This window comes from Mirounga angustirostris, unplaced genomic scaffold (assembly GCF_029215605.1).
Source record: "Mirounga angustirostris isolate CCGP_5_RB_7025 unplaced genomic scaffold, mMirAng1.0.hap1 SCAF_3, whole genome shotgun sequence".
Classification (NCBI taxonomy): domain Eukaryota; kingdom Metazoa; phylum Chordata; class Mammalia; order Carnivora; family Phocidae; genus Mirounga; species Mirounga angustirostris.
Window position 1 is genome coordinate 194,126,814 of NW_026991711.1, and position 128,340 is coordinate 194,255,153.

Below are 128,340 nucleotides of genomic sequence, written 5' to 3' on the forward strand. Positions count from 1 at the left end.
GCAAGTCCTCCAGGTGGGGCCCTGGAGGAGGAACTGGCAGGGAGGAGGAAGGTGAGGGCCTGGGCTGTCCCCGAGGAGGCACAGACGCAGGCCCCCTGCAGGAGTGCAGAGGGACCCCAAACCCCTGTGGGCCCCGCCGGCTCGCTACTGTCCGGTGGTGTCACCTGGAACACAGCGCTCAGCTCTGCGAGCCCTGGGCTCCCGGCTCAGCCCCGTCCTGCCCTGCATGGCGTCATGCTGGCACACATGTGGCATGCATGGCAATGACTCCATCTCTTCAAAGCAGGGGACTCCCAGCCTGGGGTCCCTAAGCCTAGGGAGCCTTGTCCAGACCCACGTGCACCCCACAGAGCCCCGCTTCACAGAGGGGCACCTAGAGGACAGTGTCGGAGCTCAGAGAGGAAGGGCCCCAGGGGCAGAGGCCCAAGGGCAGCAGTCAGGCCAGCCTTCCTGTCCCTCCACACCAAGGACAGGCTCTGAGAGACAGCGAAGCAACACCTGCCCCTCCCCGACCTGCTCAAGTCCCAGGGGACAGCCGTGCACACAGCTTTGCTCACCATTAGCTACCCTCAGAGCAGTGGTGCCCTGGTCCAGAGTCACCACCCACACACCCGCAGCTCCTCCCCAGGTCATCCCAAAGGAGGGGGCATGGGGAGGGTGGGCTGGGAGGAAGTTTCCAGAAGCAGTGCCAAGGCCAAGTGCCCCATGGCCCAGGGAAACCTGTGCCCACCAGGGCCCCCGCATGTGCAGGGGAGCCCCCCACATGTCCCATGGAGCCCCAGGGATGGTGTCCCGGTTCTGTGGGGCCCAGGCCATGCCCACCTCCAGGGAGCCATGGGCTCACAACATGTAGAGAAGAAGCAGATGGACTCAGCGCCCTGTCTGCACACCAGGCCCATCTGGGAATTCCGGAAAGTGGCTGGAACCCGAGAGGTTTCGGGGAATAATGGAGACCTCACGCAGCAGCCCCACAGGCGGGTGCCTACATCCTCGGACACGGCAGGCCCCACAGCAGCCGGCCGGGCACGCGGACTCACCGATGACTGACAGGGTGCCGCAGTCCCGCTTGTGGAAGTCGCCCCAGGCTCTGGTCTTGCAGTATTTGCTGCAGGTCAGGATCCCGTAGCAGCGGGTGCAGGGCACCAGGCGCACTCCCACCGAGCGGCCGCACTGGGAGCAGAACTTGAAGAAGGGAATCCTGCACAGAAGCCACGTGGGCAGTGAGGCAGGGACCGCCCTCTGTGACCCGCCGTCCCCACCGGGGGCGGGGGGGGGGGCTGGTGCCAGGCCCACCATCCACCACGCAGGGTGGCCACCCACACATGGACAGAAACCTGAAGTCCCCGTCCATGGATGTCCAGCACAGGGCGATTTTGAACAGGAAACACACTGTGGCCTGGAAGCCACCAGGGCCGGGTAGGGGATGATGCCGTGGCATCAGGGACCCTTCTTGCCACAGCACGGGAGGAGCGGACCCCAGCAGGCACACCCTTGAGCCCTAGGGCCTGTCCCCACTCGGCACCCCCACCTCACCCACCAGGGTTTCCTGGGCAGGTAGCTTCCAGAATGCCCACGGGGATGATCAGGTGCACATTTATGTAAAGGACTGTTCTGGAACAGCAGTGTGGGTGCAGAGCCATGATCCCAGGGAGGGGCTGGGAGGGCCCAGGGCAGTACAGCCCGTGACAGCAGAGATACCTTCAGGAAGGTGAGCCTGCACCCAAATCCCACTGGGCCACTCCACAAGCGCACCTGTGACCAACCCCATCTGCCACCCACATCTTGGCCCATGGCCCGAGAGCAGGGCCACGTTGCTCAGGGCTGGGACACAGCAACGCTGTGCTGGGCAGAGCAGGTCAGGCCAGGCCACGCTGCCCAGCCCACGGCCACCGTCAGCCAGCCACTCACCGCTCCTGCTCTTCCAGGTGCAGCGCTCTGGACGGGACAACACTTTTCCGCTTCAGCCTCTGGTAGGGGGTCAGCTCCGCTGCAGTGACAGAACCACGTTAGGCTCTGTGGGTGCTCCAGCCGTGCCGGGACGCCCACGGGCATCAGGAGCCCTGAGCTGCTGCAGTGAGCCCATTCCCGGCACTACGGGCAACCAGGTGGGACCCCAAGCCCTTCTACAGCCCGACGCAAGTTTGAGGAGTCAGAGCCTCTGACTCCCAGCCTCTGGGGAGGGGGCTTCACCCCTTGACTTCCCTCTGCTCCTGCATCCTCGGCCAGCCCTCTGCAGCCTCCTGGCCACCCCACGTCTTTGCCATTGGCTGGCCCAGTGTACCCCTCTCTCCACACCGGGAAGAGGCCACCAGGCTTCTTTGGCCTTGATCAGCTCACGATGCTCTCCAGAGTGAAGATTCCTGGCTCTGCTCTCCAGCAGCTGGCAGCAGGACACAGGGGGCCGGGGACCAAAAGCCAGTGAGGCCCCCCAACGACGGTCATGGGTTCCACTGCACCCCACCTTCCTCTCCTCAAACAGCATGTCAGCCCCCCCACCCCAGGAAGGCCGCCTAACCTCTAATTCGGCAGAAACCCCCCAAACACCTGCTGGCCCCAAGAACAGAGATGGCGGGAGCCCCTCTTTCCTCCCCATCCTCCCCGTGCACCAGAAGCCAGGGCTGCACCGCAGCTCATCCTGGGGGCTCGAGCGTGGGCCCAGGAGGCCAGCTCTGTGGCACTGTGCCCTGAGCCAGAGCTGTTGTTGTGAGGACCACACGGCCCCAAGGCAAAGCTTCTGGGAGAGGTGACAATCAAGCAGAACCGAAGTGGGTCTGATGCGGCCACAGCACTGCGGTCACTTCTTTCAAAGAACACGGGCAGAGAGAACGGAGAGCATCTCCGTGTGTTAGGGTGGTGGGACTCTGACAACTCTGTTGACCTATCGTTCGCATTCCACCCAGTGCACACATGTGAAGTGCACAGTAACGGCTTGTGGTTATCGGCCGTCGTCATCTTTACAGCATGCCCGTCAGTCCAAATGCGAGCCCAGCCCCTGATAACCGCCATCCCCCCAGTCCTAGGCAACCGCTGACCTAGCATGCACTGGTAGTCCATTCTTTTTATGGATGAATAATATCCCATTGCATGGGTATGCCATAATTTGCTTATCCATTCATCAGTTGACAGGTATTTGGGTTGTTTCCATTCTTTGGCTTTTAGAAATAATGCTGCTATAAACATGTGAGCACAAGTTCTCATTTCTCTCAAGTACATACCTAGGAGTGGAATTGCTGGGTCATACCATAACTCTATGATGAACACTTAAGGAACGGCCAGACCGCTCTCGGAAGAGGCTGCACCATTTTACGTTCCCACCAGCGGCATGGGAGGGTTCTGCTTTCTCCACATCCTCGCCAACATTTGTTACTGACGTTTCGATTATAACCATCCTGGTGAGTATGGAGTGACAGCTTAATGCAGTTTGGTGTGTACATCACTGGGAACTAATGATAGTGAGCATCTTTTTTTTTTTAATATTTTATTTATTTGTCAGAGAGAGAGCACAAGCAGAGGGAGTAGCAGGCAAAGGGAGAAGCAGACTCCCTGCCGAGCAAGGAGCCCAACGCGGGGCTCGATCCCAGGACCCTGAGATCATGACCTGAGCCGAAGGCAGAGGCTTAACGACTGGCCACCCAGGCGTCCCAGTGAGCATCTTTTCATGTGCTTGTTGACCATTTGTAGATCTTTCTTCGGAAAAATCTCTATTCATACTCTTTCTCCATTTTTAAATTCAGTTATTTGTCTTTATTATGGAGCTGTAAGATTTTTTAATTTATTCTACATACAACTCCCTTGTAAGATACATGATTTTCGATATATCTCCCATACAGTCTGTTGTCTTTTCATTTTCTTGATAGTGTCCTTTGAAGCATGGAAGTTTTCAATTTTGGTGAAATCCAATTTATCCATTTTTTTCTTTCATCACTTATGCTCTTGGTGTCATATCTAGGAATTCATTGCCAACTCTGAGGATATGAAGATTTGTCCCTATATCCTCTTTAAAGAGATTTATAGTTTAAGCTCTTGCATTTAGGTCTTCGATCCAAATTGAATTAAATTTTGTATGTGGTGTGAGGTAGGGTCAAACTTCATTCTATTGTGTCTGGATAACCACTTGTCCCAGTACCATCTGCTGAAAACTCTGTCCTTAACCTCATTTCAAAGTGTTGGCATCCTTGTTGAAAATCAGCTGACATACACTTGTATTTATTTCTGGGATCTGCGTCCTATTCCACTGGTCCGTATGTCTGTCTTCATGCCAATGCCACACTCTTTTTATTGTCGTTTTGCAGTAAGTCTCAATTTAGGAAATATGAGTCTTTCCAATTTGCTCTTTTCTTTCAAGATTGCTACAGCTATTCTGGGACCTTTGTAATTCCATATGAATGTTAAAATTAGCTTCTCAATTTTACAAAGAAGGCAGTGGGATTCTGATAAGGAGATGTCTTTTATTTACTGAGGCCTCCTTTAACTTCAGCAACGTATTGTAGTTTTCAGTGTAAGTTTCACACGGCTTTTATTAAATGTATTCACAAGTATTCTATTTTTATTAATGCTGTTGTAAATGAAACTTTTTTAAATCTCATTTTTTGTTTGCTGGCTGCAATTATATAGACACACTGCTGGTTTTTGCATGTTGATCTTACATCCTGCAACCTTACTGAATGCATTCGTTAGTTACAATAGCGGAATCGTTCTATATCTGTACTTTGTATTTTAGTATTTATATGTTTAGTTTAATATTAGTTTGTTTAAAAAGTGGATTCCCTGGATTTTCAATCTGCAAGATAATTTCTGCAAAGAGAGACAGTTTAAGTTTTCCTTTCCAATCTGAATGACTTTCTTTTCCTTGCCTGGTTACACTGGGTAACACTCCAGCACATCATCAAACAGACATGGTGAGAGGACACATTCCTGTCTTTTTTTTTAAGATTTTATTTATTTATTTGAGAGAGAATGAGATAGAAAGAGAGAGCACATGAGAGGGGGGAGGGTCAGAGGGAGAAGCAGACTCCCCGCTGAGCAGAGAGCCCGATGCGGGACTCGATCCAGGGACTCCAGGATCATGACCTGAGCCGAAGGCAGTCGCCTAACCAACTGAGCCACCCAGGCGCCCTGCTTTCTGATCCTAGGGACAAAGCATGCTGTCCTCCACCATGGGGTCTGTGCACTGTGGGCCTTTTTGTAGGTCTCCCCAACCAGATTAAGCAAGTGCCCCTCTATTCCTTGTTTGTTGTATGTTCTTTATCATGAAAGGGTGTTGGATTTTGTGAAATGCTTTTTCTACATCAATTGAAATGATCATGTGGTTTTTCTTCTTCAGTCTAAAAATGGGGTGTATTACATTGATTTTGCTCTTGTTAAACCATTCTTGCATTCCAAGGTCCGGTTGCAAGCTACCAGGCGCAGAGGTGGGGCAGCCAGACGCACAGGTGGGGCGGCCAGACGCAGAGGTGAGGCGGCCAGGCGCAGAGGTGGGACAGCCAGGCGCAGAGGTGAGGCAGCCAGGGCAGAAGTGAGGCAGCCAGTGCAGAGGTGAGGCAGCCAGGGGGCAGACGTGGGGCAGCCAGGCGCAGAGGTAAGGCAGCCAGGGCTCAGAGGTGAGGCGGCCAGGCGCAGAGGTGAGGCGACCAGGACAGAGGTGAGGCGGCCAGGCGCAGAGGTGAGGCGACCAGGACAGAGGTGAGGCGGCCAGGCGCAGAGGTGAGGCGGCCAGGGCAGAGGTGAGGCGGCCAGGGCAGAGGTGGGACGGCCACGGCAGAGGTGGGGCGGCCAGGCGCAGAGGTGAGGCGGCCAGGCGCAGAGGTGGGACGTCCAGGCGCAGAGGTGGGACGGCCAGGGCTCAGAGGTGGGACGGCCAGGGCTCAGAGGTGAGGCGGCCAGGGCTCAGAGGTGAGGCGGCCAGGGCAGAGGTGAGGCGGCCAGGGCAGAGGTGGGACGGCCAGGCGCAGAGGTGGGACGGCCAGGCGCAGAGGTGAGGCGGCCAGGCGCAGAGGTGAGGCGGCCAGGGCAGAGGTGGGACGGCCAGGCACAGAGGTGGGGCGGCCAGGGCAGAGGTGAGGCGGCCAGGGCAGAGGTGAGGCGGCCAGGCGCAGAGGTGGGACGGCCAGGCGCAGAGGTGGGACGGCCAGGGCTCAGAGGTGAGGCGGCCAGGGCTCAGAGGTGGGACAGCCAGGGCTCAGAGGTGAGGCAGCCAGGGCAGAGGTGAGGCGGCCAGGGCAGAGGTGGGACAGCCAGGCGCAGAGGTGGGGCGGCCAGGCGCAGAGGTGGGGCGGCCAGGCACAGAGGTGGGGCGGCCAGGCACAGAGGTGAGGCGGCCAGGGTGCAGAGGTGAGGCAGCCAGGGCAGAGCTAGGTAGGACCAGCAACCCCATCCAGAGGGAGAGCCTCTCCTATGTAACCACAGCCAGAGCGGTGACCGGTGTTACCCCTGGCGGGTCACGACCCCAACCCCCTTGGGGACGTGGATGCAAAGGCCACCGTCCCAGGTGACTCTGTACTTTCTGGGGATGCCCCGTCATGCAGAGAAGACTCAGACGGCTGACCAGGGCGCTCAGTGGCTGCTCCCGCACAGCATCCTGCTCTCCAGGGAAGCGTGCTTGGCTCTCAGCTGATGGCTTTTCTCCTGAAATCCAATTCTTGTCAGAAGCTGAATCGTCGTTACTACAGCTAAGAAGCAAACTCCCTGTGTGTGCTTAAGTGTTTTCCAGATCCGTCTCGGGATCCATAAGCTTGTCTCCCAAGTCAAATGATCCTGCAGTCCTTCCCTCCAGGCTCTCACCGAAACTCAGCTCCCTCAGGCTGGCTCTGCCACGTGTTGCCCCTCGGCCAGCCCGCGTGGGGCCCTCAGGACCCAGGGCTGCACCTCCCAAACCAGGCAACACCAGTGGGGGGACACGGTCACCATTTCAGCCCCCAGGATGTGGCTCTCCAAGCAGAGGGCAGAACAGGTCCCCCTTCCTCCTGCTCCAGAGCTGACTACCTCGGAAACCTGTGGCCCCAGGCCGAGAGTGTCCCGAAGTCACACCCACCTGCTGGCCTTCCACGGAGCAGCAGACCTGCCCCCACGACCCCTGGCCACAAGAGAGCACAGCAGAGTCCTGGGGCCACAAAGCCCCCGCTGCTTCCCGCAGGAGGTCTGCATGGTAGCCTTAAACAGCTCAGCCGGAACCTCGCCCTGCCTCAGGCGTCGTGCCCTCTGCCAGGGGCAGCCGGACAGCCTGTGCCGGGTCCCCTGGCACTGGGCAAACACAGTGCTCCTGGACATAGTCCCACAGTGAGGCCTGAAGACTGCCCTGGGGCCCTTCTTCTCTCCCGAGGCTCACCTCCCCACCTCTCTCAATGTCTCCTGCAGGAGCTCCTTGGAGGGCAGGACACAAGGGCGAGCTGGGCAGGGGCAGGAAAGCGCACTCTCATCCCGCCCTGCCCCGCCCCTCCCCGACAGCCTCCGGAACCAGCCCACACCCCGGAGGCTCCTCCAGGAGGCGGGAATCCCCCTCTGTGCAATTGGGAAGAGCAGCAGCTTCCCAGGCGGGGATGGCGCCGGTCCGTCCTGCCAGGCCGCTGACACCCACCTTTCTTGCTCAGGTTCAGCAGCTTCGGATCCCACTGGCTCTCCTTGGCGAAGACCGCGCGGCGCAACTGGAAGCCCATGTACTCCAGGAGCCTCTTGCGGCCCAGAAAGATCTCCCGCTCGGTCGGCATCAGCATGTGGAAGGGGCAGTGGGCGATCTTCCGGTCCTGCAGCACAGCATCCCTTCACCACCAGGAACCGCAGGGCCCCAGCGCACCACCTGGCTGGCCAGCGCCGGAGGGACACAGGCGGGGAGCCCACCCCCGTGGCGAGGACAGCACAGAACGGCACTCCGAGAGCTGCGACAGCAGCCCCACCAGCCGGGCGCCGACCAGGGTGGGCGTTGGTCCGAGGCGGGAAGGCCTGGGGCCCAGCCTTGCCCCGACACACCTGGGGCCCCAGCTCCCCTACCCCCATCACTAGTAGGACGCTCAGAGCCATACCTGGTAGAATTTGAAATACCCATAGTCGACAGCCGTGCCCACAGCCATCCTGTCCCCCTGAGTGAGCGTCACGGGGCTCAGGATGTCAGCCCCGTAATTAATTAGCCGGTCAATCTGCGGAGAACAGAGCCTGGGTCATATGTGCGTGGACGCCCCAGCCACCAGAAGGCAGGACTCGGAACCAGGGTGCCCAACGCCTTGGCCCACGTCACCTGCGGCCTCCCAGTCTCTACACGGTTGCTGGACGGCAGGGCGGCAGCCTGAGGACCCGGCCCCCAGCGGGAGAGTAGGTGCTGTCCACAAGGGCTAGCGTCCCCCTTATTACCCAGGGAAGCCACCCTCTGAGCTGCGTGGAGAGTCAGCAGACGGGACAGACGTGCCGATCCCACGGAGGAGAAGTTAGGGCGGAGCCCAAGGGAGGTGCAGGCTGGGCCACCGCTCAGGACCCCCCGCGCCCCACCGCCCCAGGGAGCTGCTATGGGTCTGTAACTTGAGGCTGGTCATGGTCCCAGTCCCCAGACCAGAAGTGATAGAAGGGCAACCACCAAGCCCATCCTGACCCCCTCCCACCGCATCCGGGGCGCTCGGTGACTGCAGATGCCTGCACGCTCGTGTGGACGGAGACGCGTTCAACGGCGTGCGTGAGCAACTTCTGGCTCCTCACCACCCATCTCATTCACAGCAAATGGCACCCAACAGAGGTGCCCGCCTCCACCCCGAGAGGGAGGGGGTGGGTTCCATAAGGAGGCTCCAGGGTCCTAGAGCTTTAGCTTGGAAGCTTAACCCGACCACAAACAGGGGCTCAGTGCGGCCCCATCCGAGCAGATGAAAACCAGGCTGTCATCCCCGCCGCTGCCCATATGCATACGGTCTACTTCCTGGCCAACTGCAAGCGGGCTGTCACTCGGGGGACACACTGCAGTCCCCAAACAGCCAGTGGAGCCCAGTGCCAGTGGGCAGGAGGCCCTGAGCCTGTCCCCAAAGGTGCTGACCCTGTGTGCGGCCAGAACCGGAGGTGCTAAATGCCTCTGTTGCTCAAGAGCTCTGACCCCCCCACATCCCGTGAGGGCGGTGCATTTAGCTGTGGATGCGAGGACTGGGGAAGCACAGAGAGGACGTCAGCCCTTGCACGGTCTCTGTCGTCATCTGGGCTGTTCACACCTCACAGACTCAACCACTGTCCCAAAAGCAAGAAGCTGGCTGGAAGGACCGGCTCCAGGCTCGTGTCAGGGCAGGAGGGGCTGAAGGATGCAGTCGGAACGTGGGCCAAGCCAGAGGGTGGGGAGGGCCTGCCGATGGCCGGAGGGCAGGGGTCGGGGGAGAGCCGAGTGTTGCACCCCCCATCAAACATCCGATAAATGCGGACTTCCTTGGTGTGGCAGCATGACGGAGATCCCCAGCTGGGGCTGGCCCGGTGCTGGACGGCTGGCAGAGGGGAGCGCCAGGGAGGCCAGAAGGTGGGGAGATGGGGAGCTAGGGTGTTAATAACCAGCGCGCCTGGGTGAGGGGATGTGGCGTCACTGTGCTCTTCTAACTTTTATGCGTTTGTTGTAATAAAAATTAGTAAATGACTAAGTTGTAAGTAGTTAAATCATTGAAAAACCACTGGTTGGCTGGTGTGGGGTCAGAGGCAGGAACCCACAGGTGTGTGAGGGTCCCCTTGATGCCCCAGAAAGCAAGGCAGGCATCAGAGGCTGAGGGGACCAGGGAGTTTCCCAAGATCAGAGACAAGACAATTTAAGGGTTGAGGAAGACCGAGTCCTTCTACTTGCCAAACAATTATGGAGGCAGATGGCCTGGCTGGGGCAGAGCAGACCTGCCCACCCCCAGATCCAGAACGCAGCACTGAGAGGCCCCGAAAGCACACACGCAGGCGCTTCCAGGTGCTACGAGGACAGGAGATCAGGATTAAGGTAGGATCCTTAAAATGGGATCCGGAAATGGCTGAACTTTTCCATAAAGCTGAACTTTTGTCAAGTGTGACAGCCTCCAGAAAGCCAGGCTCTCAGCCCCCACCCTCACCCTGGTGCTTCTAGCTCTCGGGGAACCACACTGCGGCCCTCGATGGAGCCAGGGCAGTGGGAGCCCACACAGAGCTGCCCCACATGGGAAGGGGCGAGGCCACAGCACAGGGAGGGCCTGCCCACGCCATGCTGCCGTGGCAGACCCAGGGCCCTGGCACGGGAGTGAGGAGGGTGCAGACGCCCAAGGGAACGTGTCTGGGTGCCTGGCGGGGCCAGAGCAGCTGGGAAGACAGAGAGGGACTCTGAGGGAACAGCACAGCATCGAGGACCTACAAAGCACAGAGTGCCTCCTGGTCACACCTGAGCCCGCCCAGGAGAAACAGCAATGCTACCAGCAAGCCACGTCCATAGCCAGGACACGGCACACCCCGCAGACGCCCACCCGGGGCAGCCCCAGTGCTGTCCCAGCAGGTCTATGACCAGGACCCCTGGCCAATGCCCACCCTACTGAGAGAATCCACAATCCCGTAGCCTAGCAGGTCCATAACCAGGACCCCGGCCAATGCCCGCCCTACTGAGAGAATCCACAGTCCTGGAGCCCAGCAGGTCCTTGACCAGGACCCCGGCCAATGCCCACTCTACTGAGAGAATCTACAGTCCTACAGCCCATCAGGTCTGTGACCAGGACCCCTGGCCAATGCCCGCCCTACTGAGAGAATCCACGGTCCTGCAGCCCAGCAGGTCCTTGACCAGAACTCCCTTGCCAATGCCCGCCCTTCTAAGAGAATCCATGTTCCTGCAGCCCAGCAGGTCCTTGAGCAGGGCCCCCGGCCAATGCCCACCCTACTGAGAGAATCCATGTTCCTGCAGCCCAGCAGGTCCTTGAACAGGACCCCAGCCAATGCCCACCCTACTGAGAGAATCCACAGTCCTGCAGCCAGGAGGTCCTTGACCAGGACCCCTGGCCAATTCCGCCCTACAGAGAGAATCCACAATCCCGTAGCCTAGCAGGTCCATGACCAGGACCCCGGCCAATGCCCGCTCTACTGAGAGAATCTACAGTCCTGCAGCCCAGCAGGTCCTTGAACAGGACCCCCTTGCCAAAGCCCGCTCTACTGAGAGAATCCACAGTCCTACAGCCCATCAGGTCTGTGACCAGGACCCCTGGCCAATGCCTGCCCTACTGAGAGAATCCAGGGTCCTGCAGCCCAGCAGGTCCTTGAACAGGACCCCAGTCAATGCCCACCCTACTGAGAGAATCCACAGTCCTGCAGCCCAGCAGGTCCTTGAACAGGACCCCCTTGCCAATGCCCGCCCTACTGAGAGAATCCAGGGTCCTGCAGCCCAGCAGGTCCTTGACCAGAACTCCCTTGCCAATGCCCGCCCTTCTAAGAGAATCCATGTTCCTGCAGCCCAGCAGGTCCTTGACCAGGGCCCCCGGCCAATGCCCACCCTACTGAGAGAATCCATGTTCCTGCAGCCCAGCAGGTCCTTGAACAGGACCCCGGCCAATGTCCGCCCTGCTGAGAGAATCCACGGTCCTGCTGCCCAGCCAAAGTGACGGCCTAGGTCTTCCTTGAGACAAACCAGAGGACTTCTGTGTGGCCTGTTAAGTGGGTTTGCACTTCACACGTTTAGGCCGACATAACATAAAAAGCAAGAATTTTGTATTCTTTCTCAAGTATTTGAACATTACAGAGCAAGAACACTTGAGACCCTCCCTGCCAGCAATGAAGGCCAGACCAAGGGTTCCAACACCCCCACCCAGACCCTACATGCTAGGGCCCGCTACCCTGCACACCCGCCCCCCAGCCTCACCCCTCACCAGGGCCAGCTTGCTGTCCGTGCTCCTCTGGTGCTCACAGGTGAGGTCACAGGCAACACACAAGGCGCTGCCCAAGCCTCTGGTCAGCGGCAGGTTGGGGTCAGCTCCGTGGGACAGAAGCTCCTTCACAATCTGGACACAGAGACGCCGGTCAGCACCCAGCTCCCCTCTCCTTGCGCGTGCAGCAGTGCCCGGAGAACGGCTTCTGCTCTCCTGAGCGGCATCCCACCCGCAGGTACCACTGCTGCCTGGCTCGGGACGAGGTTGGGGCAGGGAGAGGGCGTATGGTGGCTCCCCAGGGAGGGCTGCACCACCCACGCCGGCAGCCCAGGTCTGCTCCTTTCTCTGCCCACTGTCTAGTTGCTCCAAAGTGCTCCTGCCTCAGGTCTTGTTTTCCAGCCCAGGGGCCAGCACAGGGCCTGGTGTGTGTCCCATCAGCTCCTCCTCCCTGGGACCACTCTGCCTTTGCCCCCTAGGCACCTGAGTCACTGTGATCACCTGGCCAGGCGCAGAATGGGGCACATCTCACTTGCTCCCTGCCGGATCCCCAGCCACCAGGAAGCCAGGCGTGACAGCAGCTTGGCTGGGCAGGAGACACACTGGGGTGTGGCTCTCTTGGGAGCGTCCGACCCCCAGAAGGCAGCTCTCTACCCTGCCTCGCCCCACCAACACAACCAGGCACAGAGCAGGTGCCCCCCCATAACTTGCTCAGTGAACGACTCAATGTACACGTGAAGGGAGGAGAAAGAGAAGGACCACAGAAGCCCCCATGACCCTCACCAACAACGCCTTCCTCTTCTTCAGGCCTCTGCTGATATGTCACCTCACCACAGACCACAGAAGCCCCCCTGGTCACCTGCTATAATAGCCCACTCTCCGTCATTCTCTACTCCTTACCCAGCTGTTACTGTCTTCATAGAACTTACCACCACCTGAAATTCTGTGGCACACTGGATTATAGTCTATCTCCCACACTAGAATCTAGGATCCTTGAGAGCAGGGACCTTATTTTATTTGACACCTAATGCCTAGAATGGTGCTTGCCTGGCACACAGTGGATGCTCAAAAAACAACTGTTAAACGAAAAGGTGAATGGGTGTATGTATTATAGATCGACGGAAAAAAGAAGTAAAGTAGAAAGGATGATGGATGGATGGATGAATAGAAGGATAGAGGATGGATGGATGGACAGACGGATGGCTGATGAAAGGATGGATGGACAGATGGACTGATAGAAGGACAGACGGAAGGATGGCTGGGAGGAAGGAGAGAAAGAAGGACGGATGGATGGATGATGAAAAGATGGATGGACATGGACGGACAAAAGGACAGATGGAAGGAGAGAAGGACAGAAGGAAGGAAGGAAGGATGGAGTATGGATGGATTGGACGGATGGATGGATGGATGGAATGATGGATGTATGGCTGGCTGGCTGGCTGGCTGGTTGGAAGCGTGGAAAGATGGATTGGATGGATGTGCAATTGTATGGATAGATGGATGAAAGGATGGATTAGATGGATGTATGGTTGGATGGATGGATGGGTGGGTGGATGTGGGTGAGTGGATGGCTGTGTGGTTGGATAGGTGGATGGATGTGTGGTTGGTTGGTTGGCTGGCTGGATGGATGGATTAATGGAAGGATGGATTAGATGGATGTGTATTTGGATGGATGGGGGAAAGATGGAACAATGGATTGATGGGTGGGTGTGGGTAGGTAGGTGAATGGATGGATGGATGAATGGGTAAGTGGGTGGATAGATAGACAGATTTGTGGGCAAGTGAATGAATGAACAGATAGATGGATGGATGGTGAACACATACATCCTTGGCAACAACAGGAGATGGGAATTGGCCAAGGTTCCTTTCCTTTTCCTTACTGAGGGGTTAATGCCTGGGATAAGCAGGAGTTGTGACCCACCCGCCCTGAGGGAGCATCCTCCCAGCTGAACCCTCATCTTCCCTGCTCACCTTCCTTTCTATACCTTTCTCTCTCTGAGGAGTTCCATGCACTGGGGAGGGCATCCACCATGCCCCTTACACCATGCTGTCTTCATGCTACCGCCAACAGCAGCGAATCCGAAAGACTGACTGGGGGGGGGTCACGTTGAGGCACAAACACTGCAGGTACACCATCAGCGGGTGTAGAACATGCTCACCAGGTCATTCCCACTGGCGATGGACAGCGAGAGTGGGGAGTGGCCACTCCACAGCATGTTGGGGTTTGCTTTGTGGGAGAGGAGGAGCCGGACTATGTCCCTGGCACACTGGGTGGGGAGAAAGGTAGGGACCACAGGTTAAAGAGATGCCCTGACTCCCAGGAGCACCTGACACTGACCATTAACTCAAATGCCATAAAATCACGTTTGTCACTTAATTGCTCTTTCCTCCACACCACCATCTTGCCCGGCACACAGACTGTTCTAAATTTTGGATGGTTGCGTGGATAGGTGGGTGGATGGCTGGGTGGATCATCAAACTGGGAAGATGTTTTCTTTTTTTTTTAAGATTTTATTTATTTATTTGAGACAGAGAGAATAAGAGAGAGAAAGCACATGAGAGGAAGGAGGGTCAGAGGGAGAAGCAGACTCCCCGCTGAGCAGGGAGCCCGATGCGGGACTCGATCCAGGGACTCCAGGATCATGACCTGAGCTGAAAGCAGTCGCTTAACCAACTGAGCCACCCAGGCGCCATGGGAAGATGTTTTCTAAACGTACATCATTTCCAACACAAAACAGGAAGGACACATGATGCACAAACTGCTTTACAGCTTATTTCCAAAGGAAAGGGGAGAGTCAGACCCATGTGACTACAATAGCCAGGTTGGCACATGGCAGTTGTGGCCCCAGGGCTCAGGGATCATGGAGGACACCAGAGCACAGGAGAAGCCCGGCCTCAGCAAAAGGGGCGCATTCCATGCAGGAAGGGCTCATCCTTGCCCTCTCTGCCCTTCTCCCGGGGGACCCCTCAGCTTCCCCCTCTGTCCTTCCTCTTTTCCCAGAAGTGCTGAAAGCCCTTGCAGCTTCAATTATGCGCCCCTACAAAGACTCTTCCAGGCTCCAGCTCCCCCTGCAGGTGTGTAGACCCAGTGGGCTGGTCGGGCTGCCTCCAAGCCTTGTGTCCTTCCCCCACCCGGGCCAGGCCAAGGAGCTGCCAGCCCAAGCCTGCTGAGGGGCTTCTGGGAAAGCCTCCCCTCCTCTCCTCCCTGCTGGAACATGGATGGCTCAGAGTGGTGGCCTGAGCCCAAGGAGGCTTTGACCAGCGATGCTGTGAAGCAGGGAGGCCTGTGGGTGCCTCCCACCTGCCCCACCTAGCATCACCCTGCACCCACTCTCATGCAGGTCCTCACACCGTCAGGGCAGCGTGCCCGATCACCACCCTGTGCAGGGGCAAACCACCCGCCCATGTCACAGACCCGAGAGCTGGCTATGATTTCCGTTTTATGGGTGGGTAAACTGAGACCCAGTGTACTACGTGCTCCGAGGCGTTGACCCAGGCTGCACCGGCCTACAGCACAAAGCCAAGGTTTGGTTCCCTCCACAGCCACTTGGCCTCCTCTGACAGGTTCCTGCACCCGCCTTGCTGACAATCCCCAAGGCAACAGGAGGCCTGACCTCAGGCAGAGAGTCACGGCCCAGGGCTCTACAAAACAGGACCACCCCAGGGTCCCGAGTCCAGATGGTGACTGACAGGGCTGCCGGCTCACTGCCCTGCCCCCAACACGCGCACAGCACACACACGGACACACTCGTGTGCACCCACCCAAGGCACTCGCACACATGCTCAGATGCAGGCGCACACACACTCCCTGCCCCACTCACCCTGTAGTTGTCCTCACGCTCGCAGGCCACGTGCAGAGCCGTCCTGCCCCCCTCGTCCGGCACAGACGGGCGCGTGCTGTAGTAGATGCTAGCAGGGCCTGCTTCGTTGTTGAGCTTCAGGCTTGAAGGCAACAGGTCTGGCTGTGTACAGACAGAGGGGGCAAGTACTGGCCCCTAGGCCTCTCCCCCAAGCACCAGGCTGGGCCCGGAGACCCCTGCAGGTACGAGCTCCCACAAAGACACGTTCCCACAGGGGAGCAAGTGGCCCCCCTCCCCAGACGGCAGGTCTGAGAGCCCTCCTGCGGACCCCTCTCGCAGGCCCAGTGCAGCCACCACCTGCCCCAGTGAGGGTCAGAGCTGGGCCCCCACCCATCCTGGCCGTGCATGCAGGGAGCTGCGCCCATGCGGACAGATGCAGGCTGGCTTGGGGCCCACAGAGCAGTCATCAACCTCGTTAGGGACCATGAAGTGACAGTGAATTCTGAACTGAGCGGACAGCACCGTGCTCGGAGAGGCCTCAGCACCCGCCCCCGTGGGGCAGGACACGCACCTTGCCCAGCTTGTACACGTCGTCCTGGTCGGCGGCCCTGGCGTCCACGTCCGCGATGGCGTGCAGCAGGAGCTCCGTTATCTTGACGCCCTCCTCCCCGGGAAGGGCGGCTGCAATATGCAGGGGGGTAAGGGCCCCCAGCTGTAGGAGCAACACAGGTAGGGGTGAGGGCTGGCTCCCAGATGGGCAGCACCCCCAAGGCGCACCCCTCAGAAACCCCCCAGCATGGCGATCTCCCCGGTCTCGCTGTGACATGTGGGACCACGAGGCCTGCCCACACTGACCACAGACACGTGCACTTCAGCTCCTAAAGTGTTTCCATCTGCCTGGCCTACCGACAGCGAGCGGCCCTGCCTTCATTTTAGACCAACTGTCCCTTCCTTCCTCTGAGAAAAGCCCCTGCCCTTCCTGCCGGACCCTCGTTCGGATGCCACAGTGAGGATGGCCACGCGGCTCGCGTCCTGCTGGGACCTGTCCCTTCTCCGCCCTGACCATCTGTTGAGAGACTAGCAGGAGGACCATCTCCATCTCTGGGCGCTGCTGGGTCTGTGCCGGCCCCAGGGAGGTGTGAGAGCCCGGCCAGGAGCGCGCAGCAGACCCGGGGTCCAGGCGGAGAGCTGTCGGCTCCCCCAAAGCAGGATCTCAGGGTAACGGCAGGTGCCGGTGAAGAAAGGTCGGGCGGACGTCAGCCCACCGCGCACAGGCGTTCTCCGGGTCTGCTCATTATCCGCCCGAACGTGAGACTGGAGCCAGACCACGCCTGGAGAGAGGACCGCGTGCGTGAGCGACAGACGCCCGATCGGGAAGGAGAGAACGGAGGAGTGCGCGAGTTGCCACCTTAGCTTCGACGGTGGAGTCCCATCAGTACACCTGGAAGGGCACCACGACGTCATCCCGGGTCTCCCGCGGACATTCTACGCTCCTGCACTCACGTTCCCTCCACGCAGAGACGAGAAGGGGTGCACGGCCTGGCCGAGGGGCTGGCGAGGGGAGACCCACACGCCGCTGGGCGAGGACACCGAGCGTCCGCGGGAGCCAGACACACCTGCCAGCCTCGGCCACCCCCGCCGCACGCGCGCGTACGCACGCCCTCCCCCCGCCGCACGCTCACGTGCGCACGCCCCCCCCCCGCCGCACGCGCACGCCCCTCCCCCGCCGCACGCGCACGCCCCTCCCCCGCCGCACGCGCACGCCCTCCCCCCGCCGCACGCTCACGTGCGCACGCCCCTCCCCCGCCGCACGCGCACGCCCTCCCCCCGCCGCACGCTCACATGAGCACGTCCCTCCCCCGCCGCACGCGCACGCCCTCCCCCGCCGCATGCTCACGTGCGCACGCCCCTCCCCCGCCGCACGCGCACGTGCGCACGCCCCTCCCCCCGCCGCACGCACACGTCCCTCCCCCGCCGCACGCGCACGCCCTCCCCCCGCCGCATGCTCAGTGAGCACGTCCCTCCCCCGCCGCACGCTCACGTGCGCACACCCCTCCCCCGCCGCACGCACACGTGCGCACGCCCCTCCCCCCGCCGCACGCGCACGCCCCTCCCCCGCCGCACGCGCACGCGCGCACGCCCCTCCCCCCGCCGCACGCGCACGCCCCTCCCCCGCCGCATGCGCACGTGCGCACGCCCCTCCCCCCGCCGCACGCGCACGCCCTCCCCCCGCCGCATGCTCACGTGAGCACGTCCCTCCCCCGCCGCACGCTCACGTGCGCACACCCCTCCCCCGCCGCACGCGCACGTGCGCACGCCCCCTCCCCCCGCCGCACGCGCACGCCCCTCCCCCGCCGCACGTGCGCACGCCCCTCCCCCCGCCGCACGCGCACGCCCTTCCCCCCGCCGCACGCGCACGTGCGCACGCCCCTCCCCCGCCGCACGCGCACGTGCGCACGCCCCTCCCCCGCCGCACGCGCACGTGCGCACGCCCCTCCCCCCGCCGCACGCTCACGTGAGCACGCCCCTCCCCCGCCGCACGCGCACGTGCGCACGCCCCTCCCCCGCCGCACGCGCACGCGCACGCCCTCCCCCCGCCGCACGCTCACGTGAGCACGCCCCTCCCCCGCCGCACGCGCACGTGCGCACACCCCTCCCCCGCCGCACGCGCACGCGCACGCCCTCCCCCGCCGCACGCTCACGTGAGCACGCCCCTCCCCCGCCGCACGCGCACGTGCGCACGCCCCTCCCCCCGCCGCACGCGCACGTGCGCACGCCCCTCCCCCGCCGCACGCGCACGTGCGCACGCCCCTCCCCCGCCGCACGCGCACGTGCGCACGCCCCTCCCCCGCCGCACGCGCACGTGCGCACGCCCCTCCCCCCGCCGCACGCGCACGCCCCTCCGCACGCGCACGCCCCTCCCCCCGCCGCACGCGCACGCCCCTCCCCCCGCCGCACGCGCACGCGCCCCAACAGAGCAAAGAGCCCGCGTTCACATCGCCAGAGAAGACACAACACTGCGAGGACACGTCCAGACCAAGCGCTCTGACTTCTCGCCACTAACGAGCCCCCGGTCAGCCCACCCCTCCCGCCTCTCCGGACCCCTCCCCACCCCCGCGGTGGGGTCCTACCTCAGCGGGGAGCTGGATGTCCGCCCTGGCCCTGTTCTCCAGCAGCAGCTTCACCCCGGCCACATCCCCGGCCTTCACGGCGAAGAACAGGGCCTGCATGGGCACGCGGCACAGGTTGGGGTCCGCGCCCCGGTGCAGCAGGAGCCTGATGGTCAGCCACCTGTTCCTGTGTCTGCAAGGATCAGGGTGACACAGTCACGGGCCGGAGGACAGGCACAGGACAGCACCCCGGGTCAGCACCGGCGCTCCCTGGGAGAGGCGGCTCGGGAGCCCCAGCATTCATTCCGAGACCTCCCGGGCAGCCCCCCATCGCCAAACCACCCTGGGCTGGCCAGCCCAGCCCAGCCCAGCCCAGCGCGAGTCCAGCCGCAGCCCTGCCCTGCTCCAGCCTTGGGTGGTCGCTCAGCCTTGCTGAGGTCATCTGTGAGATGGGGCATGAGGTGGGGACTAGCCCTCCCCCCCGGGGTGGCCATGAAGTGACGACATAGAGCACCCAGTACACATAGGGCACGACATTGTACCCAGACAACACGCACACACGTGCACACGACACATACACATGCACACCATGCATACACACACGCGCGCACACACTGCATGCACACGTACAGATGCACACCACACACACGCAACACACGTGCACACCACACACAAGCACACCCATACGCACATACAACCCATGTATACACATGAACACACGTACACCGCGTGCACACACATAACACCTGCAAGCACACTACATGCACACATACACAGATGCACACCACACACATACACATGCAACACACGTGCACACCACACACAAGCACACCCATACGCACATACAACCCATGTATACACATGAACACACGTACACCGCGTGCACACATATAACACCTGCAAGCACACTACATGCACACATACACAGATGCACACCACACACATACACATGCAACACACGTGCACACCACACACAAGCACACCCATACGCACATACAACCCACGTATACACATGCACACACGTACACTGCGTGCACACGTACACACCACACACATACCTACCACACACATGCACACGACACATGCATACATACACATGCACCACACATATATATACACATGGAACAATGTACACATGTAATATACTCACATATACCACATGCATACATATATGCACACAACACATACACGCGCATGCACATCATGCAGATACATGTACATACACCCAACACATGTATATTCAGCACACACACACCATGCGTATCACACACGTGCATGTACCACAATACATACAATATACACAACACACGACCACGCCATACACACACACTCGTCCATGTGTGTGCACACACTGACACACACAGCTCTTATGAGGAGCACAGAGCGGGCATCAGTGGGGAAGCCTCGCCGAGACCCGACCGGCCAGGACGGCAGTCCCTCTGGGCAGGGAGGTCAAGGTGATGAGGAGCCAAGCAGGCTTTAAGAACGGTGAGAGAGCGGGAGGATGGAGGGTCTGGCCGGTCCTGCTGGCCCCACTGCCAGCGCAGTACCAGGTGGGGCAGACAAGAAGGCAGTGGAGAGGCAGGGTCAGTCTACAGCAGCGGTTCTCAGACACCCTGCTCTTGGGACCCCTTTCTGCTCCTAACATCCTTCAAGGACCCCAAAGAGCTTTGTTTATGCAGGTTCCATCCATGCATGTCTACTGTATTACAATTAAAACGAGAAAAAAAATTTTAAATACTAAGACATTTAAAAAGTAACAATAAACCCATTGCATATTAACAAAAATAACGTATTTTTATGAAAAACGTGTACTTGGCTGCATCAGAATCCAGCACTGCGAGGGCTCCCAACCGTGCATGAGTCCGGGACATCGGGACCTGGTCGCGCAGGAAGACCTGAGCTCTCCCCCACACTGACACGCATCGTTAGACGCTATGGGGGGTGCACGGCCTCGAAAATGCCAGTTTCCACTCGAGAACCGAGACGCCGTCGCTGGCACACACCCTGCCGGCTGCCCCCCTAAAGCGGGAGGCTCAGCGTTCGCACAGGGATGAGTGACCCTAGCGTGCCAGCTGGTCGTTCTTGCAAGGAAGAGCGGCGTCGCACGGGGGAACCGTGGCAAGCACCCTTTGCAACGCACGCTGTTGGAGAAGCGCTTTCCTCGAGAAAACCGTCCGACTGGTTTGGAGATGTGCTTCGGCGTCCCTCCCATCCGGTCACAGAGTAGTAGAAAGCCGTAAGCTCGGGGTCAAGATGTAATGACTGAGTAGCCTCTACTGCTTCACTGAGTGCATCCTCAACGGAGCGCGTTCTCTCACATGCGTGGGCCCAGGGAAGAGATGTGGTGTGGCTGTCACAGAGCGAAGCGGCAGGTGACGTCTGAGGATTGTTAGGAGGATCGTCTGCACCTGCAGACTCCCCGACAGGGTCTGGGACACCTGGGGCAAGCTTTGAGAGGGCAGGGGGTGAGTGTGAGTGTGTGTGTAGGATAACTTGTAGGGTGTGTGGGCAGTGAGGGGTCAAGTGTGTGCAGATGAGTTGTGTGAGTGCATGTGTGCGTGCATGTGTGAATGTGTCGGCAAGTGGGGGGAGTGAGTGTGTGCAGGCAAGTGTGTGTGTGTGAGCATGTCCATGGTATGTGTGTGTGCGTGCGTGTGAGCACCTGCATGGTGCCCCCTGCTCTGCGGCAGCCGGGGCACCCTCCCTGGATTCTCACTGCCACTGTCCCCCTGATGTCATAGCCAGGCCCCCAGCCCGGAGCCACAAAGACGCCCCTGGAGGCCGTGCGCAGGACGGGCCCCACGGCATCCCCGCAGGCTCGGGGGGTATGGGACACGCACCTCCAGAAACGCTCCCTCCTGGCGGCGGGGAAGTGATGCTGGCCCACTGAGCCAGAGCTCCACCCCTGAAAGTGACCCTCGGCCCCGACGCCCGCGCTCCAGCAACCTACTCTATCATGGCCAGCGCCATCTCCCTCATGGTGCCCTTCACCGAGCCGGTGGTGCTGAGTGAGGAGGCCTTCAGCGTGCTGTAGGCCTGGGCGCTCTTCTGCAGGAGGTCTTGGGACAGCGTGATGGGGTAGTTGCGCACACAGATGCCGGACTCGAAGTTCGTCTCCTGGCTTCCCGGCGTGTGCCCGTCCAGACTCCCTACCACGCGGTCCAGCCCCTTCTCCAGGTCGCTGACGCTGCCCCGCGGTGACAGACGGTCCCACTTCGGAGGGTTGCCCCCCAGGTCGGGGGACTCCTGAGACAGCTCCTGAGATAGCTGGGTGCCTGCAGAGAGGCCGTCCTCCTCACCGCCCCATGCAGCCGACTTCTGCTCCTGGCTGCCTGGGGTGAGCACCACTTCCTCTAAATACACAGACTCCTTGGCCGCTTCGAGGAGTGAGAAGGCGTGGTTGGGATTTACTGGCATATTTGAAGCTTCCTTTGGAAAGTACCAAAAAAAGAAGGAAAATCATTAGAAGAGTCAGAGTGACAACCGCGGGAAGCTGACTTCTTTAGCGAGGACCAGCGCTCACGGCAGACAGCGTTCTTCAGGCACCGAGGCTGACAATGCTAAAACACTTTGCAAAAGTCCAGGGAGGGAAGCAAACACCTCGGGGCATCGCGTGGAAACCTGAGCCACACAGCAGCCACCAGCCACACGTGGCAATGGAGCTCTCAACCTGAGGCCCGTCCAGGTCCGGGGTGTGCGTGAGCAGACAAAGCAGAGCGTCCCCCTATCCTGATAAACTGATTTTACACACAGAGATAATCAATTGTAGATACACACGGTTAAATAAAATATATCATCAAAATTAATTCTACCTGTTGTACCTCTTTTTAATGTCGCTCCTAGAGACATTTATTTTTTTGAAGATTTTATTTGCGAGAGAGAGAGAGAGAGCACGCGCAAGCAAGAGGAGGGGCAGAGGGAGAAGCGGACTCCCCGCAGAGCAGGGAGCCCGACGCGGGGCTTGATCCCAGGACCCCGGGATTACGACCTGAGCCGAAGGCGGATACTCCAGGGACTGAGACACCCAGGCGTCCAAACCCTAGAGACATTTAAATGACAGGACTGGCAGTGTGGCTCACACTACCTTCCTGCCCGCGATGCTGCCCTGCATGCCCCATTCACAGCCTCTGCTCTCCAAGTGTGGTCTCGAGGCCATCAGCCTGGCCAAGAATGCAGATTCTTGGGCCCCACCCAAGACCCCTAAGGCAGAAACACTGGGGGTGGGGGGCACCTGGGTGCCTTAGTCGGTGAAGCATCTGCCTTCAGCTCAGATCATGAGCCCAGGGTCCTGGGATCAAGTCCCACATGGGGCTCCTTGCTCAGTGGGGAGACTGCTTCTCCCTCTGCCTCTCCCCCTGCTTGTGCTCGCGCTCGCTCTCTCTCTGATAAATAAATAAATCTTTAAAAAAAAAAAAAAAGGAAACGCTGGTGGTGGGGCTCAGCTCTCTGTGATCCCCCCCCCATAAGGGGTCAGATGGTAGACAAAGGGGACGAGGTGGCCCCAGGGCCCTCTGCCATGACTGTGCCCGGGCAATCTCGGGCGGCAGGTGGGGCGGCGGCTGTGTTCACAGCCTTGTGGGGGCAGTGCTCCCCGGACCGGTCCCTCCTCCCAGATGGCAGCCCGGCTTCTCCTATGACTCAGGACAGAGCGGGGCACCAGTCACAGGCTGAAGCAGCAAAAAATCTCAACCTTGTGCAGCGTGCAAACTCGTCTGGGTCTGGACTCATTTGACTCCATTCTAGATGTTGACATGGGAACTTGGGGAAACTGCCCCTGATGGGATCCCCGAGGACTCAAAAACTTGCTGTTTAATTTTTCAGGTGAGATGTTGGCGTCTGTGGTGTGCTAAGAACCTGTCTTTAGAGAGGGGGGAAAGATGGCGGAGGAGTAGGGGACCCTATTTCAACTGGTCCCCGTAATTGAGCTGGCTATCTACCAGACCACTCTGAGCACCCACGAAACCAGCCTGAGATGTAAGAAGATCTGGATCTCTACAAACAGAATATCGCAGGCAGTTGGTTTCGAGGTACGAAGCCGGGAGCCGTGATTCTGAGGGCAGATATCGGAGGATAAACAGCAGCGGGAAGATGCCTGGACGTGGGGATCCTGCACCGCCGGCGAGTGACAGCCTCACGCACTGCGGAGGGGGCACAGACTCGCAGACTGGTAGCGTCGGGAAAGGACTTTAGGGCAGCCCCTGGGGTGGAAACCCCCAGCGGTGGAGTCACGTGCACGCGAACTGGGAGCGGCTGGCAGTTTCAGAAGCACAAAGGGCAGAGACGTGCCCCGACCTGGAGGCAGGACTGGGGGCGCTGCGGAGGGGTGCACGACCCAGGACGCTGCAGTTTATAGCAGCACGGACAGAAACGGAGACGGTGTGGCCTGGAGGGCTCACTGAAGAACAGACTGCGATCTCTCTGCTCTGAGGCAGAGGGTTGGAAACGGTCTCTTCTGCTCTGACTCGCGGAAGAGACGCGGAAAGCCACCAGGGAAAGGCGCCAGACAACAGAAGCCCCAAAGACTGCTTCCCACTGAGCCCATCCCCCGCCACAGGGGCGCAGGGCAACTCCGCCCAAACAGGGTTGCCTGAGTAACAGCGCGGCAGGCCCCTCCGGCAGAAGACAGTCTGGGAAAACAAGAGGCCAGCAACCCTAAGGTCCCAAGAAAACAGGTGCATCTTGCTTGGGTTCTGGTCAATAATTTGGACTCTATACATTCCCTCAAACACCCATCAACAGAATGACTAGGAGGAGGAGCCCCCAAAACAGAAAAGACTCAGAGATTATGACTTATGCTGCAGATTTACAAATGGATGCAGATATAACCAAGATGTCAGAGATAGAATTCAGGCTAGCAATTGTGAAGACAATGGCTAGAATGGAGAAATCAATTAATGGCAACACAGAGTCTCTAAGGGCAGAAATAAAAGGTGAATTGGCAGAACTTAAAAATGCTATCACTGAGATCCAATCCAATCTAGATAATCTAACAGCCAGGATAACTGAGACAGAAGAGAGAATAAGCGACCTGGAAGACAATATAATAGATAAAAAGGGAAAAGAGGAGGCCAGGGAAAAACAACTCAGAATCCATGAAAATAGAATCAGAGAAATAAGTGACACCATGAGGCATTCCAATGTTAGAACAATTGGAATCCCAGAGGGAGTGGAGAGAGAGAGAGGGCTAGAAGATGTATTTGAGCAAATCATAGCTGAGAATTTCCCTAATCTGGGGAATGAAACAAACATTCGAGTCCTAGAGGCAGAGAGGACCCCTCCTAAGATCAAGGAAAACAGGCCAACACCCCGGCATGTAATAGTAAAACTTGCAAATCTTAGAACCAAGGAAACCATCTTAAGGGCAGTTAGGGGGAAGAGATTCCTTACGTACAGAGGGAGGAACATCAGAATAACGTCAGACCTATCCACAGAGACCTGGCAAGCCAGAAAGGCCTGGCAAGACATATTCAGGGTACTAAATGAGAAGAACATGCAGCCAAGAATACTTTATCCGGCAAGGCTTTCATTTAGAATGGATGGAGAGATGCAGAGCTTCCACGACCGGCAGAAGTTGAAAGAATATGTGACCACTAAGCTGGCCCTGCAAGAAATATTAAGGGGGGGTTCTATAAAAGGAGAAAGACCCCAAGAGTGATCTACAACAGAAATTTTTCAGGGACAATCTATAAAAACAAAGTCTTCACAGGCAACATGATGACAATTAATTCATATCTTTCAATAATCACTCTCAACGTGAATGGCCTAAACGCTCCCATAAAATGGCACAGGGTTGCAGATTGGATAAAAAGACAGGACCCATCCATATGCTGTCTACAAGAGACTCATTTTGAACCTAAAGATACATCCAGACTGAAAGTGATGGGATGGAGATCTATCTTCCATGCCAGCGGACCTCAAAAGAAAGCTGGGGTAGCAATTCTTATATCAGACAAATTAGATTTTAAACTAAAGTCTGTAATAAGAGACACAGAAGGACACTATATCATTCTTTTTTTTTTTTTTCTTTTTTTTTTTGGACACTATATCATTCTTAAAGGGTCTATCCAACAAGAAGATCTAACCATTATAAATATCTATGCCCCCAACATGGGAGCAGCCATATACATAAGCCAACTGTTAACCAAAATAAAGAGTCATATTGATAACAATACGTTAATTGTAGGAGACCTCAATACTCCACTCTACAATGGACAGATCATCTAAGCAGAAAATCAACAAGGAAACAAGAGCTTTGAATGATACACTGGACCAGATGGACCTCATAGATATTTACAGAACATTCCACCCTAAAACAACAGAATACTCATTCTTCTCGACCACACATGGAACTTTCTCCAGAATAGACCATATACTGGGTCACAAATCAGGTCTCAACCGATACCAAAAGATTGAGATTATTCCTTGCATATTCTCAGACCACAATGCTCTAAAACTGGAACTCAATCACAAGAAAAAATTTGGCAGAAATTCAAACACTTGGAAGCTAAAGACCACTCTGCTCAAGAATGTTTGGGTCAACCAAGAAATCAAAGAAGAACTTAAACAATTCATGGAAATCCATGAGAATGAAAACACATCGGTCCAAAACCTATGGGATACTGCAAAGGCGGTCCTAAGGGGGAAATACATAGCCATCCAAGCCTCACTCAAAAAAATAGAAAAATCCCGAATTCACCAACTAACTCTACACCTTAAAGAACTAGAGAAAAAGCAACAAACGACACCTAAGCCATGCATTAGAAGAGAAATAATTAAAATTAGAGCAGAAATCAATGAATTAGAAACCAGAAACACAGTAGATCAAATCAATGAAACTAGAAGTTGGTTCTTTGAAAGAATTAATAAGATTGATAAACCACTGGCCAGACTTATCCAAAAGAAGACAGAAAGGACCCAAATTAATAAAATTATGAATGAAAGGGGAGAGATCACGACTAACACCAAGAAAATAGAAACAATTATTAGAAATTATTATCAACAACTATATGCCAATAAACTGAGCAATCTGGATAAAATGGATGCCTTCCTGGAAACCTATAAGCTGCCAAGACTGAAACAGGAAGAAATTGACAACCTGAATTGGCCAATAACCAGTAACGAGATTGAAGCAGTGATCAAAAACCTTCCAAAAAACAAGAGTCCAGGGCCTGAAGGATTCCCTGGGGAATTCTACCAAACATTCAAAGAAGAAATAATACCTATTCTACTGAAGCTGTTTCAAAAAATAGAAACAGAAGGAAAACTTCCAAACTCATTCTATGAGGCCAGCATTACCTTAATCCCCAAACCAGGCAAAGACCCCATCAAAAAGGAGAATTTCAGACCGATATCCCTGATGAATATGGATTCCAAAATCCTCAACAAAATCCTAGCTAATAGGATCCAACAATACATTAAAAGGATCATCCACCAGGACCAAGTGGGATTTATCCCCGGGATGCAAGGGTGGTTCAACATTCGTAAATCAATCAATGTGATAGAACACATTAATAAGAGGAGGAAGAAGAACCATATGGTCCTCTCAATTGATGCAGAAAAAGCATTTGACAAAATACAACATCCTTTCCTGATTAAAACTCTCCAGAGTATAGGGATAGAGGGAACATTCCTCAAGCTCATAAAATCCATCTTGAAAAACCCACAGCGAATATCATTCTCAATGGGGAAAAGCTGAGAGCCTTTCCCTTAAGATCAGGAACACGTCAATGGTGCCCACTCTCACCACTGTTGTTCAACATAGTACTAGAAGTCCTAGCAACAGCAATCAGACAACAAAAAGAAATAAAAGGTATTCAGATTGGCAAAGAAGAAGTCAAACTCTCTCTTTTCGACATGATACTTTATGTGGAAAACCCAAAAGACTCCACCCCCAAATTACTAGAACTCATCCAGCAATTCAGTAATGTGGCAGGATACAAAATCAATGCACAGAAATCAGTTGCTTTCTTATACACTAACAATGCAACTGTAGAAAGAGAAACTAAAGAAACGATTCCATTTACAATAGCACCAAAAACCGTAAGATACCTCGGAATAAACCTAACCAAAGAGGTAAAGGATCTATACTCTAGGAACTACAAAACACTCACGAAAGAAATTGAAGAAGACACAAGAAGATGGGAAAAATATCCCATGCTCATGGATCGGAAGAATAAACATTGTTAAAATGTCTATGCTACCCAGAGCAATCTATACCTTCAATGCCATCCTGATCAAAATTCCAATGACATTTTTCAAAGTGCTGGAAGAAACGATCCTAAAATTTGTATGGAATCAGAAAAGACCCCAATTGCCAAGGAGATGTTGAAAAAGAAAAACAAAGCTGGGGGCATCACGTTGCCCGATTTCAAGCTATATTACAAAACAGTGATCATCAAGACAGCATGGTACTGGCACAAAAACAGACATAGAGACCAATGGAACAGAATAGAGCGCCCAGATATGGACCCTCAACTCTGTGGTCAAATAATCTTTGACAAAGCAGGAAAAAACATGCAATGGAAAAAAGACAGTCTCTTCAATAAATGGTGCTGGGAAAATTGGACTGCCACATGCAGAAGAATGAAACTCGACCATTCTCTAACACCACTCACAAAGATAAACTCAAAGTGGATGAAAGACCTCAATGTGAGACAGGAATCCATCAAAATCCTAGAGGAGAACATAAGCAGTAACCTCTTTGACATTGGCCACAGCAACTTCTTTCAAGATACATCTCCAAAAGCTAGTGAAACAAAAGCAAAAATGAACTTTTGGGACTTCATCAAGATAAAAAGCTTCTGCACAGCAAAGGAAACAGTCAACAAAACAAAGAGGCAACCCACAGAATGGGAGAAGATATTTGCAAAGGACACTACAGATAAAGGGCTGGTATCCAAAACCTATAAAGAACTTCTCCAACTCAACACCCAAAAAACAAATAATCAAGTCAAAAAGTGGGCAGAAGAGATGAAAAGACACTTCTCTGAAGAAGACATACAAATGGCTAACAGACACATGAAAAAATGTTCATCATCATTAGCCATCAGGGAAATCCAAATCAAAACCACACTGAGATACCACCTTACACCAGTTAGAATGGCAAAATGGACAGGGAAAGAAACAACAACTGTTGGAGAGGTTGTGGAGAAAGGGCAACCCTCTTACACTTTTGGTGGGAATGCAAGTTGGTACAGCCACTTTGGAAAACAGTGTGGAGGTTCCTCAAAAATTTAAAAATAGAGCTACCCTATGACCCAGCAATTGCACTCCTGGGTATTTACCCCAAAGACACAGATGTAGTGAAAAGAAGGGCCATATGCACCCCAATGTTCATAGCAGCAATGTTCGAAAGCCAAACTGTGGAAAGAGCCGAGATGCCCTTCAATAGATGAATGGATAAAGAAGATGTGGTCCATATATACAATGGAATATTACTCAGCCATCAGAAAGGATGAATACCCAACTTTTACATCAACATGGATGGGACTGGAGGAGATTATGCTAAGTGAAATAAGTCAAGCAGAGAAAATCAATTATCATATGGTTTCACTTATTTGTGGAACATAAGGAATAACATGGAGGACATTAGAAGAAGGAAGGGAAAAATGGGGGGCAGGAATTGGAGGGAGAGATGAACCATGAGAGACTATGGACTCTGAGAAACAAACAGGGTTTTAGAGGGGAGGGGGGAGGGGGGATTGGTTAGCCCGGTGATGGGTATTAAGGAGGGCACGTATTGCATGGAGCACTGGGTGTTATATGAAAACAACGGATCGTGGATCACTACATCAAAGACTAATGATGTATTGTATGGTGACTAACGTAACATAATAAAATTTAAAAATAAATAAAAAATTAAAAATTAAAAAAAAGAACCTGTCTTTAGGGGACGGCTCTGTGGCTGAAGCCCGCTGATGTGGATGGAATTCACCCTAAACTGCGCACGGCGGGCGTGGGGACGTGGTGGGAGCGCCACCTGCCGGCAGCTGCTTAGTCGGGGGCGGTCCCCGCACGCCTCCCTGAACAGCCGTGTGTCTCGGAATGAGACATTCAAAAGAAAGGCAGAGGAGTGATTTTTACCAGTATTTTAAGTGTACAAATAAAATGCTTTCTGGGGCTCTTGCTGCCTTCACCAATCATGGATGAGGCTTCTTCCCCTACAGGCAGGGTCCCCTGGAGACGCTGTGGGCCTGGAGAAGCTGTGGGGACAACACTCCCAACGAAGGGGTGACAGCACAGGACCTCTGTTCACACCATCACCTTTGAACTTGAAAGTCGTTGTTTCTGTACGTTAACAACTTCTGGCCAAGAAGGAGTGTGTACTCACAAACCAGATACAAATGAATGGTGCCATAAAAGCAAAAGGACCTTACAGCTGGTTCTCAAACCCTCCACCTTCGACTTCCTGCGGGCTCCTCAGCTTCCGCCTCCCGGGAGATCTCTCCCTGCCGCCTGCACACAGGACCCACCCAGGGCACCGGGGACCCGGCGTGAACCTGACCCCCCCACCCCACCCAAGGTAGCGGGGACCCGGTGGGCTCTGGCCCCCACCCCACCCAGGGCAGCGGGACCCAGTGGGCTCTGGCCTCCTCCCCGCGTGCACCTGCTCCCCCCACTCACCCAGGACAGCAGGGACCCGGTGGGCTCTGGCCTCCTCCCCACGTGCACCTGCCCCTCCACCCCACCCAGGGCAGCAGGGACCCGGTGGGCTCTGGCCTCCTCCCCACGTGCACCTGCTCCCCCCACCCCACCCAGGGCAGTGGGACCCGGTGGGCTCTGGCCTCCTCCCCGTGTGCACCTGACCCCCCCACCCCACCCAAGGCAGCGGGGACCCGGTGGGCTCTGGCCCCCACCCCACCCAGGGCAGCGGGACCCAGTGGGCCCTGGCCTCCTCCCCGTGTGCACCTGCCCCCCCACCCCACCCAGGGCAGCAGGGACCCGGTGGGCTCTGACCTCCTTCCCGTGTGCACCTGCCCCTCCACCCCACCCAGGGCAGCAGGGACCCGGTGGGCTCTGGCCTCCTCCCCACGTGCACCTGCTCCCCCCACCCCACCCAGGGCAGCGGGACCCGGTGGGCTCTGACCTCCTTCCCACGTACACCTGCTCCCCCCACCCCACCCAGGGCAGCGGGACCCGGTGGGCTCTGACCTCCTTCCTGTGTGCACCTGCTCCCCACACCCCACCCAGGACAGCAGGGACCCAGTGGGCTCTGGCCTCCTCCCCGCGTGCACCTGCTCCCCCCACCCCACCCAGGGCAGCGGGACCCAGTGGGCTCTGACCTCCTTCCCGCATGCACCTGCTCCCCACACCCCACCTAGGGCAGCAGGGACCCGGCGTGCACCTGTCCCCCCTCCCCACCCAGGACAGCAGGGACCCGGTGGGCTCTGGCCTCCTCCCCGCGTGCACCTGCCCCCCCACCCCACCCAGGGCAGCAGGGACCCGGTGGGCTCTGGCCTCCTCCCCGCGTGCACCTGCTCCCTTACCCACTCCCCACCCTGAAATCCTCAGGAGCTGGTGTGGTCCCACCTAAGGGAACTGAAGGCAGGAACCGAGGCCTGCCCTGGAGAAGCAGGGGTGGGGGCCATGTGTTGGTACCTGAGGAGCTCTGCCCGCCTCTCCTCAAGGAAGAAATTCAGGAGACAGGGTTAAGGTGAGAGAAGAGTCCCAGCAAGGGGACTTTTTCCAGCACCATTCCCTCACCTGCCCAGGAGGGGCCCTGACCACGAGGAGAGAAAGCCGCAGCCCCCACGGAAGGCTTGCTGGGAGGAGGTCAGTCCCAGGCTGGGCCTGCCTCACAGGGCTGACAGTTAGGGTCCAGGGTTCCCCGAGGGGTGTGCAGACGCGGCCCCTGCAGCCGGCGCTCAGGAGACAGGCCACGGAGGTCGCCCTGCGCTGCAGAGAGCGGGCCCTCGGGCACTGCCCAGCCAGCTGTGAGGCCCCGAGCCTGCCCTGGAACGGAGGCATACAGAGCTGCCCCTGCAGCGGCAGCAGGGCTCAGAAGCTCCCGGACGGACGAAACACAGGACCACCACGTGACCCCGCGATCCCACGGCTGGGGGTACATCCCAAACAACCCAAAGCAGGAGTTCACGCTAACGCTTGACCAGGGACCTCTGGGCAGTTCTATTCACAAAGGGCAAAGGGGTGCCTCACTCCTGAATCGCCAGCCTTCCCCCCCCCCCCGAGTCTCGTTCCCTGGGGCCCACAGGAGGGGTCTTGGGCCGACTGCCGTGCATGTGGCTCGGATGGGACACATGGCCCTTGGCGTTGCGGTAAGAGCTCAGGACACTGAGCGGGCATGCTGGCTCCGTCCCTGCCTCCCACTCCCCGTCCGCGGGCCGTAGTGTCCCTTCACCCCATCTGAAGCCCATCTGCACAGAGACAGGGAGGCCGGGGACCGCGGCCAGGAGAGATGGACAGGGGGATGGGGGATGGGGGACAGGGTGCTACAGACGCCAGGCCGGGCTGCAGCGTCAAGGGGCTGACCTGGGGCTTGGGCGCCGTCCGCTCAGCGATGTTGGGCTTGAAGCACCTGGACGGGTAGTAGAGAAGGAAGCACATGTTGAGCGCCGTGAGGCCCTCGTCTGTGTACTTGTTCACGTCGGCCCCGTGGTCCAGCAGAAGGTTGATAATGTTGTTGTGACAGTGAACCTGGAGGGAGGAAGCCAGCCTCGTGAGGACAGCAGCTACCTGACTCAGAGACAGCGGCGTGGGAAGATCAACACGGCCCAGCCTCTCTGCCATCCGACCCTGTGCATCCCACTTCTGGCTGGGAGGACAGCAGCCCCACAGAGGGGAGAGGACCCCAGACTGTCACGGGTCCACAGTGCCGGGGGCACCCCGCATGGGGACTTACGGCGGCCGCAGCGAGCACAGTGTAGCCCTTGGCATCAGCCACATCAGCGCTGGCGAGGTCATCCCTGAGGATCCCGTAGATCCAGTCATAGTTCCCTTCCCCAGCCCTCAGGATCATGTCCTTGGCAAGCCGCTCCTTGGGCCCACGACACGCAAAGCTTCTCCGGTCCCCCTCCAGGATGGCACCCATGTTCCAGCTGCTGTGGGCCTTCTTGTTCCTGGCAACACGGTGGGCCTCAGTGGTGTTAGGCCAGCTCAGGACCCCCACTCGGGGCCCTCTCTCCTATACCCCTTCTCTTCATTCCTCACCCTGCCCTGCCCCAGGCCCTTTTCCTCCCCTTACAGTCCACTCCTCAGGCACCCTGAGCCCTGGGGGCTGCACCACTGAGCAATCACAGTTGGCGTGGACGCAGCACTGTGGTGTGACTCGTGGCCCTCAGGTGCAGATGCTCAGGCTTATCATGGGCCCTGCACAAACCTGATTCATCGGTCCCTTCATGTGTGCTGGGAAAGGGGCTCTCATAGGAGGGGCCCCGGGCAGGAAGGAGGCCAGGCACACACATGGGTCTGGCACTCAGCACCAAGCACTCACATCCCACCTCTGCTCATTCACTTTTTGAGTAGATAACAGGCAAGTCCCATGACCCACTCACCAGCCCACACTTAAGCCTCCTGTGTACACGTAACCTCCTCCACCATCAAACATCTATGGATTTATGGCACCTTCTGTGCCCAACAGTTATCAACAATTACTGGCTCAGCTGACGTCTGCATGATGGATGGACAGATGGATGGCTAGGTGGAAGGATGGAGGGGTGGGTGGGTGATGGGTGGGTGGATAGGTGGATGAATGGAGGGATGGATAAATGGGTGGGTGGGTGGGTGGATGGATGAATGGAGGGATGGATAAATGGGTGGGTGGGTGGGTGGGTGGATGGGTGGATGACTGGATGGATGTGTAGATGGGTGGGTTGATGGATGGATGGAGGGAGGGAGGGAGGGAGGGAGGGATGGGTGGAGGGATGGGTGGGTGGGTGGATCGACAGAGGGAGGGAGAGAGGGAGGAATGGGTGGAGGGATGGGTGGAGGGATTAAGTGGGGGGAAGCATGAATGCATAAGTAGCCAGCCACTTGTGTTTACCAAACATGAATTCTAAAACAGTTTAGTGATATCAGAGAACAAAGTTTAGTAAACAAATGAAAATATTCTTCAAAATTTTAACTTAAAATATCAGTTTTCATCAAGTAGCTGCTAACTTTTCCAGGGCTGGGGTGGTGAAGAAGGGTGTCTTTGGAGACCAACAAAGCAGCTCCATCTTTCCCAGCCATTTTGGAGAAGCCAGAGGCTCGGCCAGCCCCCAGCCTACTCCTACCCTGCTCTCCCACCTTGGCTCTCGCGTCAGATCCGTACTCATACATCAGGGTAATAGCAGTCCCTTCTCTTTGTGTGGACCTCGCGTAGATACCTGACCTACCGGACACCTAGTCACAGACACGACCTGCAGAGGCTGGGGCGCAAGCTCCAACCAGTACAGAGAAAATACACACAGGGTCCCAGAACCAGGATTTGAACTCAGCCCCATCAACTCAGGAGTTGACCCTATTCCACATCCCCTTGCGAGGCTCTACACTCTTCTCCATGCTCACCAAGCAACCCCCTGACCACTCCTGCCCCCAAGACTGGGTGAGCAGGATCCGGCGTCCCAATACCCTGTGTGAACATCGATGGTCCCAGCACCTGCCTGCTCCGCCCCTTTCCTCGAAACCCGGGGACATGTCCCTGCTCACAGGCCCGTCACGGCTTTCCCTCCCCCTCCATCTCTGAGCTGCCTCAGTCAAACAGGAGAGCACATATGATTTAACCTGACAACCCTGCAAGTTACTCAGCCAGGCACCGGAGGCCTCCGGGGGCCCAGCACTGAGCGCAGGCCCGTCAGCGGCGGGGAGGAGCAGGCCTTCCAGGCGCTGAGGTGATGAAGAACGATGTGACGACTTACCTGTACTTATAAGCTTGCTTCTGGATTTTGACCATCAAAGGGGTCTCATTTTTTATAAACCAGGGTTTGCTGTCCTCAACAAACGGAGGGACATCGTTAAGGAAGATCAGGGCATCTAATTCTTTGCGGAAAGAGCAGGTCATGGGCAGGTGGCTGTTGTCGGTTGAGTAAGTGTACATTTCTGGAGGCAGAGTTAAGTCATCATTCAGAAGAAACCGCTTATAGTCGTAGAAAAAGGGGTCCTGTTCCTCATGCAGGTCCCACTCCATTTTCTCCTCGCCCAAGAGGCTGATTCTAGCAGGAGAGTGTGTGAGGAAGCCCGAGTACTCAGGGTAGTCGTGTATGGAGAAGCTGCTGGGGACCTCTGTGCACAGCTTGATGAGGTGCTCCCGAAACCACAGCCCGACGTCCTGGCTGCCATCGGGGTAGGTCTCAATGCCTGGCCCAAACCGCTCGTTGGCTTTGTACAGCCCCTGCAAAACAAAGTTCACTAGGGCAAAAGAGAGAATTCAGCAGGGCCGTCTGCTCTGCAACTGGTTTCTCAAAATCAAAAAATTAAACCTTCCTAAGAAATGTATTCATTCATTCAACAAATATTTGCAGAGGCTTAGTATGCACCAGGCCCAGGGGCCAAAAGCAAATGTGTAAATATGGAACACGTGGGTGGAGAAAGGTGCTACGGGCCTGGGGTGGTCAGGGGTGGCCTTACTGGGAAAGTGGGGACACGCCCGGGGGTCTCAGGGTGGAGCGTGTCAGGGATACCACGTGTGGGCTCATTTCAGGGAACCCCTTGCAGCACTAGGGACCCAGCCCAGGCACCCCAGCAGCATGGGGGTCGGAGATGCTGGGCACTGGGTCCCAGAGACCCCAGCAGGCATGAACCGAGGAGGCAGGAGGAGGAGGGGGAGGATGGGGAAGAAGGGAGGGGGAGGAGGAGGCGGGGCTAACGCACGCTCCCAGTGAACCCAGCCGGGTGCAGTGATTCCTGGGCCTCTCTGGGTGCTCCCACTGGGTGGGACGGTGTCTGTGCTGGGTGGAGCATGGGTGCAGAGGGAAGGGCCAGGAGGGCCTTGAATGAAAGGCAATGCCGCCCCCCCCCCAAGGAAACTGGGAGAAGGGCTCTGGCACCGGGAGCTCAGAGAGAGGCCCCGCTTCCCAGGAGAGCTGCATGCTCCCTGTGCTGGCACTAGAGGACGCCTGGAGGTCACTGGGAGGACCGAGGAACAGCCTGGGCGAAGTTGCGGAGGCCTGACACAGCGGGGGCATTCGGTTCACTACCAGGAGCTGTGCCCGCATCTGTGAACCGGGCCAGGGCTGCTGTCTCAGGGCTCTCTGGCTGCAAGCCCCGGGGCTGGGCACTTGGGATGTAAGGCTCCAAGCTCCATGGCCCTGAGCACAAGAAGCTCACGGTCTACAACAGGCTAAAGAAACGAAAAGAAAATGCTCTGAGGATGACGTCATTGTGCAGGAGGTGGGGGGAGGGGGGCAGAGGTACTTCGGGAAGAAGCTGCACAGGGCACGAAGTGCCACCTCGGTCTGTGAAAGTGGCTTGGTGGGGCGGGGCACATTCAACCTGGAAGCCCCTGTCACCCAGGAGGCAGGAGCCACAAGATCCATGGGCGGGGAAAGACTGGGGACAGGGCAAGGAAAGGGGGTGCAGGGAGGCAGGCAGTCGGAAAAGCAGCTGCTGCAGATCTATGAGGAGTCCAAAGGCGCTCGTGCCCCGAGAGCTGACCCAAGAGCTCCCCTTCCAGGAATCCATCATAAGGAAATAATCCCAACGTCATCAAAGCTATGATCACACATACGTTCACGACAGTATGTATAGCAGCAAACTATAATCATACTAATAAAATATAATCCTAATAACGGTTATGTCTGCAGGACGCAACATGCCACAGCGTTTGTCTCTGACACACATTTACTTTGTGACCAAACAATGCCCTCCTAGGAATGAATATATCCCAGAGATCACCAACAAAAGCACAGAATGGTTGATGAGAAAGACCGTCACCGCCATGCCCTTTGGCACAACAAAGCCTGGAGAAAAGCTCCCGGTGGTCAACCCTTCCCAACCAGCTGTAAGGACACGAGATGCCCGGATGATGGGAAACTGCAGGCAACCATCGGAAGTGCAAAGAGCGCAGGCCCCGCCGTCCAAGCGGGGAGGAACGCACAGGCGCACGGGGCTCATGGTTGCACCTGCAAAGATAAAGCTGTAGAAACAGTCACCAATGACAGGACAGGACGCCAGAGAGAAGAGAAGGGATGGATGCTGGACTCCTCTGGGTGGACCCTGTTTGCTAGATTTGCCTTCAGAAAAATATCAGTTTTTTACATAAGTATAAAACAAAATTAAGGCAAGACTTAAAAAATCAAATCCTAAAAAAACAAAAGCAAAGCGAGTGAGTGTAGATCTCCTCCCAGGTGGTGGGTTAACTGCCCAGAGAGGAATTATGTCCCGTGATTGGACTCAACATTCCTGTGGGGTCAGCCCCAGGGCAAAAGGAAGGCAAAGGAGCTCTGAGTTGCTTTCAGGACGCATGGCGTCCCAGTGCTATGTTATTATTCCGAACTGTCATACATATTTTATGAGGTAAAATAGGTAGAAATGTTGTTAATGGTTAGAAATGAGGATTTTTAAGACTAAGAGGAAAGATATGCAAATACAATACCATGGCTGTTGAGTAAAAACCCTGTATTCCTAAACTGGATTTGGAGACATCAGTATGAACTGGTGGTATCTTTTCTCATTTAGAAAATATATATTATCGGGCGCCTGGGTGGCTCAGTTGGTTAAGCGACTGCCTTCGGCTCAGGTCATGATCCTGGAGTCCCGGGATCGAGTCCCGCATCGGGCTCCCTGCTCGGCAGGGAGTCTGCTTCTCCCTCTGACCCTCCTCCCTCTCATGCTCTATCTCATTCTCTCTCTCAAATAAATAAATAAAATCTTTAAAAAAAAAAAAAAGAAAATATATATTATCTAGATCTCCTACTGAAAATACTAAATATGAAAACCAAGCCAACACAGTAGTAATAAGCACCCAAACTGTGGTTTCTAAACACCATTTCCCACTGTGGAACCAGGCCTGCCAGATAAAGTCGATTCTGGGTCCAGGGCAGGAAGTGTATGGATGACCTGGGGATGACTCCTCACCGCAAAAGGCAAGAAAGCCACCAAAGCCTGCTGGAGTTGTGTCAGTTGCAAGAGCCAAACGAAAGAGGCTCCCCCTGACCAAAGAGTGCCAACTGGGCACCAAAAACCTAACGACTGCAATGTACGGAGATAAACCAAGTATATTAAAATCCATGAGTTCATAAAAATACAGAAAAACCCCACTAAGCTCCACTGACCACCTCTGAAGAATGTTTGACAGTAATCACCTTCCAACTCTGACAACCAGCAAAGAAAGGGAAACGATCAAGTGTCATTTTGCTTTTCCCATTAAACTACCTCCAAGTAACCAGACAGCTGATGAAGGATGTTGTAGATAAAAGAATTCTAGTTAACATGGGCACCTGGGTGGCTCAGATGGCTGAGTGTCTGCCTTCGGCTCAGGTCATGATCCCAGGGTCCTGGGGTCGAGTCCCACATCAGGCTCCCTGCTCAGTGCAGAGCCTGCTTCTCCCTCTCCCTCTGCCATTCCTCTGCTTGTGCTCTTCTATCTCTCTGTCAAATAAATAAAATCTTTAGAAAAGAATTCTAGTTAACAAATGGAGGAGGAATTGTGGATTTAGAAGGTCACTTTCTTACACCCTCTCATGAAATAACGGTCATTGGTATTCTCCAAAATCACGAGAAGTAAGACGAGACCGCCATCGTAACAGACGGGATAGGACTGCAGACCCTGGCCCCCACTGGCCAATCCTGACATCACATGAAGAAAGACAACCAGACATGTGTCTCCCGTGTGGTTTTTGACAAAAGGTGCAAAGGCCAGCAGTGGAGAAAGGACAGTCTTCTCACCGACGGCAGGGGACCAGCTGGACACCCACGGGTGGGGACAGGGGAGGGGAGGAGGACTCACCCCCACTTCACGTGAAATGCAAAAGTGAACTGAAAACGGATCACAGAGCTAAATGTCAGCGCTAACACCATAACACGTAGACGAGAACACGGACGAAAATCTTGGTCACCTTGGGTTAAGCTAAGATTTTGTAACTAGGATATAAAAAAAAGCAAGAACTAGGAAAGAAATACTGATAAGCCTAAGAGTGGCTAAAATGAAAACAGACACCACCAAGCACTGACAGAGATGTGGAGCAAGGACAACGTTCACATGTGATGGGCTGAGACGGGAGGTGGCACAGCCACTTTGGAAAACCACTCGGAGGTGTCCTGTAAAATTTATCATACACTTAACATACGACCAGCAGTCCCCTCCCAGGTATTTACCCAAATGCAAAAATAGACATGCATGCACGTGAGGACTTGTAATCAAATGTTCTTAGCAGCTTCATTCGTAATAACCAAAAACTGGAAACATCAAATCAAAACTGTGTATCATATCCACGCAATGGAATACTGCTTCCCAGTAAAAGAAACAAATTGCTGACGTATGCAAATACGTCTGAATCTCCAAAGAATCATGCCCTACACCAGAGAATTCACACAGAAAGTGCCCCCCACGGCAGGGTCCCGAGGACCTGAAATGACAGGAAAGGGGAATTCACACAGGAAGTGCCCCCCACGGCAGGGTCCCCAGGACCTGAAATGACAGGAAAGGGAGACCTGTGCTAACTGGCAGAGCAGGGTCATTGGGGGCTAGCGGAGGGGGCGGCTGGAGACTGACTCCAATGGGCCTCAGGGCCTTGAGGGGACTGTGCGTGCTCACGAACGCACACATGTGCACACACACGTGCACAAGGCACCATATATAAATGTTTACAGCAGTCTGATTCATAACCGCCCAAAGCTGGAAACTGGACAACAGTGGGACAACTGTGGCAGAGCCAGGCGCTGCCCAAGCGCTCAGCACTAAGGAAGGACCTACGGGCTCACTACAACGCAGGTGGATCTCCAACGCATTTTGCTAAGTGAGAGGTCTACATATTGTATTTTTTTTTAAAGATTTTATTTATTTATTTGAGAGAGAGAGAATGAGAGAGAGAGAGAGCACATGAGAGGGGGGAGGGTCAGAGGGAGAAGCAGGCTCCCCGCTGAGCAGGGAGCCCGATGTGGGACTCGATCCCGGGACTCCAGGATCATGATCTGAGCCGAAGGCAGTCACTTAACCAACTGAGCCACCCAGGCGCCCCATATTGTATTTCGTTAACAGGACATTCTTGCAAAGGTAAATTATAGGCCAAAGGACAGGCCAAGAGCTGGGGTGAGGGGAGAGACCAGTCCCAAACGGGCACGGGTAACATCAGGAGATGGAACGGTCCAGCGTGTTCACACAGCTCTAGGCTTGTGAAACTGTATATATACTAAAGTGGGTGGGGTTTACTGTGAGGAAATAGGAGGAGGAAATGTATCTCATCTGCAAGATTCAAGACACTCTATGTGGAACGATCCAGTTTATGTATAAAAAACTAAACATTTATGGTGCATTTACAGTTGACTCTAAAGGACACACAGAGCGCTGATACCCAGCCCTATTCTGGAAAATGGGATCCGGAAGAGGCCTGTCTTCTCACTTGTGTTCGTCTTCTTCTCATGAGCCTTATTATTGTATCTTATTACTGATACTGTTTTAATCTCCAAAAATAAGAAAGCTACCACTTGTTGCACAAATAAAATTCCCCAGAACCTAATATCCTTTTATCCAGTGGCCTGAACACGCAGGACCCCACCTCTCCCCTGCACACTAGGTGGCCCCACCTCTCCCCTGCACACGGGGCACATCCGCCCCAACCCCGCACACTGGGCGGCCCCGCCCCTCACCTGGAAGAGCCTGGTCTTCTGGTACATGGTGCCATAGCCTTCTCGGTAGCTCAGGTAAAACATGCCGGTGAAGCTGGAGCCATCGGGCCACAGGTAGGTGCCCAGCCCGTGGCGGTGGTCGCGGTAAAACTGCCCGCGGTAAGACTGTGAAGAGAGCCCCGCGCCAGGCGCGCCTGAGAAGCTGCTCCTCCCCACCCCCCCAGCCTTCCAGAGCCACTCTGGCCACGGGCCCCCTTCAAGCTGGGGTGCATGGTGTCTGTTAGAGACGGTCACCTACGCGCCGCAGAGCAGGTGCCAGGCGGTCCGCGCCCCAGTGGCCGTGCTCGCCCTCGCCTGCCCTAGCTCAGGCAGGGGCATCTGGACAGGTGTTGCTACAGCCATGACTGGGTTTGGGTGGGAGCCGGCTCCGCTCAGGAGCTCTGCCCTGGGCTCAGCCCCATCCTGCCTGGGTTCACAGGCTGCAGGCTGGCCCGGGTGGGGGAGGGGGCACCAGCCTCGGGCTCCCCTGCGTGGCCCCGGGGGCAGGCTATGGACCCTGCTGGGGAGCACTAGTGTGGCTTTGATTTAAAACGCCTCCATACTGAGCCATGGATGCGGGCCTCTGTCCGCTCTTGTCCCAAGCCCCACCGATGTTAGGGGTGGGTCTGTCCGAGCCTGCCCCTCTCCCGGGGTCTCAGGAGGAAAAAAGAATGTGATGCCCATTCCGAGCACTTTCCAACAGCTAGACCGGACCCTGGTGCATGGCTGACAGCCTCTTTCCACACCAGGAGCAGGCCGGGCCCAGCAATGCTCAGAGACCACTCTGGAGGAATAGGATGCTGCCTGCTGCCTGCTTAGTGTCCCTTCTCTTTCCTCTGGTAATGGAGAAGACTCCCTATGGGGTTGGCGGTGGACTGACCCCAGCCCCCAGGCACACGGTACCAAGACTGGCCAACCTGAGGACTCCTGACCCCCAGCCCCAGCCCTGACCTGGGCTTGGCCACAGGACCCATGCCCAAGCCAGACTAGTGTCCTGCTAGGGCCTTTCCTCTTCCAGGAGCATGTGATGCAGCTCCCATGGGCTTGCCAGATGGTGGAGGGTCAGTCTGGACCCCCCACATGGAGATGGGGAGAGAGGGGCCCCACAGGGTCATTGGAATCCCTGGATCCAGCCAAGCCTAGGGCCACATGACCCCCAGTGATGGACTTTTCAGTTCCAAGAGCCAACAAAGGCCCTTTTCAGTCTCACCTGGGTTGAATGCAGGCTCAGTTACGGTTCTGAGAAGCCCGTCCAGCGCAAGGACACTCACTGAGCAGAGAGGCACTGGGCTGGGGCTGCCCATCTTCTGCCAACACCCATCTAATTAACATGGTTTTGTGGAGCAAATCAGAGTCCACCAAACTTTAAAAAAAAATGTTGACTGGCAAATTGTTTGTGTAGAACTGCAGGGGGGACATTTAACCCTCTGGTTACTTGGGTGTGTATGCATGTGGATTTCTGTCCACTCCCCGGGAGAAAGCACCGGAGGGACCCTGTCCATCGTTGGCTCCATCCCTCCCTGGCCCTCCACACAGACCAGGAGCCTCATCTCACCAGCCGGAGCTGACATGCTTGGTCCGGTCCTTTGAACACAGTTAACGTGTTTAAGGTCACTGCTCATGAGTGGCATGGCCTCTTGTCCCCTGGCCTCTCCAGTTCGTGAGCTGGATGAGCGTCTGCTCAGTGGACCCGAGGTCCCTGCCAGCAATAATGAAGCCGTGGCTCCATCACAATACCCCCGCCCAACTGTGGTCTCCCTTCATGGGGAGAATCTGTGCTCTGCAGGACAGGGCACCCAAACCTCCCAAAAGCCATGAACGGGGCTGTGGGACACTACAGTGTTGGGACAAAGGAGAACCTAGCTGAGAACTAAGACAATAAACAACCCACAGGGGTCCGTGCTTGATCACTGATGTCATGGTGACTTGCATTCGTCGACAGCGGCTCCACACACGCTTCAGTCCCAGCCGTCCTGGCCTCTGTCCTGGTCACAGAGGTCTGGAGGGCCCTCTGAGCGAGGGGTGCATTCCCGGCAAAGGACTGGGCCTGAGCCAGGGCCCCACCAGTCCACTGCCCTTGGAGCTACTGAATCAAAGTCCCCTACAGGGACATCTTCCCACCTCACACTCGTACCCATGCTCTGAAAATCTCCCTGCTGGAAGAACAGGCAGCCACAGCTCCGGTGTCGGCCACGGTGCTGCCCAAGGCCGTGGCTGCCCCACCCTCCCAGAGGCCCCAGGGGGAGCAGCTTCGGCAGCCAGTCTGCTGGGGTCTCCCCTGGGGTCCCGGACATGGCCTACTGCGTGGGCTCTAGAGCGTGCTTTCACTTGATTGTTAAAAAGATCCTTTCCTTCTGCTTAACCTTAAATACAAAGCCATTTCACCAACATAAATACAACTTGATACAGTAATTTGTGATTTTAAAACAGTCACCCAGAATAAGAATTTATCTTAAGTAATACTTCCCAAGCTTCGACCTGGGGACACCCAGACCAGCCGCAGGCATGACCCTGGAAGTCTGTGAGAATGTTTCTCTCCAGACATTTCTCATGTGGGAAAGACACTAGCCTAACACCCTTTCTGGCCGGTGGTCTGCAAGTTCACCTCACGTCCCTCTTAGGAGAGACCAGGGCCGCCTGGGTGCTGAGGCGGTTGAGCGTCTGACTCTTGATCTCAGCTCAGGTCGTGATCTCAGGGTCATGAGATGCAACCCCATGTCAGGCTCTGCGCTAGGAATGGAGCCTGCTTAAGACTCTCTCTCTCCCTCTCCCTTTGCCCATCAACCCTGCTCCCTCTCTCCCTCTCTTAAAAAAAAGGAAAAAAAAGGAAAAAGAAGAGGAGAGAGTGGTGGCTGGCTGACACTGGCCAGGAGGGAAGGAGCAGTGGGAGCTGGTTACCTCGCCCGTGGGCCAAGAGAATTCACCATTGCCCAGCTTCATGTCCAGCCCGAAGTCCCCTCGGTATACACAGCCATCCTGCCACTCTTGCACGCCTTGGACCAGCTGGATGTAGGTCTCTTTCAGGTCCTGCTCCCCAGGGGGACCCTCGGACTCCTCCTCCTCCTCCAGGGCCTCTGGGATGTCCCTAGGAAGGTGAAGAGCAGGGCAGGGAGGACCCACACCGGCACAGGCCTGAGGAGTGACGGTGGAGAGAACCACACGCCATCTCAGTCCTTCCTCCCAACGACCCCCCCAGGGCAGATGGCTGTTGCTACCCCCATTCTGCAGAGGGAAACTGAGGCACGGGGGTGCAGTAATGGCCCAAGTGGGCAACCTGTGTCTGTCTCACGTGGCTAAATGGCTGCCAGTGCTCTGGAGGCATGACCAGCTCTAGTACCTGGAAGCAGATGGTTGCCCCACCCCAGCTGGTTGTGGGGCAAGCCTGTGCCCTCGACCAGCCCAGAGGGCCCCTGGCAGGGGCTTCACTCAGGAGCCGGCAGCCTGGCCCACAGCTGGGCAGGAAGTGGACACTCGGCAGACATGCATGGACTAATGAATGGTCTAAAGAAGGAGCGGGAGCTTTGGTCCCAGAGGAGCAGCAAGCTGACCAGTAAGCAGACAGAGGGAAGGCCGCAGGGATGGGTGGGTGCACAGCAAGGGGCAGAGAATGGGCATCAAGGTGAGTTTGCTTCTTTTCTGCTCTTGCTATCTAAAAGTACAAATCCTAACTTAAAAGGGGACCTACTCCTACGCCCCATCACACACACACGGCCCCCCTCTCTGCCTCCCTCTCAAGTCGAAAGGGTGCTCTGGGGACTCTGCGTCTTGTGTCTCTGGTCTACGGACCCCTGTGCAACTGTCAGGTGGACGGTCTAGCGGGGCTGCTCAAAGCACAGAAACCTCCAGACTTTGGTCCCCCACACCAGCCAGCCCTCCCATGCCAGCTATGAGCCACAGAGGCTTAACAAAGCATTGCCCAAAGAAGGGACACAAAATCTCCTGTGAACACAAGAATCTCCATTTGCCGTGTTGTGATGCATCTGTAGAAAGAAGCCAGGAAAAATAGACACCCCCATGCAACAATGATAAAATCTGGGGGCTCAGATTTGGTTTGTTTTTTCTTTGCTTACCTGTGGCTACGGGTTGACTTGTGTCCCTACCCTCCCCCGCAACACGCACACAATCCTCTATTGGAGCCCAAATCCTAGCACCTCACCATGTGGCTGTACTTGGAGACAGGATCTTCACAGAGGTGACCATTAGGGTGGGCCCGGTCCAATGTGACTACTGTCCTTCAGCCAAAGGGAAGTGTGGACACAAAGAAACACATGAAGAGAAGATGACGTGTAGACACGGGAAGAAGACAGCCATTTACAAGCCAAGGAGAGTGGCCTGGAGCAGAGTCTCCCTCACACCCTCAAAAGAAACCACCCTGCCCACACCTTGACCCTGGACGTGCAGCCTCCAGACTGATAGACAATACATTTCTCTTGTTTAGGCCACTCAGCCTGTGGTGGCCTGTCGCAGCCCTAACAAACTCATACACCACTTCTCTTCCCACTTGCCTGCATGGCACAGATCCTACTTCCTTAATTAAACAAGTAGGAACAAATGGAAATTTTCCTTAAAAAAATAAATGGAAATGAGTTTAAGATCAAGCAAGAACATCATTAACACCACCAGTCAGCTGTAGGGGTCCCTGGAATTGGTCAGCTGGCAAGGTGAGCAAGTTGACCTCCTGGTTCTGCCACCAGACAGGTTCCTTCCCCCCACCCCTTGTGACTCAAGGACATTCTTCATCCGTAAAAGAGGGGCTATGTCAGTCCGTTCAGACTATTACCAAGCCCCACAGGCTGGGGGGCTTGGACCGCACACATTTATTTCTCACAATCTGGAGGCTGGCAGCCTGAGACTGGGGGGCCTGCAGACTCCGTTCCCAGTGAAGGCCAGCTTCCTAGTTCATAGATGGCCGAAAGAGAAAGCTTTAGCTTCTTCCTCTTCTTATAAGGGAACTAATCTTATCATGGGGCCCCACCACCTCATCTAAGTCTATTCCCCAAAAGCCCCATCTCCAGGGCTGGGTGTGCGGGTGCATGGAGGACGGATGATCCATGGGAGAGGTGTGCTGGCCAGAGGAGAGCAAGGCGGCCTGGCAACCAGGGGTCTCGGGCTGGAGCCGGGGGAAAGGCAGGGCCAGTGGGAGCGGGAGCAGCTGCAGACCGAGGCGGAGCTTCTGGGACCCCGGCCCACCCTCCAGGAATGCACCCCATGCTCAGAGGGCCCTCCAGACCTCCTGTGACTAGGACAGAGGCCAGGACGGCTGGGGCTGAAGCGTGTGCGGAGCTGCTGGCGATGAATGCAAGTCACCATGACATTGGGGGTGAGGGCTTTAACATGAATTCTGGGTGTGGGGAAGAGCCAGGGGGACACAGTTCAGTCCATAACGGGGACAAATACAATAGGATTACAGGCTGGGTTTCACAAGATGCCAAGGTAAGACTCTAAGGGCAGCCCCTGGCCCAAAGTAGACCTGAGATGTGTCACATTGCTCACAGTTACCATACTGTGAAGAAGCTGTACCAACTTGGGAACTCCACAGTATAAAGCAGATGTTCCTAAGGCCACGAGAAGGTGACACAGAAAGGCAGAGTGGGTGAGCCAGAAGGAGTGTGCAGAGATCAGGCAGGGGCCTCGTAACCCAGTGTTGTAACTTTCCTCAGTGGTGGCTGATACAACGTTGAGGTTTTCCTGTCTCTCCAGAGACAAGCTTTTAAAGAGCAAAATAAGTTTTAGCGGTTAACACCTGCCCCAATGCTGGATCCCAGCTAAGTGGTCCCCAGGGTCAGGCTGGGACCCCCTGTGGGAGCCCCCACCCCACCCCTCACCTTTTGGTAAAGAGCATATCCATTGTGCTGGAGCTCTCCAGGGTCCCCAGGTCCTCGGTGGGGGCAGCAGGCTCATCGCCCCTCCCCACCAGCTGATTTTCATAGATGTCAACATCTGGGATTTCGTAATAGAAGGCTGAGGAATAACTATTTTCCATGCCTCTCGTCCTTGAACCTGGAAGCAAAGCCAGGGACCCACATTAGCCCTCAGAGCTCCTGGCGGGCGCCAGGGACAGGCCCGCAGCCCCCCATCCGCGTCAGAGAAACGAGGCCCCATCCCCCCAACCTGGTCGACGCCCCTATCCTATTGGAAACTTCCGGAGAAACCTTGGCCAGCGCCCGAGGAGGTCCCCGCCCCTCCAGTGGGGCGGGAACCCCATTAAGGGCGGTGGAGCCACCCCCGCACGACCTCTTAGGGCCCTGTGTTGGGGTCAGTATTATGCCTGCTAATGGCCCCAGAGCGGCCACAAACAGTAGGCGCCCCCTGCCCCACGGGCCTCTGAAGCCAGCCCGCGAGGGGCGGACGGGCAAGCGCGGGGACACGGTCCTCACCCGACCTCACACTCACAGCCTCTGAAGTCCGCCAGGCCCCCAATTTCCTGCCTGTCCCGGCCCCGGGAGGACAGAGGGCCATGCCCGGGGGGCGTCGAGTCCCGGCACAGGCCTCCCCCGCCGCCCCGCAGAGCTCCGGGACACGCCCCTCCCCGGCTCCCCGCGCTCCCGCCGCGATCCCAACCGCACCCCTGCCGCGGGGCCGCACCGAGGCTCGGAGAACTGGCACCCACCGCTCCTGGTCCGCCCAGGGCAGCGGCCAACACAGAGCGGCCCAGAGCAGCGCCCTAGCCCCGAGCGTCGGGTTTCCCTGGCGACCCACCCGCCGCCACGCGCCCGCGGCGGCTCTCGGCCTCCGCCAATCCCCGCGCCCGGCCCCGCCCACGGGCGTCCTCGGCCGACGCGGGGCGCCCCTCCGTGACCTCACAGGGCCCCGGGCGCGCGCGCCCCCGCCGAGCCCCCCACGCCTCTGCGCGCGCCGGCCTTCGGTCTGAGCCCCGCCAGAGAGGCGCGGGGACCCGGCCGGCCCGTCTCCACCGCGGACACCTACGTCCACGTCCAGCAGAGGACGGGGAGCCAGCTCTGGGCCAAGGGCTCTTCGGGGGGGAGCGCTAAATGCTCCAACGGCCCCGCGAAGAGCGCACGGGGACTGTGCCCATGAGACACCGGAGGAAACCGAGGCTAACTTGTCCCCACCGCCACGTACCAGCACGCCGTAAAGCCAACATCTGAAGAGCTCTGCCGGACTCCAAAGCCGGTTTTTGTCCGTTCCGTACAAGTTTGGCAGGCACGGAGCGGAAGCTTCTGGTCCGGCGCGGGGACAAGGCGACCTATGGGTTCCAGATCGCGGAGACAAGGATTAGCTCTGTGGACCGAGGCGTCACTGGAGAAGACTGCGGGGAGGGAGTCCTGAATAGGGCTTCAGAGGAGGCGCAGGAGCTCTCCAAACAGAGGAAGGAGCGAGGTGCAGCGAACTGGACTAGGATGCGCAGAGGCACAGCAGTGGGAAAGGGCTCAAGGGCTTTCTGCAACTGAAGCCATTGGAGCCTCTGAGAGAGGTGGGGCTCTCTGCAGGCGCAGGGTCCGGGGTCCTCAGCCCAGGCTGCCCTTTAGAACATGGGGAAAGGGATACGCAAAGCCCATGCCCAGTCCCTTCCCCAGTGGCTAGATTCTGGCTAGGGTTCTGGGGTGCTTCCTCCAGCCCTCTATCTCCCAATTCACCTCTCTTCTCCCTTCATACCTACCTTGGTTCCTGGATCCCCTCTCTCTTTACCTCTTATCCTTCCCCCTCAGGTCCCATCTCTGCCCTGCTCCCTCCCATTGCAGCTTGGGAATTTTAAGCACAAAATAAACTGTCTTGAAAATTCCTTTGGGGGGCGCCTGGGTGGCTCAGTGGGTTAAGTGTCTGACTCTTGATTTCCGCTCAGGTCATGATCTCAGGATGGTGGAATTGTGCCCCCCACATGGGGCTCTGCTCAGTGCAGAGTCTGCTTCTCCCTCTGCTCCTCCCCCCACTCCCGCTCTGTCTCTAAAATAAATAAATAAAATCTTTAAAAATAAAATAAAATAAAATTCCTTTGCTATGAAAAGAGAAAGAGGGACGCCTGGGTGGCTCAGTCAGTTAAACGTCTGCCTTCCGCTCAGGTCATGATCCCAGGGTCCTGGGATGGAGCCCTGCGTCAGGCTCCCTGCTCGGGGGGAGCCTGCTTCTCCCTCTCCCATTCCCCCTGCTTGTGTTTCCTCTCTCGCTGTCTCTCTGTCAAATAAAATCTTTAAAGAGAGAGAGAAATGGTCAACTTCAAAATATCCTACAAACTTGGTAAACCATACCATCTGTTGCAGGTTGAATGGCATCCCTCCAAAACATTAAGTTTAAATCCTCAGCCTTGGTACCTGTGAATGACCTTATATGGAAATAGGGTCTTTGCAACTAATCAAGTCAAGAAGTCATACTGGATTAGGATGTGCCTTAAACTAAATGACTAGTGTCCTGATAAGAAGAGGGAGATTTGGAGACCCCAAACACACAGGGAAAAATAAACTTCTGTTGTTTTAAGCAACCGAGTTTGTGATGTTTTGTTACAGATGAATCAGAAAAAAACATTTACTATTATTAGAATAAAACAAAATGCAATATCATTGTATACAGGGTTGCAAGACAGCTATTTTTCACTGAAACGGATCCCGGAAAGACGTCCCTGAATGACACTGGCCATCAGAAAAACCTGAATAAGTCTTATGTGGCAACTATGTGGACATTAAATGATGTGGGTTTTTTAAAGAATTTATTTGCGAGAGCACACGCACAAGCGGGGGGGGGGGGGGGCGGGGGGGGGGGAGGACAGAGGGAGAGGGAGAAGCAGACTCTCCGCTAAGCAGGGAGCTCAACTCGGTGCTTGATTCCAGGACCTGAAGGACCTGGAGATCATGACCTGAGCTGAAGGCAGACACAACCCACTGAGCCACCCGGGAGCCCCTAAACGATGTTAACTTTTTTAAAACTTAGAGTGATGGACCAAAAATTAAGAAAAATAAAAATACTGGTATATGAAGAAATGAAAATTTAACAGCAAATAGTTTTATTTCATAAGAACTGTGTTTTACAATAAAAGGGAAAATAAAATGCAGAAATTACAAAGGGCAATTTATTAGGAAGCGGATAAAAGGGAACAAACATAAAACTGTACTAAAAGGCACCTCAGACGGCAATACAATTATTAGTTCCTAAGAGGAAGCGAAGCCAGGCAGCCAACAAAACGATACAGAGGATACTGGAGGGGACCCCCTGTCCTCCGCATGTCAGCTGGAGAAGCCCACCTCCCCGAGCCCAGCTGGGGCCCTGCTACCCGCCCCCTCCACGGCCAGACCGGCTCCGGGACGGGTGCCCGCGTCGGTGAGCCACCCCCACCCCGGGCGCAGGGACAGGCACTGCAGCACTAGAAGCCCAGCCTCGCAGGTCTGCCCCGGCCGCGGTCTGTCCAGCCCAGGATGCCCGGGAGAGGACACCGCCCTCCCGCGCAGGATCGCGGCTCCCTGTCCTCCACGTTCCCCAGGGACCGCCCATTCATCCCAACGTCCCGGCCCCGCCCGCCCCGCTGCGGCCAATCCCCTTCGCCCGCCGGTCCACGAGCCCAGCCAATGGCCGCAATCCCCATCCGCAGCCAATCAGAGGATGAGCCCTGCTCTGCCCCGCCAATGCGGAGGCAGCCAGGGCCCCGCGGGTGGGACCCTCGGAGGCCTTTAGGACCCCGGGGGTGCCCGGCGGGCCGCCCGGCCGCCCAAACTAGTCCCGCGGGCCGGGCGTCCCGGCGCGGGTCATGGACCCGGGACGAGCCAGCCGCCGCGAGGTCCCCGGGGTCGCCTCGCCCGCGCCGCCGCCGTTCGTGCGCGTCGCCCCCTCGCTGTTCCTCGGGACTGCGCGCGCCGCGGCCGCGCCGGAGCTGCTGGCGCGCGCGGGAGTCACCCTGTGCGTCAACGTCTCGCGCCAGCAGCCCGGCCCGTGCGCGCCCGGCGTGGCCGAGCTGCGCGTGCCCGTGTTCGACGACCCGGCCGAGGACCTGCTGGCGCACCTGGAGCCCACCTGCGCCGCCATGGAGGCTGCGGTGCGCGCCGGCGGCGCCTGCCTGGTCTACTGCAAGAACGGCCGCAGCCGCTCGGCCGCCGTCTGCACCGCCTACCTCATGCGGCACCGCGGCCTCAGCCTGGCGCGGGCCTTCCAGGTGGGGCGGGCCTCCCGGGGGGCGGGCCTCCCGGGGGAGCGGGCCTTCCAGGTGGGGCGGGCCTCCCAGGGGGCGGGCCTCCCAGGTGGGGCGGGCCTCCCGGGGGGCGGGCCTCCCAGGTGGGCGGGCCTCCCAGGTGGGGCGGGCCTCCCAGGGGGGCGGGCCTCCCAGGTGGGGCGGGCCTCCCGGGGGGCGGGCCTCCCAGGTGGGGCGGGCCTCCCAGGGGGGCGGGCCTCCCAGGTGGGGCGGGCCTCCCAGGGGGGCGGGCCTCCCAGGTGGGGCGGGCCTCCCGGGGGGCGGGCCTTCCAGGTGGGGCGGGCCTCCCAGGGGGCGGGCCTCCCGGCGTTAGGGGCGCGGAGCACCTTGAGGCGCTGCGGTCAGCCTCTGCTTTTCGTACGCAGGCCGTGAAGGGCGCGCGCCCGGTGGCCGAGCCCAACCCGGGTTTCTGGTCTCAGCTGCACAAGTACGAGGAGGCCCTGCAGTCCCTGCCCCGCCTGTCCGGGGAGCCCTCGGGACCGTGCTCCGGAACTGGAGGAGAAGAGCTCCAGAATGAGCCCTAGTCCTCCAGCCCTCGGAGAGCACCCAGCCCCCAGTGCAGGGTGCATGGAGTTGGAGGTAGTTGAAGCGCTGACTGGAGGGGGTCTTTCTCCTCCTTCCTTACTGTCGCACACAGTTTTCATTTTCCGATTCTTCCTGAAAGGCTGCGCGTTTCTGTCCCGTTTGACAGTTCGGCGGGAGTGTGTCCACTGAAGAGGGGACTGGAAGGGTTCCTTCCTTGGTCAGCAGCTTTGCCAAACAGGGCTTGGTCAGGAAAATCCAAACCACGTGAGGAGTTTTAGGCAGAAAGGTCTTTAATACAGAGGGCAAGGCCTGGGAAGGTATGGGAGTCATGGAGACCCCCCGACCCCAGTCGTGGCCGCCTGCCACTCTGATGTGGCTACTGCTGGAGGACGCCAACACTGCCGGCAAAGCCTCGTGCCTGCCACTGTTGGAGCCCACAGGGCTTTTCCCAGACGCCACACTGGTCCCCTCTCAGAATATGGCGCAGAATCCAGACCTGTGACTGCTGCAACACAGGCCGGGCTGTGAGGCTGCCTGACCACAGCCTGGCGCCTGCGCCCACCTCCGACCTTACTGACCTCCCAGTTTCCACAACAGCCCTGAGCCCCGGCTTCACATCCCACAGCCACCCTCGTGTCGAAGATGCACTCACCACCTGAGCGTCTGAGCGACTCTTTTGGTTCAGGCGCACCTCACCTGGATCCTATGGTCTAAAGACTATACCAGAAAATTAATCACCATCAACACCTCTGAAATAAGATAGGAGGGAAAAAAGGGGGGAAACTGGGGTGCAATATAAATTACAGATAATACAGCCCCCGGTTAATATATGCTGCCAAATACATATCAAGGTAATTAATAAAATATCATAATTAGTGTTTAATATTTCCACTCCCCACTACTCATTTCATGTTCTTCTCAGCCAGCACCTCGCTGGTCCTGGTCTTTTCCTGGTGAGGTGATTTGAGCCTCCATTCTGAAGGGCCCTGAGTGGCCCTGTCTGCACTGGGGCTGTGGCCTCCCTCACCTCGTCCTCAGCGGGGAGTACTGAGGGCATCAGGAGAATGTCCCAAGCTCAGCATACTCCTCCTGGCCCCACTGAGTGGCAGCAAAGCCCAGCTGCTCCTTCAAAGCCAGGACCAGGCACTCCACCCAGCCCAGCAGCCCCGGATTTGCCTGTTGCCTCTGTGGCCTGAGGAGCCCAGAATGGTCAGGTGGTGTCTCAGCCTGCCATCCAGGGGGACATCTGTGTCCCTGGTAGAAGCAGCATACCTGGGAACAAATCCTCTGACCCAGCAGAGCCCAAAGTTGTGGGGATGGGAAACTCACACTTTGTGAGGCACTGGGATGGCCATGAAAGGGGCCCCCTCCCCGCCCCCCCATTACACCTACACCTGGGTTCTGTGACAGGAGTGACACCCTTTGTTGGTCCCTGGCTGCAAGCATATACCACACCTTGGAAGTGGGCACCCAGCCCCTGGCAATATCACCAGTCAGCAGCTCCCGCCCCCATGTGCTGCAGCCTGTCATGACCTGCCTGTAGCTCACTGTGGCCGAGCTACCACCTAACACCTTTGTGCAGGGCTTGTGGGCTGCCTCACTCTCCAAGCCACTCAGAGCTCATGTCGCCTTGCCATCACCCCCTTCCATACAGGGGCTACTGCCACCGTGTCCACTCGGTAGGTGAGGCTACAGTGACTTGGAGGTGAGCCGAGCAGTCTACCAGGACCTGAGTCCAAGTTTTTACCCAGCATGCTCACGGCACCTTTCATGGGAGCCCTCCCATCCCTCCACCCGCCGCCAGCCCGTCTGGCTGACCTGGCTCTGGATAACGAAGGTGCAAGGCCACAGAGCTGAGCCAGGTTGAAAGACCTCTGTGAGCCACATCAGTGTTTTACCCACCAGTTCTGTTTGAGAAGCTCTTACTAGAGGCCAAGTTCTCCCGAGGACCTCTGCCTGCCTCCACATGCACCTCCCAGCAGGGGAGGCAGGGACCCGTCCCCTCCCTCGCACAGTGCACCTGAATGGTGGTGCCAGTCCATGAGCATTAGGGGAAGGCTTGGTGTAGGCAGTGTTGACTGCTCCAGCCCACCCAAGCCAGCTAGGATTGGATCACCAGAAGACTGGAGTATGGCAATTCCTGTGGGAGAAACCCCAGCCTCTGAGAGCCCCAATTCCACCTTCCTCTCCCTGGGTCAGGTCACGTGGGGAGAGGGGAGAAGTGCATTGCAGCTGCTCCCAGCCCTGCTCCCCTGGACAGCGGCTTTCCAGCTTTCCGGAGGGCTGGAGTGTAATGCAGCCCCCTGCTGCAGGGTAAGGGAGGGCAGCCAGACCGGCTATGGGGAAGGGCCTTGGCGCTGTGCTGAAGGCACTGTCCCCTGCAGGACAGAGACAGGGTGGAAACTGAGGACAACCACAGCCTTCCACCTGTGGGCCTCACAGTTCACAAGGTGCCTTAGTGGGCTGGCTTTAGTCCTGCAAAACAGATGTGCTTGCTCTAAAACTGGCTTATGTTGGTTCCTTACATAAATGTGGGGAGCAGACACCCCCACCCTGGGAGGAGAGGGATTAACAGCTGTGGACCAGCAAGGCTGCCCCACTCCACCTGTCCTATGTGCAGAATTGGCCTTGGGGAGATACGCAGGGCCCTCCAGCAGAGAAGGGATGAGATGAAACCCCTGCTTCCCCAAGTCCAGGGGACCAGGAAGACAAGAAGCCCTTGATGGCTTCTGAGGGCACAGGTGGTTGGTCATGAGGGGACGAGGGCAGGCTAGTGTGGGTACCCACGTGCAATCCTGATGTTCCTCTAGCCCGAACCAACTGGCCTTGGGGAAGGGGCTCAGAGAAGCTCCTAAGACTGCGAATACAATCTAAAACCCTCTGCCCTTGGCACCTCAGGAACCCCACCACGTGGGCAGGCACTGGGCCACGTGAACTCAGAGAGGACCAATTAGACCCCAGCTCTCTCCTCTTTTGAGTCTTAGACGTAGAACTAACCTCCTCCCCCAGGTGACTGCAGGAGCCCTGGGATTCCTGGGGGGTTTGGGGTTGTGTTACCCCAGCTAAGAGGACCCAAGGGAAAATTAAAGCAATGCTTCAGTGCACGCGCTCCACATGGGTGGACCTGGTCCTCCCTCCCAGCCAACCATTCCTCCCACCCCTCCCCCGCTCCCAGGAAGGCAGGCGGGCGCCATCACATGGGTTACAGACAGGGACAGAGTCCAGAGGATTAAAGGCTACTTGGGGATGATGCCTGGCTGGGTGCAGCGTGTGTCCCCCACGACGATGGAGCAGAGGAGAGCGGTGTGTGAGGCTCCTGGATGCCCTTCCAGGCCCCAGAGCCCCTTCTCCCCGAAACTGTGAATTCTTACATCATGGTAACAGCACCATCTTGGTGGCCCCTCTCATTCCATGGCTTCTGGTGGATCTTGAAGCCTCCCTGGTGTGCAGCCCTCTCCTCTGGACCCAGGCCTCTGGACAGGACCCTGCAAGGCGGGATGGGGACCAGGCCAGATCCCTGCTACGGCCCCAGCACTCACCAGCTCAACAGTGGGGCCTCCAGGCTTAAGACAGCACTTTCTGCGATGATGGAATATCCACTCGGACCAGTAGTTGCCACAAGCCACACAGTAGCCCCCCCACACGTGGAGACCTTGAAACACGGCTCTGCCAGGGAGGAACCAAACTCATAACCGTATTTCATTTAAATCTAAATAGCCACACCCGGCTAGTACTACCTTATCAGACAGCACAGCCCTAAGGCCCCCGAGCTCCACATGGCCCACAACACAGACCACTGGTCTCAGGGGGGCGGCGGTGAGCGAGGCGTGCATACACTTCCCGGCTCTGCAGAAGCAGAGACTGCACTAGGCAGCCGTTGCCCCAGGAACCTGGCCCACAGCAACCCTCAGGAGCCGGGTCAGAAGAGCACAGGGCTTGGGAAGCCGCTCGGCCACCCGGTGCCTCCAGGCCCCTGTGCGCCCTGGTCCTCCAGGGCACAACACCCCCGGCACCCGCGCCCAGGACCCCCAACCCCACCCCGGCTTGCCGTCCGGCCCCGCGCACTTTGCGCCCAGTCCCCCCGCATACAGCTCCCGCGGCTCCCAGCCCGGCCTAACCTTACCTCACACTGCCCCCGGGCCCGCACACGGCGTCCCCCGCGCACAGCGCCTCCCGCTCCCCGGCCCGGCCCCCGGTAGAGCGCCCCGGACCTCGGGTCCCCCGCGCACGGCCACCCCGCCCGCCCCCGCCCCAGTCCCGTGCGCACTGCGCCCCCGGCTCCCCAGCCCGGCCCCGCGCACAGCGCCCCCGGCGGCGGCCGAGCGGAGCCCGAGCGGGGCGGTGCACGGCACGGGGCCGGGCCGGGCGGCTCCCGGCGCGACTTCCTGTTGTGCCCGCGCCCCGCCGCCGCCGCCGCCGCCGCCGCCGGCGCCCCTTGCCCGCTCCCCGCGGCCCGGCGCGGCCGCCGCCCATGGATTTCACCTAGCGCGGGCGGCTATGGCGGCGCAGTGCTGCTGCTGCAAGGCGCCCGGCGCCGAGGCCGCGCCCGCCCGCCCGCCGCCGGAGCCGCCGCCCGCCCTGGACGTGGCCTCGGCCTCCAGCGCGCAGCTCTTCCGCCTCCGCCACCTGCAGCTGGGCCTGGAGCTGCGGCCCGAGGCGCGCGAGCTGGCCGGCTGCCTGGTGCTCGAGCTGTGCGCGCTGCGGCCCGCGCCCCGCGCGCTCGTGCTCGACGCGCACCCGGCCCTGCGCCTGCACTCGGCCGCCTTCCGCCGCGCCCCCGCCGCCGCCGCCGCCGCCGCCGCCGCCGCCGCCGAGCCCCCCTGCGCCTTCGCGTTCGCGGCCGCCGGACCCGGGCCCGCGCCGCCGCCCCCGCTGCCCGCCTTCCCCGAGGCGCCCGGCGCGGAGCCCGCCTGCTGCCCGCTGGCCTTCAGGGTGGACCCGTTCACCGACTACGGCTCCTCGCTCACCGTCACGCTGCCGCCCGAGCTGCAGGCGCACCAGCCCTTCCAGGTCATCCTGCGCTACACCTCGACCGACGCCCCGGCCGTGAGTCCGCAGGGGCCGGGGCGGGGGGCCGGGGGCTGGGCTTGGGGTGGTCCCCGGGCAGCCTCTCCTCGCGCTGCCAGGTGAGGGGGCCTTAGCCTGGGCTCTGCGCCTGGGGCACCTGCGGAGGGGGCGGGGCCGGCCTGGCCCTGGGGCGTCCGTGGCCTCCGGCCTGGCACTCCTCCTCCTGGCCCTGGAGTCCTGTTCAGGTGCTCTCAGTGATTTCCAGCGGATGCCTGGGGAGTTTTTAGGAGCCTTGGACAGAGTGAGAGTCCTGGTGCTGGCCAGTGGGTGGTGGGGGCAGGGGACAGCATGCCGCCAAGGGAGGCCTCTCCTTTCAGTTGTGCCAGAGTTGTCCCTGCCTGGGGCCAGGGCAGCTTCCGGTGGGTACAAGCTAGTCCATACATGTGCCTGAGCCCGGCACTGGGGCAGGCCAGGGGGTGGTGTCAGATGTGGAAGGGCCTCCGTGTGACCTAGGTCTTCAGAGGACTTGGGGCCAGCTGATCTACTCTCTGGAGGTGGCTGTGAGGGACAGAGCTGCCAGAGCCAGAGAGGGCCGGCTTGGCTCTGTGCCTTGGGCCTTCTGGGTGAGGATTGGCCGGGGCTGCAGCTGGGTGCCCCCGCAGACAAGCAGGTAGGCTCTGCAGGGCTTTGGGCACGGAACACCCACTGCCCCAAAGGCTCTGCCGGAAAGCCGAGGCGGCTCAGGTCGGGCTCGGTGGCTGCAGCACCACTCTGCCACGTGAGGCTTTTAGGATGGAGCAGGGCCTTTCACTCCTGCGGCATGGGGGTGTCCTGGGTTCCCCCCACGTACACAGCATGCACACAGCTCTGAGACGCCCTGAGGGGTTCCATCTGTCCCTGTCTGTAGCATGCAAAGGGACAGGTGGTGTGGTGGCATCTGGCCAGGGACCACCAAAGTGACATCTGGGTGGGAAGAGCCCAGACCAGACACCCACCTGTGGGCTTCCGGCATGAATCCCAGGAACCCTCAGCAGGCCCCGCCACCTCACTGCCTACCCTGAGCTCCCACGAATCTGCTAGCTGCTGGCCCCTGCTGCCTGCTCAGGTCATCTGGGGCTCTGACAGGCGGCAGATACGCCTTCCAGCATGGCAGTGAGAACGAAGAGACGTGCTTCTCCCTGACCCTGATCTGTGAGCTTGGAGCCCTTGTGTCTGGTCCACTCAAGACCATGACCAGCAGAATGGGGGGTCCAGGACCCTTGGCAGGCTGCTGGGGATCGGGTCAGGCCAATAAGAGCAGCCGTCCTCCCTGGGCTTTCTATGGCCTGGGGGCTGGAGCAGGGAGGGGCCTCATGGTCCCCACAGATGGTGCAGCTGTGGGCTTGGGGACAGGGGCCTGGCCTGCAAACTGGATCACTTGCAGAGGACAGAGGGTTTGGCCCGGGGCACCCACCATCATGCAGGAACACCACAGGGCTCAGGGCCTGTGCACGGAGCCCCCCTCTTCCTGGCTTATTCTAGGCCTAGATCCCTAAACCTGTCCGTGTGCCAGTGCAGATGCTGCTTCCTGGGAGTGGGGCCCCACACCCCAGAGGCAGTTTGTCTCTTGCATCCCATTCCTGAACCCCCCTACCCCCTCCCCCAGCTAGAACAGCTTTCTTCCTTTACTGTGGCGTCTGGAGTCAGTAGCCCACTCCTTCACAGCCCCTCAGCAGCTGCACCTCTGCCCCTGCACCCTGAAAGGATTTGGCGGCTCAGCTCCGGGGCAGGGCCCTGCCCGCCTGGGGGTTTGCCCCAGCCCACCACTCCCAGGGAGGACTGTGGACCCCATTGGTCTCTGCTAGGCTAAGGGGAGACCAGTGCTGGATGGGGCCTCTCTGGCTGGGCTGAGAAGTGGACATGGTGGTGGGAACAGGAGGCCTGAGATGGGCAGAACCTGAGGAGGGCCCCAGGGAAGGGAGGGGTCAGTGGGAGGGGAGGCTGTGGTGGTGGAGCAGGTGTGAGAGGGGAAAGCGAGGTTGAAGGGGGTCTGGGGGACTGCGGGGACCCATCCCCAGCATGGGCCAAGGACCACCTGTAGCAGGACCCACTGCAGAGTCTCCTTAATGCAGATTCCTGGGTGCTGGCCCCTGGCAGTTCTGGGATGGGCCCCAGGACTCTGCAGTTTTGAACAGGCTCCCCAGACAGGCCTTCTGTACATCCGGGGCAGCCTGGGGGGTCAGCAGAAAAAGAAAATACAACTGCAAGCGTCCCCTAGTGAGGGGACAGAGACATAGCAGCCAAAAGGAAGTTTTTTAAAGAAGCCAGTGAACGTTGGCCAGGAGTCTGGCCAGAAGCAGATAGGTAGCCCTGCCAAGTCTGGGAATTCACTTGGGTCCGAGGTCTGCGGGAAGGGCAGCCCCTCCTCGGTGTGGCGGTCCACCGCTCCTGTGATCTCAGCATGAAACACTGCGGGTGGCCAGCAGCCGCCATGGGTTCCACGGACCCATCACTTGCAGAGGCTGTGGGGGGTCCTGGGAGGACCCCTCTGTGCTTGGTCACCCAAGCGGACAAGGAACAATCCAGTTTGCTCCAGCGATCACGGGCCGGCAGAGGGGAGCGTGGGGAGAGCAGAGTCAGGGCCCCTGCATACGCCCCAGTGGCCCTCCCATGGCCACTCCTGGCCTGCCCGGCCCATTCCTCTCCAAGTGCCTGGTCCCATTCTCAGGGGTTCAGGAGCTCCTTTCCAGTATGTGGAGTCATCAGGAAGTTCCAGTTTTCTCCCATTTTCAGTTCTTGGCTCCCTTTCCTCGCTGCCAGCCTATGAGAATTTGGACTTGGGTCTTCGACGGTGCTTCAGTTTCCCATCAGAAGCTGGAATGAGGGGCTGGGGCCTGGAGACCCCCTGGGCTGGCTCCTGGGCGCCTGGCCTCCTGCTGGCCATGCTCTGGGTCAGCTGCCCTGCCTGCCTGAGGGGCGGGTAGGTGACAGTGACCAGGAGCAGCTCTTGGCCCTGGAGGAGCCCAATCAGGCCATCTCTTCCCAGGCTCCCGCTGTCTTCCTCTCCAGCTGCCGCCCCCAGAGGCTCTGGGCCGAGAAGCCTGAGCAGGTCCACAGGTTTGGGGCCGCTCCTATGGCCCTGCTCTTTCCAGGAAACCTGCCCAGCTTCCCGGAAGCAAAGCATGGTTGGCAGGGGTGTCCTGGCATCCCCACGTGCCACCTTCTGGTGGGACAGGGCCCCCTCTTGCCTCGCTGTGGTGGGGACGGTGACACTGGCTGATGCCCTGCCCACTGCCTGCCTGCAGATCTGGTGGCTGGACCCCGAGCTGACCTATGGCAACGCCAAGCCCTTCGTCTTCACCCAGGGCCACTCGGTGTGCAACCGCTCCTTCTTCCCCTGCTTCGACACGCCTGCCGTCAAGTGCACCTACTCGGCTGTTGTCAAGGTCAGCGTCCCCCGGCCTGGCCTGCCTCCTCACCACCCTCCAGGAAGGAGCCCTAGTGTGGGAAGGGGCAGCCTGATAGGGGTTCCCAGCAGAGCATGGGGGCTCTTTGTGATGAGAGGTGCCCTGACAGGGATGTGGCTCTCAGGCCCAGGTCGTGGGGTTCCCCATCAGGGATGTGGGGCTCCCTACCACAGATATGGGGTTTCCTGACCCAGGGTGCGGAGTTACCATTGGAGAGAGGGGTCAGCCTGACGGGGGGCATGGGATTTCTCATCATGGACATGGGGTGCCCTGTTGGGGGATGTGGGGTTCCTTATCATGATATGGGGTTCCCTGACTGGGTTGTAGGGTTTTCCACTAGAGCATGGGGTTCCCCATCAAGGACATGGGGTGCCCTGATGGGTGGGGCCTCCTCACACGCAGGCCCCGTCGGGGGTGCAGGTGCTGATGAGCGCCACACGGAGCACCTACGTGGAGGAGGAGGGCGTCTACCGCTTCCACATGGAGCACCCTGTGCCCGCCTACCTCGTGGCCCTCGTGGCCGGGGACCTCCAGCCGGCAGACATCGGGCCTAGGTAGGGCCACTGCTGCTTGCTTCCTGCAGCAGCTGCTGCCACGGGGGGCCCAGGCTTTGGGGAAGTCCCGCCACGGGCCAGGCATGGGGCCCGCGTCTGTGCTGCCCCGCTGGGGACCCCGCAGTGTGGGGACCAGCCCTGCCCCCCCTTTTCTTGCTTCCAGCAGAGGCCATCCCTGCCAGGCTCCTCTCACCCCACCCACCCCCAGACCAGAAGCTGGGGCCCTCGGCCCCCTTAGTGCCCTCCTCAAGCCCGTCCTCCTGCTGGGGCCACACAACAGCCTGATGCACCCTCAGGCTTGGGCGGGTGTTTTCAAGGCAGCGACAGAAGGAACCCAGCCCCCCCTCGGCGTGTGGCTTGGCCGTTGTGGTGGGAAGGGCCTGCGTGATAGCCCTCAAGTGAGGTGGGGCAGCGGGCTGGGCGCTTCCTGAGGTGTGGGTGGTATTGGGGCCCAGAAGGAGAAGGCCGGCCTGCTGGGTGAGCGGGGTGGGCGCTGGTCAGCCTCTGCCCACCCTCCCTGCCCCGGAATAGGAGCCGTGTGTGGGCCGAGCCGTGCCTGCTGCCCACGGCCACCAGCAAGCTGTCGGGCGCGGTGGAGCAGTGGCTGAGTGCGGCCGAGCGTCTGTACGGGCCATACATGTGGGGCAGGTACGTCCCGGGCACCTGGGAGCCTGGCTGGGTACCGAGGGGGGAGGGCACAGCCAGAGGGCAAGTCCCGCCCTCCTGAGGAGTAAACGGGGGCCTACAAGGAGGGCCCCATGTCTGACCTTCTGGGGAGGCCGTGCCGCTCACCACCCAGGCCCACGGCCCTCTGGGGTCACCTGCCCGGCCTCCCGCCCTGAGCAGGTACGACATCGTCTTCCTGCCCCCCTCCTTCCCCATCGTGGCCATGGAGAACCCCTGTCTCACCTTCATCATCTCCTCCATCCTGGAGAGTGACGAGTTCCTGGTCATCGATGTCATCCACGAGGTGGCCCACAGCTGGTTCGGGAACGCAGTCACCAATGCCACGTGGGAGGAGATGTGGTTGAGCGAGGGCCTGGCCACCTATGCCCAGCGCCGTATCACCACCGAGACCTACGGTACTGCCCGCGGCCAGCCCGGGGTGGCAAGGGGGGTGGCAGGAGGCTGGGGCCACAAGAGGCTGAGAGCCCAGCCTGTCCCCCAGGGTGTGGTCCCCCGACATGTGTGTGTCCAGCAGGGTGGCCTTGGGTCGGCTCCACAGAACTCAGGGTGGGGAGCACCTGGGGCAGCAGCTCAAACCTGCTCAGGTGCTCAGGCTGCCCACCCCCCTCCTGCCTCCACTGCCCCCCTGCCCCCATCCAGGGGCTGCCTTCACCTGTCTGGAGACAGCCTTCCGCCTGGATGCCCTACACAGGCAGATGAAGCTCCTCGGAGAGGACAGCCCAGTGAGCAAGCTGCAGGTCAAGCTGGAGCCAGGTACCCACTCCCACCAGGCCTCGCCCTGGGCCCTACATACGTCACCCTGCAGGGCCTCCCTGCCATCCCTTGCTTCCTCTGGCTAGAGCCAAGGCCAGGCCAGGTGCCCCCAGCCCTAGGAAGGCTTCCCCTAGGCTCCCTCAGCCTGCCACCGCCTCTCCTGGGCTCTGAGCACTGACCACCGTGATGTGTGCGCCCTCGGTTTCCACCAAGGCTCCCTGGGCAGGGCAGGCCCCACCACTGCACTCCTAGGGCATCCGGATACGTGAGGGCCCTCGGCCCTTCCTGCTCCGCAGCGCCTGACCTCCCCCACCCCCAGGCTCTCCCCACCCCATCCCCTCCCCATGCCCTATTTTGGGTAGGGGCGCTGCCCAGAGCCAGGGCTGTTCCCCTTGCAGGAGTGAATCCCAGCCACCTGATGAACCTGTTTACTTACGAGAAGGGTTATTGCTTCGTGTACTACCTGTCCCAGCTGTGCGGAGACCCCCAGCGCTTTGACGACTTTCTCCGAGTGAGCAGCCCTCTGCCCGGGACAGGCCCTGCCCTCTGCCCACCCTGAGCCCCTCCCCACCTCCCAAGGCTGCCTCCTGTCCTGGAGGTTGGCGTGGAGTCGGGGGGACCTGGGAGCAGCAGGGCGGGACACCGCCTCCTCCCTCTAGCGCCCTCCCGGCTCCAGCCACTTGGCATGGCCCACATGGCCACACAGTGCCTCTGCGCCCACCCCGCTCTGGTGGGGATGGTGTGCCCGGCCCCCGGGCCTGCTGAGCCCTGCCCCACCTGCGCAGGCCTATGTGGAGAAGTACAAGTTCACCAGCGTGGTAGCCCAGGACCTGTTGGACTCCTTCCTGAGCTTCTTCCCAGAGCTGAAGGAGCAATGCGTGGACTGCCGGGCAGGTGAGGCCCACTGCCTGCCATGTGTCCGTGGCCACCCTCAGCCCACCAGGGGAACAGAGGGTGTGAAGTTTTGGGGGGTGGGGAGCTCTACTGCACAGGATACTGCTTCTGCCTAGGGAAAGGCCCCTTGGGTTCAGCTGTCCCTCCTTCAGCCAACCCTGGCCAGATGGCGTGAGCCTCGGGCTGGGACACCATGGGTGCAGAGGGGAGAGTGTGCTTCCTATCCTGATGAGGCCCAGGAGGCTTCCCTGAGGAGGCAGCACCTAGGTCAAGCAGGCTGAGCTAGCCAGTATGTGCAGAGGATCTGGGGCATGATTGCTTGGGCAGAGGGAGGTTTGCCTTGGAGCTCTCTGAGGCTGCTGGCCCACCTTTGCGATGCCCATAAAGATATCTCTAGGGGTCCAAGGGCTTGGGGCCAAAGGAGAGACTGGAGGGTTCTGACATCTAGGGAGAGGCCAAGATTTGCTGGAGAGCAAAGAGGTGCGGCTGGCTGGGGGGTCTGGACAGGGTGACTGCTTTGGAAGCTCTAGTAAGTGCACCAGGAGTTTTCGGCGGTGGGGAATGGGCAGCACCTGCCCCCAGAACGGCCCAGGGCTTTAGAGCAGGCTGCTGGCCAGCCCCCCGTTATGTTGCAGAGCACCCCCCACACACACCCACTCCTGCCATTCACCGCCCCCCACCACACTCCCTGGCGCTGAGGTGGGGTTTAAAGGGCCTCACTGTTTGGTACCCATGAGAGGCATGGAGGGACAGGGGTACCTCATTCACCAGCCTGAGTCTTCGGCCTCCCCATGCTCCCTCACGGAAGCCACTCCTCTGGCTCAAGGTAGCAGGTGCTGGAGCTGACCCCAGCCTCCCCAGCTGCCTCTGCCCTGGGGCTCCCAGGCCCTGGGACAGTCACACCTAGGGACATCCTCGGCATCTGGGGTCTCCTGGCTTGGGTGGGGACCCCAGGTGGCTGGTGTCTCCCCTGCAGGGCTGGAGTTCGAGCGCTGGCTCAACGCCACAGGCCCACCGCTGGCTGAGCCGGACCTGTCTCAGGGATCTAGCCTGACCCGGCCGGTGGAGGCCCTCTTCCAGCTGTGGACCGCGGAGCCGCTGGACCAGGCAGCCGCCTCAGCCAGTGCCATTGACATCTCCAAGTGGAGGACCTTCCAGACAGCACTCTTCCTGGACCGGCTCCTGGATGGGTCCCCGCTGCCCCAGGGTGGGTCCCGCAGCTGCCAGGGTGGCTGGGTGGGGAGTGCCTGCCCAGCCCTGACCCGCCCATGGCCCCGCAGAGGTGGTGATGAGCCTGTCCAAGTGCTACTCCTCCCTGCTGGACTCGATGAATGCCGAGATCCGCATCCGCTGGCTTCAGATCGTGGTCCGCAACGACTACTACCCCGACCTCCACCGGGTCCGGCGGTTCCTCGAGAGCCAGGTACGACCACCTGCACAAGCCCCGCCCCCACTGCTCCACCCAGCCCTCCACTCCCGCCTCACAGGCTGGGCACCCAGGAGAACGGGGGTGGGGGCCGTGCGGGGTCTCGGTTGCCACAGGGGGCACACGCCAGGTGGGAGGAGCCCGGACCCCGTCAGTCGTCAGGGAGGCCATGTCCTCCAGAGGGAAAGCTGGGAGCACGGTCTGGAGGTCTAGGCCTACACGGCCCTGGGCAGTCCCACACCCGGCCTGGCCCCAGGGCTGTCTGAGGGTCCCAGGCCCCGTTACAGGGGCTCCAGCCTCCCCACTCCACACGGCTGTCCCCCGTTGGTGCCCCTGAGTCCAAGCTCCCTGGAAACGAGGCCTCCGCAGAAGGCCCGTAGTGGCGTGTGGGGTGAGAGGCTTGGGCAGCCTGAGCGCGGGCAGCGCAGGCCCGGGCTGGCGGGGCGGGCCGGGGCGACAGTGTGCCCACCTCCCCAGATGTCCCGCATGTACACCATCCCGCTGTACGAGGACCTCTGCACTGGTGCACTCAAGTCCTTTGCCCTGGAGGTGTTCTACCAGACCCAGGGCCGGCTGCACCCCAGCCTGCGCAGGACCATCCAGCAGATCCTTTCCCAGGGCCTGGGCCCCGGCGCCGAGCCCAGCGTGGAGCAGGCCAGTGCCGGGGCGGACTCGGAGGCGGACGCAGACACGCCGGCCCTGTTGCTGGGGGACGAGCCTCCCAGCAGCGCCATTTCTCTCAGGGACGTCAACGTGTCTGCCTAGCCCTGACCTCCCAGACACCACGATTGTGCCTTCCGTGGCCCGGGCATGCCGGGACTGTGCCTTGGCTCTGGCCGTGAGCCCGCCCGGGGCGCACGCCCCCTCCCGCGGGCTCTCCCAGGGACCTCCTCGTGGCCGGCGATGTCCGTGGACCTGGTCTCCCCAGCTCTCTTGCACTGCAGGCCAGAGAGGCCAGCACTCCCCACGCCTCCCTGTCTCGACACTGACCGCCGGGCACTGCCCTCAGGGTGACAGCCCCGCAGTCCCCACGGCAACTGCCACACTGTGCCTTACATCTGCCGCGACGTCCAGGCTGCACTGTCCCCACGGTGTGCCTGCACCCCGCCCGGGGGTCGGCAGCCTCAGCTGGCCCCTGGCAGAGGACAGGAACACAGACATGCCCTTAGCATAGGGCCAGGGGACACTGAGGAGAGGGTGGACCTCCCTGGGGAGGGGTCCCCGGAAAGCCTTAACCCCTCAGGGAACATGGGGTCCTGGGCCCCAGGGGAAGTGGGACAGACAGTCTGTCTGGTGGCTGTAACACCCCGACAGGGAAGAGGACAGGTGGGGCTGGTGCTCTTTTTAGGCCCACCGTGCCGGCAGGGCCTGGGGGCCCCGGCAGTCCGAGCTGGGCTACCCCGGGGACCACTGTGACAGGGTCACCATGATTGCCCCATTAAACCTCCACTCTGCAAACAACCTCCCCGCCTGTTCACCCGACTCGTCTTCCGCGGGCACGGGGCTCCCCTGGGGTGGGGGCCGGGAGCTGTGCATGGTCTGTCCTCTGACGAGGGGAGGCTGAGGGGGCCGAAGGGTCTTCCTCTGCGCTCCAGCCACTCCTCGCTGTGCCCTCAGAGGCCCCAGATCCTGCCCTGCAGCCCAGGCTTCTGAGGCCCTGCAGCAGCTCCCCCAGTTGCGCCCCTGGGCCGGGTCTCTGCTCCCTCCCACTGACCCTCAAACACCGAAGCAAAGGAGGCCCCTTGTCACCACCCTGGCTCTGGGCCTTTCTCAGCAGCGGCCCCCGTCCCAACCTGGCGTAAAGGCAGGGTGTGTGGCGGGGGCGAGTTGGTCTCGGGTGACGGAGGGCAAGGGGCCGCAGACATCCATGAGCATGGGTGCAGCAGAAGCTATGGGTGAGATGTGGCCCAGAAGGGGGCACGAGGCGGGGACCCCACTGGGCGTCCACCACGAAGGGGGACGACTAAGCAGTGGGCCGTGGGATGAGGAAGCCACTGAGACCAGAGGCTGAGTCCAGGCTCTGCTCAGGGTCGCCCACGGGCTCAGCCTGACGGGGCCGCGCCACTGGCCAGTCCCAGGCGCAGAGCCCCGCTCTGCACAGGGGGCCGGGACGCGGGAGGACTGGAAATGGCGGCCCAGCATCGCCACGCCCAGCCGCCCGGTCACCAATATCCCATCAACCCTTCTGCGCTCTAGACCCCCCACCCCCGGCAGACGGCCCCGTCCTCCCCCGCCACAGTCATGGTGCAGCCCACAGCCAGCACCTCGGTGGTCTCCAGGAATGTGGGGATGTGCACGAGGGCTAAGTGGGGCCCACAACCCAGAAACTTGCGAACTGGAAGGCCAGTCACCCGCCCTGCAGGGAACAGGGACGGGGCCACGGCAGCAACATCCCCGCAGAAGGGGGAACACCCGGCAGCCCCGTAGCAATCCTAGCACCCTGCAAGGGACCCAGTCCTGCGAGTGGGGGCCCGGTCCCGTGCTCTCAGTGGCCCCTGGCTCTGACCTCAGGAAGGTCCGTTCTCTTCCTGAACCAGGTGTCACCCAAGAAGCCCTCCATGGGGCTGAGCTTCCTTCTCAGCCTCCTCCCTGTAAGAGGGAAGGTTGTTTTCAAGTCTCTTGTCCCACGCTTTTTTTTTTTAAGATTTTATTTATTTATTTGAGAGAGAGAGAATGAGAGACAGAGAGCATGAGAGGGAAGAGGGTCAGAGGGAGAAGCAGACTCCCCGCCGAGCAGGGAGCCCAATGCGGGACTCGATCCCAGGACTCCAGGATCATGACCTGAGCCAAAGGCAGTCGCTTAACCAACTGAGCCACCCAGGCGTCCCTGTCCCACGCTTTTTAGTCCTGGGCTCTGGGTCTCTCCGGCAACTGGACTCTCAGAAACACGGACTTGCCCGCGGCTCCACGGCCACGGCGCCTTCCTGGGGCCCTGCTAGGTGTGCTTGGCTCCCCGCCTGCCCAGCTGTGCCCACGTGCTCTCCCCCGACTTTGCAGAAGCAACTCCCAGCCATCACAACTGGGGGGTGGCGCCCATATCCTTGACACTGTCCTTATCACCGTCCGTCCTGGCCCCGAGCTACCCTCTGGGGCGAGCGGCCGTGCTCCCAGCCCCGTGAGGCCCAGCGTTCCTGGCCTCTCGACTCTCCCCTTCCCTGCAGCCTGGAAGCAGGGATACGGTCGTGGCCCAGTGCCCCCCCCCGCCCGCCGTCTTGCTCCATGCGGCCTGTGCCCCAGCCCCACACACGCTGCGGCTGCTCCCGCCAGACCCGCGAGCGCCTCGCACACCGTCTGCCCCGTGAGTCACCAGGGCTGGACCTGACCGTGTCGCGCCACCGCCTCACAAGAGCTTGGCAACGTTCCAGCTCCCGGTCACGGCCTGGCCGCCCCGCGCCACGGCCCACGAGTCCTGTGTTCTGACCGAGGGGCACCCTCCCCGGGGCCGGCTTCTCGGCCACGGGCTAAGCTGCGCTCCAGCAACGAGCCCTCTGCAATGCCAGCGTGTTCAACAGGGGTGTTTCTCATTCGTGCTACAGGCTGGCGGGGGGCGGGGGGGGGGCTTTCCATCGCTGTGGTTCCTCAGGGGCCACCCGTGCTGACGAAGCAGAGGACATCCGGAACATTCCAGACACCTTGCCAGAGATGAGCGAGAGCTGAGGAGGGGCTCACATGGGCCCCGGTGAGGACACGCGCTGGGGGGCCCGCACAGCCCCTCCCACCACGTGCAGGGAAGGGGGGTGGCAAGTGGCAGTAGTGACCCCCGCAGGGTGAGGGCCGAACGCTGGGAAACAGCTGCATTTGTGGGACAGAGAAGGGAGCAGCCGGGCAGGTAGGAGAGCAGTGTCGAAGGAGCCAGGGGCAGGTCGCCCAGAAGGGGGACAGCAGGGGCCTCGAGCAGCGGCTCTCGTGGTGGCCGTGAGGAGAGCTGACAGCCGAGGGAGGTGGGAGGGAGGCCGCAGGCTCACATGCGGAGCCTCTCTGGTCCTAGGGTCCCTCAGGCCGCATCCTGTGCAGTCCAGCCCGCCCCAGGAGTGCTCCCCACTCAGGGACTCACTGGGGTAGGTCCCTCCCCTAAGGCCGGGTGCCTGGGGCAGAACTTCAGGTCTAGAGATAAGGCTTGGTCCGGCACCCCTGGGAGAGGGTCAGCACCCGCCAGACCAAACTTACACCCTAGGGAACAGCAAGCAGAGTGGTCAGAGGACGACGTCACAACACAAAGGAAAGCCTCAGCCACGGGGGGGGGCGGGGGGGCTGAAATATGCCATAAAGCAGGGGTCAGCACTTGCGGGACACTGGGACACACAGAAAAGAACCAGGCAGAGGTTTGGAAACTGTTGTAAGGAGCCATCAATCACTAAGATAAAAAATGACACCCCCCCCACCACCGCAAAAAAGAACACTTGGTAGAAAGGTCACAATGCAGAGAGGATTCATGGGCTGGAATACGGGACAAAGAATGTTCTAGAGTTAGCAAAGGAGTCTAAAGAGTAAGTACAGAGGAAATGTGAAGTAGCAGAATTTCCTCAAGACCAGGTGGTCACGGAGAGACAGATAAAGTCACACAACGTTCACGCGAATCGAGGTGCCCTCACTCTGCCCTCGGCTCGCCCTTCCACAGCTGGGCCACTGGACCCCAACCTCCCCTCTGCTCCCCACCACTCTTCCCCTTCAGCCCTCCTGGCCCTGGCTCCCGCGTACCTCCCACACCCAGCACAGACTGTCCTTCTGCCAAGAGAAATCTAATGTCAGCTGTCAGCCGCGCCCCCCCCCTCAGTAAACCGCCACCCCGCCAGACCCTGGGAGAGCAGAGGCCCCAGAGCAGGGCACTGGAGTCAAGAGGGATGATCTACGTTGTGCTCATGACAACACAGAACGCATGACCCCTAGAAGCCCTCCAGAGCAAGAGTTAGGGGGGAAATTCCTATTAGTAGCTTGTATTATTTTTATTTTTAAAAAATATTAACCTACACCACCACCGAAAAGAAGCCATTCCTCTGTCGCAGTGAGCAAAGTGAACTAGGTCGCCTGGCTTGGGCGCTGGCTGTGTCCTCCCCACAGCGGTGCTCACCTGGCTCACCACCTCCTCCCTTTAAAGCTCAGGCTCCTTGTCCTAATACGGGACAGTAAAACCTGCCTTTGGGATGGGCAAGGACAAACTGAACACTCATCGTGTTCAAATGAGTTCGACCCTTCGAGCCCTTAGGGGTGGATGCAAACAAGGCAGAAATAGCCCTGTTCCAGCGGAATTCCTTCAGCTCGAGACTTCCAGCCAGGGAACGGGAGATCCAAGCTTCTAGGACCCAACTCCCACTCCACCCCAAACGATCCCACAGAGAAGCAGTCCGTGTTCTCACTGACCGCCCCCCACGGCCGAGGACCGTGGCCCTCACTGACCATTCCCTGCGCCGCCCCCCTGCCCCCCGGGCCAAGGCCAGCCATACACTTTGCATTCTTTCTCACTTAATCGTCACGACCACCCTGGGTCCTCTGTACCACGGGGTTTGCAGTTGACACAGAGGCCAAGGGCAGCCAGGAGAATCCTTGCGCAGGTGGCTTTAGAGTGGCCCAGGCTCTGGGCTGCGGCTCCAGACACCTCCTGGACCTGCTGGGGTGGCCGCCCGGGTTCCTGCCATCCCTGTGTTCTGACGGCAGATTTAGCTCTGGGATGGGCACGGTGGAGACTGCGGGCCTGGCTAAGCTGGGGGGCTTTGCACCTGTACCCTCCCCTCATTTGGAGATTCCCAGAGAGAAGGCCTTGCCCAGAGGAACAGGTACCCTGTTGCCCGCAGGACCAGGGCATTGGGCCCCTCTCTGGCCTCTGGGGGTGGGACCCAGGGCCTGCATGGTTTTGTGGGCCAGAGACTGCTCTGTGATTCAGACCTGGCCGTGTGACGGAGAGAACGCCTGCCCCTAGTCTGAGTCAAGGCATGTCCCTGAACAAAGGCTGTTCTTTTGTGAGGAGTCCCATGAGCTTCCTAAACTGACGGGGCACAAAGCCAGTCCTTCTACCAATTCCGCAGGGCCCCCGGGCTGCCTCACTTGGCACCCCCATCCTGCAGCACCCTCCCTCTTTCTGACTCACGTGACTAGTCACCAAGCACCTTCAAAGAAACTAAATCTCGTTCTCCTTCGCTGGTTTAAAACCTAGGCCCCTGGGCTCACTCTCCCGCCCTGGCCTCAAAGACCTCCTTCCGAACCCACCGCACAGTGCGTGATCCCTTAAAATGAGAGCCCTGGGCTGCCCCCCTCACCACCCTCCCCAGGCTCCCACACCGCTCGTCTGGTCCCTACACAGGCCACACTCCCAGCCCACCCCTCAGGACCTACGGGGGCCTTAACGCGTGCACAGCTTCCCCGATGCTCTCTTCCTGAGTGTGGGCTGCACTGGGGGGACTTGCTCCCAGTGAAGGGAACGCGGCAGAAACGATGGGGGACATCCGAGGCGGGTCATAAAACACCCTGTCAGGAAGCCTGGGTGGCTCAGTCGGTTAAGCGTCTGCCTTCAACTCAGGTCATGATCTCAGGGTCCTGGGATCGAGCCCCGAATCGGGCTCCCTGCTCGGCAGGGAGTCTGCTTCTCCCTCCGCTCCCCCTGCTTGTGCTCTCTCGCTCGTGTGCTCTCTCTCAAGTAAATAAATAAAATCTTTAAAAAATAAAAAACACCCTGCAGCTTCTGCCCTCCCTTCCCCTCTGATGGCTTGCTCCAGGAGAAACCAGCCACCACAGGGTGAGAACACTCAAGCAGCTTCACGAAGGTCCACATGACAAGCAGCTGCAGTCTCCCGCCCCAGCCAATCTGCAGCTGATTCAGTTCTGGCCGACACTGTGACTGCCGTCCCCTGAGACCCTCAGCCAGAACCACCCACCTGACGCCACATTCCTAGCCCACAGAAACCGTGACATAATAAATATCTAAGTTTCTAAGTTTTGGGGTAACTTGATACACAGTGGTAAGACAATGAATACAGGTCTCTGCACGATGTCTGTAGCGCTAACAAAAGATTCAACTCAAAATTTACTCCACTGTAAAACTGTATTTACAGTCTATGACCAGAAATCCGATGGTGGACGATCCTAGGACCAACAAGCTCAGGGGCTCGGCGACGCCATCAGGCTCTTCATCTTTCTGCTCTGGAGTCTGTGTGTGCAGGCCTTTGTCTTCTGGCTCGCCCCCTGCAGTCACAAGCTGACTCAGCAGTCTCCATTACCACACCTCCACACACCAGCAGCCAAGGCTGGCTGCTGCGAGAGAAGGCGCCATCACGTGCCCTGGGTAGATTGTGGGAGACGCCCCCACAACCCCCCAGAGGACTGTTCCCTGTGTCCTGTTGCCCTGAGCTGGGGCACATGCTCCTCTCTAAAACTTTTTTTTTTTTTTTAAGATTTTATTTATTTATTTGAGACAGAGAGAATGAGAGAGAGAGAGCACATGAGAGGGGGGAGGGTCAGAGGGAGAGGGAGACTCCCCGCCGAGCAGGGAGCCCGATGCGGGACTCGATCCCGGGACTCCAGGATCATGACCCGAGCCCAAGGCAGTCGCTTAACCAACTGAGCCACCCAGGCGCCCCTCCTCTCTAAAACTTCTGACCCTGAGCTAGGGAGAGGTCCAGGCTCCCCAGCTGACTTCAGCTGCACCAACTAAGTCAGGTTCTTGCTGGTGAGGCAGGGACAGCCATGGAACGAGACAGTCTGCCAACCCAGGGCTGCAGCCACGGCCCAGCTGTTGCTGCCTGCCCCTTCACCTGGGGCACCTCCACTCTGCCCTCTCCTACTCTGGGTGATGTCTGGGCAGGACACTAGTTTCTAATCTCTGTGTCCCCATGAGAATGCAGGGTTACTACCCACTGAACAGGAAAGAGATGTAGGGGTTCAGAAGAGAACCCCCAGCCCCAGCTGTGAAGTCAGAGAACATCCCTTGAAAAACAACAGGGAGTCATCCGGGCACAAGTGTGAGCAAAGTCACGGAGCACAAAACCTCCAGAGTAGTGATAACCTGGCGGGCTTGAGGGAAGCAGGCAGGGCTCAGATTCCACAGAACCCGTTAACACCCACAGGCTCGGGAAAGGAAATGGTCAGATGTGTGTTGTACATGTCCGCAGGAAGCTGCCTGCCCTCCAGACTTTGGAAGCCTGGGTGAGTGGCACAGATCCTGGGCTGGCCTCAGTTCTGCTAAGCACCCCAGTGTGCTACCTGGGGAGAAGAGTCCAGCAGCCCAGGCCAGGCAGGAAGCTTGTCACTTACTCCTTCAGGACCCCGACGTGAAGCAGAGCCCAGGCCTTTCCGGATTCCCTTCAGCTACAGGGCAGCCGCCAGCCTCCCAGGGAGTCATCAGCATCTTCCGGGAGAGCTACCACCATAGGAATGCCACGAAGTCTTAGCACCCCAGAGACCGCTGTTGAGATACCTAGTTGTTGTGCCCTAGGCTCCCAAAACAGCCTGGTGGGTGGGGCTCACACAGTGTGACACTCAGAGGGAGGAGCTGCAGCCATCACAGGAAACTGGGGCAGAGGCTCCAGGGCCAGTTCTCTCTCCTGGCAGCAGGGACTTGTCGGATCCATCGCAGGACTTGGATCGGACTACCCTTCCTATCCGGGGGCTGCGTAAAAGCAGCCCGGATCGCAAGATCTGAGTAATCCTAGCAGTGGCGGAGAGCTGCCACGAGAAGGGTTGAGGCCCCTTCTCCTCCCCTGCCCGACCCTCTGTGAAGGCTCCGGTCCCGCTGAAGCAGGCTTCGGGGGGGCAGGCAGACAACAAGCCTCCGTGCTTCCCAGGAACGGGGAAGCACCGGGTCCTGCAGCAAGGGTGAATACTCAGGCAGGTCCCGAAAAGCCTGTCCTCGCCTGCCCGCAGCTATAAGCGCACTTCCAGCAGGTCACTCCCTGTCCAGCCCACCAGGACCACATGCCCGGTCATCTGCCGCAGCCTCCTCCCCTGCCCCGCTAGGGACCAGCGCGTCTGATCCAAAGTGGTCTCGAGACAACGTCCCAGGCGCAGCAGGCCCTCCCCGCGGCCGGGTCCCGCCGGGAGCCCAGCCCTAAGCCACCGCCGCAGCTCGCAGCCGCCGCCGCCGCCGCGCGCCGGGAGGAGAGGCGCATTCTGGGAGGCGGCGCTGCATGCTGGGACCTGTAGTCCGCGGCCCGATCTCGGCCGAGGAGGCCGCTCAGGTCCCTTCAGCCCCAAGAGCCCGCGAGTCCAAGCGGGCCCGACGCCCCGGCCCAAGCTGCACCGGCACGAGGACACGACGCCCGTCGGAGGGCCGGGGGTCAGTCGCGGCGGGTCAGTTCCCCAGACCCCGCCCCGGAAAGAGAAGAGAAGCCGGGGCGACGGCGCCGTCTCGCGAGAGCAGAGCCCGGGAGCCACGCCCCCCGAGGGGGGCGCGGACCGCCGCCGCTCGAGTGCGATTGGGCCGCTGTGTCACGTGGCCCGGCGGTTACCGCGGCGACCGAGCGGGCGCGCGCGGGGCCTGCGGTGGACTCGCCTTCCTTCCGGAGCCGCGCTCGGCGCCGGGCGCGCGGGCCGCCCATGGGAGCCCGGGGCGCCCAGGATGCGGGCGCCGGCCAGGGAGCTCTTCCGGGATGCCGACTTCCCCGCCTCGGACTCCTCGCTGTTCTCCAGCTTCTCCACGCCGCTGGCCCAGTTCCGCGAGGACATCACATGGAGGCGGCCCCAGGTGGGGCTGTGGGCGCGGGTCTCGAACCTCGGGTCGGGCCCCGAACCTCGGGTAGGCGCCCCGCGCGCCGCCTCCGGCGGGGTGCCGCTGCAGCCCTCGGGAGCGGGGGGTCCCTCGGTAGGGAGCCACCGCGGAGCTCCTGGCCCGCGCCCTCGAGAGCTCGGTTCCGAAGGCGGTTCGGGGCAGGGCGAGACGTCCGGTCCAGCAGATGCCAGCCCTGCCCCTCTGCTGCTCCGACGGGCGTCCGTCCGGACTGAGCTGGACTGCGTGGCCCCCCGGCCACAGGCGGTCCTGCTCTGTTCCTTGCGTTTGCCGGCATCGACTATGCTCCTGAGCTCCTGGAAGGGCAAGGCTCTTGGACTCCGCGCGCCTGCGTTTTCACATGTGAACGCTTGAAGGCGGCAGTTTCAAGGGGCGCTCTGGCCTAGTGCGATGTTGGTATCTTTAGAAATGGTTGATCTGCTGAGTAAGACTTCTCAGGAAGGGCCCTCCCCTGCCTGCAAGTGCACGGTCGTAATGGAGACGTCTGCAGGGTCACCAGTCCTCGGAGCACTTGGCTCTGGCCACAGAGGTGCTTGGGCAGCACGGAAAGTGCCAGCTTGGTGTGGAACGAGGCAAGGGCCAAAGCATGAAGTCTTATAGGTCGTGCCAGTGGAATCGGGGTTAAAAATGCATTTTAGGCACAGTGGGAGGCCAGTAGCGGGTTTTAGTAGAGGAGCAATTTGAGTGCGTTTGTGTTTTAAGAAGCTCACTTTTACTGCTGGCAGGGAAGTGGATTAAGGGCAGGAATGCAGTGGTCCTAGAGAAAGGTAAAGGGGGTCAGGGTGGTCTGGCAACCTTTAGGATGGGGCTTTGGAGTGGATGGATTTGAGAATTAATTTGGAGGGGGGTTAATAAGTTTTAGTAACCGATTGGAAGTAGAGGGTGAGGATAAAGCAAGGATCAAACACGACTTCGAGATTTTTAGCCTGAGCACCTGGGTAGATGGTGGTCCTGTTTGATGTGCTGGGGGACAGTGGGAGGTGGGGGACAGCTAGGGATGGAACTCTTGCGTTGCGTTTTGCTCTCACAGGTGTGAGCAGAGCTGTCCACAGGCAGGTGGGCATGAGAGTCAGGTGCTCAGGAAGTTCTGGGCTACAGGACCCAGACATCAGGGAACGGGGACCATGACAGGGCCCAGGGCCCCGAACAGTATCTCAGGAGACAGTGGGTCTGAAGAAGGAGACAAGGCTTGGAATTGAGACTTGAGCGACCCTAACATTTCCCAGTGGGTTCAAGCAGTTCTCTGGCAGGTGGCCTGGAGAAGCAGCAGGTGGCAAGGTGAAAGGACAGCCAGGAACATGTGGAACCATGGGAGCCAAGAGGGGACTGTGGGGGAGTGCAAGGGGACAGCCACTGTTCTGATGTTGCCAAGCGTCAGGGAAGACGAGAACAGAGAGAAGCCCGTTGGATTTGACAACGCAGAGGTGACTGGCTGGGAGGCTAGAGGGGCCTGTGCTGAGTGAGTGGGAGGGAGGAAGTAAGGACGGCAGCATTTTCGAGAAGTCTGTCAGAGAAGGGAATACTCAAGGAGAGATAATGCAGGGGGGACAGTATCTTAGAGAAGATGGGGGTTCTCTCTGCCCCATGCTGGTGGAATTCTCCCTGCAGGGGGGAGGAGGCGGGGGTCATGGGAAGAACCCTGGCTCTAAAGGCAGGAGAGGGGGTCAGGTGGGGGTTGCTTCTGAGGAAGCTTCTGGCAAGGTCATCAGCTCAGAGGGGCATGGGCAAGGGCAGGAGCGTGGAAGTGTTAAGAAGAGAGGGGGAAAGGGGAAGGTATAAAGTAGTCTGGGTTTGGGGAAATTCAGCCGGATTCCAGCAGTATGGAGGATCCGTCTGAGATTTGCTGTTGTGAGCTTAAAGTGAAATCATTTTCTAGGGCAAGTTAGCTGGTTCGAGAAGGGGGGTGGTGAGACTCATCTAGAGTTGGGGTTTTGCCACTTTAGGAAGGTGGACAGAGAGAGACCTAAGCTGGACGGGGTGATCTAAAGCCAGGAGGGACTGACAGATCGGGGCTGTGAGAGGCCAGCTGTTTCCCCTCCCCTCTCAGGCAATGTGGGTGACCAGGAAAGCTCCTCCCCGGTGCCTGTCACCTAGATCCTGTCTTCTTAGTTTTAGAGACTAGGCTTCAGGCATGATGTAACTGGGTGATACTCTTTATTCCAGGAAATCTGTGCCACGCCCCGGCTGTTTGCAGATAACCCACAGGAGGGACAGGTGAAGCAAGGGCTGCTGGGAGACTGCTGGTTCCTGTGTGCCTGCGCCGCCCTGCAAAAGAGCCGGCACCTCCTGGACCAGGTACCATGCGGGGCGGGCAGCTCTTCTGCTGTCTTCCTGTCTGCTGTGCACAGGAAGGAAGCAGGAAGCAGGGCAGCTGAGCCTCCTGCTCTGTGGGCTCTGCTTGGTCACCCGGCACGGCTGGCAGGAAGGGAGAGCTCGGCTCTCAGGCCACAGGGGCTCCGAGGCGTGGGCACTGTGTCCCCCTGTCCCCAGGGCTCCAGCGCGGGGGCTTCCTGCCCTGCTCTGCCCTCCTGAGCCCTGGGTTCTGTGCAGGCAGAGCTGTATGTTTGGGATGCAAAGATGAGCGCACAGCCGCCTAGAGTAGGAAGGGTCGGCGGAGGGGTCCTATGCCCTGGTTTGCAGTAAGTTTCCCTAGCTAGTTGGTTTTTTTTTTTTTAAACAGGTTTTGAATATAAATTGGCAAAGGGTGATTAAAACTGTTTCGGATGCTAGGCAGATAGAACAGGTGTAAAAGGCCTGCTCAGAGTGCTTCTCCAGCATTCACAGCTTTGTTTGGCTCGCTGCTAGATGTCACTGATTAATGCAGCAACAGTGAGAGTGGTGACCTGTTCCGAGCTACTCCCATGTCAGCAGGCCCCGCTAAGCGCACCATAGTTGCTGGCCTTTGTTCTCACAGGCCTTGCTGGCTTTGACCCTCGTTTGCAAACGAGGACGCTAAAACCGTTGTTACCATGTTCGTGGCTAGTAAGTGACAGAATCAGGACCAGACAAGTCTGTGTAGGTGCAAAGCCCACATGTGTCTTATTCTGGGTGAGAACTCCAAAGCCGGCAGTGAATGCATTGGGTCCAGGCGCTGCCGGAGTTCCTGAGGCACCCCACCTACCCCCACAGCTGGGGTCGTCTGCAGCCAGCTCTGTCAAGAATTGCCTGTAAAGTCAACGTTTGTTTTGGATTCGGGTCAAGTGCTTATTTGGGACAGTAGGACATCATGGTTGGCTTTAAGCTTTTGGAGACACTTAGCTCCCTCGGTGTGGTCCTAAAACGTTTTACCAAAAAGTCTGTTAGTTTTCTGTGTGACGACTGGGTTTTGTGCCAACACTGACGTCCGGCTGCGGAGCAGAGTCGGGCCCCTGGCAGGGCAGCAGGGTACCGTGGAGCAGCTCTGGTGACGGCGCGTGGGAAACACCGTGTGGTTTGTCTCTCATGCTCTCCTTTTGCCTTTCCCTGTGCGTGGTAGGTCTTTCCTCCAGGACAGCCGAGTTGGCATGACCACACATACCGCGGCTCCTTCACCTGTCGAGTTTGGCAGTTTGGACGCTGGGTGGAGGTGACCATAGATGACCGTCTGCCTTGTCTTGCAGGGAGACTCTGCTTCTCCCGGTGTCAGAGAGAGGATGTGTTCTGGCTTCCCTTACTGGAGAAGGTCTATGCCAAGTACGCGTGCTGGAGGCTGGAGGGGCTGGGCCGGGGTGGGCTGGGGAGTCACAGCTGCCTGAGGCCGCCCCTGGGGAGCATGTCTCCGCTCTCCTTGGGCTGCAGCACCCTCCTCAGTCCCCGGGACCTGGCAGCCAGGCCTGCGGTGGGACCGAGCTATCCAGAGACAGAACTCAGACGTGGCCTGTGGCGTGCGTCTTCCCCTGGCCCATTCCCTTTCCCCGTCCTTGCTTCAAACTTGGGCCTGAAGGCATCACTCAGCACGGCAAGCCGTGGGAGGGGTGAAGCCACCCAGGTCTCAGTGCCGCTTGAGGCCGTGCCCCTCACCCTGGGTCTGAATGGGAAAACTTTCCTCTTAGAATGCAGCAATGAGCCTGCAGGAAGAGGCCGCACGGATAGGCAGGCCTTTGTACGGAGGGAGTGAGGAGGGCCTGCGGGGATGTCGGCGTGAGCGCCTCCGTCCCGGGGCGAGGGTGGGGTTTGAGCCTGAGAAGTGGAAGAGTGGGTATTCACAGCCTCACGCCCCAAGCCGCCTCACTTTTGTGTCCGCACTGGAGGCCGCAGGGTGTTGCTGGGCTGCTGTGCTTTCCGGCCTTTGAGGGTCAGATGACGTCTGTACTTAGTGAGGACAAGGCAGGAGTAAAGAGAAGCGATTGAAGTGGTGGGTGAGGTGATTTGGGGGTGTTGCAGACGCGGGGATGGAAGAGAGGCAGGGCGCCATGCCCCAGTACCAGAGGCTCACTCCCTGTGGTTGCCCCCCCAGGGTCTATGGGTCCTATGAGCACCTATGGGCAGGGCAGGTGGCGGATGCCCTGGTGGACCTCACCGGGGGCCTGGCAGAAAGGTGGAGCCTGAAGGACTTGGCAGGAACCAGTGGCCAACAGGACAGGCCTGGCGGCTCGGAGCACAGGACTTGCCGACAGCTGCTCAGCCTCAAGGACCGGTGTCTGATAAGCTGCTCGGTGCTCAGCCCCAGAGCAGGTAAGGCGGCAGGCAGACGGCAGCGGGACGGGCCTGCGCCCCCGGGCACCCCCACAGCCCCCACAGCCACACAGGGGCTTGTTCTCGGGGCCCCGTCAGGACTGAGTGGAAAGCAGACGTTTGTCCTTCAAAGCTGGTGTCTGGTGTGTGACCTCCCCTGCCGCCTGTCCTTCTCCAGAGGGAAGGTCCTTCTCCCTGGACTTTCTTCTTCCTTCTCCCTGACTTACGAGTAGGGCGAGGCTGGAGCGTCTGCCAGGGCAGCCGCCGCCCGAACGCTTGAGAACCTGGTGGCGGCGGCATCTCCGGCCTGGCTGGCAGCCTGGCAAAATCAAACTCAGGTTTTCATTTGAGTGAGGTCCGCGCTCGTTAGAGGCAGTTTCTTGAAAGGAAGAGACCCCGCCCACAGAACTATTTTCCGTGGCCCTCGGGGCTGTTCCACAAACAGGCGTGTGTGCCCGCACACGACATTGCGCTCTCAGGCACCGCGCACGCCGCCTTGTCTCATTCCGTCAGTGAAGCCGCCGTGTTTTCTTACGCTTTCCCTGAATGCCGGGCGATTTCGCACATTACAGATGGCATTACTGAGCGTTTTCACGGTTGACAGCGTTCACATTTAGGATGATTTTCATAATGGGGTTTCTGGCCCAAGAACTCGGACACCAAGGTCAGCGGGTGCGTGTGGACAGCGAGCGCTGCCGACGTGGGTGAGGGGAGGTGAGGGAAGCCCGCAGACAGCCGTGCAGACCGTGCGAGACACGGCGCCCGAGCTCTCCCTGAGAGTGGCGCAGGGCTCATCCTTAGCGCTCCGGGCTTCGCGGACACCCCCAGGCGGGGGGGGTGCAGCTGGATCCCACGGAGGTGTCAGCGCAGACGCCCAGAGTGGTGGCTACGACACCATTCTAAATAAAGCTTTTAAAGACGTTGCAGAACTTTCTCCTTCTCTCTGGACCGCCCCCCCTTCCGCAGATGGGGCTCCAGTCACCATCTGGCTCCTCCCTTTCCACATGGTTTGACCCAGGGCTCTGGGGGCTCTGGCAAGTGGGGTTGTTTGCTCTCTGGGGCCTCCAGTCTTCCCCCAGCAGCGTTTGGTCCCACGGCCCCCGGCCATGCGGGCCCCACCCCCACCCCACGGGGCCGGCCTTGCCAGGAGGAGACTGCTCTTCCTGCCCATCCCAGACCCGTCCCAGACCTGCTGCCGACGACGCTTATGGCCGCACGTTTGAGAACCGGCCCAGCACCGGGCGCCCTGCGCTGCCGTATCGGCCAGCCGGCTGTCCTCGCTCGTCCACCCAGGCGGGGACCAAGGCCTCGAGAAGGGAAGGACCTGCCAGGCTCTTGGCAGCGGGGCCACAGTCCACACCCAGGTCCTTTGCCGTGGCTGTGCACTGGTTAAGGCTGCTTCTGAGCTCACTTGTCCACAGTGGTCAGGAAAGGAGCCCCGGTGGCCCGTGGGGATCTGGGTGTTGGTGGCCACAGTCGGGTGGGCTAGAGCATCCCACGGGGAGGGAGACAGACCTGTGCGTCCGCCCAGTTTGGGGACTTCCTGCCCACAACGAAGCTGTTCCTCACCCAGGTGCCAGGGAGCTGGGGGAGTTTCATGCCTTCATTGTGTCCGATCTGCGAGAGCTCCAGGGGCGGGCCGGCCAGAGCATCCTGCTGCTGTGCATTCAGAATCCCTGGGGCCGGCGTTGCTGGCAGGGGCCCTGGAGAGAGGGGTGAGTATGGGCGAGGGCCAGGGCTGTGCCACCGTCAGCGAGGGGAGAGGGCTGGGGCCCCGAGTGGCAGCGGAGAGCCATCACAGCCATGCGTGTGCCCAGGCTAGTTTGTAGCTGGTCAGCGCAGTGCACGGTTGGTCTCCCACAAGGCCCCTTGGCATCTGCTTGTGGTCCCCCGGGTCCGGTGTTTGGCCCAAGACAGCCCCAGGAGGCTGGTTTAGTGCTTGGCGCCGGGACCGAGGCCGCCCTAGGCCCTGGGCTCCTATCTTGAGGGTGCCCACGGAACGGTGGATGCCCAGTCAGGCTGCGGGTGACAGGGACATGTGGGATGCCCGAGTCACAGTGCTCAGCTCAGCTTTAAGGCCTTTACTGACGCCAGGGACCAGGATTGAATGAGGGCCCTGGGTCCACTCCCCTCGGCCGACCGCAGTTGGTCAGCAGATCCGACCCTGGCTCCTGAGTGCAGGAGGCTGGCGGCAGTTCGGTGTGAGGTGATCGGGCACATCCTTCATTGGCCTGCTCACGGGCACAGCCCTGGGCAGACGTGTCCGGAGGCAGGAGCCTCAGGGAAGGAGAGAGGGGATTGCCCCGAGGAAGGGCCGGCAAGAAGCTGGCCGGGCACAGGCCTCCCCAGTCAATGCTGTCAGCTGTGGGGTGAGGGGCTGCCGCTGACGTGAGCTGCCTTCCAGGGGCGAAGGGTGGAGCCGGGTGGACCCAGCCGATGAGTCTGAGTTGCTGTCCCAGCTGCAGGAAGGAGAGTTCTGGGTGGAGGAGGAGGAGTTCCTCCAGGAGTTTGACGAGGTCACCGTTGGCTTCCCGATCACGGAGGCCGGCCACCTGCAGAGCCTCTACTCAGGTAAGGGGGAGGCCTGCACCTGAGGGGAGGCTGCCATCACCTGGGGTAGGCCCTTGGGGGGCGACAACCCACTCGGCTCTGCCCTCTGAGGTCAGGGCTGAGCGGCCACCGCATCCCCCTAGGGGCTCCTGGGCATGACCCTCGCCCCAGGCCCTCTTCTACTTCTGTGTGCGGAGAGATGGCTTCATCCCCTGCCGTCCCAGGCGGCCTCAGGTGGCGGGAGACCATGGGGCCCCCTCCTGTAGGGTGCTGTAGCCGGTGGGGGTGAGAGTGGCGGGGCAGCCCGCGTGGGAGCCCTTTCCTGAAGCTGCTGTTGCTGGCTCTCCCCTAGGAAAGGCGCTGTGCCACACTCAGGAGCTGCCTGGGGCCTGGGTCAAGGGGCAGTCGGCAGGAGGCTGTCGGAACAACAGCGGCTTTCCCAGCAACCCCAAGTTCTGGCTGCGGGTCTCAGAACCGAGCGAGGTGTTTGCCGCTGTCCTGCAGAGACCCAGGGTGTGCGCCGCAGGCCGGGCAGGCCGGGCTCGGGCTTCGGTGGGGGACGGACCTGCCACGAGGAGCCCGGCCAGCTTCCTGGGTGAGGACTACCAGGCCGTGGGTCTGCATATCTGGAAGGTAACTCTGCCCTGGGCCCAGCTCCCTGCTCAGGGTCTGGGGTTGCTGGGACACGAGCGACTGCCGGGAGCCTCTCCGACCTCATCCTCTGGGGTCGCACGCCCGCTGGAGCTCCCACAGCCCCAGCTCCGCCCGGCCGGCGTCGTCGGTCAAAGGGAGATGAAGCAAAAGCAGCCCTTGGCCGACTGGCAGGAGGGAGGGGGGCATGGCCCTGTCTAGACCGGTCTGCTCTCCCCGAGAGCAGGAGGACTTGGACCCTGGGGTCGAGTGAGAGCCCTGGGTTGGGGGCACTTTGAGCCGGGCCCCGCCGTGCTGGGGAGGGACCCACAGGTCTGTTGCTATCTTTCGTTAAGTCGTTTGAGAGGTCCTTCTGCTGGGCGAAGGCGGTGGGGCCGGTCTCCGGACGGTGGCACAAAGTCCTCCTCTGTGCAGGTGGAGAAGCGGCGGGTCAGCCTGCCCAGGGTCCTGTCCACGCCCCCCGTGGCCGGCACCGTGTGCCATGCCTACGACCGGGAGGTCCACCTCCGCTGCGAACTCACGCCAGGCTACTACCTGGCCGTGCCCAGCACCTTCCTGAAGGACGTGCCGGGGCAGTTTCTGCTGCGGGTCTTCTCTAGCGGGAGAGTCTCCCTCAGGTGAGAGGGGCAAGGAGGGACTCTAGGCTGTTCTCCCCCGAGGGCCCGGCTGAGGAAAGGGGAGCGCGGCCCCGGGCAGCGTCCTACAGGTTTGCGTGTATCCGCGGCCCATGGCGCAGGCCCGCAGCGTGCTACCAGCCGCCCTCCTGTGTGTCTTTCCCGGGCAGTGCCATCAAGCCGGCGGCCGGGAGCCCTGCCCCTGGGGAGGCCCTGCCCGCGGGCGAGTGGGAGACCGTGCAGCTGCGGGGCTCCTGGAGAACTGGCCAGACAGCAGGGGGCAGCAGGAACTTTGCCTCCTACCCGAGCAACCCCTGCTTCCCCCTGTCGGTCCCTGAGGGCCCAGGCCCCCGCTGTGTCCGTGTCACCCTGCGTCAACACTGCCAGGACACCCAGTGCCACCCCATCGGCTTCCACGTCTTCCAGGCAAGTTCCTCCTGCGCTGGGGGGTCCGGGGGGAGGTCCTCAGAGACTCTGTGTCCCCACCGGTGGCCGGGCGTGACCGAGGCCTGGACTCGGTCATGTGGGCACAGTCGGCTGGCCGGTCCCATGCAAGGTCCATGTCTCGGTTTCCTGAAGTCTGTAATTCACTGGGGTCCTGGGTCAGCTCACACGGCCTCTTGGCCACTCCCCCAGCTCGGGACGACGGTGTCATGAGGTCAGTTCTGCTCCCCAGAACTGTGCCTCCCGCCCAGGAGACCCAATGGCGTGCCCCGCCCTTCCCCGTGCCCCACACCCCCTGGGGCCCCTCCTCTGGAGAGCGGGCGTACCCTGGGGGCCAGGAGGAGGCCCTGGCCCAGGCTCGCTGGGCAGAGCGGGAAAGGGAGGGAGGGAACCACACAAGACAGTGTGGGGCCCTGGTGGGCAGATGCCACTGAATGCTCAGATGGTTCTCGGACCAGAAAGCTGTCCTGGGTGGAGAGGAGCGGGTCCTGAGGCCCAAGTGGGGCCTGTACGTCATAAACACCACCCCGAACCTCCTTCCTCCACCTCAGCCGCTCTCGTGTCGTGCTGCAGGTGGGACACCTTAGCAGACCTGTGGTTGAGGGAAGGGGGACAGGCACAGTGCCAGAAGTCAGAGGTCGCAGGCCCAGATGCCATGGTAATGAAGTGGCTCCCAGCCCACATGTGTGCTCCTTCTTGGGGCCCCGCTTCAAGATGGGCTTGATGGACTGGTGGGTGCCCGAGGATGGCATGGGCCCGCACGATGGCTCCGTTGTGGGGTGGGTGCGCTCAGCCTGGGCTGCAGATGATGGGAGGGAAGGGTAGGCAGGTCTCTGAGAAGCTTCGGTACCCTTGGGAGCGCAGGGCCTCTGCGCTCCCCAAGAGCGGAGGGCTCATTCTGGAGTCTTGCCCCGCCCGGGCTGCCAGCTGGGGCACCAGGAGCTCTGATAAAAGTGCCAGCACCAGGAGCCAATCAAGTGACTCGGGACGGAGCCCTGGGCAGTGGTGGTGGTGGCGGTCCCCCAGGCAAGGGCCGCCCGCCTAACAAGGGCCGTGGGGCCTCGGTGAGCGGTGAGCCCAGCTTGGCAGGCTTGGCAGGTCTTCCTCCGTGGAAAACGGCAGGTGTGTGACGTGGGAGATCCAGGCGGACGGCCCCAGGCTGGTCCTGACCCCAGACATCCCAGCCTCAGAAAGGGGGGGAAGCCCCGAACTGAGGAAGGAGAGCAGCAGGGTGGCCGTGGCGGCCCAGTGGACAGGCCTCCGCCGTCTGAGTCCGTGCGTCCCCCAGGTTCCGGTGGGGAGCCAGGGTGCGCCCGGCCTGCTGCTCCAGGAACCTGTCCTGAGCTGCGTGCCGCATCGCTACGCCCAGGAAGTGAGCCGGCTCTGCCACCTGTCGGCAGGGACCTACCGGATCGTGCCCTCCACCTACCTGCCGGACACAGAGGGGGCCTTCACGGTGACCATCGCCACCAGGATAGACAGGTGGGGCTCCAGGGCTGGGGGCCCTCAGTGTATGGTGTGCCCCTCCCGTCGTCGCCTCCGCCCCGCCCGCCCGGCTCTGACTGTCCCAGCAGACCGGCAGGGGAGCACGTCAGCTTGCAGGCGCCAGGCCAGAGAGCGCGGCCGCTCCTCGAGCTGGCGGCCAGCCGGGCTACCTGTCCTCTCTCCTGCAGGCGCTCCATTCACAGCCAGGAGAGGCTGGGGCAGCTCCTTCAGGAGGTAGGTGTGGGGCTTGGGTCAGGGCTCGGCACCGTACTCCGCCCAGGGGCCGCGTTCCTGCAGGCTCCTCCCGGGGGCCGCGCCGCAGGCCGGTCTGTGCCCTGGGACACAGGCACCCTCGTCTCTTGCCAGGAGGGCCGGGAGGCTGGGGCCGCAGTTACACCAGGGCAGTGCGGCCAGGTGCATGAGGGGGTGGGCCCCCGCCGCCGCCCACACCTCGCCGTCTTCCCTCCTGCAGGCCTCCTTCATGGCAGTTAGGAAAACCTAACCGGCTGACCCCCCGTGTCAGCTCTGGCGACTGGAGGTTCCGAGGGGCTCCCTCACGCAGTGCCACCAGCCTCAGCACCACGGCGGCCGCGCGTGCTCGCAGGTCCAGGTGAAGACCCCGGCCCGCGGGGCAAGTAGCCCGGGGCGCAGCAGGTGCTGCGGGGAGCGCACACCGAGCGTCTCCGTTCCACGCGGCTAGGGCGCAGAGCTTCCCGGCGACCCTGCACAGCATCTGCGCCTGGCCCCGGAGAGAGGCCCTACAGCAGACGAGAGCATAGTATGACAAATCTTGTTTAGGACTGTTCACGTGCAACATTTTTAGGAAGTAACTTTATAAATAAATGTGAGTGCTGAGTGGTTGAGAGACGAGCCGTCTCGGGTGGTGGGGGGCTCGGCCCGCTCTCGCTGAGGAGGAGCGGCAGGCCCGGGCCCTGCCTCCCCAGGGGCCCCCGCCAGCCGCTCCTGCACTGGGGGTGGCCAAGGCCTCCGGGACGGGCCGGCTGGCCTGTGAGGCGGGCGCAGCAGGTGCTGAGGGGTTTGGAGGGCCGGGGAGGGGTGGGCACACGGGTACAAGAGCAGGAGGAAGGGCCTTGCCCCCGCTGGCTGCCCGGAGACACCCCGAGGGGCTGCCAGCTGCAGCTGTCTGCTCCTGACGTGGGAGGAGGCGTCCCTTCAGGCCCCTGGGCCCCTGACCAGTTGGACGCAGTAGGCTCTGATCTCAGCCGGGCCTCTCGCCCACCACCTCCCACTTCTCTGACTCGCCAGCGCCCTGTTGTCACCGTCACCCAGGTGTCCAGCTAACGCGCCACCCTTCCAAAGGAGGGCAGGGGGCCGCTCCCGAGAGAACCGCTGCTCACTGCCCCACCCCCCTCCACATAAGGCAGGACGTCTCTAGAAGGCAGGGCCTGGCCTTTCTGTGGCAGAGGGGCGGGATCAGAAGCTGGTGGCGCTGCGTGAGTGGCCCTCGCTGCGACCCTGTGACCGGTTCTCTGGGGCCGAGTGAGGACAGAGGAGGGCCCCCAGGATCTGCAGCCTCTTAGATGGGAAGGCAGCCTGGAGGAGGCAGCCAGCCACCAGCTAAGCGGGGCTTCGGGGCCCGGCCACGGCCATGGGGCGCAGGCAGTGGCCCCTGTGCCAGAGGAGGCGGAGGGTGTGCCCCAGCACGTGCGCCCTCCTGGCCAGCAGCCCGCTGGCCCACGCCAGCCTCGTCCTTCCTTCACGTGGCTCCTTGAGCTGACCTTGCCCCCAGGGCATCCTCAGTGGCTGCCCATGCCAGCCTTGTCCTTCCTTCACGTGGCTCCTTCAGCTGACCTTGCCCCCAGGGCATCCTCAGTGGCTGCCTGGTTCCCCTCGGCAACACCACCTCCTGGCCCAGTGACCTCCAGAAGTAGCTTGCGTTCTCTGGGCTTCGGTGTCCTTGTGGAAAACGTGTTCGGGCTCTGGCCACGCTCGGTGTGTCCCGTGTCTGGGCTCTGGCTCTCTGCTTTGCCCTGGAGCCCTTGGCCTGGCTCGGCCTGCGGAGTGGATACCAGCTTGGCTCATCCTGCTGAGGAAGGGAGTGATGGAACGTGGACCTGTGCCCCCACCACCCCACAGTGAGACACACACCCCCCCCACCAGGCATCAGACACCTCCAAGCTCCGTCTCTCTTCTCATGTCTGCCGTCGTCCCCCACTCCCAGCCCGATGCAGGATGCACCAGCTGAGCTGGGGGGTACAGACCACAGAGCCCCACAGGCTCAGGGCCGGCCCACAGCTGCCTCACCCGTCTGCCATGTTGACTGGTATGGACTGGAGCCCCCCCGCCCCAGCCCTGGCCTGCAGCTCCAGGGACCCCAGCAGACACGGCTGGCCACACCAAGGGAGTCCCAGCGGCCAGGCCCCAGTGGAGTCCCGATTCTGTGCACCTGCCAGTAGGGGACTGTGTAGCGTGAAGGGCCTCCCCCCTGCGTCCGGTGGCCCCAGCTGACCCGGAAGGGTGGGTTTGGGTGTGTGCAGCTGAGAACAGCACCTTTTCAGCCTTCCCGGCAGACGTTGCCCCACATCACCTGTTCGGGCTTCCTTCTTAGCACTTCCTGCTTCAGGCAGGCAAGCTGTGCCCTCCCCGTGGGAGCCGTGTCCTGCCCAGTCCTGGGCCTGGGTCTGCTCTCATTGGCCTCGCCTGCCCCCTCCCCCAGGCCTGGGTCAGCCTTGGGGGCGTCAGGTGTTCTGGGGTGAGTATCAACATCCTGGTGTCCTGGGCGCAGTAGTCAAGGAGGGGGCCTGGCCAGGCAGGGCTTCCCAGGTGAGAGGCAGGATGGAGCTGGGTGAGCAGGCCCAGGCCAGCCAGGCTGGGGCAAGGTTCTCAGATGCTGCAGGCCCCTTCCTCTCTGTTTCTCTGTCTCTCCATTAATAGTCATTTCTTTCTTGCTCAGTGTCCCATGTCTGCGTCATTTGGTCTTACTAGATTTTTTTTCTTCTCTAATATTTAACAGATGGAAGCTAGATTTGCTGCCTTTTGAAATGAACAGAAGAGTCACTTTTTTCCTTGGGACACTTTGGTGTCTTGGGGACCCCAACCCAAGGCCTTGGACATGGCTGCTCCATCAAGGAGATGCTGTTTACTGGTTTGAGGATGAGTTTTAGGGGGCAGGCTGGGTCTTCCAGCCCCCAGGAGTACTCAGCTCTGCGGCTCGGGCCCAGTGCCCACCTGGGGGACCTGAGCTGCAGGGCTCCGGCTGGTCCTCTGATTCCCAGCAAGTGCCATCTGTCAGCACGGACAGTGGTCACGCGTCTGGCCTGGGAGCCTGCTCACTCGGGCCCTGGGGGATACGTGGCATGGAAGTTTAGTCACCAGGCTTGTGCACGGTTGCCTAAAGCACCCCCCATCCCATGCCTGCCCTTCCCCCCCCCCCCCCCCCCCCCCAGGGCCAGGGCTCAGGCTTTGCCCATCCTCAGCTGTCTGTCCCTTCCCAAATCACCCAGGAGGAGAGGCTGATAGACAAGAAGACCGCCCTGCCTTGGGCTGGGCTGGCTGCTCTGTCAGGGGTCAGTCCTGGTCCCCTGTGTGTTCGTGGGGCCTGGACAAGTGTGATGTTGGGGCACCGGGATGCGTGTGTGTGTGTGTGTGTGTGTGTGTGTGAGAGAGAGAGAGATCTGATTGATGTGCTCTCATCCCTCATCCGCCAAGCCCCAAAGAGAAGACCCATCGGCATCAACATCCCTCTCTACCCTGCTCCTCCATTCCTTCATTCTGAAGCCCCTCTGAGCATGTGTGGGGTGTTATGGATGTGGCCAAGAGGCCCAGCACACCTGCCCTTGAGGCATGCACAATCCATTAGGGATGACTATCTGCACACAGGTCATGTGGATACTCCTGATGGTGAGGGACAGAGGACACATGGGGGTGGTCCTTGACCAGCCTGGGGCCAGCAGTGCAGGGCAGGGGCTGACAGAGGAGCTGGGCACCCGCAGGGAATGGAAAGAAGCTCTCTCTGCCTACGGTGTGGGGAGTAGGCTCAGAAAATGTATTAGCTCTGGCCCGGGCAGTGCGGGGTGGAGGCTGCTGCCCAGGCGGGTGGTGGAGGCCGCCCAGCCCCCCAGTTCTGAGGAGGCCTCAGCTCTCCAGGCCAGAGCGGATGGCCCCGAGCTCCGAGTCCCACACGGAATGGGCTTCATCCTCGGGATATTGGGTGGTTCCCAGCTAGTGCCCTCCTTTGTGTGTAGTCCCTGTGGGGCTGGGCCGGGCGGGAGCTCTCTGGGCACAGCATCTCTGTCCTCTCGGCTCAGGCTCACACGGGCCCCCCAGGCCTGCCTCTCCACCCGGGAGCCCCCCGCATAGACACAGCTTAGCAGCTTAGACACACGCGTGTGTGCACGCGTGTCCGTGTGTGTATAGGTACATGCACGTATACGTGTAATGTCAACCTCAGAAATAAAGCTCAGTTATTTTATCAGCAAAATGGGTTTATCTGGAAACCGAGAATTGCACTTCAAGACAAGCATGGAAGGAGAGGAGGCTTTTTTATAGCGGGGGCAGGTGGTTGAAGTGTAGTGGCTTCTCATTGGCTGGGCCGTGACAGCCTCTCGTTGGCTGGGCCGTGACTGTCTCTCATTGGCTGGGCCGTGACTGCCTCTCATTGGCTGGGCCGTGACTGCCTCTCATTGGCTGAGCCGTGACTGCCTCTCATTGGCTGGGCCGTGACTGCCTCTCATTGGCTGGGCCGTGACTGCCTCTCGTTGGCTGGGCCGTGACTGTCTCTCATTGGCCGGGCTGTTGCCAGGGCCAGAAGGAAATCTTTCTTCCTGCTGCTGGGGTAGGAAAGTAATATCGGTCCCCCTGCAAGGTGGTGCCTTCCTAGGGGGGGTGGTCTGCAAATGGCCACGAGTGGCAGGCCTGGAGAGTTTCCCCTGCGGTTCGCAACCCCATTCTCAAAGAGTTTTCTTCTATTCAGTTTCACAGTGTATGTGTGATGGTGTATGTTTGCTGTGTTTGCATGTACATGTGTATATGTGTCTGTGGTTATGTATACGCACAGACGTGCATATACGTGCACGTGTGCAGGTACACATACGGCTATGCACGCGTGTGGACGTGTGTGTACATACATGACGTGTGCGTGAGGAAGAGGAGGGGGCTCCTGCACCCCAAAGCCGCATTGGCCCCATGCAGCCCGCAGACCTGCTGGGGCGGCCCTGGGCCGCCCTCTGTGGTCAGGAGTCCTCTCCTGGGCAGGCCTGTTCTGTTCCATGGTTTCTCCCACTGTCTGTGTCCGGCAGGGATTTCTCACCCTTTTAGGGCCACGGAGAAGACCCCCCTTCTCCTACACTACCATGGAGTTGAAAGAAAACTCACAGATGTCCTTTCCTTACTTTTTATAGATTTGTAGTTGGTACTTAGCCTTCCACTTCTTAAACTTTTAATTTTGGGAATTTTCAAACAGATACAAAAAGAACAGTAGTGAACCCCATGTGGTCATCACCCCCAACTCCAGCAACGATCAAATCATGACTGCTACTATTTCACCCACCCTCCATCTACTAGCTTGGGATATTTTGAAACAAATGCCAGACATCATATCATGTCATCTACAAAAATTTCAGTGTGGATAAAAGATGAAGATTGAAAAAATACACGTGCAGGACAGCATTGCCACACCCAACCCCAAATGAGCAGGACTTTAGTTTTATCACACATGCAGTCAGTCTTCACCTCTTCCCCGTTGTCATATACACCTTCAAAAATAGTTGGATTGGATTGGGATCTGAGGAGTCCGGCTCGGGGCCCAAACCCTGTGTGTGATCTCCGAGGCCTGCCCGTAGGCGGCCACAGAACTGTGGCCTGCAGGCCTCGCCGAAGCAGCCCTCCCCGCCCAGCTTTGCAGGCTGTGAGTGGGCCTGTGCCAAGGGCTCTTCGCACACGTGCATGGCTAGGCGTTACCGCCGTCAGACCTGCTTCCCGGGGTCCTTGGCTGAAGCTCTTTTTCCCACTGTGACTCGGTGCTTTCCACTCCCAGCCTTGCCCCACTGTCCCTGGTGCCCCCGCACCATACCCAGGTGGGAGCCTCATTCAGGGCTCCTCAGGAGTGAGGTGGTCCTCTCGCCCGTCTGCAGGCGGTCGGACTCTGGCTCATGTAGCCATGGGGGTAAATGGAACACTGAGAGGCCGTTGCCTTTCTTTGGTCTCTGGACTTTGCTGTGACACTTGATTGTGACTTGCAGTTTGGCTCGGCATCCTAATTGGCCGCAGACACCAGCAGCTCAACAGGATGCAAATAAAGTCCCTCCACTGACTGATGTGTGGTCGAGTCTCTTAAGTGACACATTCTTCCTTCATCTCTTTATCTCCCCTCGTGACTCTTGCTTTTGATGCCCAGCCCTGCAGAGTGGCCCACAGACTGGAGCTTGCTGCCGGCACCCCTGGAGTGTCATGGGTCCTATTCCATGCCCTCTCTGGCTCTTGTCCCCGGGACCCAGCTCCAGTGGCTTAATCAAGCTCAGTTGTGATTTTTTGTCTGTGGCCAGCCACTTCATGAAGGGACTGGTTGTTTGTTAAGTATAATTGCAAATTCATGGATTTAAGCACTTTTTTGTGTTCCAATTCATGGAAATGTTTCTCCTATTGACATTCAAGGCATCTCATCTTTGGCCAGTGGGAGTGAACTTGAGTTAACTCCTGAATCCTTTAGACATTGGCCAAGAGTCTTGATCTACTTTGTTCTCTAGGATGAAAAACTATTCCAGGCCCATTCTATACATTTCCTAATCCAGACCTGCAAGCATCCACTGCCTTCAGGAGCCCCTCTTTCTCTTCAAGAGAAATGGTATCTAGAGACCAATATCTGGGTGCTTGGGGTGCTTGTTTTTAGGTCTTGTCAGTGGACAGAACTAAGATCCTAACTTTTCTTTTTAAGATATAACGCAGTATGAGCACATACTGATACTATTCACTCAAATTCACATCTGCATGCTTTTCACTGAACCTTTTTGAAAATACATCTGCATCTCCTTTATTCCACACCGGGGGGCGCCTGGATGGCTCAGTCGTTAAGCGTCTGCCTCCGGCTCAGGTCATGATCCCAGGGTCCTGGGATCGAGCCCCACATGGGGCTCCCTGCTCAGCGGGAAGCCTGCTTCTCCCTCTCCCACTCCCTCTGCTTGTGTTCCCTCTCTCGCTGTGTCTCTGTCAAAATAAATAAATAAAATTAAAAAAAAAAAGTTATTCCACACCGGAAACTTCAACAAAGCCCAGCATTATTCATTTGTGTATCCCACAACACAATAATCCCAAAATAACAACACCAACATTACTATCAATAGCATGATTACTGAAAACAGTTTAAGATGCTTTTATGTATTTTAAAAATCCTTGGGTTATGAAGATATACAGATGAAACTGTGTTTTAACATTATTTGGAAAAGGATTACAGAAAATGAACCATTTTTGACATTCTTTTTGTACCCAGGCTATATAGGTAACAGTCAAATACTGGATTTTAAAATCACTTGGAAGAGTTTGCTAGGATTTTGCTATCAGGTGATGATGCAAATTAATTGGCTTTATCTTGCTTTCAAGTTTAAAAATTTCCTTTAGGGGCGCCTGGGTGGCTCAGTTGGTTAAGTGTCTGCCTTCAGCTCGGGTCATGATCCCAGGGTCCTGGGATCGAGCCCCACGTCAGGCTCCCCAATCAGTGGGGAGCCTGCTTCTCCCTCTCCCACTGACCCTCCCCACCTCTCTCTCTCTCTCAAATAAATAAGTAAAATCTTAAAAAAATAAAATTTTCTTTTAAAAATGTAATTTAATTTAGTAATTACATATTTACATGCTCTAAAGCCAAATCTACAAACCAAGATATATGCCTATATGTAGAAGTCTAGTTTCTATTCCAGTCTCCCTTCACCTCCTTCCTGCCTGTTCCCTATAGGTAATAGTTTAATTTAAAACAAATTTAATGGCTTATTCTTCCATTTGTAAAGATAGAAGCTGCTGGCGTGCTATAAATGAATAAATACACATCAATGCTTTTTTTCACTTAGCAATCTGTCCTGGAGAAAACCATTTAATAACGTATAGACTATTTCTCCCTCCCTTTTTACAACCTCCCGGTGCCCCACGGTGTGGCCAGCAAGCATTTCATGTGCACAGGGCCCTCTGGACAGACATCTGGGGTGTCTGCAGGCTGTGCATCCCTACCGCATGGCAGGGAAGGGCCTCTCCAGTCTCCTCTTCCTCACTCGGCTGGTCTGTCTGTGGCACAGATTCCTGGAAGTGGGATTACTGGGTCAAAGCGCAAGGCCTCTCTAATTTTGCGGGATTTCCAGGTCCCCTCCAATGGGGTTCGTATCATGTTAAATACCAACGGATGATCTCTGAGGATGTTTCCCCCATAGATAGCTGTCAGACACTGGGATTACCTCATCTGACAGGGACAAATCGTATTGCGATGACTTTTAATTTATATTTCTCATTTTATGAATACGCTGAGCATCTTTTTAGGTCTCCAATGAACGATCTGCTTCTCATGGTTCCTTTTCTGTGAATCTGTTCCTATCTCTGTCCGTTGGTGTCTTGCCCAACCTCCAAAGGAAGTGGTCCTGGGGAGGGGCAAGAAGGACACGGGACGAGCAGGGAATGCTCAGCAGAGTTCGTCAGGGGAAACTGAGGACCCCTGCCCTGGCATCTCCTGGGGTGCTGGAAAAACAAGCCACTTCTTGGGCCCACCGCAGACAGACTAGCTCAGAGGAGCGCAGGTGGGAGGCCTGCTGCCCTTGGGGTTGGGGGGGAGCCTCCTCCTGAAGATGCCCCTTTCCAGGGAGATGGCCCTTCTCGGGCTCCATGCACATCAGCTGTGGACATCCCCAGTGACTTTCAGGCAGGGGTGACTGCGGCGCTCTGCCCACCACACTCTCAGCCAGGCAGGTTCTTGAGCAGCAGTGCCCACCCAGACGAGGAGCCCTCCTAGGGAGGGTGGGCGCAGTGAGTGGGGATGGCTCCCCAGGTGGGCTCCAGGACCGCTGTCTCTGCTGCCCCCGGGGACCAAGGTAGGGAGGCGCTCGAAGGCAGCATCCCCAGGCGTGGGGCCTGGCGTGGGACCGGGCGTGGGACCAGGCGTGGGGCCTGGCGTGGGGCCTGGCGTGGGACCAGGCGTGGGGCCTGGCGTGGGGCCTGGCGTGGGACCAGGCGTGGGGCCTGGCGTGGGGCCAGGCGTGGGGCCTGGCGTGGGGCCTGGCGTGGGACCAGGCGTGGGGCCTGGCGTGGGGCCTGGCGTGGGACCAGGCGTGGGGCCTGGCGTGGGACCATGCGTGGGGTCTGGCGTGGGGCCTGGCGTGGGACCGGGCGTGGGGCCTGGCGTGGGGCCGGGCGTGGGACCGGGCGTGGGGCCTGGCGTGGGACCGGGCGTGGGACTGGGCGTGGGACCGGGCGTGGGGCCTGGCGTGGGACCAGGCGTGGGACCAGGCGAGGGGCCAGCAGCCAGCCTTGCAGTCAGAGAGCGCCTGAGGCAGAGAATCGGGAAGGAGGTCTATCAGAGTAAGGGAGCCGTTCAGGGGTGAGCAAAAGCAGAAAGTGCCTGGGAGGCACCTGCGGCTAGAGCAGCACCCCACCACCCACCCCACCGCCCCTGCCTGGCGGGGTCCCAGAGGGGGACGGCCCCTCAAGGAGCCAGCCTGGGAAGAGGGGAGCAGCAGCTGTCCAAGGGTGAGTGAGCCATCCTGGGGCAGCTGGGGGCCGTGGGGTCAGCCGAGCGCCAGGCACCTGCTGCCGTCCCTGCTGGATGAGGGTGCGGTGCGTGGCATGTGGCAGCCCGCAGATGGGGACACTTCTGCCATTTGCGGGTGTCCAGATGCCCCGAGGCATCTTCCAGCTGGGGGCAAAAGGCGCAGCTGAGCACAAGCAGGGGGGTGGGAGGTGTGGGGGAGGCCGGCTGCCCCGAGCCCTGGTCCCTGAGTGTCTGAGGGCAGAGACTGTGCGAGGCTGCGCCCTGCTGCTGCTGGAGGAGGGACAGGGGAGGAAGGTGCTCAGGGTGCTCCCGTGCTCAGCCTGGGTGTCTGCCAGGCTGGGGGCAGGGGGTGGGAGGGACAAGACAGCAGCCCCCCATGGACACTCAGACCCCTCTGTTCCCATGCTGCACCCCCCAGTGTGACCTAGGATGCCACAGGTGGGAGCAGCCCAGCCAAAGTCAGCAAGACCTCAGGCCCTCAGGCCCCCCTCAGGCCCCCCTCAGGCCCTCAGGCCCTCAGGACCCCTCAGGATCTCCTCAGGAGCCCTCAGGCCCTCAGAACCTCCTCAGGACGCCCTCAGGACCTCCTCAGGATCCCCTCAGTACCCCCTCAGGCCCCTCTCAGGCCCCCCTCAGGCCCCCCTCAGGAACCCCCTCAGAACTCCCTCAGGACCCTCTCAGGACCCCCTCAGGACCTGGGGACCTCCTCAGGCCCCCCTCAGGCCCCCCTCAGGACCCTCTCAGGACCCCCTCAGGACCTGGGGACCTCCTCTAGGCCCCCCTCAGGACCCCCTCAGGCCCCCCTCAGGACCCTCTCAGGACCCCCTCAGGCCCCCCTCAGGCCCCCCTCAGGCCCCCCTCAGGAACCCCTCAGAACTCCCTCAGGACCCTCTCAGAACCCTCTCAGGATCCCCTCAGGAACCCCCTCAGGAACCCCTCAGAACTCCCTCAGGACCCTCTCAGGACCCCCTCAGGACCCCCTCAGGACCCCCTCAGAACTCTCTCAGGACCCTCTCAGGACCCCCTCAGGACCCCCTCAGGACCCCCTCAGGAACCCCTCAGGACTCCCTCAGGACCCTCTCAGGACCCCCTCAGGACCCCCTCAGGAACCCCTCAGAACTCCCTCAGGACCCTCTCAGGACCCTCTCAGGCCCCCCTCAGGACCCCCTCAGGACCCCTCAGGCCCTCAGAACTCCCTCAGGACCCCCTCAGGACCTGGGGACCTCCTCAGGACCCCCTCAGTACCCCCTCAGGACCCTCTCAGGCCCCCCTCAGGCCCCCCTCAGGAACCCCCTCAGAACTCCCTCAGGACCCTCTCAGGACCCCCTCAGGACCTGGGGACCTCCTCAGGCCCCCCTCAGGCCCCCCTCAGGACCCTCTCAGGACCCCCTCAGGACCTGGGGACCTCCTCTAGGCCCCCCTCAGGACCCCCTCAGGCCCCCCTCAGGACCCTCTCAGGACCCCCTCAGGCCCCCCTCAGGCCCCCCTCAGGCCCCCCTCAGGAACCCCTCAGAACTCCCTCAGGACCCTCTCAGAACCCTCTCAGGATCCCCTCAGGAACCCCCTCAGGAACCCCTCAGAACTCCCTCAGGACCCTCTCAGGACCCCCTCAGGACCCCCTCAGGACCCCCTCAGAACTCTCTCAGGACCCTCTCAGGACCCCCTCAGGACCCCCTCAGGACCCCCTCAGGAACCCCTCAGGACTCCCTCAGGACCCTCTCAGGACCCCCTCAGGACCCCCTCAGGAACCCCTCAGAACTCCCTCAGGACCCTCTCAGGACCCTCTCAGGCCCCCCTCAGGACCCCCTCAGGACCCCTCAGGCCCTCAGAACTCCCTCAGGACCCCCTCAGGACCTGGGGACCTCCTCAGGACCCCCTCAGTACCCCCTCAGGACCCTCTCAGGACCCACTCAGGACCCCCTCAGGCCCCCCTCAGGCCCCCCTCAGGAACCCCCTCAGAACCCCCTCAGGACCCTCTCAGGACCCCCCCAGGACCCCCTCAGGACCCCCTCAGGGTGCCCTCACATCCCCAAGATGCCCAGTGTCTCTTGTCCTGTGGCGGTTTCTCCCTTCTGACAAAGCCCCCTCCCCGCCTTGCTTGGGCCAATCTTTGTCCAGAAAGGACTCTGGACACGCTCTCCAAGTGCCCGGCTTGACCAGACCCTCAGTCCGGTGCTGCGGCGTCCCAGCAGAGCCTTCCTGGGTGCAGGGTGAAGGTGGAAGAAGGGGCTTCAGGGGAAAGATTTCCGAGGGGGTGCTGAGGGAAGCACAGAGAGCAAGACCAGGAGCACTGGATGGCCAGAGCCAGGGCTGCCCACCCCAGGACTCCGGGGCTCCAGAGTGTCGTCCTAGACCCGCGGCCTCCGTGTCGGGCCCTGGCGTGCGCTGCTCTCATGTCGCAGATAGCATGAGAGGTCCAGAGGCCAGGGAATGTCAGAGCTGGCTGGCTGACCAGACGACCGCAAGCTCTTCCTGCCACCACAGGTCTGCGCGCCAGCTTCTGGAAACGGGCGGCCATCCTCCAGCGCCCCCTCCAAGGCTGTTCCCCGCGGGCCTGGAGGCTGGGGGGCTCTTATCATTGGCTTTCCTGCACCCCGGCCATGTCCTGGGGTACAGGGTAGATGTCAGAGGGGAGAGGGGCCGGGGGCAAGGGGCCAGGAAGGTGTGACCGTCCCCTCCCTCTGAATGCTAAGGGAAGACCCCAGGGCCAGGGGATACTGGAGAGAAGAAGCCCTGCTAATGGGAGACAGTGCCTGGGGATGACCTAGGGATAGGCCAGCAGGGGTTCAGGTGTCGGGCGGAGTCCCAGAGTGTTTCCTGTGCGTGGGAGGGCCACTAGCCTGCCAAGAGCGAGGAGGAGCTCCCGTGGCAAGAGGAGGCTGGACCGGGGTGGGAGGGTCTGTGAGGAAGAGCGGGGGGCGGGGGGCGGGGGGGGCCACCAGCAGGCCAAGGCAGGGCCTCCGTGCTGAGGAGGGGAGGGGGACTCGGGATGGACGGCAGGTGGCACCGACCCCCACCCGTGACCCCTCCCACCCCATGGTGTCCCCAACACCCCCTCCCCCATGGCCTCTCCCCCACCACCACCATTCTCCCTTTCCCACCTCCCCAGCCCCGTGGCATCCTCATCTGGTTTTCCAGCCAGACCAGTGGGAGGGGGAGGAGTTTCCCAGACCCGGTTTCTGGGAAGAAGGGAGCAGAAAGTGTCCATGGTGGCGGTGGCCACAGAAGTGTGGGTCCTCTCTCTGCTCAGCTCTGCAGAGAGTCTAGACTTGTGGCTGAGCCCAGGTTCCAGTCGCCTTGCTGGTTCCATCTCCCAGGTGCCTGGGGCAGGGCTGGGGCAAGGGAGGCCGTGGCCTTGGGCCGAACGTCTCAGGGGCTGGCGGCACCCGGTCAGGAGGACTAACTGGGCTTTGATGCAGTCTTTTACTACGGAAGCCAAGGCACCAATCCGCCATGAAGGGAGAATCGCCTTGTGCTGAGGGCGGCACGGGGGCCTGGCGTTCCTTTGCTTCGGGCTCCAGTATGGGGGGAGGGGAGGTCTTGAAAGACCAGTGTCCACCCAGCCCCCAGCCTGGCTCCGAAGGTGGCCCCCTGGCCAGCCCTCGGGGGCTCCGCTCAGGCTTCCCCTACCCCCCCCTGTGGAAAGGGCCAGGTCTCAGAGCAGACTGTCAGGCCGCCCTCCCCTGCCCGCTATGTGCTTCAGGCTGTGGGAGAGAAGCTGCCTCCCTTCCTGCCCCTCCTCCAGGCTAGCGTGTCCCTTCCCTGCCCGGCTAGCACCTGTCCCCCTTCCAGAAAGCCCTCCCATCTCCACCTCCTCCCACCTTCCAGGCCCAGCTCAAGGGCCGCCTCCTCCAAGAAGCCTCCAGTCCTAGCATGCCCTCTGTGAACGCCCGGGAGTCGGGAGTTGATGGGAGCGCATGACCCCTCTGTGGGAGGGCGCACCCACCTGGGTGGTCTGCCTCCCCATGCCGTGTCCCTCGCGGTGCCCAGGCGGGGGCTCCAAGGGTGGGCACGAAGAGGGAGCAGACCAGAGAGAGTAGAGTGAGGTCAGAGTGGATGCACATTTTAGCTGGGGGAGTCGACCCTGGGTGGGTCAAGGCTGCACAGCCCGCTGTCCTCAGGGCCCTTTGCCCTCTTCCTAGGCACTTTGTTTGACCCAGGTGGGCGGGGCATCGTTCTCACCACAGGAGGGGAGCTCGGGGAGGACAGGAGCGCCCAGAGTTTGCAGCGTTTCCTAGGCCTGCCTCTGGGCCACATCCAGCAGCCTCCCTGGAGTGACTCAGGCCCCCCCCCCGACCCCCGCTTACTTCCCTAGAAGCCTCGGCTCCACAGGGCAATGATGCATATTTTGTCATCAGCAGAGTCGCCCTGTGTCCTCCCACCCCAAGTGTCTGGAGGAGCGGAGGACCAGGAGGAAGGGGCAAGAAGGATCCTCGGCACAGGCTGCCCCATGGGTTCTGCAGGTGCGAAGCAGGAGAGGGAGCTGGGAGCCCAGCAGGGGTGGTGGTGGCCGGGAGGGCAGGTCTGCTGAGCGTGGAGCGCAGGCTTGGGGAGGCGCCCAGGGGCTCCCCCGTGGGGCTGGAGGGGCTGGCATGGGGGAGCCCGCAGCACGGTCACACAGAGGCCCCACCCACCCCATGGTCCCCTCAGGGCCGCCGCCAGCTGGTTAGGACGCTTCAGGAGGCCTTCCTGTGTGGCCCCCCACTGACGTGGCTGAGAGCGGGGGTCCCAGGGACGGACAGAGAGGCAGGGAGAGAAGGGGGAGCCACGCTGGGACCCCGGTCAGGCTGGACCAGGAAGGATGTGCCTGGGGCCACTGTGGTGGGGAAGGGTGGAGACAAGCCCCTCGTCAGGGGCCTCTGGGCAGGGGGCCCTGGTGGCAGGGTCTGGGGGTCGCCGCCCAGCCACTCCGTCCCCTGGGCCTCAGTTTCTACCTCTGTGAATGGGCAGCGGTGGTGGGAGCTCGCCCTCGCCCCTTGAAGCCTGTGCAGGGAGAGATGCTGGGGTGGACTGCGGGACCCATGTGGAGGCCCACAGGTGCATGGGGCTAAGTGGGGGCAGGGCCAGAGGCCTGGAGGAGCGGGGGGGCGGGGGGGCTGGTCTGGAGACCGGCTTCTGAGGAGGTGGGCCTGAGGAGGGGCAGCTGGGGGAGGGGCGGCAGGAGCAGAGCGGCAGGAAGTCACCTGTCTGGGGGCGTCTCCACATGTTGGTGGGTCAGCGGTCAGCGGTCAGCTGGTCAGTGGGGCATGGGCGCGGGCATGCCTGGGCATGTGGCCTTCCTGCCAGGACGCTGGCCCTGGAGGCAGGGACGCCGCCCCGCAGCCGCTGGGGGCCCAGCGCCGGGCTGCGCCCTCGTCCCCTCACTCTCCGGAGCTGGGGGCTGGGGAGGAGTGGTGTGGTCTTGCTCTCCTGGGCTGTTTCCTCACCAAACAGGCTGGTTCTCTGTCTAGGAAGGCGGCGCGGGCTCCCACTTCCTTTGCCAGAAACTACCCCAGGCAGCCCTGAGCTGACACAGGGGGCAGGCCCTGGCACCCCCACTCCAGCACCCCCACTCGGCTGTTGTCAGCCAGCCCTGCCCCCTGCCTGCCTTAAGCGGGGTGCAGTGGTGCAGGCCAGTCCCACTCTCCTACCTCAGACACCTGCACAAGTGTGGGGGGGGGGGTGACAGCTCAGCTGGGAAAACAGGCTAATTTCCGTCAGTACCAACCCTGGAGACAGGGGGCACAGAGGGCCGAGCGTGTGATGGGGGTTCAGAGGGGTGAGCGTGGTGGGGGCTCAGAGGGGTGAGCGTGGTGGTGGGGTCTCAGAGCGGGGGTGAGGGTATGATGGAGGGTCTCAGAAGGGGTGAGCATGATGAGCTTTGGAACATCAGGGGAGCGTCCCGATGGAGGAGCTCTGTGGAGATGATGATCTGGAAAGGGGAGCCCGCCTCCCTGAGTGTGGGGGGCGTCCAGCACGGGCAGCAAATGCAGAGTAACTCCGGGTATCCTCCAGGGCCAGGACCCCCACCTCGTTTGAGACTCTGAAACCCACTTTGTGGGCTGTGACCAGGATTTGAGAAACCAGAATAGGAAGTGTCTGAGGGCCGTATTCCCGCTATGGGGGCCTGTCCTGTGACACTTCCGTCTCACTCACACGCAACCGTGCTGGAGCCCGCGGATTCCTTGTGTGGGGTCCCGGCTCCAGAGGCCTCTACAGCGCTCGGGCCAGGGGGGCCCGCACCCCACTCTCTGCCCGACTTCCCACTCCCAGGGAGCCCCACAGACCGCAGGGAAGGCTGGCGGAGGCTGCGGAGTGCGCCCGCCTCCCGGACGCCACCACAAGCTTCTTTCAGGTCATTGCAAAGGTAGTTCAGCGCAGAATCGAGGGCGCCTTTCCCGGAGGGTGGGGAAGCTGACTGATCCCAGCATCAGGAAGGAAGCCGTGCTCTCAGGTGCTGCTGCCCTCCCCCCAGCCTCCCCCTGCAGGAAACTCAGAGCCTCTGGCTGCTGAGCCCTCACTGTGAGGGCCCTTCTTCCTGCGCTCCCTGCAGGGGAAGACCACAGACACGCTGTTCTGCCAGCTCTCCGAGGGCATCTACCTGGCCAACGGGCACATGAGCATCAGCCTGGTCACGGCCATCACTGTGGACCGCTACGTGGCCGGGCGTGCGGCACCCACTGTGCGCCCGGGGGCTCCGCTCCCCGCAGCAGGCGCGGCCGTGTGCACGGCGCTCTGGGTGCTGGTGGCCAGCTTGCTGGGGCTGCGCTGGGCCCTGGGGGCGCAGGAGGGCGGCTTCTGCTTCTCCAGCAGCTCCAACACCGCGGCCTTCTCACTGCTGGGCTTCTTCCTGCCGCCGGCCGTGCTGGTCCTCTGCTCTCTGTGCGTGGCCACTGCCCTGGACCAGAGGCCAACCACCAGCCCCGACCAGGCAGAAGCGACCCGGAGGGCCACCCACAACCTGGCCGTGTTCGTGGTCTGCTTCCCGCCCTTCTGCGTGGCGGCCTGAACACCGCGGCCATCCGCTACGCCTTCTGCATCACGGGCGAGCTCTCAGATGCCAACTACTGTCTGGACACCATCTGCTACTACTTCATGGCCAAGGAGTTCGGGAGGCATCTTCACTGGCCTCGATGCCCACTGCCAAGGTCCACAGAACCAGAACTCTCTCTGTGCGACCCTCGCCTAGGAGACCAGTCGTGGGCACATGGGCCAGGTCCCAGGCTCTCTGGGAGGTCCTGCCTGCTGGGGCATCCCTGAACTCGCTGTGGCCACTGGGCACGGTGCAGGTGGCCTGGCTGGGTGGAGAGGACCTGGCCACAGACCCCGCGGTGGTGTCACCCCAACCCCTGGGATGGAAGAGGGTCGGGACCAGGGCAGGAGGACTGAGGCCTGGGTGAGGCCAATCCCAGGAGCCCTGGGACGGGACCGACACTGCAGCGCCCAGAGTCCGGTACCCCTGGGCACTGGGGTAGATGCTTGCTCTGTGCCGTGAGGCCTCAGTGGGCAGCCTTCTGCTGCAGTGGGGCTGGAACAAAGCTGGCCCCCAGGCCTGGCCCTGGCCCTGTGTGCGTGTGTGCACGTGCTCCCCACACTTATGGTGGGAGGGCTGGGGCGTCTTCCTAGACGGCTCTCAAGGGCTCTCTACCTGGGGGCTCTCCTTGGGCCCCCCCGCCCACTCCCAGCCATCTGCAGGCCTCGCGGGGGCTATTTGCAGCTCCCGGAAGGGCCACGCTGACAGCCCGCTTTCCTCCCGCCAAGGAAGGGTCAGGACCCCTCGACCCCCTGTAGGGGCTGCACAGCTGCACTAGGCTGGGGGTGGGTTGGGGGCAGTGAGGAAGTGCAGGGACAGGCCAGGGTCTGTCGAGGGCACACTCCCCTCGGGCTTCCTTCAGGGAAGCTGGAAGACCCTGCCCGGTGGCCTCAGGGCCTGGCAGGAGTGTGGACGCCCAGGCTGGTGTGTGTTGCACCCACCTCTCCTCGGCCTCCCTGCACTCAGACCGGAACCACCAGAGCCTTCTAGAGGCCCCCTGTGGCGCCGGCCCAAGTTGGGCCTGGGCACCAGACAGCCACCCTGTGCTGCTCTTCCGCCCGTGTGCTCAGAGCCAGAAGGGAAGCCCTGTCTGCAGCCCTGTCCTGGCCTCAGGCGCCTGCCGCTGAGGCAGTCCTCAAGTCCCCGGGTCAGGGGGCGCTGCTGAGAGGGGCCCATGCTCGGGGAGGTCCACACTCAGGGGATCTCTGCTCGGGGGTGGAGCACTCAGGGAGCGCATGCAGCTCGAATCCACTGCTGTCCTAGCCTGGGGCTCAGATGCTCCCCCCCCCCGCCGCTGGGGACCCCCTCCCTTTATCACCTTGGGTAGGTAGTGCCTACCCTGCCCACCGACGTGCACCAAGGGCCGGGCGGGCCGCGTTCTGTCCTGAGAAAGCATAAAGATGTCCAGGCGTGTCCAGTGGAGCAGGGCTGAGAGGAGCAGGGCAGGTGTGAGCAAGGGCAAGGCTGCGATGGACCTCTCCCCGCCCCCCCGCAGGCAGACCACCTCCCTCTCCTGCCCCCATCCTGCGCCCCCACACAGGCGCCGGCCCTGGGACTAGGAGCCCCAACCTCCTCCCAGGCTCCCCACGACCCCCCACACCCCTCACCCCATCCAGTGCTCCCCACCCTCGTCCTCCTGCCGGCACTTCCTAGGCTGGCACCCGGCCTCTCATCACAACCCTGCCCTTCCAGGGGCATGGCCAAGTGGACAGTTCCTAGGCTGTGACCTCTACTGCCCTGACCCTCCAGGGTTCTCCTTTTCTAAGGGACCACAGAGTCCGGAGAAGGTTTCTCACCGTAGGGTGGGATGACCACTGGGCTGAGCAGCGAGCCAGGGCCGGGTGTAGACGTCCAGGGCCGTCCTCGGCCAGATTTGGGGATCCAGGGAGAGAGGCAGAGTAGGGCCTGGGCTCCGCTTCGCCCCCTGCCCCCCGCTCAGCATTGTGGGGGGAGGGGGACGCCCAGTGGCCAGTGTGGAGCAGCCATGGAGGAACAGAGCTTTAGACCAAAGGTTGACAGGCGGGTGACAGGAGCTTCCCAGAGCCTGGGTTAAAAACTCGGAACCTCGCTCTGGGCTCCGCGGGCAGTGGAACCTGCACAGGTGGGGGCTGAGCTTGGCCATGTTTTTGCGTGCGCCCGCCAGGGCTGTCCTTGCAGGGGCGGAGGAAGTGAGGGTGGGTGGCGGAGACCTCTGCGGGGTCTCCTGGTGGCGGCCTGGTGCTGCTGGGTGGCGGGGAGGCCGGCCATGCTCCGAGGTCACCAGCCTCCTGAGGTGCACACTGCCCCACCTTGCCGGCCCCCGTCCATGGCTGGGAGATGGGATGTGCGCACCTCTGTCCCTCAGGCCTCTCCGGGCTCCCAGTAAGGGCAGGCGGCTGGACTTGCATGGACTTCCGGAAGGAACGAGAAAAGGAGCAGAGGCAAAATCACAGATGGGAAGCATCCAAAGAACAGACTTCTGAACCCGAATCATGGCCCACACACTCTGAGAGGCTTCTGGGCTGGGCCGGACCGAGTGGAAGAGTCTCTCCCTAACGCCCCCCACCCTGGCCTAGAGGCCTCAGGGGCCAGTCTGGCACACGGAGCAGGTCCGGGCTCACCGTTAATTAGCAAGCCACAGGCACCTGAAAGCGGATTCACTTCGCGGCTGCATAAACAGGAATATAGGGCCCAGAATGTGGGAGGGCACCGCTTCATTCTCCCCCCGCGAGGATCACACCTAGGGTATTTTTTCTGGCCAGGGACACTGGCCTGTAGCGCGCCCTAGTCACCTGGGAGGGGGTCTGGAGGGTACGGCCGAGGGCTTGGCAGTAGCCAGAGGAAGTGTGAGCAGCAGATGAGTGAGGTGCTCCCAGAGGCAGGTGGCGTGTGCGATCTCCGAGGAGCAGACAGGTCTGGGTGGCTGTGGAGTGCAGAGCCACAACGGGGAGGGCCCCAGAGAACTGCCCAGGACCAGGCCGTGTGCGACCAGGTCACTGGGTGAGAGGCAGGATGTAAGCGTCCAGGAATCTCCATACAGAGCAAGGTGCTCCTGGGGAGGCCACGTCACTTGATTCCTACTAGGCCGTATGTCGTCGGCGATGTCTGGTGTCTCTGGCTCTTTCCTCTGGGGCAGTTTGCTTCTCGGTGAAGGCTCTCTCTTCCTGTCCCTGTTGGGGGTTGAAGCCTGGCCGCAGCAGGTCTCGGGAGAAGGTAGTCTGAGGGAGGCCAGCCATCAGCGGGCAGAGCTGCCCTTGGTCTCCTGTTCTCGGGGACCCACCTGCTGCGGTGCCCCAGAGGAACTCTTCCTGAGAACACGTGCCCATCTTCTACGGGGCAAGGGCGTATCAGCCAGAGACAGTGCTAGAGCGAACGGGGTTCTGCGGGGTGTGGGGGCTGCTGCCCAGCCTCCAGCTCAGCCCCCTGCAGCTGCAGGGCAGGGTTTGGGGCACCGCAGGGAGGGGGCAGCGGAAGGCGGAGTCGAGCCGACCGGAAGGTCAGTACTTCAGGAAACTACTGCCCCCATTTCCCAAGCTTCCAGAAGTCTCAGAGATGGAGGCTTGCATGCAGGGGCATCCCGGGGAGTGCTCTTGGGAACCCCACCCATAACGGGGCTGGCAAAGTGGACTGGGCCGAGGGAGCAGCTTCTGTGCCCGTGGGGTGCTCTGTGCAGAGAAGACCACGCAGCTGACCACACAGGTTACCATGGACGCGCTGCCTCTGAGGCACGCACCACTTGTTGAAGGCAAGTCTGGAGGGGCCTTGGGCTGTGAACTCTGGCAGCGCGTGTCTTGGTCATGACGGGGGGACCCCAGCAGCACCCCACGGCATCCACTACCACCTGCCACCCTGTCAGGCCGGGTGCCTGGACCCCTGAGCTGCAGCCTCCCGAGGCTGCGGGGGTGGGTCTCCGGGTCGTCCAGCCCTGAACGGGGCAGGCTTCCTGTCCGGGGTCTCCCCAGCCAGTGCCAGGGACGGTGCACAGGTGGGGGGCACCACCTGGCCAAAACGGGCCTCCTGGAAGCCGCACGCAGGCCCTCCTCCACCCCGTGTGAGGCCGGTCTCTGCAGGCTGGGGGCGCCCTCGCTCCCAGCCCTGAGCTCTCTGGGCAGCTGCAGAGGCGGCCCAGGGCTGTGGTCAGGAAGTAACGCTGTGCAGGGTGTCACGAAGAGCAGGCAGACGCAGAGAGAGCCAGGCACACGGCGGGTCTGGCTGTGCAGAGGGTGGCCCAGCCCAGCGCCCTGAGGCCCCAGCCATCCCAGACTGGTGAGTCCACCCACAGCCTGCCGTCCCCCTGCTGTCCCCTCCATGAGCCCTGTCCTGCCCTCACCCTGCTGGCCACCACAAAGGGCTCGCAGGAGCAGGGCCCCAGGCTGGCCTGCATCTGGCCCCGGGCTTCCCACGTGAGGACCGTGCCGAGCTCCAAGCCCAAGCAGGCATAGGGCAAAGGCTGGGGGGACAGTTAGCCTCTGACTGAGGTAAGATAGTGGGGGGGGAGCAGTGGGGGACAGAGGTAGAGCCGGGGGACAGAGATGGGGAGGCAGTGGGGGGCAGTGGGGGACAGAGGTAGAGAAGGAGGAGGAGAGAGAATGGGGGAGATGGGGGTAGGGTAGGGGGAGAGCTTTTGGTGGGAGGAAGGGGAAAGGAGGGCCCCAAGGAGGAGGGTAGACAGTGAGAGGGAGGGCAGAGAGGGGTGGCTGGGATGAGGGAGACACACAGACACAGAAGCAGGGAGACCAACAGAAAGGAGAGAAGACAGGGTCAGCCTGGGGATCCCACTGCTCTCCTGATGGGCCGGGGGTGCTCCCTCTCTGCAGACTGGCCTGTGGCCCCTGCCAGAGGGGCGTAGGGGCCCCACTCCATGGGCCATGGGCCGATGGTCCTTGGACAGGGCCACAGGATGTCAGGGGGCAGCGGGGGGGAGTAAAGTGGCAGAGGTCTTGGGCTGAGCTAAAGCCTCTGGTGGAGAAGCCCAGAGAGGAGCCCCCACAGAGCTCCCTTCCATGGCAGGGGGCCACTGTCCACACCCTGGAATCTAGTCCCTCTGGACGGGGCAGGGGAGGTGGCCTCAGTGGAGCTTCTTGGGGTCAAGAGAGGGAGGCCTTGGGGCTGTAACGGGAAGTGGGGGAAGGGGGGAGGGGGGGAGACAGAGAGCAGGGTGGTAGAGGAGGGGCGGGACCACAGCAGCATTTCCCTCCCTGCCCCCAGGTGAAGCTGGTCACCCTGCGTGGCCAGAGCCCCCACTGGCTCCCCACCGCCTGTCAGGCCGTGCGCCCCGATGGCCTCCGGGAACAGCTCTCATGGCTGCATAGCTGACCCGGGCGGGCGCGTCCTGTCCCAGGTTAGCAGGGTCTCCATCTGCTTCATCTTGGCTCTGGGGCTGCCGCTCAACGGCCTCGGGCTCTGGGTGTTCTGCTGCCGCCTGCGCAGGTGGACGGAGACCCGCGTCTACATGGCCAACCTGGTGGTGGCTGACTTCCTGCTGCTGCTGAGCCTGCCCGGAGTCCTGCACATGCTGGGCCAGGAGCAGGGGCACCAGGAGGGCCCTCTGTGCAGGGTTCTGCAGAGCTTCTACCATGTCAACACCTACATGAGCATGTGCCTCATCACGGCCATCGCCGTTGACCGCTACACCGCCCTGAGCTTTCCCCTGCGGGCCCAGGCCTGGCGCAGCCCCCGCCAGGCCGCCCTCACCTGCCTGGCCCTCTGGCTGCTGGTCTTTGGGACTGTGGCCCTGGTAGCGTCCTCGCTCCCCGCAGACGAGAACTTCTGCTTCGGGCAGGGACATAACCGGGGCACCAAGCCCCTTGCCTTCTCCCTGCTGTTCTTCTTCCTCTCACTGCTCATCCTCAGCTTCTGCTCGGGGCAGGTGCTCTGGCGTCTGCTCCGCGAACGCACGCGGGCGCCGCCCCAGGAGTCTGGCCGCATCCTCAAAGCCCGCCGTGTAGTGGCCACCAACCTGGCCACCTTCGTGCTCTGTTTCCTCCCACTGCACGTGGCCTTGATGGCCAAGCTTGTGGCCAAGTGGACAAGTGCAGCCCGCCCCACCGTCCAGAGCATCACTGACTTCGTCCAGGTGGCCGCCCGCATGGCCAACGCCAACTGCTGCCTGGATGCCATCAGCTACTATTTTGTGGCCACAGAATTCCAGGAAGAGGTGGGGGCCATCCTCAGAATGCCCTGGCGTTTCTGGGGACGGATGCGGGGCGCTCCTGCAGGTGACCACCCTGACCTGGCCGTCCGCGGGGGGCGGGGGGCAGCTGAGGAGAGCGATGCAGGAGGGGCCCCACACATGGCCCTGCAGCAGGCAGCTCAGGGCCCCCTGGGTCCCCCACAAGGCAACTCTTTCCCCTCCTCCATGGCATCCACAAGAAGGAGCCTCCCTGCTCACAGTGTGACTTTGGATTTATGAGTCCTGGAGATGGGGCTATTGCTCAGCAAGGAGAATTTAAGCAAGGAATTAAAGGATCACCACCAGATCGCCACCAGATCTTTCTTCTCCCAGCTCTGCTGGCTTAGCCCCTTGGGCTGCTTCCTTCGCAGCGTGCACCCCCTCCCCCAACCCCAGCCCTCAAGCTCCAGGATGCAGGGTGACCCTGACCTACGCCAGGCTGACCTCCAACCTCTATGCTCCACCCCTGCGGGTACTCAGGAAGGGAAGGACCCTCTGAGTACCCAGGTAGCACTCCTTGGCAAGTACTGAGGAGGGTGTTTAAAAAACCACATTTTTCTGTGTCACCTATAGATTATGATTAGACACCAAAATCTATCAAAGTTCCAAGGTCTCTCTTCAGGTCCGTAACCACTGCAGACAGAAACCCCTAGATCCCAGGGCTGAGGGACGCCAGGCTCTAAGTGTAGGGATGTTTACAGAGACACAGCCACTAATTAAGTTCAAAGACATTCCTTTGTAAAAAATGTTCAGTTGTGTTTCTGAAGAGCATCATAGAGGCCCAGTCCTTACTTTTGGGGTGCTTCTCGGGGCCCCTTGTCCCACCACACACTTCACACCTCCCAGCACCACTGGCAGCCCCCATCCTCCCACTCTGGGCCAGGCCCGTGGACACCCGCGGGCTGAGCTGAGGGGCCTGATGGCCGCTCTGTTAGCGGGGGACAGGAGGGGCTCTCCCCACAACACTTGGCCATCAGGATGTGTCCACTGGGCTGGGGCCCGAGGGCATAGCTGGGAATGGAGTTTCAGGATCAGCACAAACACCTCCACTGAGAAGCGGAGGCAGGAGACAGCCCTGAGGGACCCTTGCTGGAGACTGGGGTCCCCAAACTGGGCCCGAGGAAGCAGAAGGAGGTGCTCCCAAGAGCCTCAGGTGACTAGAGGGAGAATGGGAGACCCAGACCCCTGTCCCCTTCCCTCCACCCTGCTCCTCTCCCCTCTCCCTCTCCCACCCACCCCTGCCACCTGCCCCGGCCTCCTCAGAGCTGTCTGCCTGGCAGGGCAGTCTGGGGGCCCTCCTGGGCATGCCCCTGGCCACACAGGCAGAATGAGAGCAGCTGGCCTCCAGGCTGTGCCCCAGCTGGACCTGTTACCTGCAGTGCCACCAGCTTCCAGGTGACGGAGATGCACGTCCTGACTCTGGGACAAAGCAGCAGGGCCCTGTACCTGCACAGTGGTCAGTCCCATTCTGCGAGTGCACCAATGCCCTGGCCTTCTGCTGCCTGCAGACCCGGGCTCACGGGGCCTCCCTGGGCTCCCTGACCTCTGGCAGAGGCTCACCTTCCCCCCACCGGCAACACACCCTTGTTCCGGTCAAGGATGGCCAGTCGGCGGGTGCCAGAGAGGCCGTCTGTGTGGCCGAGGCTGACGGTGGCATCACTGCCCGTGGCCACCGCTCCAGCAGCCATCCTGTCCGGGGCCCACGTGCAGAGCTTCTTGCGGTGACAGGAGGGCAGCCACAGTCACGGCCCCTCTGTCCTCTTGGGGCAGCCAGCTGGCTGACGGGGGGAAGTCAGGCCTGGGCCGCATCTCCCCCTCCCACACAAAGAAATCGTAGGGCATGAAGTCCACCCTACCTGGTCTGACCCTGACCACCAGTGCATGGGGAAGGGGCTCGTGAAAGGGGATCCCACTGCTCTCCTGATGGGCTGGGGGTGCTCCCTCTCTGCAGACTGGCCTGTGGTGCCTTGGAAGAGAACCCTGAGCGGGAGCGACCCATGGAGGCCCGATCCTCCATCTCCACCTGTCCAAGCACCCTCAGGGCAGCGGTGCAGTCTGGCTCAGGGAGGCAGCCACCCCCTCTGAGCCCACTGGTGCAGCCACCCTCCCCGGCCAGTGCTGCCCTTCACCCAGGGAGCCCAAGTCCCACTCTGGGGAGATGCGTGTGGTGGTCCAGAGAGGTAGGGCTCTTGCTCCTTGGGGCTCCAGCTGTTGGCAAACACGTGGGAGGCACATGGGCTCACCCACTTCTCCAGCACCCCGTTAAGGCCCCTTCCCCCCAGGAGCAGCCCCCTGGAGTCTAGCTTGCAGGGCTGATCCCTTTGAGACCCAGGCCCTCCCAGCCTGGGGGTAGTGTTGGGGCACAGCAGGCTGGGGGGCCACCATGGGGAACAGGGAACTTGCCAGAGTCTCCTGAACACTTTGAGCATCGCTTTCCAGCTTGAGGCAGAAGGGGCTCCAGTGCTGACCTATCCACCAACAAGGTATACAGGATCTGCCATGTGGCAGATACTGGTCTAGGCGCCCCGAGCCTCACAGGGTCCCACGGAGGGGCGGGGAGGGGAGAGGCTGGGAAGTGGGCCAGGCTGGATCACAGAGGGCCTTGCAGGGGAAATGCAGGGCTTGGGGGGTGTTCTGAAGGTGGCGGGGGGGCGGGGGGCGCCCAGAGGGGTTTGCATCAGAGGAGTGAGGATTGTGGCCGTGCTGCAGGTGGGGGACTGGATGGCAGGGCCAGAACGTCAATGGGGCACCAGGGTGGCATGGTGGGGGCTGGGACTGTGATGGGTTCCGGGATCAGGATGGAGTGTTCAAGCCATCACGGGAGTGCGGGACCTTGATGACCGCCAGCCATGGGAGGCCTCAGTGCAGTGCTGTACAGTAGCGTGCCTAAGGAGGACGAGCGGGGCTTCCCGGAATTAGGGTGACCCCGTGCAGGCGCGGAGGGGTGTGAGGGCCAGGAGGAAGCAGGGGCAGGCACAGGCTGGGGACCCAGGCAGCGAGGAGGCAGATGGGACCCTCTGCCCTCAGGGAAGCGCTCTCTGGAGAAGGGGGCGGGACTGACCAAGGGGCCTGCTGTGTCCCCTCTGTCTCAGGGACACGCCCCCACCTCCCACCCCCAGGTATCCGCTGTGGCGTCTTTGCGCTTCATTCAGCAGAGCTCTTCCGCACCGCTCCACAAGCCTTCACCCGCTCGCCCGCAGGGGCGGGGCCAAGCAGTCAGGGCCCCGCCCCAGACACGCCCCGCCAGCCCGGGCCACGCCCACTCCCCGCCCCCAGGCCGCGCCACGCCCCTCCGCGCCCAGGGCCCCGCCCAGCCCGCCAGCCCCCTCTCCCTCCTCGCTGGTGGGTCGACCCGGGTCATCCCCCTTAACGGTTGCGCATTGGGTGGGGCTGGGGCTGGCTGGTCCAATCCCTTGCTCTTCCCGAAAGAGAACGAGGGGGCGGCCCTTAGCCCTGGGCGCCGGGGGCGAAGGGTCAGGTGCTGTCTTCCCGGACTGGGGAGACCCGCCACCCCTCCCCGACTTGCCTTTCCCTTCTCAGCGACGCCAGCCAGGACTGAGGTTTTAGGTAATCTATGGAGGGAACACCCAAGTCAACAGGGACGCCAAAGTGCAAACAGGTCGTGCGGGGTGCTGGGGGGGTCGTGCGGGGTGCGCAGGGCAGGGTTCTGGGGCTTCAGTCTTGTCCTGCGGTCCCCTGACCCTCCCGGGGGTCCCCCGCTCCGGGACTGGCTTAGTCTTCTCGGGCCGCTGTCACGGACACCGCAGACTGCGTGGCTTGGAAGCATTTCTCTCTCACTGTTGTGAGGCTGGAGGTCAGGCATCGGGGTGCGTCGGGGTCGGGGCTCCGTGCCTCCTGGTGCGGCCGGCCTTCTCACGCTGTCCTCACGCTGAGGGGCCGGCTTGCGCTGGGGGGGCTCCACCCTCATGACCTCTTCACCTCCCAAAGTTCCCCCCTCCTAATCCCATCCATCTCAACACAGGAATTGGGGAGGGGGGCCATTCAGACCCCAGCAAGGAGTAGGTGGTGTGTGTAAGCCCCTGGAACTTGCCTGGCCCACAGCTGGCGTCCCAAAGTGTTGGCATCCAGAGGGGACTGCAAGCCCCCCAGACCAGCTGCACCTGGAGAGTGAGGTGCCCACCCTGCCATTTTCCAAACTGAAGCCTAGGGTCCCTGCCCTCTGGCCCGGTCACACCCAGGAGCACCCTGTCCAGGTATCCTACCAGCAAAAGACGGATCTATTTGAGAATAGCACAGAACGACGAGCCAGCACGAGAGACCCACGGCAAGCCGCAGGCGAGTCCGGAGAGCAGGGCAGAGGCCCTCTTTTATGGGGGGGCGGGGGGGGCGAGGGGGCGGGCCCTTCTAAACCAGAAGTCCATTGGAGTACGCTGGGAGCTGCGTGTGTAGCGGCTTCTCATTGGCTGGGACGCGACGGTCTCTCATTGGCTGGGCTGTTGTCGGGGGCGGAGGAAACCTGCCTGCCTCCTGCTAGGACCGGAAGGTATCCATCCACCTGCTCGGCCCCTCTCCTCCTCTGGTGGGCGAAAACCGCTCTAAAGCCCGGGTGCACAAGGGACGCCGTTTGGGACTTCTTTTAAGTCAGCATGACTGTGTATAACCTTTGCTTAAACCACAAACCTGGTTTATGGCCCACCAAGCATCCTTGGTACACCTGCTTTGTGAGTGAGTAGCCTAAAGGCAAACCGTCTCGTCCTTAACATAGGGATCCGTGCTGCTCCTCCCGGCATTCCTTGACCTTAAAACTCATGATTCCGGCCCATGTGTTAGTCTATAATCTTTTTGAACTTTTACAAGACTGTACCTCTGACCTACTGATTTGTGGCTCTTTAGGTAAAAACTGTTCATTGTCTGGAACACTTTCTTCCCTGTGAAGATCGTGTTTCCCGGGCAGCTGTCCTAACCTGGGCTTGAATAAAACTGTTTTCTTCTCGTATTAGTGTTCTTTCTGGCCAGTTGGCATTGTCACCTGTTGGGTCTGCCGTTGACAACCAGTGCTGGGCACGAGAGTTCCCCCTGCTGGCCACCGGACACGCTAACCGAGGTTCCCACTTGCCACACTCCTCTCGCCTCTCCTCCAATTTTTACTCCTAGCTGCCCCCTTCTCAGCCCACCGCAGCCTCTGGAAGCCTGCCTGCCACTGCCCTGTTGGCCTCTGCCCAGGAGCCCAGTGAGCCTGTGCAGGATGGCTCTTGGTCCGGCAGTCAAACATAATAAAATTAAATAAAAAAAAAAAGAGAATGTGGTCCTTGATCCCGGCTGCAGGAGTGCAAATTCAGGGGGCGCGCCTACCAGCCTGTTTCCTCTCTGCCTCAGTGTTCTCGCTTGTAGCCTGAGGACCCTCAGATCCTGGGTCACCTCTAACATTTGTGAAGCCCAGGACATTGATGTAGGAAAGACGTTAGGGTTCGAAGCTTACAGCCAAGAAAGAATTCTTGAGATGTCTTTGGTGCAAACAGGTGGTTTTATGAAAGCACGGGGACAGATGTGTGGGTGGGAAGAGCTGCACCAGGGTCATGAGGCCCATTATATGCTTTCAAGTTGGGAGGGGGTTAGGGACAGTGTAAACCTCCCATGTATTTTGGCAACGAGGTTTCCAGGACCTTGAGGGGGCTAGCTCTTGTTGGGAAAATGTCATTTATTACCGTCTAATAAAACCTGAGTCATGAGACCCTTCAGATGTATATCGGTGGGTCATGTGCTCGGGGGATGATTGCCAACATGTATCTTGGTGGGTAGGGATAAAGGAAGTTTCCAAAGGAATTTTTATGTTTTAAAGTGGACTTACAGGATCCTAGGGGTCAAGGTAAGGTTGCCTTTTGCCCTTAGCAAAGTATCAACATCCAGGCAGGTGAGTCACTAGAGGAAGGTCACTCTGCCTGTTTCAAGGACTTGCCCATGGTCTGTGGGTAGTAAGGAAATTTAGTAATTTTTCTTCTGCCTCTATTTCCCACATCAGACATGACCACAGTTGGAGACCCACATGCTTGTCTAAGTATTTAAAGCTTACATCTGTGCTTTGAAGCCTGGCCTTGGTGCCTGCCCCAGCCCCCTGCCCCCCATCGACCCCCTGCTCCGCCCCAAGCCCTAGATCACAGGGCTGAGGAGCTGGCCTCTCCCTGGTCCAGCCCTGGGAGTCCGAGCCATAGCACCATCTGTGGGACCAGGCCAGGACTCCTGGGGTGACTCCTGAGCCGGGGACAATAGGGGGCCTTCATGGGCACTCCCTTAGCCATCCACAGGATTTCTAGGAATCCTCCAAACAGCTAACATAAGCAGAGGACAGGGCAGGCCCATCCTGCCCGTGCTCTCTTTGAGTGGCTCTGAGAAACAGCCTCTGCACTTGCTGGGAGGCCCTGTGGGTCCAGGCATTGCAGGCTTTGGTCCCTCTGTCTGTGACATTGAGGTCAGTCCAAGAGGCTGGCCAGCTGGTCACCATCTCCCTGCCAAAATGCCGAGTGGCTCTGCCTCAGACTTGGGGAAGTGTGGCCGGGCCTGGAGAGCCCCGCGACAGGGCTGCCGTGGGCTGGATGCGAGAAGCTGTTAGAGGGAGGGGTGGCCACCCACAGTATGCAGCGGGGGTTCCTTTGATAAAACAGCCACCTGTGTGGAGGCTGCAGCCAAAGCCCAGGAAGATGGTTTACCGCTGCGGTGGATTGGGGGGGGTGGGGGGGCGCATCCCAGGAAAAACTGGGCCAACGGGGGCCTCTCAGCTGCGAGCACCAAGGAAGGACTCAGCAGAGGATTTGGGCTGTGGGAGTGATTTAGGGCAGGGTGGGGTGGGCAAGAGTTTGCGGATGGCGGGGCAGCCCGACGGCGTCTCCTCTCCAGCCCTCAGCCGGGAAGGTGGGTGGCGTGAGGCTGGCTGCCGCCCTCAGTGGACAACAAGGAGCGGTCGTCCGCGTGGGCCGGTGGGCGACGCCGGGTCATGCTGGCCGGGGCCGCGTATCCTTGTCTTGTTTTCCTCCCAGACATAGAGACCGCTCTGCGAAGGCTGACATTCCGTGGGGTCGCCTGCAGCACCGGGACCGCGACGGCTCAGCAGAGGGGGGCCGCTTTTCTCTCTCGCCGCCCCTCTGCCCGTGGGTCTGTGAGACCAGATGTCTGTGGTGTCGCCGCCGCCCTTCATGGGCGTCTGCTTTGTGGCAAGACGGCCCGGGTCCGGGGGCAGCAGCGGTGCAGGCAGTCATCAGCCGCGAAGTGCCCGCCAGCCACGGGCCACGGCCACGGGCCACAAAGCCGAGGGAGGCCAATGGTCAGCACACTTTCCTACAAAGGGTCAGAGTTCATATTTTCAATCTCCTTTGGCTCTTGCCGGCTCCGCCCGCAACACTGGGTGGGCAACGCCAGTGGGCAAGGTCATGTGCCAACAAAGCTCTCCTGACAGGGGGCGGCAGCGGGCTGGAGTCGGCGAGGGCCGCCCGCCCCCTCGGCCTGCCCAGGACCCGGCGGGCGATGGCGGGCGGGCTGCAGACGCGGGCGGCTTCTTCTGTGAGCCCGTTCCCCACGGCCCTGGAACGGAAGGATCCCCCGGAGCTGCGGCGGGGGCCCGAGGGTGGCAGGTCTTCTGGGTGGAGGTGGCAGCCCCTGGACTTCTGCCCGGATGCCCCCCCTGGCACAGGGACGCTGGTAGCATGGGGCACCCCCGAGCTCCCTCTCCCCAGGGGCAGCTCAGTACAAGTATAGGGTTCCTTTAGGGTAGAGTCCACTTTTCCAACCCCGTTGAGGTTTGGGATGAAAATACGAGGGAAATTTAAGTGTCAAGTGTGATCTGGGGACGGGACTCTACCTTTCGAAGTATTTGAAGGAACAGCTGTTAAGCGTATGTCGACCGGTTCCAAGTACAATCACAGGGGCGAGTGGTAGGGAAACAGCGGGACAGACAAGGGTCCAGCTACAGGAACGTAGGCCTGCCGTCCTGGGGAGCCACCCTGGAGTGGAGCAGCGGGGGGCCGGTAGGATAAACGGGGAGTGGTGAGGGTTTCTGGGGTGACCCGCTCCACCCAGGGAAGAGCCCAGAGCGCAGCGCTTGCACGACCAGGAGTGGGTGGGGGATGGGGGTGGGGGATGGGGGCGGATCGGAGTATCTGTGCAACACGGGGCTTTCAGCAGTGGGATCTCAGGACGTCATTTGTTTTTTAGGTTAGCCTGGCCATACGCTGCACAGGGGGCATGGGGCAGGCAGGGGAGCACGACGCTGAGGCAGATGTCCCAAGGCTCCCAGAAGCAGCCGGACGGAACACTCAGACCAGGGAGGAAATGGGAATCCTGCTCAGCGGGACCATCTCAGTGGCCCACGTGGATGGCGTTGTCTGGTGCCAGACTCTGTTCTGGGCACCCTACATGGACGAGCCATCTCACCACTTCCTTGGGCCACTGAAAAGTATGTCTGGATTACAGGTGGACAGAGCCCCTCATTCAGGGGCAGCCATCCTTGTAGAGTTGGGAAGGAGGCCTGCCGTCCCTCCAGGTGGTGTGGACCCTTGTCCCTGGCAGTGACGTGTTCTGACAGTGCTCTGAGGAGTGAAGGACAGCTGGACCCCCCGCATCGGGCCCCCGGCCCCCGCCAGACCTCCCTGGCCTACTGATGGCCATGCTGGTGGGGAGCTGAGTCAAGCGGGGACCATGGTGCCCAAGGTCAAGCGTGCAGGCGGGCCTTCCACGTGGTCTGTGTCCCCAGGCCCTGCCCTGCCGAGTTCTAAACTGCCCACAGTCATCAGCTCCCACTGTCACCGGGGCTGGCCAGGCTGTGGCTGAAGTCAGAGGTGGCCAGGGACGGGGTAAGGATGCCATTGACCTCTGAGGTCCTTTCCAAACCAAGCACCAGACCTGGGAGCAGGGAAGGGGGTCGGGGGTCCTGCAAAATCTTGGTCGCCTTCATAATTTGCCTGAGGCTGGCCTGGCTGAAGAGGGGTGGGTTTGACCCATGACCTCTGTTCAGGGCTGCCTGGGGCACTTCCCCTGGTGAGGTTCGGGCTGTTTCCCCGCAGGAGGTTCAGGGAGGTTGGCTGGAGGAGAGCGAGCCCACCCCTGCCCTCGGGGTCACGGCTGAGCTCAGGTCCCCGTTGGACACCCCCGTGGCCCCATCTCCTCTGCAGGAGCCCCCAAAGTGTGCTCTGGGCACCGGGTCCCGAGAGACGCTGATCAGCGTCAGAGTGGGGCGGGGGGGAGGGGGTCCCCGGAAACAAGGGTGGGGTGGGCTGCTTGTGGAGGAAAATCCTCATCGGGAGCTGGATCTCGGGGCGAAGGGCGGAGGCGGCCCGTCCACGGGGCAGGCCTCCCACAGCCGCACACACGCTCGAGCCGTGAGTGCTGAAGGCGAGGGGGATCTGCCCTAACAGCGTTCCCAAACTTTTTTCACCTGAATTTTGTTAGTTGAACCTGTTAGTCTCCTGCAGAGCAAATGCATCTCTTGGTCCACACCCATGTTCCTCTTCGCAGCCTTGAGAGCCGGGCGCCCCCAAATACCGTCCTTGGGTCCGGAACCGCGGGAAGGGACGGGGCGCCCCTCGTACACATCGCTGTCCCCAGAATTCCCATTCTGTCCAGCTTCACTTCGAGGGATCGCAGAGTCCCTTAACCACAGCAGTGAGTCCAAACGAGAGAAAACCAGACTTGCTCTAGATGAGAGACCACGTATCCCAGATTCCAGATCAATAGAAGAGACGTATTGAACAGCAGTGAGACTAGTCTACTCGCACTGTCTGGAAATCACATAAGATGGAAACTATTTACTAATAAGATCCACGTGTGTAGAATGTACATTTATAAAACACTACCCTGAAATTACCATCTTATCAGGTCTCTGGGACATTGTACAGACACTTAATAAAGGTGGGGCAGCTCGGAGGGACTCACTTTTGGGACTCTGGGGCACGGGACCCCCACGCACGGATTCAGCAGCAGCTGAAGGCAGACGGGGTGGAGAGGGGTCTGGGAATGTGAGGGGGGTTGGCACTGAGGGGAACTTCTGATGAAAACTGGAACGTTGATGTGAAGGGCTTGTATCTGCCGCCCCCGAATGTGCTGGGAGGACAGATGCTGTGTGGAACCGTGGGACCAGGGAATGCTTCCCCTACCTAATAATGTAAATTAGAAGGCACGCTGATGCCCTCTTCCGCTGATCCTGATTGAGTGAGCTCAGTGGGGGCCAGTAAGATGGCCCAAGCCCTCCCGCTGTGACCCTCAGGTGCTAACGTGCTCCCAGGCAAGAGCTGCTTGCCTGGCTGTCCACCTGGGCAGGCCCAGGGCTGGTCCCACTGTGCCCTGCGGGGCCCAGCCCAGAGCTGCATGCAGGGTCCGGGGCAGCCACAGCGGCTTCGGGGTCTGTGTGAAAGCCCCAGCCCCAGCAGGGTTGCTAGGAGAGAGTGCTGCCTCTGGGGTTTGGGGCCGGGACGGTGAGCCCGGCTTGCGCCAGGAGGCACTGAGGGCCACCTGGGCTTTGGTCTGTCCCCTTGAAGGATGCAACAGATGCTCAGGAGCCCGCTGGGCCTCTCTTCGGCTGGTGGGGACCGGCTCCCGCTAAAGACAGGCAGCCTGTCCCTTCCCTCAACAGCCCAGGCCTGCTCCCAGGCTGGGCCCCGGGGAAGGGGTGGGTCATGTCCTGCAGCTCCTAAGTGATGACCGGCCTGGGGCGAGATTTTGTCTGAATGCAGATGCTGTGTCCTCCCGCCAGGCTCCTGGCTGCTCCGCAGGCCATGCGTGCTCCCGGAGGCCCGATGTCTCTGTGCAGAGAAGCTTTGGGGTTTTGAATGTGTGGCCGCCTGGGAGGGGAGAATTGGTACCTGATGCGGTCTGTGTTCCTCTTACCGTGAGCGATGCTGCTGGGCGTCAAAGTCCATTCGTGTACCTTTTTCTGTGAATCCTCTGTTCATGTTTTGCTTTTTTTCTTGTTTTTGAAAATATTTTTTAGAGAGTTCTTTGCACATTAGTCTCTACCCTTCATCTGGGACCAAGGTTGCAAACTGTTTTTTTCCTAGTTTGCCGTTTGTCGTTTGACTTTGTTACGACGTGGCCACCTACGCCAGTGTTGGGTTTATTAGGGGTCGTTAGAGGAATCGATGCTTTTCACTGCTTCTGGATTTTCTGTCCTGGTTAGAAAGATCTCCCCCACTCCCACGTTTAGAAAGAACTTTACCCATGTTTTCAAGTTTTCACAGGTGGGTCTCTGATGGCTTTCGAGTCCCTTCTGGGATTTTACTCTGGTGCCAGGTACAGATCTCATCCTGTGACCTGGTCCCAGCACCGCTTACCGAGATGTCTGCCTGCTACCCAGTGATGCGAGGGACCTTGCTCAGACACTACGTGTCCTCCGTCCTTGGGCCTGGCTGTGGACAGCCCCCTCCGCCCACCGGCCAGTAGCACTTCCTCTGCCTGCAGAGGGTGTGGGTTGTGTTTGATGACCCGACACGGCCAGGCCCGCCTCCCATGTGTGTCCTGTGTGGGCCTTTCTTAGCTATTCCGGCTTGCTTATTTTTTTCATACTGATCTTAGAATCTGGTGTTTAGCATAAGAACAACTTTGGCTTTTATTATTTATTATTTTTATTACTATTATATATTTATAATTCTATATTATATAATTTTATGCTAATAAGTTTATTATTGTTGTATTATTAACATTTATATATTAACTTGGGGAGAATGGACATCTTTAGGATGTTGGGATATCCTATCTAAGAGCAAAGAGTGACTTTCCCTATTTTTCCTTTTCTTTTTTTTTAAAGGTTTTATTTATTTGTGTGTGAGAGAGAGAGCACAAGCAGGGGGAGCGGCAGAGAGAGAAGCAGGCTCCCCACTGAGCAGGGAGCCCAGTGCGGGACTTGATCCCAGGACCCTGGGACCATGACCTGAGCTGAAGGCAGATGTTTAATCAACTGAGCCACCCGGGTGTCCCATGACTTTCCCTATTTTCAAGTCTTTCAGGAATCTTTAAAAATTTTCACTGGAACCAGGCACTGTGCCTTCCTTGTTAAATGTATTGCTAAGCACTTGATAACTTTGCTGTCATTGTCACCTCTCTGCTGGTTGCTGGCTCTGTGAAGCCCACTGGATTTCTTCCGCCTGTTAATGTTGCCTTCTGCTGCATTAACAAGCTGTTCCAGCTCCTGTCAGATTTTGCACCGCTTCCTGCATCACTATCTTATGATCTGCAAATAGGACTGCTATTCCTCTCATTGTTTCCTCCCGTCCAGTTGCATCAGCTCGTGTCTCGGGCGCCCCCCTCGGTGGGACGTGGACGCCTGGCTGTCCCCCTGACTCAGCCAGAACGTCTGTGGTCTGTTCCCACAGAGCGCGGTGCCAACGTGCGTGCGCACTGCGTGAGTGACTAAGAAATGGTCCGTCACCTTCTAATGTTAACTCCTTTTCGGACAGGGAATGGATGTCGTATTTTCCCAGATGCCTTTTAAGTGTCAGTGGAAATGACTGTAGGATTTCATTCCTCAATTAATAAGGTGAATTATATTAAAGAACAGCCCAATATTGAACCACTCTTGCCTCCTTCATGTTAAACTTTTTTTTTCAGTAATTTTTAAGTTGTCTTCCATGTTAGTAATCGGTTCATCAAAGCTTTGTATGAAAATTGTGTTCTTTTCCATCAAATGCAGTGTTCCTTAAATTTAATGTGTGCGTCCAAGCTTGTGGAGTTTGCTTTACAATGTTAAAGTTTTCCAAAATAAAGATTCCAAACTCCAAGAATTCTAATAATTTGCTGATATACTTTATTGCAATGTTTGCTTTTCTTATACTAATTTGCTGGTTAAATTTGCTGTGGAAGCACCGGAAGCTTCTGACCTGGAAGTATTTGTGCAGAGGCCGTGAGGACATTCTATGGGGAGGGATGTGCCATTGGCCTGTGGTCTCGGGTCCCCCTGAGGAACCTCTCCTCTTTCCTGGGGCTGCGACCTCTGCTATCGTCCCCCCAGTCCCCCATCCCACACAGACTCCCTTGGACGGGAGCTGGTCGGCCCCCCATCCCAGTACCACCCCTGTGTGCTCATGGTCCTCCTTCTAGAAGCCTCCGTGCAGCCCCATCAGGGCCTGCAGAAGCTACACCGGGCTGGCTGTCAGGGCCCGCCCTGGGGGGGGCCTGCTCACCCCTCCCAGGGTGGCCACTCCAAGGAGGGGCTGGGGCCCAGACGGAGCACCCTCACTGCCAGGTGGGTGGGGAGAGGATTTAAAGGGGGTGAAGGGGCAGCCACAGGAAGTGGGGTGGGGGAGGCTTCTTTGTCTCCCATCCCCCAGGAAGCTGGTGCAGGAAGACATGGCCACCACACGAGGGCATAGCTCACCCAGGACCTCCCTGTTTTCTGTCTCTCAGAAGAGCTAGCACCATCGATGCAAACTGCTCCGCTCAGGGCTTCCCAGGACCAGGGGGACGCACACTGGACCTCTTGCCTTCCCTCCCGGGTCTTACATTTGGTTCTAATTCTGAAAAGAAGAGGCAAGAGACACCTTGTGGGACATGGAGGTGACTCAGACCAGCCTCCCTTGTGGACTGGTCTCACCCCTGCCTGCCCTTCCAGAAGCCTCTGTCAGGCCAGGGAGACAGGCAGGTCTCAGGAATGGTTTATGGACAAATGGTTTCGGGGAGGAAGTGGTGCGGTCTCGTCCCCCCTCAGCTCGGAGGGGTCCCAGGGTCCAGCCAGGGCCGCTCACCGGGACTGTGCTGGCTCAGCTGGAGCCTGGCAGCTGCCGCCCCACCCCCTCCGTGTGGGCTCCCGGCTTCTGTACCCCTCGGCAGGCGGCGGGTATCTCTCGGCCCCGGGGTCCGCTTCCCTCTAGGAGGCCGGTACTTGTTCTTCTGGTTGTACAACAGGTTTCTCTGGAAAAGGCGAGGAAGGCGGCCATGGTACCGCAGGACAGCCAGGACCGGGCCTGCGAGAAACCGAGGGTCAGACCACGGGGCCTGGCAGGCTCACTGGGTGCTGACCCCCAGACCATCCGTGTAATGGGGGATCCTGCAGACCGGGGCCTGGGCGAGCCTGCCCGTCTCTACCAGGGAGCCCTTATCTAGCTCTTCCCCAGGGGCCGACTCCCAGACCCCAGACCACACTCTGGGGACCGGGGCTCAGCATTCCCTGCACCAATGTCCTGAGCCACGTGCACAGCCTGTTCCTTCTTCCCAGGGCTGCCTCCTGAAGGTGACCTGTCATCTGTATGAATGGCTGTTTAGGGGGTGTGGGCAAGAGTGGAGGTGAGGACCGAGGGGGGAGAGAGGAGGGGGGCTGAGGGCAGGGCAGGGCCTGGCCCCTGGTTCCTAGGTTCTTTCCTGAACTCGCAGAGCAGAGAATCCTAAATTCCCTCCTGGCAGCCCGGGTCATTGGGAAGGTGTTTGCCACGGCAGGAGAGGGGAGCACATTATCTCTAAGTTTCATGTGAACCCTTTAAGGACTCAAACTGCAATGTGTGGGCCCTGCTAAGGTCAGGGGTGGCCTCCATGGACACCCCAGCCGCTGTGCTCCTGAGAATGGCCCCTGGGCCCACACATGCCCATGCTTCGCTTGTCGCACCTCCTTTACCTTGAGTGGGATGCTGGGACCACCCCCGCTATGGAGGAGGGACATCCCAGGGAGGTGAGTGACTTGCTCAGGGTCATCTGGGCACACATGGAGAGTCACGGCCCGGGGAGCCACCCCCACTTCCCAGGCCCAACTGCTCTAAACAGACGAGAGATTCAGTAAACGGCATCAGCCCACCAGCGGGGAAAGAAATGCCACGGAGACTGAACAGCCAGGGGATGACAAACGTGAGTGGGACCCACGGAGCAGAATCCTCAGCCAGCAATGTGGACGGCTGAAGGGCAACCCGTTTCGTTCCACAGAATCCCAGAGTTCCAGCAGGGTGCAGCCCAGGTCCCCTGGAGGTGGGATGTGCCCGGTGCGGACCTGCAGGGTGCGCTGCCCTGTGTGTGAGAAGCTCAGCATCCCGGAGCCCTGTTCCTATGGAAACGGCCTTGGCGGTCCCCACCCCGACCCTGGCCGGAGGCAGAGAGGGAGAGCAGGAGCACCCCGAGGGTGGGAGTCCCCTCCCCGAACAGGGACAAAGTGGGCATGCGCACAGAGGGTGTGCTGCCCTCCCAGCCTCTTCCCCCCTCACCCCTGTGAGTCCTCCAAAGGGAACCCTAATGGCTTTGGACATCATGACGGCAGTTACGGAGTCAGAGGCTGTACCGGGTTGAGTGGAGTCCCCCCTGAATTCATGCCCTTCCCAGAACCTCAAAATGTGACCTTATTTAAAATAGGATCTTTGTAAATGTAAGTAGTTAAACTGCCGAGGTCACTCTGGAGAAGAGTGGACCTAACTCCAGTGTGGCTGGTGTCCTTCTACGAGGAGCAGTGGAGACAGACAGACTCACAGCGGAGGCCACGTGAGGACGGGCAGAGATTGGAGAGGTGTGGCCACAAGCCAAGAGATGCCCAGGACTGACAGCCAGCACCAGAGGCCAGGAGCTCAGGGAGGGGCTCCATCGGCCCTTAGAGAGAGCATGGCCCGGACACCTACATTTCGGAGCACTCGCCTTGACCAAGTGCAAGCAGCCCCTGAACCGGCTCCCCACCAGTGAGCTAGACCACAGGCATGTCCACCAGGAACGCTTCGTGTGTCCTCCCCAAGTCACCGTCCAGGGCTGGCCTTGTCTGCTGCCCGCAGCGACCCTTACCTGTCAGAGGACCCAGCCAGTACACCTGGGTGTACTCCAGCAGGGTGAGCCCCGAGCAGGGGAAGGTGACCGAGGTGGCCAGGGCGGGGTTGAAGAAGGCGGACGTGAAAGGCCCAGCTGTGGGAGGAAACACAGACGGTCCTTGTGGGGCCCTGTCTGCCGCCGCCTCTCCTTGGGACGGAGCCCTGTGCCTGGGGCCTGGAGCTCAGCCCATCCTGACCCCCTGATGCTGATGGGAATATGGGCAGGAGGGCCACTCAGCCAAGGCCAGCTCCATGGGATCAGGGAGCAGCCAGGACAAGAGTCTCTCCACGATCGTCCACCACCCATCCCAACTGCTCACCCCTGGATGAACTCCCTTCCCCCACCCCTTTTCACCCCCATCCGCCTGTGGGAGGTTGTCCTTGAGAGAAAGGGGGACAGAGACAGAGACAGAGATGGAGAGAGAGACAGAGACGGTGAGATGGGGAGACAGACAGAGGCAGAGACAGAGCGACATCAGCGAAGGGCTGAGCCCAGTGAGGAAACAAGAGAAGGGAGGAGGGATGGGGCGGACGAGGAGAGACTGGGAAGAGCGCCAGCATCCCTCCACCCTGGGCCGGGTAGACCATGGCCGAGGAGCAGCGGCTTCGCGTGCGCAGGCCCGGCCGAAGCTGGAGGTGGAACCAGGCTCTGGGGGCAGTGTCCTGGGTGGCTGCTGGGCTGAAGCAGGAGCTCCCGGCCTCTCCCCAGGGCCGGAGCCCAGGCAGTCTGGACGCAGAGCCCTGCTCCTGGCAAGTTTCTGCTCACCTATGCCTCAGTTTCCCCACCTGTACATGGGCTCTAGCAGCGCCTTCCTAGACACACAGTGTCTGTCTTCTGCCGGACCGTGGACAGCGTCTCAGAAAGTCAGCCGTAAGTGCTGGTTCCTTCCCACCGGCCTAGCCCGCCCTAAACGCACACTCAGGAGGGCTCAGCCCTCAGGCCCTTCTAGTTGCTGAGCAGGTGTGAGGCACCCGCTGAATGACCTGGATCTTGCAGCTGACCTCAGCTCTCTGCTTCTCCACTAAGGTAGGAAGGGCAGCTTCCACAGTGACTGAAGAACCCCCGGAGAGCTCGGTCCAGAGGCCCAGGGCCCTGGGCACAGGCATGGAGGATGGGAGGATCAGAGGATGGGGGAGGGTGGGAAGATGGGAGGAAGATAGGGGGATGGGAGGATGGGAGGGGGATGGGAGGATGGGAGGAGGATGGGAGGATGGAAGGATGGGAGGATGGGTGGAGGATGGGGGGATGGGAGAATGGGAGGCGGATGGGAGGATGGGGGATGGGAGGATGGGAGGAGGATGGGGGGATGGGAGAATGGGAGGCAGATGGGGGATGGGAGGATGGGAGGAGGATGGGAGGATGGGAGGATGGGGGATGGGAGAATGGGAGGATGGGAGGAGGATGGGACGATGATGGGAGGATTGGAGAATATAGGGAGGATGGGAGGATGGGGGGAGGATGGGAGGAGGGTGGGAGGTGCTGCCCTCTCTGGAGACATAGGGAGCCATGTAGGGAGGGGTGGGGGGAAGAAGAAACAGAGGGAACTGGGACTCTTGGAAGGAGTGGCAGAGGACTCAGGAGCTTCCAGACCAGAGCGTGGGCTGGGCCTTGGAGAAACGGCACTGGCTGCCCACCCGCCCGGGCTGCAGATGCTCTGAGATGAACAGGAACAGTCGGAGGGTGGAGAGACCCAGCTGGGAAGGACAGCACTGACCGGGGCCGAGCACCCCACCCCCGTGCACTGTGTCGGGTCCCGCTGGCTGCCATCCCACCACCACCAAGTTCCCAGGAGAGGGCCGTCGCAGTCCCAGGGGGCCGGTGGTCCCCCTTGCTGCAGCCTCTCTCCTGGGTGTCCACGTGGGTGCAGAGGCTTCGACGTGCCCGGGGAAGAGGCAGCCAGGGCTCACCTGTGTGGGCCGTGACGGTGACCAGCAGGGCCGTAGACAGGAAGACTGTTCCGGAAGCGGAGGAGGGTCAGGTGGAAGAAGAAGGCACAGACAGGCGCCTTCCACCGCGTGCCGTGGGCGCGGACGTGCGCAGGGCCGAGCTGCAGTGTGCGTCCATGAGGCTCTGGAGGACGTGCACGTCACTGAGCTCCCAGGCCCAGTGGAGCCGGCTCAGGGTGCAGGCCGCCTGCACGCCTGGCCCCTGGGCCGCTAACGTCAGCAGCGTGCCGGGCAGGGAGGCCTGGGCCAGGAGGAGCTCCTGCAGAGACACGGTGGGGTTGGCTGCGGCCCCGTCGCAGGTCGCCCCGTGCACCAGAAGAGCAGCGTCAGCAGCAGGTTGGGGCCAAAGGCCCCCGCCCAGGGGCCCAGCTCCACCAACACCCGCATCTCCAGGCAGCAGGCCCCCAGCTGGGCCGCACCCACTGCCTCCCGCGCGAAGCTGGTTTGGGTGCCCGCCGGGAGCAGAGCCTTGGACACCCTCCTGGCCGCCTGGCAGAGGGCGAAGGTGGCAAAGAAGGAGAGGGACACGTTCAGGCCCTGAGGGCTCCACGAGGAGCGGGGCCGAGCAGGGCTGCTGAGCTGACATGTCAGGGCCCGGCCCAGCCCCAGCCCCAAGGACGGTGCTGCTGTGGGAGAGTCCACCTGGGCGGGCTGCCCTGCGAGCCCCACACCTGTGCCCTCACCTCCAGATGCACCTGCTGCCGGCGTGGGAGCCGAACGGGATGCCCCACGGTCAGGCGTCCTCCCTGGGACATGAGACCCACCAGGCCCCCGGCCCCCCTCCCTGTCAAAGCCACCACTGGAGCGCCGTGACTCAGCCCCCAGGGTCTCGGCTCCTTGGGCACAGCCTGGCAGCTCCCCTCACTTGTGTGCTCTGTCCCTCCCGGGTGAGGATCCCCGGCTCTGCCTGAGCTGCGGGCCCCCTGCCACCAGGTGAGGGCAGCTGTCTGCTGGGCCGGGTCTTCCCACCTGAGGGAGGGAGGGAGGGAGCCTGGGTGCTCCAGCCAGGCTGCCAGGCTGCCGGGGACGCCTCAGGAAGCGGAACCTGCAGAAACGGCCCCACCACACCACACACGTTAACTTTTCTGACCAGCAACATAGACAAAAATGCATCTCTAAGAAAGCCTGGCTGGTGCGCACAAACCTGAGGACCTTGGAAGAGAAGCCCCGGCCCTCGGTAAACAGTGATTCCCTGTGCGAGGCCCTCCTGGGCACCCCTGTGGGACACGGCTCTCCAGTCCAGAGACTCCGCCAGAGACGGTCCCGGACACCGGCCAGGCTTCAGGGACACACGCCTGGAGGTTGTGGTCTCAGGGGCTTGAGGTTCCGGCACACCACAGTGACCCCAGCGGGCCATGCCCCTCAGGGAAGAGTGGACATCAAGCAGCCGCAGTGGGTCGCTGAGGGCGGCCAGCCCCCGGTGGAGGGGTCATTCTGGGCCCGGGGAAATGGCCACTCTGGGGAGGGGGCGGGGGGTGGGGGGCACTTGCCAGGGGAAGGGGCTGGGCTGCCAGGCCGGGGAGGGGAGGGGAGGGAGCGGCTGGTGAAGGCCCGGGTTGAGGCCTGCTGGACGCAGCATGGCCATGGGCCACACCAGGCCGGCCCGAGGCGGTGGGCGCAGCGGGGCGGGGAGGTCAGCAGGGCAGGTGAGAGCCAGTGGTGCCTCGGCCCCCTACCTGCGTCCCAAAGCCCGAGACCTGCAGTTGGCCGTGGGCGTGGGCTCAGAGCACAGCGGCTAAGGCCCCACGATCCAGACACCGCCAGGGGGTATAGGCAACCCCTCTGCCCCCCTCCCCTCACCTGTGCCCACCTGGAGGACCCCCACGGCCTGCAGCAGCACCTGACTTCTGCCCACACCCCTTTCCCATCCTGCTGTCCCCCTGCCCCTCAGGAGAAGGTGGGACCACCCATCAAAATCCTCTGCATTTCCTTCCAAGGAGTTCAGCTAGCACAGCCGCCGGAGAAGGTGCTGAGTATGACGTCACCAAGAGGAGGACGATCCGAGAGCGCCTGACGCCTGAGGGGGGCCTGACGCCTGGGGGACCACGGCAAAAGTCCCGGCTGTGCCCCAATGGCCCTGCCACCTGCAGCATTGCAGGGTGGCCAGCAGGCCCCCGTGATCCGAGTGGGGCCCCAGCTCTGGACCTCTGGATCCACATTTACAAGGAGGCCTAAGGGTAGCTCCGTCTTTTCCAGGAGAACCATCTTTCATCTCTGGCGTGCCTCTGCCTCCCTGATGGTCCCTTTGTTTGTACTGTTCCAGCCCAAAGGCTCTCCCCGACAGCCCCGCTTTGCGCAGCTGGGGAGACTGAGGTCCAGGAGGGGGGTCCGAAGCATGCAGCACAGCGGCTGCTTTCTGGTTGTTGCAGTAGATGATTTTGAGGCCCAGAAATTTCCCAGAGTGGGGGAAGGTGTCTGGGCCCCGGGGGGCAGGGGTGAGGTTAACCCCAACAGGAAATCCCCCTGCTGCTCCCCCTGGAGCACCGACAACCGTCCAGACTCCAGTTCCAGGGAGGGGGGATGGGGGTGGGGTGAGGGGGCAGGGATCTGTCCCGTCCTCCTCTTCGGCCCCGGCCATCTCAGAGTCACGGGCAAGCTCTAGAGACCTGGAGTCTGGGAGCGGAGAACCGGGGCTCCCTCGGGGATCACACAGACACCCCCTTCCACCCTCCAACAGGCGGGGCCCGGCCCAGGGAGAGCACGCAGAGCGCGGTTTCAGACCCGACGACCACACCTCCGCGACCACGGAGCCTCCTGGCTAGGGCTTGGTGGTTCCTCCCGCTGAATGATCAAGGGGAGCTGATTTTGTATTTTCACATACTTTGTAACTTTTAGCTAAAACTCAAATAAAGCGAAGCACACCGGCCTCAGGAGCGCACGTCCACGCCGTGCCACCCGGACAAGGCCAGGGCAGGGCGCCACTGCCGAGAGAGACTTTCCGCACCCAGCCTCCCGCTGACCCCGCCGCTCCTCGGATGCCTGTTGTCACCGCGCCACGGTCACGCTGCTGAGTCTGCCGGCCTCGCGGGGCGGTGGGGGCGGCGTGCCTTCCTTTCAACTGCCGACTGGAGTTCCGTTTGGTGGACGGATCCATGAACTTCAGGTTTTCTCAGTTTTTTTTTTTTTCTCAGTTTTTGACTAACACAAAGAAAGCTGTCGCGAGCACTCACCCACGAGTCTCCACAGACAAACGCCCGGAGTGCTCGGGACCCTGGGGCAGGGGATTGCTTAGCTTTAGGAGGTGGCGGCACAGGTCACAGGGCTCCCCAAGGTGGGCGTGGCCAGGAGCGGCGGGGGGGGGGCGGGCGGGGGGGGGGGACAAGCGGTGTCTCCAACAGTCGGTGCCCTGAAGGCCAAAGCGCATTTCCTCTTCCGCTGAGTGCTCATCTGTCCTTGTGGTGGCCGGCTGCATTTCCCCGACGACAACTGCACACGGTCACGAGCTCAATGCATGCTCACCTACCGCTCCTCAATATTTTATTGGGCTGTATATCTTTTTCTGATTGAGTGCTAATGATTCTTCATGTATTCCATATGTACTCTGGATAAAGTCCCTTGTCTTATAATTGTTTCACACATATTTTCGTCCAATTCCATTTTCTTTTTTTTAAAAGATTTTATTTATTTATTTGAGAGAGAGAGCAAGAGTGGGAGGTGGGGGGAGGGGGAGAGGGGCAGAGGGAGAAGCAGACTCCCCGCCGAGCAGGGAGCCCGACGTGGGGCTCGATCCCAGGACCCTGGGATCATGACCTGAGCCGAAGGCAGACGCTTCACCGACTGAGGCACCAGGCGCCCCCCAATTCCATTTTCTTAATGATGTCTT

At 60.2% G+C, this 128,340-nt stretch overlaps 7 protein-coding genes across 10 annotated transcripts; 5 read left to right on the forward strand and 2 right to left on the reverse strand.

Annotated features, from left to right (window-relative positions):
• Positions 1–735: 735 nt before the first annotated feature.
• ANKMY1 (ankyrin repeat and MYND domain containing 1) lies at positions 736–44,632 on the reverse strand. The gene is made up of 16 exons (XM_064585846.1): positions 44,625–44,632; positions 43,372–43,753; positions 40,456–40,599; positions 34,569–35,041; positions 32,573–32,789; positions 32,203–32,367; positions 21,665–22,143; positions 18,733–18,904; positions 16,173–16,313; positions 15,623–15,763; positions 13,961–14,068; positions 11,805–11,936; positions 8,016–8,129; positions 7,574–7,739; positions 1,909–1,987; positions 736–1,198 (listed from the first exon to the last, which is right to left on the reverse strand). Exons 1-16 carry the CDS (start codon positions 44,630–44,632, stop codon positions 871–873), a joined length of 3,249 nt encoding a protein of 1,082 aa, XP_064441916.1. The 3' UTR covers positions 736–870.
• Positions 44,633–49,756: 5,124 nt separating this feature from the next.
• DUSP28 (dual specificity phosphatase 28) lies at positions 49,757–52,015 on the forward strand. Its single transcript, XM_064587392.1, has 2 exons — positions 49,757–50,569; positions 50,971–52,015. The coding sequence occupies exons 1-2, from the start codon at positions 50,168–50,170 to the stop codon at positions 51,127–51,129; spliced, it is 561 nt and encodes a 186-aa protein (XP_064443462.1). The 5' UTR covers positions 49,757–50,167; the 3' UTR covers positions 51,130–52,015.
• A 3,516-nt stretch (positions 52,016–55,531) lies between these two features.
• RNPEPL1 (arginyl aminopeptidase like 1) lies at positions 55,532–65,358 on the forward strand. Of its 2 annotated transcripts, none has more exons than XM_045867601.3 (11): positions 55,532–56,176; positions 59,422–59,562; positions 60,004–60,137; positions 60,669–60,785; positions 60,984–61,219; positions 61,464–61,577; positions 61,976–62,088; positions 62,363–62,471; positions 63,448–63,678; positions 63,752–63,894; positions 64,375–65,358. In XM_045867601.3, exons 1-11 carry the CDS (start codon positions 55,628–55,630, stop codon positions 64,660–64,662), a joined length of 2,175 nt encoding a protein of 724 aa, XP_045723557.1. In that variant the 5' UTR covers positions 55,532–55,627; the 3' UTR covers positions 64,663–65,358. The 2 variants fall into 2 exon arrangements, with proteins under 2 accessions (XP_045723557.1, XP_045723556.1); XM_045867600.3 differs by having other exon boundaries at positions 55,533–56,176; positions 59,986–60,137.
• Positions 65,359–73,321: 7,963 nt separating this feature from the next.
• Positions 73,322–91,202, forward strand: CAPN10 (calpain 10). 3 transcript variants are annotated; one of them, XM_064587391.1, is made up of 13 exons: positions 73,322–73,618; positions 74,860–75,033; positions 75,773–75,904; positions 77,085–77,281; positions 78,045–78,262; positions 79,836–79,977; positions 80,667–80,833; positions 81,165–81,445; positions 81,878–82,080; positions 82,248–82,503; positions 83,810–84,003; positions 84,195–84,240; positions 84,479–91,202. In XM_064587391.1, the coding sequence occupies exons 1-13, from the start codon at positions 73,442–73,444 to the stop codon at positions 84,506–84,508; spliced, it is 2,217 nt and encodes a 738-aa protein (XP_064443461.1). In that variant the 5' UTR covers positions 73,322–73,441; the 3' UTR covers positions 84,509–91,202. The 3 variants fall into 3 exon arrangements, with proteins under 3 accessions (XP_064443461.1, XP_045723559.1, XP_045723562.1); XM_045867606.3 differs by lacking the exon at positions 74,860–75,033 and having other exon boundaries at positions 73,326–73,567; XM_045867603.3 differs by lacking the exons at positions 74,860–75,033; positions 84,195–84,240 and having other exon boundaries at positions 73,325–73,567.
• A 5,954-nt stretch (positions 91,203–97,156) lies between these two features.
• Positions 97,157–105,163, forward strand: GPR35 (G protein-coupled receptor 35). Its single transcript, XM_064585847.1, is given in 7 exon segments — positions 97,157–97,223; positions 100,210–100,346; positions 100,348–100,393; positions 100,396–100,680; positions 100,683–100,790; positions 100,793–100,837; positions 100,840–105,163. Coding segments are annotated over 7 exon segments (720 nt in total). The 3' UTR covers positions 100,872–105,163.
• Positions 105,164–105,972: 809 nt separating this feature from the next.
• LOC123838440 (G-protein coupled receptor 35-like) lies at positions 105,973–107,288 on the forward strand. Its single transcript, XM_045867423.1, has 2 exons — positions 105,973–106,851; positions 107,238–107,288. Exons 1-2 carry the CDS (start codon positions 105,973–105,975, stop codon positions 107,286–107,288), a joined length of 930 nt encoding a protein of 309 aa, XP_045723379.1.
• Positions 107,289–115,603: 8,315 nt separating this feature from the next.
• On the reverse strand, positions 115,604–126,722 carry LOC123838438 (aquaporin-12A-like). The gene is given in 8 exon segments (XM_045867422.1): positions 115,604–115,716; positions 120,621–120,764; positions 122,548–122,664; positions 124,479–124,510; positions 124,512–124,596; positions 124,599–124,832; positions 124,835–125,143; positions 126,602–126,722. Coding segments are annotated over 8 exon segments (1,155 nt in total).
• Between the last annotated feature and the right edge of the window lie 1,618 nt (positions 126,723–128,340).

Excerpts from the sequence above, each read along its gene's own strand:
- ANKMY1 (XM_064585846.1), bottom strand. Across the intron at positions 11,937-13,960 it reads TCGCCAGTGGGAATGACCTG|ATTGTGAAGGAGCTTCTGTC; the intron begins GTGAGCATGTTC and ends CTCTGTGTCCAG. Across the intron at positions 1,988-7,573 it reads GCTGAACCTGAGCAAGAAAG|CGGAGCTGACCCCCTACCAG; the intron begins GTGGGTGTCAGC and ends CTGTCACTGCAG.
- DUSP28 (XM_064587392.1), top strand. The coding sequence starts at position 50,168 with ATGGACCCGGGACGAGCCAGCCGCCGCGAGGTCCCCGGGGTCGCCTCG. Across the intron at positions 50,570-50,970 it reads GCCTGGCGCGGGCCTTCCAG|GCCGTGAAGGGCGCGCGCCC; the intron begins GTGGGGCGGGCC and ends TTTCGTACGCAG.
- RNPEPL1 (XM_045867600.3), top strand. The coding sequence starts at position 55,628 with ATGGCGGCGCAGTGCTGCTGCTGCAAGGCGCCCGGCGCCGAGGCCGCG. Across the intron at positions 60,138-60,668 it reads CCGGCAGACATCGGGCCTAG|GAGCCGTGTGTGGGCCGAGC; the intron begins GTAGGGCCACTG and ends GCCCCGGAATAG. Across the intron at positions 61,578-61,975 it reads GCAGGTCAAGCTGGAGCCAG|GAGTGAATCCCAGCCACCTG; the intron begins GTACCCACTCCC and ends TTCCCCTTGCAG.
- CAPN10 (XM_064587391.1), top strand. The coding sequence starts at position 73,442 with ATGCGGGCGCCGGCCAGGGAGCTCTTCCGGGATGCCGACTTCCCCGCC. Across the intron at positions 73,619-74,859 it reads GGTCGGGCCCCGAACCTCGG|GTGGCCTGGAGAAGCAGCAG; the intron begins GTAGGCGCCCCG and ends GTTCTCTGGCAG. Across the intron at positions 75,905-77,084 it reads GCCGGCACCTCCTGGACCAG|GTCTTTCCTCCAGGACAGCC; the intron begins GTACCATGCGGG and ends TGTGCGTGGTAG.
- LOC123838440 (XM_045867423.1), top strand. The coding sequence starts at position 105,973 with ATGGCCTCCGGGAACAGCTCTCATGGCTGCATAGCTGACCCGGGCGGG. Across the intron at positions 106,852-107,237 it reads CCACAGAATTCCAGGAAGAG|CGTGCACCCCCTCCCCCAAC; the intron begins GTGGGGGCCATC and ends CTTCCTTCGCAG.